Raw genomic sequence first — 144,179 nt, 5'->3', positions numbered from 1 at the left:
TAAGAGCATTATTTCAGAATATTCAGAGGTAAGCCAAAATAAATAAACCCGTTACAAAAAAATGTCATTTTCTGAAGCTGAAATACAGGGCATTTCACGAGGAATCTGCAATTCTTCAGGAGGTGGTGGGGAGACCATTTTCAGCATTTTTTGTCGCAACTCCTCAGTTACTGAGCTATGGCTACACAGACATTTATTCTGCACTTTCCAGTTGCCATGAAAATGGTAAGGGATGAGCATGTACTCGAAAACTCGAGTCGAGTCGAGTGGTTCCGGTTACAAATCTGTCGAGGCCACTAAGTTCGACATCTGCCGACAGGAGGTGCTACCATGAAACTCATCTTTTTTTTTAGTCGACAGGTCGTTCTGATGCCCTGACCTAGGAGTTTCAGCTGGCTATTTACGTTGCAGTCTACCGCTACAGTTGTCGACGTGGGCGCATAATACTTTTCCGCCAGCCGCGGCGGCCGACCGTCTTCCGACCCAGCGCGCCGTAATCGGAGTGGACGGCCGCAGCGCTCATACGACCAAATTATGCGATACTTCTGCACCCCACCATACTCTTTTTACTGAAAACCTGACAGAATACACAAAAATTGTGAATATTTCTGTTGAAAGAATGCAACTTTTATGTTTAAGCGGAAAATACCGCTTTGAAAAAAAGAGTTGCTATGGTCGATTAAACGAAATAAGAAATTTAAACAAATGTTTTGGCCCTACAAAGCTAATGCTACGTTATTTTGTTCGTTCGCTTCGTGCACAAAAATTCTATGAATGTTAAAGGTCAATAAGAATCGTTAAATAACTTTTAATAAAAATTCCCAAGGCTTCCAAACTTTGGCAGGAAAGTATTTTCATACAGCCACACAAGTGTGCTGCGAAAGATAGTTTTCTGTAGTCAACAACACTCTAAGTCCCCGTTGCACACACTCCGATTTTGGAAGGCTGGTAAAATACCGTCCCATATTTTACCGGCAAGGCGCTGCTCGCACACACGCCGGTTTTCACAGGTCAAACGACAACTTGCTTGGTTGTTGAGCGGGCGCCGGTGATCCACAGTGGCAATGGCCGGCTGATAACCGGCATTTTTTCGGTGCCAGTGCGTGGATTGTCCGTGTGCAAGCTCCCATGACCTCCCACTGTTCACTATTGGAATTTGGAGGGCTGATATTTCACCAGCCGTCTAAAATCGGCGTGTGCAAGGGGCCTTACATGGAGACGTCAAAACCTGCTGCATGAGCATGTAGAACAGTTGGTTTTTCACAATGAGAATTTGAATGCATCAAATATTACATGATTCATTCGCGTATGTAATCATTATTAAAACTGCAAGTTCATCTGCTGAAAAGGCTCTTCTGAGCAGTTTAGATACATATATTTGTTAAATTTTCGGCATGTCACTAGAGGTTAATTCATTCCCATCGTGCCTGTCGAACTGTTTCGGCCACATTAATTTCCATCCATCTCCTAATTCTGATACATTTGCCATCAACGTTCTTCATCATCTTTTTTACACCAAGCTAAGCATGCATAACAGAAAATTCACAAGAGAATTCGAAATATGAGAATATGATGGAGCATGCAGTTGCTGTATTGCCTCATTCAGCAGTTGCCAAAGTATATCCGACTCGACTCGAGATCAAAAAGTACTGCTCGAAAATCCCTTAAAATGATTTTCCCGTGTATTCAGCCTTTCCGGCATTTTATTCAAAAGTCTGGATTTTTAAGGACACTACATAATTTACGTTCCGAGAAAATTTGCAATTATAATTCTCTGTAAAAATTCATCTTCGACCTAAATTAGACGAGAGTTTTCAGCAAGTATCAAAAATACGGCTGCAGAATCTCTCTCATTTTAATACTAATTTTTTATAAGTTTAGTGAAACAATGAGTTCGGCAAATAGGGACCTCATATTTAGAGGACGAAAAATGCTTTCAACTGTCTTCCCCTCCTCCTCCTGAACTATTGCAGATTCCTCCTGAAACACCCTCTACAATAAACCCTCGTCACTTACTATCTAGGTGTCTATATATTGGCAATGTTGTCATGTTCTGTTATGCAGCCATATGGAGCCTTTTAAAATTCCAAGAGTCTTAGAAGGACCGTATTCTTAGGTAACGGAACATGAAAATGAGAAAAAATTCTTTAACTGCTAGAAGTTAGCTAAATTTTCTTTTGCTTCATGTTCCTTCGATTTTTTGCCTAGCGTTATTGAATTTCTGAACAAGTTGAACAGTCGTTTAAGGTCCCTCCTAAGCTCCCTCTTAACATCGTTGCTATAGCAGCGTCGTCCCTGCCAACATTCCTCAGTTTAGACATTGAGTTGTAACATGCACATGAACTACTCACCCTTTCACCGAAATGGATCACCAGTCACTTCATGTACTGCGCTAATCTGAAGTATCGAAGCTGTTCTCTCAAGGGATAAGTTCATCCCCACCCGAGAATTATAAATCAGATAGTATCAGCTTTCCAATTAAAATCCTCAAAAGACGAGCTTAACCCTTTAACAGCGGAGTTTTTTTTCGGAGTTTTATTTTGTTTTTCCGTTATAAACTGCTTAACTACTGCCCAAGCATTCGCATAAGCACTTTGTTTTAAAATTCTGTTGAGTCGTTCTTGCTAGAGGGCGTGTGCCCATATGGGCACGCTAGCCGTTCCGGCCACCGGTCTGCATTCTGCCGAAAAACGCTCGAACCATCATAGTTCTCATTTTTATTGCGTAATACTGTATATAGTGTTGCATTTACCTATAGTACCTTTTATTTGGCATTTTGAAGTAATTTCAAATCATTATACCATATTTTTTCGGTTTAAACATTTATTTTTTTGGCTGTCCAAAGAACTTAACAGTGTAAAACTCAGATTTGAAAACAGTTATTGAATAAAAAAAAACGTTATCAATGAGTTAACACTAGGAATACCGGACTTGACATCCCCACTAGAACTACCAAATGGAGTCATTTTGACTCCTACCTTATAATTGTTTATTTTTCCAGTTTATCTCTGTTTTTATTGATACATTTCATTGATATTGGTTTAGGTTATCATTTTGGTCTATTATTGCAATATTTTAGACGTGATTTTAATAAAAAATTATATATAAAAAATGCAGGATTCAACAGTATTGCTTTGAAATTCTTTTTTCCTACATGTTATGTTGTTTTTATAGGATTTTCGCAGAGGAATTGGATAAAACAGCAAATATAGACATTTCAACACATTTTATCATCATATTTGAATGATCAAAAATATATTCTTGGCTACATGGAAGTTGGGAAGATAATTAAATAAAGTCAAAAAAAAATGCATTTGATAAGCCACGCATTTGGCTAAGGTGCTTTACAGTTCAAGCATTGTCGTTCATTTTAATTGCCCACACAAAGATTTTTGGCAAATCATACAATTCCCAACTGATCCATTCTTTTTGCACTTTGGTTTTGCCTGGAAATATGTTTTTTGCAGAATCCCATCATAAGAATCTGCGGCATTGGACACGCCACGCTTTTGTCGAGATCTAACGTGAGTATCAGCCAACTCTGTATCGGGCTTTTTCAAAAGCGTCTTTCGCGAAATGTTTTTGGTAGTCTTCTTGTACACTATCCATGAATATCTGCTAATGCAAGTCGGGAGTGTTTTCCAACGAGTGGATAGGCCATCGCTGAGTATATTTTCTCGTGGTATATTTGTGATTTCATCTTTTTTGGTACTCTTCTACTTATTTACCTTTCCCACAATGCTAGTACTCTAACTTTTTTGCTGTTCAGCGAGTTGGACTGAAGTGATGTAATTGTCTACAGTAATATTTCGCCCTTTTTCAGAAAAGGTTGCATTAGTTTCAGTACTACTAAACGGTAATCTGCACGAAGTGATTATCTTTTCCATCATAAGGGAAGGTATTTACAAGATATTTGCTATCCTTGTCAACAGCCAATATTCATGACCGTATTTGTCCGGCTTAGAAGGAATGCACTGAGTGAAATACACCTGATTTTACTGGGGAAAATTTGTTTATCAACCGTGATGTACGGACCAGGTTTGTAACAAGCAATGTAATTATCTGTGAATCTATCCTACACTATTGAAACTTAACAGTTTTGAGCCGCTGGAATCGATTAATTTTCTCATAAAATCTTAGATAATGCAAAATTTTTACAAGCCGGTTCCTAGTCATTCATTTTGGAAAATGGTATTACCCAGTCATTTGACCAAATACTTGCAATAGAGATCATTTGTACTTGATATTCCGCGGGCATATAATATGGCTATACATGCATCTAGCTCCTCATCGGAAAGAGTAAAATCTTCATAATTTTGCCTGCGTGCTTCCGCAGTTTTACATCGCTTTATGTGAGTCAGTATAAACGAATCGATAAATAATCGTAGATAATTTCTTTGTTTTGTAAGTCCTTATGAAAGGGGAACTAAATGTAAATTACTGCATATCTTTTGCGCGTACTTTGTCTGAATCTTCAGACTTGCTAGAAACGTTTCGAGGAATAAAATCTTCGGCTTCGTCAGAGACGAAATGATCTTCCTTTTCGCATTCCGATTCACCTTCCGGTATAGATTGCAGCATAGAAAGGACTTCCTCACGCTTTAGCCTACTTCTTCTGGTCATACTGCTAGTCAGGAAAAATGAAAGCCTTACTTCACTAGAGTTCTGCAGTCCATTCCAGAGTTCACTGGATTTACTAATGCGAAGGACAGCGCACGATTTTCCTGTGCGGTGCGCGACAGCCAGCGCTGTCAGAGCCGACAATGCTAGGACAATAACTTTATTTCATTCCATTGATTTATTTTCCTGGTTCATCCTTGTATCAATGGAAGGATACAAAGGTAATTTTTCAGGTTTGAAAATGAACTTCCACAAGATCAAGGGTGAAATAAAAATGCTGAAGCGCACTGCTGTGTGTACAGTATTGTGCTGCAGCGAGTCTGACTGGCGGGGAGAAAGGAGGGGTAAGGGAGGAGGGGCAGACACGACGCGTCGCGACGGCTTCTAAACACATGAATTTGAAAATGCTCAATATGAATGGCATATTCACCACTTTATCGCAAGATAAAATGATATCAGGACATTCATATGGTTTGTAGTTCCAAACACGGACCCGTGAAATTTGAAATGCCTTCAAAGTCTCGCAAATATTAGCCCAAAAGCGAAATAATTATATATTTTAGCCATAGATCGATTTGAATTAATTATTAAAATAAGAAGAAATAAACTCTTGCAATATTACCATAAATAAATATTACTATTTGGCGAAAAGACAAGCAAAATACATTAAGGAGTCAAAATGACTCCCTTTGGTAGTCTAAGGTAAATTTTGAAAAATGTGTACTATTTTACTTTCTAGAACTATTTTGATCGCAAAGCCTTATTTTGGGTCAAAAATGAATAAAAGTCACGGAATTTCAGGCCAGAATTCGGAAAATTTTAGTCAGGGTGGAGAAATGAAAATCGCGAGGAGTCAAAATGACTCCATCGGTAGTTCTAGTGTTAATTAACAAAATTAGTCCTATAATGCTGGTAAAGTCTTTGAATACTATAAATTGGGTTTTCAATTGTCGAGTATGATAGTTAGAATTTCATTGAAGGCAAGGCCTAGGCACTTAGCACATTCTGAGCGCGCATGGGAAGAATATTCTTCATAAGAACGTCGGCGTCCGTCGACGTCAAACGGGACAAATTGGTTATCACTGCCGTCATACCTTATGTCATCAGACTTTCTATGATTGGTTGCACTTGATAGGGAAGGTTAAATACGACCGCGTGTCTGGGAAAGGTACATCTTCGTTACAAAAACACTCGTGCAATCTCTCTCCTAAAGGCTTACTGCGGTATATTTGAACCATAACTTTCCGTACAGATCCAGGCATTTACAATGACAGCATCAAGGAGATAGCGTCATGTGGACCATCACCATTTTTTCCTCTGATAACATTCCTGTACCTGTTGATATTTTGATCCGTGAGATCAGCAGGGCTATTCAGTAACTCTTTACGCGGTCGCGAAGACGAAAGATTCCGTTTACGTGGTTACGCCGCGTAAACATTCGAAGACGCGTAATTTGCTATTCAGTAGGCTTCACGAAAACATTTTCGTGCCTTCCCCTCCGCGGTAGTGGGGGAAGACGAAGATACCCGAAGTTTTCCTGCAATACGTCACTGCGAGCCAATCAGAGAAAATCGGCATGTAATTGTCCTCGACAAACAAAATTAGAGCGAGATTCGGCTGGTAAGTGCAATGTTATTGTGAATTATAACATTGATTAATGAAAAGCATGTTCTACACTTTTAAATATAAGTGAGAGCTCAACGTGTATATTAATGTTGAAGGTGAGTGCGTTGGAAATGTGTATGCGATTGAAACCAAAGATTACAGTGAGTAATTGGGATAAAAACTTGTAAATGAGAGGAATTTGGCGTTATTATGCCTTCGCTCATGCCAGATTTGCTTATGCCTTTGCTTTGATGGACCTATTTTAATGATAATACGAGTGTTTGAATTGATGTAGTCAGTTTCGTCATATCGTTTCTCGCAGAATTGGCCAGATAATTAGTTATAGGCAATGAAAACCGTTTAGGTCCACATGAGTGTGATAAAATGTTTCGAAAATTATTATCAACAGCCAGCGATGTCCTAAGAATAGTTTGCTTAATTATTGGAAGACTGTAGATAAGAAAGGATAACTTTACGGGATAAGAGCTGGTAACAGGGTGCTAAGAAGACGGAAAATAAGGTGAAGAACTAAATCCCTCAAAATAGATAAAAATAAGAATCTATTTACAACGGACTGCCTATCATTACGTTGCAGCGTTCAATGTTCACAATGACTATAGTGATGAGTCTTCTACTTTTACCCTTAAGTACCTCACAATCAAGAAGGTTAAGAGACCCAAACAGTGATAATTGTTAAGGGAAATTTCTACCTAGAGGAAGAAATTATATGTCTTATGCAAATAACAGAAAAAGGCATAAAAAAATAATGGATGAAACATGACCTATTCGTAATATTTCTTTTCTCATTTTAGACCATTCTGATGAGGTTGGTGGCAAATACCGGGTATGCCTTCCATGAAGGATCCCATGATTAATTTTAAGGCGGAAAACCGTAGTTTGACCACCAACAAATGCAATGGTAGTGCATCTATTTGTAATTTACCAATGCATTAGGTAACCTGTTAATAATCGCTTGTCTAATAGTTCTGGCCTTGTTTAATATGCCTTTTCCATTAATTAGGGACTCTGCAAGAGCTGGGATCTCCATAATAATCAGCCTCATCTGGGAAGGGAAAACCAGCCCCTACACACATATTATGAAGTACAACACAAGAATTCACTATCAATCCTGATTTTATTGGTGTACACTCCAGCACTCAATGTCTCAGCAATCATCTGAACCTAGAGTTAAGAACCCCCATGCACCTCTCAATAGACTTCATAACCCGCACATGGGCTTCAGTTTAATAAGTTTCAGGGGTACTTGGCCTGCCACATAGTATTCCAGTCAGGGGTCAGTGGTGGTGTGGGTTACCTAAGCCTCCTATCATTCATTACACTGTTTTTAATATATTCAGTGCATAAGCATACATATATGATATAAATATTATTCTTTCTTTTCGATGCGAGGAGCTTACCTTTAAAAAATGAAGGTCATTTCTTCCAATATATTATTAATATCATATAATGTATGCTAAATTATGTACCAGATGATTATTTTCCCAAATTTATTCCAAACAACAAACACTGATATCCAATCTCCCAAGAACCTTTCATTTCCCTATGCATGGCTGATTGATTCCATCTATGTATCGACATAACTGATAATCTGAAAAAAATTATGCTAGCAAATTACTATTAAATAAAATAGGAATGACTTAGAAATGATACTCTCTTACTTTATTTCCTTTGAGCTTACCTGTAATTATTTAGTAACTATAAAGAATAACGAAATGCAACCATAGTTCTGGAGGTGGTATCAGTTACCAACACATTTCAAATTGATTAAGAGCTTGTGCTCACAAGCATGTTATTAATATGCTTCTGAGTGGGTTTACATAGCATATGGGATGAGAGTAGTTACAAGAGACTTGAGCTGTGGATGTAGAATGGGTTTCATGATATAGCGAATATGAATCATTTAATTACAGTGGGTGGGGAGCTGTAAATTGGTAAAAGTTTGTAATATGAATAGAAGAGTGGCATTGTCACCAATTTTTTTGGAATGCTATGTTTCTGATCCCATACTAAAGGAAACAATCTAGGTAAAGTTCATGAACATCTGGAGCAACATCTCCATTAATCGGTTACTTATATCATGCCATATTATAATGCAGGAAATTTAATGAAAGGAACTGGATCCCTTATTGTGAATGCATAAATACCCATTATCTGTGTTAGGCCTATTTGTAGGAATACTTCAATTATCACCAATTAATTTGAAAAGGACTGGCATATAAGGCAATGATGATTTTAAAACACTCAAGTGAATAATTTTCAGAATCAAGGTCTAATCCATGACAAATTATTAAAATAAATTATAATGTTGGTTTGATTATTCTCCAACAGTATAAATTTGTTGGAAAATGCTATGTAAACAGTAATGGGCTCATCACAACAAAAATTCATGGGCATCGACATCAGCTGCAATTCACGCTTAATTTTATATTACTCTACTCAGTTCTTTTTTTTTGGATGGGAATTATATATCTTTGGTCAATATGGGAGGAGCATTCTATGCTTCTGTAACCCCCTCAACTTCTCTGCTGACAGAGGGATGGTTAAGTCCCAAATTATTGTCACTACCAGTAGCTGCCATGATCATAAAAATGCAGTGCACAAAATATCTAGATTTAGGTAGGTATTCCATGTACAATTTTCACTAACTTATTATAGGGATAGTGGTTGATGTGGTTTAGTACTATACCTTCAAATGCGTTGGTACTACAAGAGCTCTTTGAGCTGGAATCATGTGAGGGACATAAAATATTTATTAGTCACCAAGCTAAATCTTTATCCAATATTTTCCCTAAAATACCTCTTATGTTAATACAAAAGGGTCATATAAATTCATTAGTTCCCTCACACAAGACTGTCTCTTTCATCTCTCTCCTCCTCCTAAGTATTTCTAGGGCTCTCACACCATTAATTTTCAATCAGATTCCATCATTAAATAAATTAACGATACACATTCATATGAAAATAGGTTAGCCTCACCTCACCTTATGAGAACATTCAAATTGTTATCTCAGAAACAATAAATGGTCTCAAAATGTTATATGGAACAATATATAACTGTAGCACATTATGAAGTAATTGGCTGTCTTATTTCATAGGTTTACTATGAGTCATTTCACATAAAAGCATAAATCCCTTATCTAGGGTTCTGAGTGGCAAGAATGTGGAAGTCAATTCCTTTATATACTGCATTCCATCATGATACTGCAGTAGGCACAAACGGGTATCTGTCTCTCAGACAATATCCTCTCACCACTATCCACAATCAATACAAATAAGATGATTGACTTGCCATAATTCTTTAATAGGGACCATCACACTAATGGCTATTGAATAAATACTCTCGCTCTCCCTTCCATAATAATCATAGTCATGCCATGGACTCATGGACATAATCGAAAGGAAACATCCTGTATGATAGATATCACAAAAACGACATATGTATCCAATGTATATACTAACCATTTGGAACAAAATAAATCTCCTATGTCAATAAATACTTACAGTCATCTTTTGTCACAAGACAGATGACACTGAAAACAGTAGTACACTCAATAATGACTACTTGGTAAAATAATTTAAGTTGTACCCACTATGCTATGTACATAAATAACATGCCTACAAACGTCTATCTGTCATACAAGCATCTACCTATCCACAGTTTAGACATGGTAACCTCCAGCCACAGCAGCTGCACATTTCATTTGCGAAAAGGACCTAATATAAACACACAAAATCGATTCACCTATCAGTTATATCCTTTCAGTGTCAATATCTTGTATTTAATTAGTTAAAACGATAGCCATCACAACGTAGAGAAAAAAATATACATCCACTATACGGCAATAAATTAAATATTTATACATCGCCAGCCTGAGTAAAAATATTGATCAGCAGAGGAGCTGTCTTTCTGCTAGTTATGTCCCTCCAACTTCATCATCCAAAAATATCTCATACAACTGTATATACAGACTGTAGAGCGCAGTATTCATTCATGTTATTTTAGCATTGATGTTGAACATGAGCCCTTTTAAACCAGAAAAACAAAATAATCTTATGATCATACTACGAGTTGTTTACCTTCTTAGTGGATATTAAAAGTAGCATTTGTACATTATCCTAAGTTCTTGAATCCCGCTACATACTCCTTTTGCATATACACTAGTATTCATAGAGTAACACTGAATTCCGAAGTGGGAAAGCACTGACTAACGCCACAAAGATGACTCGCAGCAGTAAATTCATGAATGGAACACATACCTACGTTTCCTCTTAAACAGCAAATATCTTCCTAACTTTGTAACCGTCCCGGGGAAAAGTAGAACAAAGCATTTAAAATATCTACGCTCGTACATCATCTACACTCATAGTGAAACAGACGACGGGAAAATGTTTTGTAAACACGACTTAAAAACAAGATGCGACGACACATTTTCAACTTAAGTATTCACTTTGATAAACGGTTGAAAGTAAATAGAGTACTATTGAGATATGCAATTAAGCGGGCGATAACGATAAATATGAAAAATATAATACATTTCCTCAATGACAGATAACAGCACCTCTAACTCCAATAGGTATGTATTCCGAAAAGAGAATATGAGAAGCATATACAAGACAAGAATAATTTAAAATTCATGAAATTGAGTTAAATATGCAAAAATATTACTTGCACGAAATGAAATTACGTCCACAACTACAATGAACACCGCTGTTTACATGGCAAAGCAAATACATGACATATATTAACAGCATGTGGCCCCGTCGTCTACCGCGGTCTGCTGTTTACGCGGCGGAAACTGAGTTTTCGTTGACAACTCTCGTCGCGTAAACTGAAGCACGAAACTTACGTGGCGGAATGTTCGAAATGGCTTACAGAATAGCAACAATGTGATTTTCGCGATCCCGTCACGAAATCTTTCGTCTTCGCGACCGCGTAAACAGTTACTGAATAGCCCTGCAGTTCCGCCTATCTAAAAATTGTAGCTAGAGGCCACTGCTGGCTGCCTAACTTGTACCATTTTTGAGGTAACACGTGGGAATCTCGTGACCTTTGTGAGTGGGTGTACACATTGGCAAGGTGACTTGACATTCACTACCGAAGAGGACATTCTATCTAACAACAACAATATTCCCTTTTTTCTCCCGTGCGAAAGCATGGGAGCAGCGGGTTCAATGGTTGCTTGTTAACTTTCGCCTTGATTGTCCCCTTGCGACTTACAACCAGGGATTGTACTTAGTTGGAAAAGTTGATAACGAGTTCAATGTGGTCGATGTTATCAAGGTTCAATCTACTTTTTATTGTTTCAAAGTTTTATACGCGATACAAAGCGCATCACCATGAGCTTCATCATTGTATTTATCAAACATCCTTTCCCCTTCCACCATGCCCTAGATTGTTGGGTATGTATACCAGTGGTAGAAAATAGTCCTATCATTCTTCATACTAGACAGTTGAGCAAAGTATAACGCAAGCACCATGAATAGAAGTGTTGAATAGTATAAAATGCATTTTTTGTACTAAAAATTAATGGAAATATTACAAAAAAAATACAGCAAAAAATACTGAAGTCGTTAAAATCGAATGACATAAGAAAAAATGAAAGATTGACAAAAACTTATCGTTTTACATCGAAATTATTTGATAACAGACCCAATAACGACGTTTGTAGCGAAGGACACCCGCCAAAAAAGACACCCCCGGCTACCGGCTAGCGTGCCCATATGGGATCACTCAAAAACAAATTCAAGTTCATTGTCTCATTCGAAAGATATCACAAATCTGGCAAAAGAAACCGAAGTTGACAACATTCATTATGAGGATAAGATCAAATACTTAGCGGAGTATAAAAAATAAAAAGGAAAAAATCGCATTTACTGAAGACACTTCGCCAATTTTTCTCTTTTGCTTCCTCGAACAGAGTGAGTAAGAATATCTATCATGCCACAGTCAGCTGCAGGTACAAATGCTGGCCGTAAGCACACGAGCCGAATTGAGTGATACATTGTAATCATTTTTGACGAAAACAGCATGCTCTATAATGTTTGGGTCGGGATTTATACGAAATTCTTTAGACCACTGCAGCTGTGCCCATATGGGCACTCTAGCCGTTCAAGGGTTAAGGTAAATGCGAAGTACTATTGGACTTGAGAATATGCTTGCCTAATTAATTCCTATATGCGGTTTTCAACAGACGAAGTAGCGAAAGGACTAAAAAATGCATTCGACGGTATAATTTGATATTATCTACGGAAAAACGAAGAAACATACAGCACAGGCATTTGTGTGGACAATATTTGACTTGGTGCAATTGAGTTGAAGATAATGAGATGATTTCATTAATATAAATTCACATTTATAATTTCCCATAAAAATAATATTAATTAACGTTCACAGTCATCAGGAACTCACCAATTACGGCACAAAAGACCGATTATAAGCAAAAGATAAAGTTAAGGTGAATATCTTCAATGAAGAGCCATAAAAATGAAATTGAATTGGATATTGAACAATAGAAGACGCCTTCTTTGTGTCTCATTTGGGTCCACTCGGTTCAATAAATACCCTAGACCGCTTTGTGCTGATCAGTGCCGTAGAGCTTGATGATCTGCTTTTTCTCACAGCCAGTATTGGAGCACTCCGATTTTTCCTCTGGATACTCAAGTAGAATAAAAAGGTCTTTAATAAATTCATGTATAAACCTACTAAATAATGAGCACTTTCAGATATCTGTACGAAAATATTAAGCGCATTTGTAAGAGTACAAATCCTCGTAAAATTTTCCTCAAATAATAGCTAATACTGCGTTCCGATTGTGACAGCTATGTCAGAATACCTCGAATTTTTGGGGAAAGATATTATAATTATAATAAATACTGGATGCTTCCAAGACATGCTTGACCTTTTTTGATCTTATGACCATTATCAGTCGAGTTACGCCAATTAAATTTGCTTTGTACCATGATATTGGTATAAATGATAGAATGGTAATTGTGTTAGGACACCCACTCCTATTGGGAGGCCCACCAAGGTTCTCAGAGTAAAGGTTGCCTCATTCGCGACTCGGGCTCCCATTGGATTGACGTCACTGTAGACCCAACTTCCAGCGCCATTTCAAATTCTAGCCTTTCCGCGGGCCTAACTGCTTGCCGTAGCGAGTTCTTGAAGTTACCCTCTGTCGAACACCATAAGCCGAATTTTAAATTGAAGGCCGATTTATGAAAATAATGATGTTAAGATTTAAAAAAAAAGATAAATTCGTGTATTCAGACGCTATAATTTCCTGATGAAGTGATGAAATGGGAAGGTGTGCGAGTTAATTCCGTGTCCACACTTCCTTCCTGTAACTCTCAAAACACTGTTTTCCTTGCTACTTCCACAATATAATTTAAACTTAGATTAATATGGCTTGGAGGAAAATACGCAAAAAACGAATTAGTTGCTTCAAAAAAGTACAGTTCCGCCACTTTTTAGATAGAAATTATGCTCGTTTTCATTCCTCGCCGGGCTTTTAAAATACATAAGATAAAGAAAATTATGCAAGAGGACATTGAAATCCTTTACTTCAATGGGAAGAAAAAAATAAGCATATAGAGTGATAAGAGTTGTAAATTTACCGTTATTACCATTTTCAAATCATTCGTAATAGGAATTCAAAGTGATACGTTATAGGAATTCAAAGCCATACGTTAAGCAAAAAATCATACAGATGAAACGGAACTAACTTCAATATTATGCTAAGAGAAATATGAATTCCCCGGTAAAATAATTTCTAGAAATGGAAAATGGACCACCAACAGTTGCCGTTATCAAAACAGCACCATAGTTGCCCGCTTGAGTGGAGAACAGCCTTCGAATCAAAGGACTCTTCTCTATCTTAAATCCCACAGAAAGTTTCCACTGTAGCCTTTGGTCAAAAACCTCAAAGAAAAATGTTACATGGCACCAAAAAGCACTGCAGGAAACAAATTCGATTATTTTAAGTGACAATTGCTGAAATAAAAACTTAAACTAATGCATACCAGCTATTTGGTCGATCATAAGTCTATTGTAGAAATTTAGCTCCAAGGTCAAGGTTCATTTTGAAGAGGGTATAAATAATAAGACTCAAGAATTTATGTAAAAGGATTTACTGAACAACTTTTTCAATCTTTTTAGTGGCACTATCAAAGTTGCTCTTCTTCGTTGCATTTTTTGTTCAAACATTTTATTCTTGTGAAGACCCTCTGCCTGGCGTAACATTTAATAATTGCTTTGTCCAAGTTGGAGACGCAGCACAGAACATTGGCAATTTGTCGAATTAGTACTAATTAGAGGGTAGAGTCTACTTCATTACAGTTTGCAGGTAAATATAAACGCGAAAGAGTACATAAAAATATTATATGGTATGACTCAAGTCAACATTCATAAGTTTATATAGGCTATTCTTAACCAATTTACTAGTTCGAGATAAAATATTATAATTAAAATTAACGTAATTTTCTTTTATGTAAACTACGATTTAACACTCGATGCCTGATAAATATTTTTATACACGCTAAAACTTTTCTGCCCCTAAATTAATAAACAATTTTTCGCAACTGTAGCCTCGAAAATTTCTCAATAGCTCTCAAAGGCATACGAAAGGACTCAAATTTACAGACTTAGTACTACAAATTTTTTTACCTGATATCTTACCATTGGCACACGATGTTACTCATTGCATACGAGGTAAACGATGAATTTGCAAAATAGTCCCTGCATGAATGAGTGCGCAAAATATTAAGTTCAATTTGCATTAAAAGGGAAGAATTCCTGATTTTCCAATGCAATAGGGGCATCTAAGTTCTTGATTACGAAATCTTTAGCATATCCACTTAGTTTGTCTGACTGATTCACGTTCACCACTTTTTTCACATGTGTGGGGGGCGAGACACGGTCAATGATTCGATTAGTTAATATATACAATAAAAAGATTTTTCAACTTAAGCATCCGCCTGTGATATGAGGCATTCCGTCCAGCTTTCTTCGTTTTCGACAAGCTGTTGGAGCAAGTTGCCACAGTACAACGGGAGCCTGGCATATCCGACGATTAAAGGCGCTCTTCACCCACAAAAAGTTCGTCTTATGAGTAGTGGATTACAAAGACGATTTCCAGTGAAATTGCAGGAAATGTGTTCAGATTCGTGTTAAACACAAGGCGGCGCAAGGTCTCAGGAACTTATTCTCTCTCAATTTCTAGCGTGCAAACAATGAAATGGCTAGGATTAGCTGGGATACAGGGTCTACAGTGACGTAACGGGACTTCTGCTGGCGCATGCGCAGTTGCGAATGAGGCAACCTTACTGTCTAAGAACCTTGGAGGCCCACCACCTAGTCCCTAACCTATTGTCTCTATCCTAGATCCGCTACTGCTATTTTAGGGTATTTGCATGCTGATGGACGCAATGTAATGGTAGTTCAGTTCGTAGCCTAGGCCTATCTGAAAAATGTCTTGTAGGCCTTGGAAGCAGTCTTAATTTTTATCCACGCATGTAACAAACTCATTCGATCCCTTGGAAATGTTCCTTAAGCAGCTCTGACTCCTCCACTCTGAAATAATACACGTGAATAAATTTCTTGCAGTGAGCAGTGGTTATACTTAAATTTTGGGGATTTTTTTGGTACGCAAACAAGAAAAAAAATCGTTCGATAAAGAGTATGAGGCATAATTATTGGAGATATCACCTTAGTTCCATTGTCGGAATAAATTCCTAATCATTACGGTTGAATTCATGACCGCATAATCTTCAATTGGATAATACATGCGCACATACTCAGGCCCTCATTATATTTCAGCAGCTCTAATGATTTTTGAACGTGATCAATTAATTTTTACAAATAGAGAGAGGAGAAATTAATTCGATTAATTCGCGCGAATTAATTGGAAAGGCGGAGAGAAAACATGCACCGCTGGGAGAGATCGGAAGTTTAATTTCACCCCCAAAAGGTAAATTCATTCCAAGAGTAAATTGTAACCCTATGCCGACTTTATTAACAAATGAGTAGCAGTAACTAATAAACCACTGTAATGGTTTTTTACTGCTAACACAATATTAACGTGCATAGCAAATGAACTTGCCCCACAAGCTTATCAGAATGGATTACGTAATATTATCTTCAATTATGAGTGTTGCATGAGTTTCCAACGTCAATAGCCTTTAATTGTAATTTATTTCTGTGCACTATTTTCTCGCAACGGAAGGCAATTTATTCACACTCCACTGTTTATGCTGATAATTAATTAGCTGATGCATTTGAAGACACCCTTTCAAGAGGGGACTGAATTTTAATAATTCAGTTGATTAGGTGGGAGAACGAAATATTCGATAGTATTCAGAAATATTATCTTCTTTCTTTAGTTCTTTCTTAGAAACATAAATGAATCATACACGTGGAAACTTTTCCAATAGGAAGAGTAATTCTACAACATTTTTTCATTATAAAGTGCTCCAAGAAAACAGGTACAGAATGATTGGCGTATTTTATGGCTTGCAGTGGATGAGTTGTTTTTTAGAATTGTCTACGAGCTAGGTATTCATCATTTTTTGGGTCTCATAGATCCAAAATGTAGTTGAGTCTTAAAATATAAATTATATTTTAGGGCTAATCGGAGTGGAGAATGGTTTTTATTTTCTGACTATCCTTGGCACAAGACGTCTTTTTGAGTGGCACTATGTTCGCACCTCATTTTGAGTCACGGGTGCGCCTGGCGATCGTCAGCCATTTGGATGTCTGCCAGCGGCGTGTCGAGCGAAAATTTCGGTCAGCTATCGTCTTCCCTTGGAGAACTTTCTGCCCATTACTGTCTTAGCACAGTATATATTGCACTCAAAAAGTCCCCGACGTGGTACATCCCCTAAGACAGGAATCTTCCCACAACTAAAACACATATTACGTTTTCCGGGAGAAATCTTTAATGATTTTTACCATTTAACATAACGAAAATGTTCAATCAATCGTTTTAAGTCATGATTTGAGGATTTTGGAGAATAGCACTTACACAGAAAATGAATCCAAACTAAGGAAACATAACGTCTCACAAAACATGAAAAAATTATGAGTGAGAGATTACACGCTTACTAATGAATTTTAGTGCTGTTTAATTAGCTGAAAAAATATGCACTATAGATTCCCGCGCCACACTATGGAAATCAATGTTTTTCGATGGCTAAATCATCCTAGAAAGTGTGAAATATGCTAGTACATAAAAATTTTCTTGAATTAAATCTGATCGAACGTTACCACGCTGGATCAAAGATTGACACGCTAAAATTGCAAACGTGGAAGGACCATTAGTATTTTTTTTCCGGTAGGGTGAGGAGCCTTATCGTCCATAGGCTGAAAAAGAAATTTAATATTCCTATTAAATCAAAAAATATTCCGAAAAATATGTAAAAGCGGCAAGCAATTAAAAAAGAATGTCATATAACGTCATCATGTCCTTTAAACAATATGCGACTGATCCGGAAAATTTGAACTTGAACACAAGGTGATTCGAAAGTACACTAGTCGGTCTCTGAATTTAATATCCTCGGAGGATTACATGTGCTACATTGATTTTAAATAATTATTCTGCCATTGTTGCTCCCCTGAAATTCTAAATGAATATCTTGCCTTTTGTTGAATCCTCTTGAAAGTGCGCACGGAATCTTTACTCCATTAGCAACGAGGAGGCATCAGACGAGATAATAAACAAAACATAATAAACACAATAAACACATTAACTCAATGAACGTAATCGGAAAATAACAGGTTAAGTTAATCGTAAATTTGGTTTCCTTTACAGAATACTAGGAAAGTGCGACGAAAAAGTGAGAGAAATTAGCTACTTCTCCATCGCTAGGCCCTATTTGGAATACGCTGCCAGTGTTTGGGACCCTCTTGAAATAGGCTTAAAAACAGAGGAAGATCGGATGCGGAGAAGATTTACTGGGTACGTGAAAAGTCGTTACGATGGACTTGTTAGTCTGAATGACCTCTTAAATAAACTCGGATGGGAATCTATGCCAGACTGTTGACAGAAAAATAGACTAAACTTAATACGTGCAATCAAGAGCAGAGTAATTTCCGGCGAAGTTAGCCATACCTTACGAATGCCAACATACGACGAGACAAGATCATAGAAATAAAACATGAAAGATAGACTGTAGAAAGAAATATTCAGAAAGTCGTTTTTCCGCAATTGATAAGAGACTATGACGGCGGCGTAAGAACTTACAAACAGGTAAGTTTACTTTTAGTGTAGGACTAACTTACTTACATTTTAACACCTTGAGTGCGGCATGACGTGATATCACGTCATGGTGCGCTATCCCCTGGTGCTGATGACGTGATATCACGTCATGCGTACCCCGAGGGTTCCGGCCCTCCGTAAGGGCTCGGTTCAGTTCTATTATGACATTTTGCCCCCCTAAGTTGCTCAGCAGGGATCTAGCAGCGCATTTGTGTACGCCGTTTCAAGCAACCTTTCCTGGGAGGATCGGGAGACATTTTTTCTTTTATCTTAAGGTAAGCCAATTTCCATTCATTTTCCCCCCTGTATTTTATGCTTTTATTTTTATTTCTTTTTATTAATACGTGAGTATGACAATTTTTATTTGAGTTTTATATTACAAATGATAAGTATTTACTATCTGGAACTTAATTATGCGTGTTTATTAATTTTTTATTCTGTTTTAATAATGTTTAGCGAGAGTATAGATATTTTTTCCATCCTTCCTTTTTTTTCTTCTTGCGAGCCTAGTATTTTTCGAACCGTTATTATCTGATGTTAATACATTTTATTCAATCAATACATTAAGTACTGTGATTCGTTAAACTTTAATGTAAATTTGAAAATGCCATTACATTTTTTTATGCAACGTAACATATCTCTAACCAATGCACCCTTCCTTTGTTTGTCAGTGCAACTCCTGAGCAGGGAGGGGATCGACAAGAGGCTATGTTACGAGAGTGAAGGAAGTTATTTACGGAAAAAGTGTAAGTTATTTATAATATTTATTGTTGATATATGTATATTATGCACCTATAAACATTCTTATTATAATTGCAAATAACTGTTTGCACATTATCCCATGGATTGGCGAAGATGTGCTAAGGAGTTGCTTTATAAAAATGCTTTTATTTTCTCGATAACTGTGAAATCAATGGCTTATGGGTGCTTTCAATTCTTTGTCTTGCCATTGTGAATATTTAGTTCCTAAACATAGTTTTACATTAGTAAAGCTGTTTGTAGCATTTCAGCTTTGGCCAATTTCACCGAGAGTGTTTACTTTGATCCTGTAATTTATCGGAATTTTTACAAAAAAATACATTGTATTTATTCCAGATGGTACGGAAGCGAGGAGTAAAACGGAAAATTTTTCATGCTGGCCGGTAGTCGATGCCGCCTGAAAGGTGAAATTCTATATTCATCAGCTTTTGCAGATGATCAGCAGTCTTCGACCTTCCATCAGGACCTGGAGCCATCGACGTCGAGGGAGGAAACCACCGCAAGGGCACAAACATTTCCTTCTTAACTCTCTGCCTTCTCTAGAAGGGGGAGCTCCAGGAAGAGAGCGGGATCAGGCATTCTCTGAGGACTCCGAGCTAGAAATTAGAGAGGAGGAGGGTGGGGAGGAGGTTGAACCCTCACAGTCAGGTACTCCGTTGCCTCCTTCTATACGCTAGATCCCTTTATGTCAATCACTAGCCCATCCCCTTTGTCCTATTCTTTCCGGAACCCTCAAGCAATACCGTCAGTCCTTCTCCATCCGAACGTCCTTCGCGGTGGACCCGTAGTTCAGTGACCCCTCAAAATATCACTTTCATAGAAAACCCAGCTCTCAGCACTCCACCCCCTTCCAACGACCCAAGTGTTTTTGCGTCTCTTCCCAGACACCCTCTTTCGTATACAGACATACTTTCTCATAATCTTCGAAAGAATAGGTTAGGAATTGGAAACAATTGACCTATGAAGAGTTTTACCTTCATAGGCCTAATATTTCACAAGGTAAGTATTCCTATAACCAATATATCTGACTAATGGAGCATTGCTATCTTGTTTGACCTGCTTTGCTTTCGAAAATACATGAGTCGTGATTGATTCTTTAGCATTCTTCAAGCCCAATATTTTTCACCGAACACCGGCCCAAACGATTCAGAGCCTGAGTAATTCCTCTTAAAAAATTCGTCCCTTTTAGATTCATTTCACTTCTCCATTGATTCCCTAATAATTCCTTCCCGAGAGCTATGCACGCTTTTTCATTTATCGTGAACCCGCCGGAAATATTTCCCTCATAAATTCCGTCTTTCTGTCATTAGATCCTTTATTCTTCCATCCTACATTCCTTATCCCAAGCCACTTTTACCATCAATATCTCAATCTCACTTCCTTGAACTCATCCAAGAGGAAGGTGGCAGAAAGAAGAATCCATGGTGCAAGTATTGCACTATTGTGGTGCAAGCACTCTTGGGCGTAGGAAAGAGACTGCAGATATCTACATTGGCTGCTAGGTCTCCTCTACTCTGTCCCGAGCTTTTTTTTCTTTCATAAGAAGGCATAAATAGTATTATATATTTTTGTATCATATATTGCAATAGCATTATAGGTTAAATATATTGTTATAAAATTTGTGAGAGAGGTATTTCCTTCATTGGTAAAACATACATGACTGTACGTAGTTGTATATAATATATATTTTTTAAATGGTCATCATTTCGATTGTATTGAATTTTTTTTGGGTAAATAAAATATTTTTTTCATGTCATGTGCTCCTTTTTTCAATAGACTAGGGCTCTTACATAAATAAGAAGTAACTAGAGATTTCCAAGCAAGATGGAATTAATCTTTCCCTCGTGTAATTAGAAAGAAAACGTATCGTTGCTTTCGGTAATCGGGTAAGTAATAAGGGGCATAGATGCTGCAAATCTACTCCTAGCAATACGTATTATTGAATGATTTACTTGAATTGATATTATTATGCACCAAATGAAAAAATATTATTGCGGTAAAAATTTACATCATTTTCAGATTTTCACAGAATATTCGTAGTAAGAACCGCGATACGTGGCCTAAATGAAGATTACTTGTAAGATGATTGCTTGCAAATACTATTAGTTCCAGTTTTTATGCATTAATTTCTAACTCGGTAACATCATATTGCAAAAATATGTTATTGGCTTGAGTTCAGAAGATAGTAATAAGGAAGTTATGGGTTGATTATTTCTGTTTCCACATCCATTTTTATTTCGGCAACGGAGTCAATACCCCAATGACCCTAAAAGGACACGTATCAGCAAAATCTTTCCCCATACCTTCCCCATCTTTATGATGTGCCGATGGCACTTCCAAAAAGGTAATTCCTAGTTCTCACAAGTGGACCGAGTAAATCTTACTATCACCCCTCGCTTCATCTCCGTACCCCCTCCAACCTTAGAACAGCCGGCAGGAGTGGTGCACGTCAAGAAACACCCTAATACACCGTCGGAAAATAATCTCGAAAGCAGAGTGCCACCCATCTTAAGCACCTGCAGTAAAGGGAATACATAATGGTATGTGAAAACCATTTTTGTTAAATATCTAATGCTTACGGGTGGTCGTATGGGAAGAAAGGAATTGCAGCTGAAAACATGAAACGAGTGAAGGAATTTGTGACGAGAATAGTGGCTTCAGAAGAAAATGTAGAAATTATTCAATATTATCGAACGCTACCCCGATACTTAGGATAACTAGTACATACAAGGAATACGCCGTAATATCTTGCGCAGAATTACCATCACAATCAAACAGCTGTTCACGGCGATTCCTTGTACATATAACTTGCATTACATCCATCTAAGCCAAAAATTTCCGTATGGCAGTGGCAAAATACCAATAGCGATACCAGTAGAACATAACAAATTCATTTTCCTCGCATTTTTCTGGATACATATCGCAGGAAAAAAATTGAAAGAAAACGGTGGCGCGGGGAAAAAGCCGATAGTATGCAACCCGCATTACGTTTATATCCCGCTGTGCGGGTGACGTGATATCACGTCATAAATACAAAAAATCATAGCTAACAAATTAGGGCCAAGAAAATTTTTTCATTATTTTTCCCAGCTCTTTTGGCACCCATGCATGCGTTTTGCATTAAAAAATGACAGCCGCACCGGGGGTCGATTTTGAGTTTTACATGGTCAGCATTGAAAGTGTTAAGCATGTTTATGAATTTTCTTCTTTTTTCTAAGACCAAATTTTGTCTTTTCTTGGTAAATTGGCAGATTTCTTTCAATAATAAATTGCGAGTTTTAACTTTGCATGAACGTGGAAGTATATTAATAATGAGTAGCATTTTATGATCAAGTTGGAATCCTATTGTATGCTGCATGATGATGATTGATTACCCCCTGCCAAACAATCTAGAGGTGGCTCGCAGGGTATTATGTAGATGTAGATATATCTGTCCCCCCCCCGCGCCGCGCTAAATAGTCCACCTACGACTAAACGGTCAAATATACGACAATATGCACAACAATTTTTCTAAAAGCTCCTTTCTTCACTAAAACCTATAGAGAATGACTATTACACTACGAACTGCTAGATTTTCAACTCCGCTCCCCATAAAAGGTTAAGCGATGAGTAATAATTGACCTAAGACTCCCAACGTTTTGGATCTCATTTTGAGTTGGTTCCGCAGATTTTTTTTTAAAGAGTCAGGTTTGCAGATAAAATAGAATTTTTAGATTCCCTTTTTGTACAAGGAAGCATTGGGAAGTCAGAGGGGAATAGTTATTGCGCGGACAACGTAGGATTTGAGAGCACAAATTCTGGGTTTAAATCAAATCATTTTTCATTTGAAAAGTAATGCAGAGTGAATCTAATACGCTGCTAAAAAAATTTAATCATTACATTGAGTATGGATATTGCAAGAAAGATTCCCCTGTCCTTCATTAAATCTGATTTAATTCAACGCGCATTCAAATTGGTTTACAAAAGTCACCACTTTTGCCGCTGGTTGCACAACGATCCTAATTCCATGCGGGAATGACCTACAATTAGTCTTGCTTACGAAAATATAAATTCGTGATGATAAAATCAATCATTTTCAAAACTGTTCCGTTCTATTCCTAGGGAGTGAAAACACTCTTATAGCAAATATTGAGATTAAATTAATATCTCATTACTATCGCTACGCAGCGGACAGTTTTAAAACCCAATTGAAATAGGCGCAAAATGGCTGTACAAATCAAGTTTCTACAGAATGTGTTAGATCCCTCTCTATGCAGTCTTCTTGCCACAAAGTAGCATCGAAAATGATGCATTAGGGTTATGTTGCACTATCTAAAGACGGAAATCCGTTGCCTTAGGAGCCGTGAGCTCTTATCTCCCCAAGGAACTCGCTGGGTGCCCGATCCAAAGTTTGGCCACACTGCCACGTCGTAAGTAAGGATACGTCTTTTTACATGGTGGGTGCCCTCGGCTGCGGAGCATGACCCCCAGCTCTTTAAAGCCCTCGAGAAACTTTGGCAAAGTCACTCCCACACAGCCCATGGCTCTCTTTCCCAAAGCCACTGCACCGTCTCATCCTCGGCCCTGATGTGAAGCATAGGCATTGTTCAGAGGAAAGCATTTCAAGCGCTGCGGACCAAGCCCGTGGATTTTATTTATTATAGTATTCTACCGATTAAGGTAGGTTTCCATGGAGTATTCGAGAAGCGATCTGGGAGCCTCCCTTTCCTTCCAGCACTGCCCTCTTTAATTCACTGTAAGGCCTACTCTCTTTCAATCTATCTAAAAAACCTATTCTTTTCCTTCCCCTCCCTCGTTTCCCCAACATTCTACCCTCCAACACCATTTTCAGCATCTCCTCACCACTAAGCACTAACTCCATCCATACCTTCTGTCTCCTGCGTATCTCATGTAAAAGCTGCCTCTCCTCGCCAACCATATCCAGCACTTCGTCGTTCCTTTTCCTGTCCGTCCATTTCACCCTCTCCATTCTTCTCCATACCCAAATCTCGAATGCCTCCAATCTTCTCTCGTCTTCTTTCCTCAGTGTACACGTTTCCGCACCGTAGAGAGCTACACTCCAAATCAAACTCTTCACCAGCCTTTTCTTTAAACTCTTACACAACGATCCTCTCAGAAGCTCCTTCCTGTTCATGAACGCCTCCTTCGCTAATGCTATTCTCTTCCTGATGTCCTTACTACTGTATCCGTTTTCCTCTAACGTACTGCCTAAATAGTTGAATTGCTCAACCTGCTCTAATTTTTCACCACCCACCTTTATCTTGAGTCTCACATTCCTCGCTCGTGATGCTTTACAAAACCGCATAACCTTAGTTTTCTTGTGATTAATCCTCATCCCATACTCCTCGCAACGTTCGTATAACGCATCCACTAGAGCCTGAAGCCCCCTCGCTGACTGGCTGATCAACGCTTGGTCATCCGCGAATCTCACTGATTTGAACTTCATTCCTCCCACTTTTATCCCAGCTTCTAACTCATCCCACGCTTCCCTTACCATCTCTTCAGCGTACTCGTTAAAGAGCAGCGGCGATAGACACCTCACACCTCGGCCAATGCTTGCCCACCCAGATTCTCCGTCCGCTATCCTCACTTGCGCAGTCTGGGCCATATACAGATTACGAATCAGTCGTCTATCCCTCCAATCTACATCTATTCTCTTGAGAATATCCATTAGCTTCACCCAGTTCACCCTTTCAAACGCTTTCTCAAAATCCACGAAACACGCATATACGTCCGGGTCATATTCAAGCCTCCTCTCCACGAGGGACCTCATTATTGCTATTGCATCACGAGTTGACTTCCCTTTTCTGAAACCAAACTGATCTTCGCCCAAATATTCGTTTGCCCTCGCCTCCATTCGTCTGTTCAATATCCTCAGTACCACTTTCGCCGCATGCGATATTAGGCTGATAGTCCTATAATCTCCGCATTCCACAGCTTTCTTCTTTTTTGGAAGCGGAATTAAAACCGTCTTCACGAAATCTTCCGGCCAACATCCCTCCTCGTAGATCCTGCGTACTAGTTCGAAAAACCTATTCTTACCTTCCTTCCCTAGATTCTTCAGAAGCTCACACGGGATATTGTCCACGCCTACTGCTTTCCTAGCCTTCATATCACGAAGTGCTCTCTCTATTTCCGAATCTAATATCCCCGGCCCAAGATTGTCCTCCTCCACTGCACTTTCCTCCTCTAGAGTCAATCTCTCTGGTCTGTTCATTCCGTTATACAGGTCCTCCACGTATTCCTTCCACCTACCCTGTACCTCTGCTCGCTCGGTTAGCATCCTCCCATCCTTAGCCTTAATTTTAGACATGGTTTGTCCTCTTTTGCCGCCCGATAGCGACTTAACTTTGGCGTACAACGCGCCTACTTCTCCATCCTTCTGGAACTTTTCCATTTCCTCGCACTGTCCTTTCCACCAAGCCTCCCTTGCCCTCTTAGTTTCACGTCGTAATCGATTATTCAATTCCCTATACATTCTTTTGCCCTGTTCTGTGTCCAAGTTCTTCCACTTCCTTCTCTCCTCCATTTCTTTTACCATTGCCTCCGTTATCCACGGCTTCTTTATCCTTCTACTGTCCACGTAGCCAATTGACTTCTCCGCCGCTTTGACTATACCCGTTTTAATATTATCCCATCTTTCCTCAACAGTCTTGGTGCTGTCAATGTCCCGCATACTAATGTCCACTAGTTCCTGATATTCTCTCCTCATGCTCCCTTTCAGGGCTTCTACGGTCCATATCTTCGTCTTCCTAACTCTTATAAGTCTTTTGAATCTTACGTTGCATTTCATGAGCACTAGATTGTGGTCCGAATCCGCATCCGCTGCAGGGAAGCTGCGCGAGTTTTTCACACGATTCCTAAACCTCTGTCTTACCATAATGTAGTCTATTTGATATCTCCCCGCATCCCCTGGACTTTTCCACGTGTACCTTCGCCCTTTATGATGATTGAACCACGTGTTTGTGATGAATAATTTGTTTCTCCTACAAAATTCTGCTGCTTTCTCTCCCCTGTCGTTCCGTTTTCCTAGACCAAAATCTCCTATTTCGTTTCCATCCCTGCCTTCCCCGACTGAGGCGTTCCAGTCCCCCATTACTACCAGATTTTTCGTACCCGGTGTGTCTCTAATTATTTCCTCGAGCTGTTCATACACCTCATCTACTTCTTCCTCCCTATGATTGCTAGTGGGCATGTAAACTTGGACCACCACAAGGTTGGTGGGCCGCGCCTCAATTTCTACCACCAGAATCCTATCGCTTACCTGGGCTATACCTACCACACGCTTACCCATCTTCCCGTTTAGTACTAAAGCTACCCCCCGCTGGCTTTCTTCCCCTCCACTATATATAACCCTATACCCATCACTCCAATAGTCCCCCCCATCCCTCCACCTCACCTCGTATAATCCTAAGATGTCTATCCTCCCTTTATCCATTTCCCTTTTGATATTTTTTAATTTCCCCGCCCTCATCATAGTCCTCACATTCCACGTCCCTACATTTACAGCCGACTTCTTCTTCTCCATCTTTTTGGTCTTCTTTTCTTCTTTCTTCATTGCTGCTGCTGCTGCTGATGGTGATGATGATAAGTCTCTGCAAGGATTTTGCATGTTGACGGTCCCGAGGACCTTGCCGACCTCGTTGCCGTGCCCGACACCCGCCCTTTGCGGACGGGTCCCGGGCGATGAGATTCCGAGGCTTATTTGGTTGTACTCCATGTGTTCAGGGAAGAGATAGTTGGTAGGGTTTCCCACTTCCATTCCAACAGTGTTTTTTACGTGACACCATCACGTGGACTACCTTTCGTCTGGCTCCTACCCTTCGACCTATCTGGCATGGGTGGCCCTACCGGGAATAATTTAGAATTAATCCCGCCAGTGCAGCTCTAGGGGTCATAGGAACGCGCAAGCCTTTCCACCGCGACAAGGTTGTAGCCCAAGGGAAAGGAGCCCGTGGATATCAAACAAAAAACAAAAGCGCGCTTCGTCAAGTTACATTAGACTAAAACACACCACAGGATAATGCCACTTACTAGGGACGACAGGTTATGGATATTTTTTAAAGTTTTAACTCCACTGAAATGGACAAAACGGGATCACAATGAGGGTATTGCTTTTTTCAGCAAATATAAAACTATGTCTATTTTTAATAGCTGCACACCTAAATGAACATCTAATGTTAATTAGAAATGTTAAAATTGTCTTTAGTACATTATAAATCTTAAGTTGCTCATAATACTACCAGAGATTTCATTTAATTTACTTTACCTGTTTGGAAACTATTGGTTTTGATTAAATAAGATACAAATATTCATGAATTGAAGATGGAGAGGTGATATGCATGGAGTAGAGAAGGATCGGTGGAGTCCCAGACATAATGGTCGAGGAGATGAAGCTTCGAGATGAGACATGATGAGATGAGGCACTGTGTAGTGTGAATAGAGGGAAGGGGATGCTGGGAGCACAGTCGGAGGAGTCATCGGGGCGGGAGGAAGAGCAGAGCGAAGGATTCATCGATTTAATGGAAGGATATACGCCCCAATATAAATTAAAATAATTATTTAAAGTTCTAGGGAGAGGACGTGCTTTTCAAATTGCTTAGAAACGATAACCTGCCTTACCGGGTAGGTTATTGTTAAAGTATTGATAGTTCTTATCAATGTATTACTTAAGATAAAATAAATGCATCTCTTGAATAAGTTCTTTTATTGGTATGATTATAACCAAGGAAGCCTCCTTTTTGTGCACAGAAAGAGCTCAGCTGAACTGGTGATAATTTATATCAAGTTAGAGGTAACTCAACGATTTATTGATGCTATCACATTGGTTTTTTAAAGAATGCATCGAAATTAGCAGGAGGATTAACTAAAATCCGTTCTGTAATTCTTCCCTAAAGGAATCAGAACAGTGCATGAGAACTTAGAACTTTCGCTACAACTGATGAATTTATTCCAGCCAATTTCAATTCCCAGGAAAAAAAAGAATATTGATCCTAGTACGAATGTTAACCTCAGACGAAATTAAATTTAGTCAACACAGCGGGAGCATCTACAGAGGACGAGTTCCCTTAATTTAAAAAACTGAAGAGATATCGGAATGACATTTAGGCAGAAGAATTCAGTGGAGAGGACGCGCAGGAGAGGCCAAACTGGAAGATGGAATGGAAAAGGCCAAATGATATGAAACACACTGTAATATCGCCATGCCAGTTCATCAGAGAATGTAAGATATGCGTATGCTTTATGGGATGCACATTTTTTAATCAATTCCGCAGAAGCATGTCTATCCGAAACACAAGTTTTTTTTTAAGCTTCATAAGGATAGCGATCTTATGCAATCAAAAACATCTGTTGAAATGAGATGCGATGTCATAATGCTGAAATGATACTTATGTAAAATAAGAATCCCATGCTGACCTACTTTGGAAATACTAGACTGGAAAATCCATTTAACAAACTATAAGGAACTGCCAGAGGGCTGCAAATGTTTCGTTTCATTTCCGAGTACACGGCAATATATAAGCGTTCAATTTATTTTCTCTGAGTTAGAAAAATAGTCTTGGAAAGGAAAAATTAAGCTCCATGAAAGCTACCAATGTTCCTAAAACTATTAACGGTAATGATCCCATTATCTACATATATAGAAAACTGAAAAATGGTGATCATCCTATTTAAAATATTTCTTAATTGATCTATAATTTACAAAAGTCGAAAATCAGCATTTCAAATTCCTTTAAACTTGAAAAGAGAGACTTTCGCTAATCAAGTACCAATATAAATGCATTCTACACTTACAGGAGCTGCCTGTGTTCTAATGACACCTTATAGATTAACGACGATAGGGAAATTCAATGGAACAAAAAAATTTCATACTTGACCTGCATGGTTTCTGTATGGTGAAATAGCGTCATTCATTTGCGCGACACTCCCACTAGCACCATTCTAGACTTCTTGCCTCTTCATTCTCAATATATCTCTTCAAAGCCATTATGATGGTCTAAAATTAATCCAACAAATTCTATCACAGACCGCCCTTTATTATTCTCTAAATTTCCTTCCGTCCAACCCCCTCCACCCACTTCCAAAATCAGTCAACGCCCACTTCCTCGCTCCCTTCTTCAGAATACTTTTCTCTATCTCCGAACCCATTCACTAACTTGGCTCTATCTCATCACTCGGATAACCTGTGGCATTACGTATTCACTCAGTTGCTAACGGACTGTTACCATTACTTGGCTATAGACTGAGAGTTTGGTTTTTAATGTTGTTTTGTTGTCGGACCGCTTGAAATCGGCAATATGACTTCATGTGGAGTTTTTCAATAAAATAAATAAAATGAAAATCATAAAATGAAAATGACACCACTACACAGAAATTCAGTTTTCCTTTGAAGCAGGCAAATATGTGGAAGAAATATGCTGCCCAGAAAGCCATTTAGGATGGAACGACCAGTTAAAACAAGCTCATCTACACCGTAAATCAATCACGGGATGTACGTAACTTAAATTCAAATCAAGGTTTCTTTAATAGAGTAATACATATTTCCCATCAAAGTTGATGCAAGTTCTTCGATGGATGACAGCGAATATTACTGCGTGGTTTACGGACACTGCAGTTGATTATATCCACGATTTTTCAATATGCTCAGTGAACTGAGAATCATGAACACATTGAATTGCATGTAGGGTTTTCAAAAGTCTCTCTCCAAACAGGAGAGCATCAAGGGTTGCGATTCCCGAGGAAAGCCAATGAAACTAGAGAATGGCGCGCTCTCCAAGTTAATCTAATCATGAAAGCGATGAGTACCTTCTCTACTACTTCCGGCTCGGTTAATAAGTGTATCCAGAAAATCATCTAGCTACCAGTTACTCTCCTCCTATACTTTTGCTACCATACGAAGGTAATTTAATCAACTTCCTTGATTTCAAAAGCTGCGAATGGAATTCTGAGACTTCAACTAAGTAAGGAAGTTTCTGCGGCCCATAAATTTGATTAAAGCAAACTGTACGTGCGTTGAAATACATGCTGGGGAGAATACGAAACCACTTTTCATCTAATCACCAGCATCATCCAAAGAAAAGTTTAAGCCAAAACTTAAATCAGTATTACGGGAATATTTTGTTAAAGAGGACGTATAGCAGATAATAAACTTTGGAATACGCAACAAATTCGTTTAAGATTTCAAAAGAATCAGTCATTTTTTCGGAAAATGAAAATGAGCAAAATGCTAGGAAAACATATTTTTTGGGCATGGATTTTGAGCATTAAAACATTATTACTATTCAGATGCCGTTTTCTACGCATTGTGCGGTAACTGACAAAACTTAACTTGTTTCTGGTATTCCTTGTAACCCTATTTATGAAGAGAAAGAGTAAATAATTGTGATCAGCACTCCCCCATTATTGGATTGTACGAGCAACTCAGTGTTTATCAGCAAACACCTGCAGCACCGGGAAAAAGAAAACAGTGTTATTTCTAGATTTAAGATCGGCAGTGAATCAAACTTGAGGTAGCCATAAAAAAGAGTGGGTGAAAATATATTTGCTTCTAAATCTAAGCTATGAATCAAAGTATTTTATTATTTTAAGTATTACATTTACTCCCTTTACAGGCATCAATGATAAACTGGCCATTTCTTGGTTGGAAAAGTAAATCAGGTTAACAAGACGGCACTGTTTATTCGAGAGCATTATTGCTTGCATCCATTACTCTTCCTTTATAGATGTTGCACATTGGCTTGGAATATATCCATTTCATGTTCTCTGCGTTCCATTCGATATATGAACTACACATTCTATTTGATAGCCAGATAATGACATGATAAAATCGAAAACATATTCGATGTTAATAAGTATTCAGCGTGAAACGTGCAAAGTGAATTGTGCGTCCTTTGTATTTAAGTCCCTCAGTTCTTGGTAATTAACTCAAGAAAGTATCTAGGATGCATTGCATTGTGATAATTATACGGTGAAATCTTGTTACTTATGCTTAATTATTGATTAATTTACTTACCTATTTCCATGTTCAATTACGCAAGTGAACGAAAAATTCCTGTCAATTGGTGGTAGTTCATCCCCACTTTCTCCTTTTCACTTAAGTTGCTCGTGTTTGAATTTTATTCATGAGTACACATAATCATTACCATAATTAATTCCCTTCACGGGGCCACCGTGACTCGCCACTCTGAGAGTAAATCGAGTTCGACGTCCCGAAGGGCGTCCTTTCGTGTCCGAGGGAGAGCCATTCCCAGAAGGGCCGACGACACATCTCCCAATCCCTCCGTTCGCCGATTCGACACTTCGTGAGACGTCGGCCCCAGTGACCGAGCCTCGCCTCTTCTTGCTTAGCGAACGGGACGTGACTGCCGCGAACCATCAAGGCAAGAGCCCTAGGAATAGATGCGATAGCTCAGCCATCCCTTCGAAGCCATCGGGGAAATGCAGCGAGCGAACTCTCATCTGTAACAAGGGGAAAGCCTTTTCTTCTTCATCCGATCATGAAGTTTAAACTACCCTCAAGACAAATAAAATAAAATATTTCACGAAATGATAGTAGGGTCCATTATTTCGAAAAAATAACAGAAAGCCCTCTAATCAATATATTTTATTCAAAAAAGGCTATTCGGGCTTCCAGCCGGGTGGTCTCCCTCCATTGTGGAATATATTTTATTGCTTGTCAACCTGGATGGCAACAAAGTCCTTGTTTGATAACCTGAAGGTCGCAGAGATTCGAGTCCTAGCTGGATTGATATCTACTCTCTGTGGCATCGGTGAGAGTGATTTCCCACAATTACGCTGCTATGATACACTATCGACATAGTGTATCATAGCAGTGTGTCTGTTTTCGGGGGTTAGTTCATAAAATAATGATATATGAATAAAATTCTATTATGTCATTGATAATTCATTCCAAATTGTGAAAATTTAATCAATATCCCATTTCCATTTATAACTATTTCGTTTCCTCCTTGATAAAGAGCGACTTCACCTAATATTCACCAATTTAGACCCTCGATCAGTTGAACTAATGAATTTGAGATTCAGTGAGTTCATTTAAATTGCTAGAGGTATCCGCCACAATTATACAATGAGCTATAAATAGGATGCCCCTGAAGAGCAATTGTCGTAATTAGAGAAAGTTTTTGTAACTACTTATGTTCGACGGAGTCAATTTCTAGACACACCACTACATGAAAATATTCGCATATACATCCACAATCAACCTGTGGAGAGCATCAAACGTGCGCTAAAGCCGCGCATGGCGGAAATGTTTTGAGCGTGCTGAGTGAACGCCAGTGAAATGTATGTGATTTGCCTTGGGAAAACTCACCTGGGCCCAGGATCGAACCACTGACCTTTGGCATTTGGACCAGTGCGCAGACCACAACGTTATCCTGGTCATTTTATTCCATTGGCAATAACACCGAGGCTAATGGAACTAGAGGTTAGGCCCTCGCTGTCCATCATGGAATACAACGTGAGGGAGAAAGGACTTGAATTATGCCACAGCCAGTTTGCACCGTAGAATAGTTAAGTGGAACTCCTTATTTGCTCAATTAAAAATGTCTGAAAGAAGGGATACCAACATAATATCTCCGACCTCGGTTTCGCAACTGACTTGGCAATCATATGGACGAAGGAGAATGAATCAGGAAATCCCTGAGAACGATAGGGGAGTAAGCTGTCCAAACGATGGCACGAAGAAGCCAAATATGACGCGGTAGGAAGCCCGAGAGAGTATAATCCAACTCACCCAACGGGAGAACCTGAAAAAGTCCTTCGACTAAATTTTTAATCGAAGGATCGAAGACTATTTTCTAATAATTATATCACCACCTATCTACTTTGAGAGAATTCAAATTACCCTGTTACTGAGCATTAATACTAGCACACAAAACAGGATTATTCCGGGAACCGTTTGTGTGGAGACTGCGCTATTGGGTGCATGGATGCACACGGTCCTGTATCACATGTAATGGAAACGGGGCATGGAGCGTTTTTAAGCTGGGGCGCGGGAGTGGAGTGGGGCAGGAGATGCGGCAGATAACCAGCCCTCCAACCGCCATCGCGAGGGAGAAGGAATAATGATAAAAAAGACGGCGCTGGGGCGGAGGCTCTTCTTCCTCCTGAACAAAAAAAGGAAAGTCGGAGCTTTTAAGGCGGCTTTCCGTGAAAATTATGGGCCGCGAACTCATAAATTTCGTCCCATTTCCTCCGAGTTATTATTTTTTCTAACCATGGTAAACAACCGGAGAGTTATCCTGAATAAAAAGTCCTCTTTTTTTACTCTAACGAGAAAATGATGTAATGCGCGGTTAGGGAAATTCAGCCACCGGAAATCTCCCCTCTTCCCCCGCGTAACTTGCAGCAAAAAAGGAACGGAACCCTTAGACTAATTAATATTGGAAGAGAGGTGAAGGTATTACATCGTAGAGTCACACGATCCCTGGTTGAAGCTCAGCTATTCTAGTTTGCATACTCAAGGTATCATCCCTCCCTCACCCTACCTTATATTTAGAAATCATTAAAAACACTTTAATGTTTTGTGTAAAATTTTGAAGTCATTAATAATAATAGTAATGTTAAATGAGAAATGTTTTGTCTGAGCGTTTTTTCTACCAGCCATGCGACATTTTTAGACAGATTGCGCCCTCAAATTTAATTTGAAATGTATTTTTATTACCCGCCGTATAAATCCTTAGCACATCGTTATTTCAAACGGTTATTATGCTTCGTAAAAATATAAAGGTTATAGAATGTCTGTGAAAGCGCTAAATGGAGAAACAGTAGTTTATGAAGTTGTAATTGTTACATTTGCTTCCATGAACATTTTTAGTGCTTAAACATTAAAATGCTCCCTCCCTGTTAGCACAGGCTGTGCTGCCAACAATAATGCACGCAGTTTCTGTCTACCCGACTGTTCGAACTACGCCACATTTTGAATTTCACAGCTTTTTTTAATGCGCGTTCGCAGATGGACGATTTACAATGCAAAGGAAAAGATCTCGAACTAAATCTATGGGGTTGGTGATGCGAAAAAATGATGCTGTAAAATAACATAATATTCCTGAGACACATTTGAGAATTTAGCATTGAGTGACTCTTTATTTAAGTGGAAAACATGTCTTTGAGTGGATTCCTCCATCATTTCTCTCCATGTCGCTTGCATTTAAGCCCCCACCCAAATTCTTCATCGAAGTCAAACCCGCATTTCAAGAGTCCTCGCTTCCCCAGCTTACGATCCTACGTCCAACATTTCTGCGCTGGAAGATATCAAGTGCAAATAGACTGTGACAAGATTTTTGTAGCCTCCAATAAGTTTAAAAACCTGGAGTTATTAATTGTGACTGAAAGACGAAAAGTCTGTGGTGTGAATATAGGTTTTTGCAGAGAAAAGGCACAAAAATGCACGTCTCAGGTTTTGGATTTGAATCTGACTTTGTGTGACGGAGAGGCGAATGAAGGGAAAGAAACGAAAGCAAGTGAAGAGCGGCGCCCATCGCTGAAGAAGACAGCTGTCACGCGATGACGTGGGGCGGAGAGGCAGCCAATCAGTTTCCGGGGGTTTGATAGTGACGTCACACCCGTGGCTTTTCCCTTTTTTCACTACATATAGCCCCTATTTAAATTCTGCTCCTAAATCCGAATCGAATCACAACATTCATTCCATGAACCCTCCCTTTTTTACCTCCTCCTCCCTCCCGTTTACCAGATCTCAATCAGTGGAAAGAAAGAAAGTATACATTTGGTTAAGAAAGAAAATAAGAAAGAAAATATACACCTGGATGAGAAAGAAAAAAGAGAGAAAACATACATTTGGTTAAGAAAGAAAAAAAGTTAACAAATGCCTCCAAATGCTTACACCGTAGTACAGTAAGAGTACTGGTCTGGATTTTGACTTAAAGAGGAGAGGAATCTGTGGGTTGATTTTTTTCAAGGATAAAATGCGTATGTTTGTCTCAGGATCTCAGTTTGACCGGGACGTTGTCGGTTGAAGAGTAAATGAAAGAATGACGGGCAACTGAAGAATATTGGAAGAGGTTGGGCCTTTGAAGTGTCGAAGGATAAGTGCTGTAAGTGGTGAGGTCTTCAGAAAACTTCCGAGGGTTTTTTGGTTATGTTACGAATGGCTTCATTTCCCTCCATATGACTCTTATTATGTTTTTAATTTTTAGCGGAAATTATATTCATTTCAAGAGCATTCAATTTCATCGTTGCTCCTACATTTGTTCGCTGTAAAAAATCAGGTTTAGAGTTGAGGCCAGATTTTTCCTTCCTTCAACGTATTTAATATTCTGATCTATATATAAAAATATAATTACGATAAAATGTCCACTCTAACTATATATTTTACTCGTCCTACCATGACTTCGACGCATGAACATCTCATTAAGGAATGAAAATTACCTCGTAAATGACTTGTTTACATGTCGAAACCATGATCCATTGAATTCAATATGCATTTTATCCGAAAATTTTTACCATTGTTTTACTTCCATATGGATATGTAGTGTTTCCACGAAATACAGCCAATTATTATTTTTTAATTAATGCATGTGGTTTGAAAATGGACTGTCGAGAAAAAAATGCGTAGTTCACGGTAATACACTTCTCAGATTTTCAGTTTGAGTCTGACGTTGTCAGTTGAAGAGAGAATCGAAAGAAATGCATGGAAGCGGCAGCGTTCGCTGCTTGAAAAAGGCTCCTGTCACGTGACGACACGCCCTTCAAGCGTAGAGGCCCTCGTCAGTCCGTTTCTGGGGCGTTGTTGGTGACGTAATCGGATTTCCGAGGTGAGAGCCATGGTTGGTTGCGCAGGGCAATCCGCAAGTGACGTAATGACATCAGGAATGAGAGATAGAGAGAGATGGCTAACTGATAAGGGGTGCGTGGGTGATGCGCGAATGTTATAGTGGACGAGAGTCGAGCGACTGCAAATCATTACGGAAGTATTTAAAGACGCCAAGTCCTCGTATAACTACGGATGTATTCTAATGTAGCATTTCAATTGAAAAAAACGGGACAATAGATTTGCCTACAAGATAATTATGTTGAAACTATAATTATTAACAACGGTGACGATGTGACAATTTAAACTCAATTTTTCGCCAAAGTAGCGGTTCCTACACTTCAACAATGATATTGATATTCACTTAGTTTTATTCCGTATACTGGATGCATAACGCGAGTTGAGTATTGATAGAATGCTGATCCTAACATCTGATCAGAAAGAGATTAGTCGTATGTTACTATGAATATCGCCACGTTTGACGTAAATACCGCTTGATCAAGCATAATCCAGTACCAGTTGAGCTGCACGTGCAGGAAGGTAAGTTTTTAGTGGTATTTATAAGATTCCACAAACATTTCTTATAGTCAATTACCAAAATACTCACGAAATTAATGAATGGAGTTTTCAACAACACTTTCGGAAGTGTATACATAGTGTAAGGGGGCTCAAAGCACTTTTATTTTTTTAGCTTATACAAGAGAGTATTATCCTTGTACGAGATGATTAATCGTCTAGAGGCGTATACGTTGAATTTTAGCATAAGATATCATTTGGTCGATATCTTATGGCTTGATCATTCTGAAGTACATGGTTATATTTAATCTCTCATGAAAATTATTTTTTAATTTATCTACATCTATTTCCCCGCTTAGCTCCATACACGTAGGATATACGACGACTAACAATAAAAGATTGCAAAACCCCCTGTCGCGAAAAGGGCTATCTAACCAAGGGGGACTCGATCCCACGACCTTCGACTTGGTAGGACCCGCCGCCATTGAGGCCTACTTCAGTAGGTTTTTAAGACCACCCCCAAACAAGATTTCGCCTCCTTCAGCAACAACAACCGACAAATAAGCTACGTTACTTCCAAAGTTTGTCATGGATGACAAAACTTGGAGCGGCAAACTTTCCCCACCGCAGAATATGATTAATTAAATCGGATACTTTCGCTCATCCTCGCGAAATTAAAAGAGCCCAGGCTTGGTGCAGTGAAGGTCAGAGGGGGGGTGGTGATGTGGCAGGGAGATTGTAAGAGCAGGGAAGTTGTGGCTGAGAGGGAAGAGAGGAGGAAGAAATCGAAGCGTGCACGAATGGAGGTGGATGAACTCACAGAGGAAATATAAACCGAAATTAATTCTCGGCTAGAGTGCGTGGGGCAAATATTGAAAGCCACGATGATGAGATGCGTCTGATTTGGATATTTATGGCAATGGCGATTTTATTTCGATTGCAAGTTGCAAATTAAGGGTGAAGCCAGATAATATGGAGATATCGCAGATTGAAGCCAAACTGCAGGCACCATTAGTTGTTGTGGTTTCGCTAGCAGTGGCCCTCCCTCGCCACCCTAATGACGGCGTTGAGATTTCCCTATTCTACTCCTTCCATCCCTATCCCTATCCCTGGAATCGTCGTCGGGCTCTCATCGCGGCGCCTATCCTTTTGCCTTCCCCTCCCGAGGTGAGCGTCTTGGACTTATACCCCGTTTTACACTACGATCGTATCGACGTTGATCCGCACGCGCGTAACCTCAAAACGTCGTGTAAACGCGCAGAGTTACCATCAGGCCTTAGTACCTAACACTGCCGAACTTACCATGGTTAGCGCAGATGCGCCAAGAAAAAAGAGTTAGGAAATGAAGATCGATGCATATGCCATTCTTTCGCGCCGTTGCAATCTTGATACGTTTTGCAATTGATGTTTCATAAATAATTCCAGTATATCAAAGATGTATGGAAACGATTGGAGACATTATTGAGCAGGTAATGGAAGGACGTAAGGGGAAAGTTTTTTCTGATGTTCTATTTAGCAAATGATATCGTATCTTCTACACTATACCAGTTTTATGTATTTCTTTATTTACAGGTTAACCCATAACCATGTATCCTTGCATTCTTAGATGATGGAAAATAACAAACATACACAACATATTAACCGATTAAAATCGTTTTATACAGGATTTCACGATCAAATTCGCCACAAATAACTAAAGCATTTAGATGAAGACATGGAGAAATCAATACTTGTGCCGAATTAAGCCGAAATCTAAGCCTTTTCTAGTTAAATATTAAGAGCAATATGTACTGTCTTTAATACGTGAACATTTTTAAATTTTTTGACATATTCTCTCGAAGAATCTAGATTCTTAAAGGCTTCACGGGCTGTTATGACTAATTTTAGTCCTCATCATTCTGGATAGCTGGGAGTTGAAGACATAATTTGCTCTATGGTAATTAAAAATAAGCAGGCGAGGTTTTGTATAGTTATGACGGGATCCATTTTTACTAATAATGGGAGATAGGAACAACCTAAATAGGAATTGATAATTTAGTAGAGGAATAGGGCATTGTTGGAGGATCGTGTGTCGTGCAAGGGTTTTCAAATTGACAAGGGATTGAAGATATGAAGTGCTGTAATCAGACAGAGACATTCCTAAATCGTAATTATTTAATTTGAGAAATTTATTTTGGACACGTTCAAGCCGGATTGAGTCGATATTATAATAAGGTGACTAGTTAACAATGTATTCTAATTTGTAACGTAGAAAAGCGGTATATCTATTGCCCCTATTGTATGAATAATGTTACATTTTGGACAGATTCTCATAATGAATACTACATTCTTTAATTTTTACCAAAAGTTCGGTCTAGCTTTAGTTTTAGCACATGAAAACATTAAAATTCTTTTGCTTCTTAATGAGGAACTTGCATGGGTCGTAGATTGCTCTAAAAACTATTTTGAATGAGTAAAATGGATGTATTAGCTCGCAAAAATACCTTCAGTTTCTCCATTCAACATGAAAAGAAATAAAAAAAATTGCATTTAAAATCGAGAAAAATTTCTCTGAGCTGACCACTGCGCGAAGACACCCGAGCGTTGCCGAGGCCAGGCGTGACGTCATAGTGCCTAAACAACCGTAGGAAGCTGGGAAATACGCGGAGCGCATGATGTTAAATTTGTTTTGAGGGAGTATTTAGCCGCTCATCGTCACTTTATTTTGTTCTGTTATTCTTGGGCAAGTTTTCCTAATGCTATTGTGCCACGATTATTACTTGGGATATTAATAATGCGAAATCGGGATGATGAAGTACAAGCGTTTCACTTCGTATGTTTTAGTCAAGGCCCATAAGGGCCATGGTTTTAGTTATCAGAAAAATGGATGATAACGTTGCCACTCGTTCGAATAGTACACCTGAAATTCATCTACATCTACATAATACCCCGCAAGCCACCTAAAAGGCGTGTGGCATGGGGTGTTATGACACCAGCTTTTTTTTAGGACACCAAAAATTGATGCCACGACCCTCATAGAATTTGTTAAGACAAATTATTTCTATTCATCGGCGGCAAATCGAGATGTAAATGAAACTTGTAATACTATAGGATAACGATCGTAAGCTGTGCTGTTGACATTAGAGTAAGCTGTGCTGTTGAATTTGGCAGCGCCGAATTAGCGGAGAAGGTAGTCCTATCCGTCCTACGGTACGAATTCACAGCAAAACAGTCTGCACACAATCCACATGTGAGATCGCGAATCGGTTCCGCTGCCAACACACACACACAAGCTACAACCTATTTCAATAATATAGGTAAATCCATAAACAATATTCTAGCATATACCATAAAAATATGGTGGGAAATAGGCAAATACTCTTATCAAAAACTTGAAGTCACTGTCACATTCTTATATTCATCACGTACAACTTACAATAACAGAGCTCGTTATGGTGGAAACAACTATTTATTCACTGATTTAAACCCTTAAATTAGCCCACACAAGTGACACAGGTGACTTTTCTCACCACTATTCGTTGAAATAATTTAATAACAAACTTCACACACAGTTTTTATTTCAATAGTTTGATCGTGAAATGTCATATCTACGGTGAACAACGGAGGCTAACACGCCACTGACAATTTTTACACTACTGTTAGACATTTATCGATAGCGTAATGGCACTTTTCACAATTCAATCACGATGGAACCCTGATAACTCTTGGCCGATATTTTTCAACCTCAATGTCAAACTTGTGCATTACAACCACTGGCACTGTGATTATTATCAGTAACTTAACGGGAGATGTCACGCTGAAAATAACACTATTTTGGCACAAAAATGTTCCTAGATGTCTTCAATCAGCGAGCAAAAGTTGCATTGACTGGAATTCACCCCATAATGCAAGCACAGACAGTCCTAAACGACGAATTCTCCGGTACCTGCGAATAAACGGATGAAGTTATTGTATATGAAAGCATAGCGGACATTAGTAAACATCAAAATCGTTCTAATTACGTACTTAAATGAATGATATGCCGTCGATAACATCAACTTACAATTAACGTATCCCCCTTCCAACGGCCGTGGCTCAGACTCCTACAACGATGTTATTATGTATTGTAAAATTTTTGGTTTAACTACTCCAGTTTTATATTTTATGCCCTTACTCAGATATTAATATTATAAATAATGCAAAATATGAGGGCTTCCAAGCCTCTTTTGTCGGACATTTATCTTTAAATAGAAAATAATCAACACGTCTAACAAACGAAGCTCTCACAACTGCTGGTAACTGTTACAAACAATCACAACAATAGCTTCGCGTGATGTTTAGGCACCTTTGACGTCATCGAGGCTTCGTCGGCAGTGGCTTGGGGGGTGAGGGAGTTTTTCCCGCGCTTTAAAATTCGTTATATTTATCATTGAATATCTCGCGAAGGAAAACTCAGATATACATGCGGTTTTCTTTGTTGTATTCAGAAAATAATTTTCTGTCCGCCTGTGAAATAAAAAATATTCATGCAAGCTCCCCATTTCCAGGATTTCAATTTTCTCACGTCGTCAGTTGTTATATGACACAATTCCACAACGAGGGTGGCACTGAGTTACGATGGTAACTTTTAGACGTGTAAACGCGCCGTAGTTCCGATCAACGTCGATACGATCGTAGTGTAAACGGGGCATTAGAGACCTCACGGCAGGAACCCCGAGAGCCCGCTTTGCCGTTAAAACACGGATGAGTAGAATCATTTGTACTCAGATCTTTAAGTATTATTGCATATAATAAAGCTGCAATTTGACTGAACACTGACTCATTGATACAAATTCACAGCCCAAACTGCGGAATCGATCGAGATGAAATTTTCGGTGGTAAAACTAAAAAAAAATTCATCGGGAGAATAAATATGAAAATTCCAAAAAGTGCGATACATTTCGATATATATCGAGTTGAATTAACATGGCAGCCTTATGGGACTAAAACTATTTCCTTAATTATGCCATAACTAGGCGTCTTGGGGTATTCGTCTCCCATTGACGTAAACTAGAATTTTTGGTCGATTTTTTGATACCTTGGTGTTTCGACGATCTCTTTCGATCACTGTCGAAATAATTTTTGAAAATCGACAATGCTTTTCTTATGGGCAAACTTTAGAATTTTTTTTGACCCACTTGCAAAGGTAGTTGGACGTTCGCCGCCTAATACATTGTTTCTAATTTTTAGCCTGATTTTTCGGCTATCTCGGAATTTTTGTATGTCGAATAGATTTCGAGTTATTAGCATTATCGAAATAACATTGTCGAGATAGGACGATCGATAAATATCGATTTGAGAGCTGGCGCTTCAAAATTAGGCTATTCAGCTCAAAAAAGCATGCCTACAAACGTACCTTCGGTACGTCCAGGTTTTCATTTTTATTTAGATTTCGTAATATTTAACGAGTTATTTCATCCGAATTTTTCCCAAATTATTTTCTTGAGCCCGCGGCAATCGCCGCCATTCCTCGCCGCCAAACGGGCGGTGGTCGGTCTCCGGAAGAATTACACGCATTTCCCTATCCCATTAATGTATTTAGGCGGGTGAAATTTGCGGAGGGCTAACAAAGGTCTATACCCAGTAAAGCCTCAGGGCATAACTTTTTAAAGTATTGATTTTTTCATTACGTATTCGGTATCGCATATGTAACAGTCATTTGTTATATATACGGATTTCCCATTGACATTGGCCATAGGCTTAGAAGGTGAATTTACTGCAATGGTGTAATGGAAAAGAGCATAACTTCCAAAGTATTTCACCTAGACCTATGAAATTTGGCAGATAGGTACATCATTGTATTGTTATTATAACCATATAAAATTTAGTCCAATAATGGCCATCACTTTCGATATATATCGAACCTACGTTTTCTTTAATTCTATCGAATGTTAATAACTATTTGAAATACATATCTTGAGAGTTACTTATGCCGGCATAACATGTGAAACGACCAACCAATGGAAAAAAAAACAAATGACATGCGTATTTCCGAGAACCTATGTCAGTATAATCGAATTTTCGATTCGATTATTATAACTAAAATGAATATTGAGATAACTTGATAAGTATTTGAGGTAGATGAATGAAATTTGGTAAATTGGTACATATTGGTATTCCTCATAATGCAATGGGGAAATATGTTTTGCATGTAGTCCCATATTCGATATATATCGAATCTGCGTTTTCTGAAAATATATCGAATTGCTATAACACATACGATTCGGCATCCACGGGCATATGTGTGACGGTAAGAGATAGTGGATGACCAAAAAATGAATTTCGAATCAATAGCTATGAGCATTTTGCCGTAAAGATGTCAGTGTTATCGAACGTTCGATTCGATTATAATAAGAAATAGGAATGTTGACATAACTTTAAAAGTATTTCAGGTAGATGGATGAAATTTGGTAAATGGGTACAGATTAAAATTCGGCATAATGCACAGGGGATATACGTTTTGTATGTTGACTCACATTCGATATATATCGAATCTTCGTTTTCTTCAAATGTATCGAAAAGTATACTACGTAGTATTACGCATCCACGGGCATAGTTGTGATGGTAGTAGATAGCGGATGACCATAGAATGAAATTCGAATAAATAGCTATGAGCATTTTGCCGTACAGATGTCATGATAATCGAACGTTCGATTCGATTATAATAAGAAATAGGAATATTGACATTACTTGAGAAGTATTTCAGGTAGAGGAATGAAATTTTGTAAATGGGTACATATTGGTATTTGGCATAATGCACAGGGGATATACGTTTTGTATGTCATTTCACATTCGATATATATCGAATATGCGTTTCCTTCAAATGTATCGAATTGCTATAACACATACGATTTGGCATCCACGGGCATATGTGCTATGGTAATAGATAGTGGATGACAAAAGAATCAAATTCGAATCAATAGCTTTGATTATTTTGCCGTACAGATGTCATTATAATCGAACGTTCGATTCGATTATTATAAAAAACAGGAATATTGATATAACCTGAGAAGTATTTCAGGTAGATGAATGAAATTTGGTAAATGGATACATATTGGTATTTGGCATAATGCACAGGGGATACACGTTTTTCATGTCATTTCACATTCGATATATATCGAATATGCGTTTCCTTCAAATGTATCGAATTGCTATACTACGTTATTTTTAAGCATCCACGGGCATAGTTGTGATAGTAATAGATAGTGGATGACCAAAGAATGAAATTCGAATCAATAGCTATGAGATTTTTACCATACAGTTGTCAGTATAATCGAAGTTCAATTCGATTATTATATGAAATACGAGTATTGACATAACTTGAGAATTATTTGAGATAGATTAATGAAATTTGGTAAATAGGTACATAATGGTATTTGGCATAATGCACAGGGGATACACGTTTTTTATGTCGTCTCACATTCGATATATATCGAATCCCCTTTGCCTAAAAATATATCGTATTGCTTTATCACATAGATATTACCATCCACGGGCATATTGGTAATGGTAATAGATATTTGATGACCATATAACGAAACTCTAATCAATAGCGATGAGTATTTTACTGTACAGATGTCAGTATAATAGTAAGTTCGATTTGATTAATACAGTAAATACGAATATTGATATAACTTGATAAGTATTTCAGGTAGATCAAAGAAATTTGGTAAATGGGTACATATTTGTATTTCTCATAAGGCAAAGGGGAAATATGTTTTGTTAGTAGTCTCACATTAGATACATATCGAATCTGCGTTTCCTTAGAATGTATCAAATTTCTATACCACATAATATTTAGTATCCACGGGCATAGTTGAGAAGGTTTATAGATAGTGGTTGAATAGAATGAATCACTATGGATATTTTGATGAAAGTTTTGACTAGATTTACGTATTTTTCAATACAGATGTCACTTTATTCATAAGTTCGTTTCGGTTATTTTAGCAAATATTCAAAATGACATATCTTCATAAGTATTTAAGGTAGACCAATTAAATTTGGAATGTGAGTACTTATTATTATTTCACTTACTGCTAAATAGAAAAATAATGAAGCTTATGGGCCAACCTTCGATTACCATCGAGTATCCGTTTTGATAAAATATATTAAATTGCTTTAACTTGACGTGGTGAATCTTTCGAACTTTTCAACAACTTATGGACCCAAGACCAAACTACTTATGACACAACGATACACACTATACCCTTCACTAACACGCTTGAAGAATTCAAGCGCCAATATACTCGTTGCATATAATAAAGCTGCAATTTGACTGAACACTGACTCATTGATACAAATTCACAGCCCAAACTGCGGAATCGATCGAGATGAAATTTTCGGTGGTAAAACTAAAAAAAAATTCATCGGGAGAATAAATATGAAAATTCCAAAAAGTGCGATACATTTCGATATATATCGAGTTGAATTAACATGGCAGCCTTATGGGACTAAAACTATTTCCTTAATTATGCCATAACTAGGCGTCTTGGGGTATTCGTCTCCCATTGACGTAAACTAGAATTTTTGGTCGATTTTTTGATACCTTGGTGTTTCGACGATCTCTTTCGATCACTGTCGAAATAATTTTTGAAAATCGACAATGCTTTTCTTATGGGCAAACTTTAGAATTTTTTTTGACCCACTTGCAAAGGTAGTTGGACGTTCGCCGCCTAATACATTGTTTCTAATTTTTAGCCTGATTTTTCGGCTATCTCGGAATTTTTGTATGTCGAATAGATTTCGAGTTATTAGCATTATCGAAATAACATTGTCGAGATAGGACGATCGATAAATATCGATTTGAGAGCTGGCGCTTCAAAATTAGGCTATTCAGCTCAAAAAAGCATGCCTACAAACGTACCTTCGGTACGTCCAGGTTTTCATTTTTATTTAGATTTCGTAATATTTAACGAGTTATTTCATCCGAATTTTTCCCAAATTATTTTCTTGAGCCCGCGGCAATCGCCGCCATTCCTCGCCGCCAAACGGGCGGTGGTCGGTCTCCGGAAGAATTACACGCATTTCCCTATCCCATTAATGTATTTAGGCGGGTGAAATTTGCGGAGGGCTAACAAAGGTCTATACCCAGTAAAGCCTCAGGGCATAACTTTTTAAAGTATTGATTTTTTCATTACGTATTCGGTATCGCATATGTAACAGTCATTTGTTATATATACGGATTTCCCATTGACATTGGCCATAGGCTTAGAAGGTGAATTTACTGCAATGGTGTAATGGAAAAGAGCATAACTTCCAAAGTATTTCACCTAGACCTATGAAATTTGGCAGATAGGTACATCATTGTATTGTTATTATAACCATATAAAATTTAGTCCAATAATGGCCATCACTTTCGATATATATCGAACCTACGTTTTCTTTAATTCTATCGAATGTTAATAACTATTTGAAATACATATCTTGAGAGTTACTTATGCCGGCATAACATGTGAAACGACCAACCAATGGAAAAAAAAAACAAATGACATGCGTATTTCCGAGAACCTATGTCAGTATAATCGAATTTTCGATTCGATTATTATAACTAAAATGAATATTGAGATAACTTGATAAGTATTTGAGGTAGATGAATGAAATTTGGTAAATTGGTACATATTGGTATTCCTCATAATGCAATGGGGAAATATGTTTTGCATGTAGTCCCATATTCGATATATATCGAATCTGCGTTTTCTGAAAATATATCGAATTGCTATAACACATACGATTCGGCATCCACGGGCATATGTGTGACGGTAAGAGATAGTGGATGACCAAAAAATGAATTTCGAATCAATAGCTATGAGCATTTTGCCGTAAAGATGTCAGTGTTATCGAACGTTCGATTCGATTATAATAAGAAATAGGAATGTTGACATAACTTTAAAAGTATTTCAGGTAGATGGATGAAATTTGGTAAATGGGTACAGATTAAAATTCGGCATAATGCACAGGGGATATACGTTTTGTATGTTGACTCACATTCGATATATATCGAATCTTCGTTTTCTTCAAATGTATCGAAAAGTATACTACGTAGTATTACGCATCCACGGGCATAGTTGTGATGGTAGTAGATAGCGGATGACCATAGAATGAAATTCGAATAAATAGCTATGAGCATTTTGCCGTACAGATGTCATGATAATCGAACGTTCGATTCGATTATAATAAGAAATAGGAATATTGACATTACTTGAGAAGTATTTCAGGTAGAGGAATGAAATTTTGTAAATGGGTACATATTGGTATTTGGCATAATGCACAGGGGATATACGTTTTGTATGTCATTTCACATTCGATATATATCGAATATGCGTTTCCTTCAAATGTATCGAATTGCTATAACACATACGATTTGGCATCCACGGGCATATGTGCTATGGTAATAGATAGTGGATGACAAAAGAATCAAATTCGAATCAATAGCTTTGATTATTTTGCCGTACAGATGTCATTATAATCGAACGTTCGATTCGATTATTATAAAAAACAGGAATATTGATATAACCTGAGAAGTATTTCAGGTAGATGAATGAAATTTGGTAAATGGATACATATTGGTATTTGGCATAATGCACAGGGGATACACGTTTTTCATGTCATTTCACATTCGATATATATCGAATATGCGTTTCCTTCAAATGTATCGAATTGCTATACTACGTTATTTTTAAGCATCCACGGGCATAGTTGTGATAGTAATAGATAGTGGATGACCAAAGAATGAAATTCGAATCAATAGCTATGAGATTTTTACCATACAGTTGTCAGTATAATCGAAGTTCAATTCGATTATTATATGAAATACGAGTATTGACATAACTTGAGAATTATTTGAGATAGATTAATGAAATTTGGTAAATAGGTACATAATGGTATTTGGCATAATGCACAGGGGATACACGTTTTTTATGTCGTCTCACATTCGATATATATCGAATCCCCTTTGCCTAAAAATATATCGTATTGCTTTATCACATAGATATTACCATCCACGGGCATATTGGTAATGGTAATAGATATTTGATGACCATATAACGAAACTCTAATCAATAGCGATGAGTATTTTACTGTACAGATGTCAGTATAATAGTAAGTTCGATTTGATTAATACAGTAAATACGAATATTGATATAACTTGATAAGTATTTCAGGTAGATCAAAGAAATTTGGTAAATGGGTACATATTTGTATTTCTCATAAGGCAAAGGGGAAATATGTTTTGTTAGTAGTCTCACATTAGATACATATCGAATCTGCGTTTCCTTAGAATGTATCAAATTTCTATACCACATAATATTTAGTATCCACGGGCATAGTTGAGAAGGTTTATAGATAGTGGTTGAATAGAATGAATCACTATGGATATTTTGATGAAAGTTTTGACTAGATTTACGTATTTTTCAATACAGATGTCACTTTATTCATAAGTTCGTTTCGGTTATTTTAGCAAATATTCAAAATGACATATCTTCATAAGTATTTAAGGTAGACCAATTAAATTTGGAATGTGAGTACTTATTATTATTTCACTTACTGCTAAATAGAAAAATAATGAAGCTTATGGGCCAACCTTCGATTACCATCGAGTATCCGTTTTGATAAAATATATTAAATTGCTTTAACTTGACGTGGTGAATCTTTCGAACTTTTCAACAACTTATGGACCCAAGACCAAACTACTTATGACACAACGATACACACTATACCCTTCACTAACACGCTTGAAGAATTCAAGCGCCAATATACTCGTTGGATATAATAAAGCTACAATGTCATTGATGACTTATTGATTGATACAAATTCACAGCCCAAACTACCGGGCCGATCGAGTTGAAATTTTCGGTGGTAAAATTAAAAAAAAATTCATCGGGAGGAAAAATCTCAAAATTCCGAAAAGTGCGATACTTTTCGATATATATCGAGTTGAATTAACATGGCAGCCTTATGGGACTAAAACTATTTCGTGAATATCGTCGCCAATAAAAGTCCCAGAGACATGTTCTCCCATTGACGTAAACTAGATTTTTTGGTCGATTTTTTGGTACCTTCGTTTTTCGTCGAACTCTTTCGATCACTGTCGAAATAATTTCTGAAAATCGACAATGCTTTTCTTATGGACCAACTTTGGAATTTTTTTTGACCCACTTGCAAAAGTAGTAGGTCCGTCGCCGCCCTATACAATTTATCTTATTTTTTACCTGATTTTTTGGCTATCTCGGAATTTTCGTATGTCGAATAGATTCCGAGTTATTAGCATTATCGAAATAACATTGTCGAGATAGGACGATCGATAAATATCGATTTGAGAGCTGGCGCTTCAAAATTAGGCTATTCAGCTCAAAAAAGCATGCCTACAAACGTACCTTCGGTACGTCCAGGTTTTCATTTTTATTTAGATTTCGTAATATTTAACGAGTTATTTCATTCCGAATTTTTCCCAAATTATTTTCTTGAGCCCGCGGCAATCGCCGCCATTCCTCTCCGCCAAGCGGGCGGTGGTCGGTCTCCGGAAGAAATACACGCATATCCCTATCCCATTCATGCATTTAGGCGGGTGAAATTTGCGGAGGGCTGACAGAACTATACCCAGTAAAGCCTCACGGCATAACTTTTTAAAGTATTGATTTTTTCATTATGAAACCAGTATCGCATAGGCGACACTCATTTGTTATGTATACGGATTTTGCATTGACATGGGCCCATGCTTTAGAAGGTGACTTTGCTGCTATGGTGAAACGGAAATGCGCATAACTTCCAAAGTATTTCACCTAAGCCTATGAAATTTGGCGAAACGGTACATCATTGTATTGTGCATTTGACCATATAAAATGTAGTCCAGTACTGGTCATTACTTTCGATATATATCGAAACTACGTTTTCTTGGATTTTATCGAATGCTAATAACTTATTGGAATACTCAACTCCGGGGATAGTTGTGCCGGCATAACATGTGAACCGACCAACCAATGGGAAATAAACAAATGACATGCGTATTTCCGAGAACCTATGTCAGTATAATCGAATTATTCGATTCGATCATTTTAACTAAAATGAATATTGAGATAACTTGACAAGTTTTTGTGGTAGATGAATGAAATTTGGTAAATTGGTACATATTGGTATTCCTCATAATGGAATGTGGAAATATGTTTTGCATGTAGTACCATATTCGATATATATCGAATCTGCGTTTTCTTAAAATATATCGAATTGCTATAACACATACGATTCGGCATCCACGGGCATATGTGCGATGAAAAGAGATATTGGATGACCAAAGAATGAATTTCAAATGAAAAGCTATGAGCATTTTGCCGTACAGATGTCAGTGTAATCGAATGTTCGATTCGATTATAATATGAAATAGGAATATGGACATAACTTGAGTAGTATTTCACGTAGATGAATGAAATTTGGTAAATGGGTACATATTGGTATTTGGCATCATGCACAGGGGATATACGTTTTGTATGTCGTGTCACATTCGATATATATCGAATCTGCGTTTTCTTGAAATATATCGAATTGATATACTACGTAAAAATTAAGCATCCAAGGGTATAGTTGTGATGGTAATAGATTGCGGATGACCATAGAATGAAATTCGAAACAATAGCTATGAGTATTTTGCCGTACAGATGTCAGTGCAATCGAACGTTCGATTCGATTATAATAAGAAATAGGAATATTGACATAACTTGAGAAGTGTTTGAGGTAGATGAATGAAATTTGGTGAATGGGTACATATTGGTATTTGGCATAATGAACAGGGATTATACGTTTCGTATGTCGTCTCACATTCGATATATATCGAACCTGCGTTTTCTTCAAATGTATCGAATTGCTATACTACGTAAAAATTAAGCATCCACGGGCATAGTTGTGATTGAAATAGATAGTGGATCACCATAGAATGAAATTCGAAGAAATAAATATGAGAATTTTACCATACAGATGTCATTATAATCGAAGTTCGATTCGATTATTATATGAAATACGAATATTGACATAACTTGAGAAATATTTGAGATACATGAATGAAATTTGGTAAATGGGTACATATTGGTATTCCTCATAACGCACAGGGGAAATACGTTTTGTATGTCGTCTCACATTCGATATATATCGAATCCACTTTTCATTAAAATGTATCGAATTGCTATATCACATAATATTTAGTATCCACGGGCAAGGTTGAGAAGGTCATATACAGTTGATGAAAAGAATGAATGGAAAGGTATAATATGATGAATGTATGAATAGATTTGCTTTTTTCTCAATACAGATGTCACTTTATTCATTAGTTCGAATCGATTATGGTAGCAAATATTAAAATTGACATATTTCCTTAACTATTTCAGTTAGAGGTATGAAATTTCGTGTGTGAGTACATATTAGTATTCCACTTGCTGTCAAATAGAAATTAATGAAGACTATGGGCTACGTTGCAAATAATATCAAATATGAGTTTTCATAAAATTAATCGACTGGCTTTACCTTTGACATGGTGAAATTTTCGAACTTTTCAACAACTTATGGACCCAAGACACAACTACTTATGACACAACGATACACACTATACCCTTCACTAACACGCTTGAAGAATTCAAGCGATAAAATACTCGTTGCATATAATAAAGCTGCAAATTGGTTGATCACTTATTGATTGATACAAATTCACAGCCCAAACTACCGGGCCGATCGAGATGAAATTTTCGGTGGTGAAATTAAAAAAATATTCATCGGGAGAATAAATCTGAAAATTCAAAAAAGTTCGATACTTTTCGATATATATCGAGTTGAATTAACATGGCAGCCTTATGGGAATAAAACGTTTTCCTTAATATCGTCATAACTAAGCGTTTAAGGGCAATCGCCTCCCCCTGACGTAAACTAGATTTTTTGGTCGATTTTTTGGTACCATCGTTTTTCGTCGAACTCTTTCGATCACTGTCGAAATAATTTTTTAAAATCGACAATGCTTTTCTTATGGACCAACTTTGGAATTTTTTTTGACCCACTTGCAAAAGTAGTAGGACCGTCGCCGCCTAACACGTTGTTTCTAATTTTTAGCCAGATTTTTCGGCTATCTCGGAATTTTCGTATGTCGAATAGATTCCGAGTTATTAGCATTATCGAAATAACATTGTCGAGATAGGACGATCGATAAATATCGATTTGAGAGCTGGCGCTTCAAAATTAAGCTATTCAGCTCAAAAAAGCATGCCTGCAAACGTACCTCCGGTACGTCCAGGTTTTCATTTTTATTTAGATTTCGTAATATTTAACGAGTTATTTCATTCCGAACTTTTCCCAAATTATTTTCTTGAGCCCGCGGCAATCGCCGCCATTCCTCTCCGCCAAGCGGGCGGTGGTCGGTCTCCGGAAGAAATACACGCATTTCCCTATCCCATTCATGTATTTAGGCGGGTGAAATTTGCGGAGGGCTGACAGAACTATACCCAGTAAAGCCTCATGGCATAACTTTTTAAAGTATTGATTTTTTCATTATGAAACCAGTATCGCATTGGCGACACTCATTTGTTATGTATACGGATTTTGCATTGACATGGGCCCATGCTTTAGAAGGTGACTTTGCTGCTATGGTGAAACGGAAATGCGCATAACTTCCAAAGTATTTCACCTAAGCCTATGAAATTTGGCGAAACGGTACATCATTGTATTGTGCATTTGACCATATAAAATGTAGTCCAGTACTGGTCATTACTTTCGATATATATCGAAACTACGTTTTCTTGGATTTTATCGAATGCTTATAACTTATTGGAATACTCAACTCCGGGGATAGTTGTGCCGGCATAACATGTGAACCGACCAACCAATGGAAAAAAAAACAAATGACATGCGTATTTCCGAGAAACTATGTCAGTATAATCGAATTATTCGATTCGATCATTTTAACTAAAACGAATATTGAGATAACTTGACAAGTTTTTGTGGTAGATGAATGAAATTTGGTAAATTGGTACATATTGGTATTCCTCATAATGGAATGTGGAATTATGTTTTGCATGTAGTCCCATATTCGATATATATCGAATCTGCGTTTTCTTAAAATATATCGAATTGCTATAACACATACGATTCGGCATCCACGGGCATATAAGCGATGGTAATAGATAGTGAATGACCATGGAATGATTTTCGAATCAATAGCTATGAGCATTTTGCCGTACAGATTTAGGTGTTATCGAACTTTCGATTCGATTATTATACGAAATAGGATTATTGACATAACTTGAGAAGTATTTCAGGTAGATGAATGAAATTTGGTAAATAGGTACATATTGGTATTTGGCATAATTCACAGGGGAAAAACGTTTTGTATGTCGTCTCAAATTCGATATATATCGAATCTGCGTTTTCTTCGAATGTATCGAATTGCTATACTACGTAAAATTAAGCATCCACGGGCTTAGTTGTGATGGTAATAGATAGCGGATGACCATAGAATGAAATTTGAATCAAAAGCTATGAGATTTTTACCATACAGATGTCATTATAATCGAAGTTCGATTCGATTATTATATGAAATACGAATATTGACATAACTTGAGAATTATTTGAGATACATGAATGAAATTTGGTGAATGGGTACATATTGGTATTCCTCATAACGCACAGGGGAAATACGTTTTGTATATCGTCTCACATTCGATATATATCGAATCCGCTTTTCATTAAAATATATCGAATTGCTATATCACATAGTATTTAGCATCCACGGGTATAGTTGTGATGGTAATAGATATTTGATGACCATAGAACGCAATATTAATCAATAGCAATGAGTATTTCATTGTACCGATGTCAGTATAATCGTAAGTTCGATTCGAATAATATCGCAAATACGAATATTGATATAACTTGATAAGTATTTCAGGTAGATCAAAGAAATTTGGTAAATGGGTACATATTGGTATTTCTCATTATGCCAAGGGGAAATACGTTTTGTAAGTAGCCTAACATTCGATATATATCGAATCTTCGTTTCCTTAAAATGTATCGATTTGCTATCCCACGTAGGTTTTGGCATCCACGGGCATAGTTGAGAAGGTGAGAGATAGTGGATGACCATAGAATGAATATTAATCAATATCTCTGAGCATTTAACTTTTAGTATGTAAGTATTTACGAAATATCGATTCGATTATTATAACAAATACGAATATTGACATAACTTGAAAAGTATTTGAGGTAGATGAATGAAATTTGGTAAATGAGTAAATATTGGAATTCTTCAAAATGCACATAGGACATATGTTTAGTATTTAGTCTCTCATTTGATATATATCGAAAATGCAATTACTTAAGGTGTATCACATTGCTTTACAACATAATATTTTGTATCCACGGGCATATTCGAGAATGTTTACAGATAATGGATGAAAAGAATGAATTTGTATGGATATTTTGATGAAAGTATGAATAGATTTGTGTATTTTTCAATACAGATGTCACTTTATTCATAAGTTCGATTCGATTATTGTAGCAAGTATGCAAATTGACATATCTTAATAACTATTTCAGTTAGAGGTATGACATTTCGTGTGTGAGTACATATTAGTATTCCACTTGCTGTCAAATAGAAATTAATGAAGACTATGGGCTAAGTTCCCATTAATATCAAATATGAGTTTTCATAAAATTAATCGACTGGCTTTACCTTTGACATGGTGAATTTCTCATACTTTTCAACAACTTATGGACCGAGGACCAGGCCACCATTCACACCACCATATCTCCTTACCCACCACGACACGCTTGAAGAATTCAAGCGATAAAATACTCGTTGGATATAATAAAGCTGCAAATTGGTTTATCACTGACTGATTGATACAAATTCACAGCCCAAACTGCCGAATCGATCGAGATGAAATTTTCGGTGGTAAAATTAAAAAAAAATTCATCGGGAGGAAAAATCTCAAAATTCCAAAAAGTTCGATACTTTTCGATATATATCGACTTGAATTAACATGGCAGCCTTATGGGACTAAAACTGTTTCCTTAATTACGACATAACTAGGCATCTCAGGGTAATCGTCTCCCACTGACGTAAACTAGATTTTATGGTCGATTTTTTGAAACCTTAGTTTTTCGTCGATCTCTTTCGATCACTATCGAAATAATTTTTGAAAATCGACAATGCTTTTCTTATGGACCAACTTTGGAATTTATTTTGACCCACTTGCAAAAGTAGTAGGACCGTCGCCGCCTAATACAATTTGTCTTATTTTGTACTTGATTTTTTGGCTATCTCGGAATATTCGTATGTTGAATCGATTCCGAGTTATTAGCATTATCGAAATAACATTGTCGAGATAGGACGATCGATAAATATCGATTTGAGAGCTGGCGCTTCAAAATTAGGCTATTCAGCTCAAAAAAGCATGCCTACAAACGTACCTTCGGTACGTCCAGGTTTTCATTTTTATTTAGATTTCGTAATATTTAACGAGTTATTTCATTCCGAATTTTTCCCAAATTATTTTCTTGAGCCCGCGGCAATCGCCGCCATTCCTCTCCGCCAAACGGGCGGTGGTCGGTGCCCGTAAGATATACACGCATTTCCCTATCTCATACGTGCATGTATACGGATGAAATTTGGAGAGGGCTAACATGGTTATGATCCCAGTAAAGCCTCACCGCCTAACTTTTTTGAGTATTGATTTTTTCATTACGTATTCGGTATCGCATATGCAACAGTCATTTGTTATATATACGGATTTCCCTTTCACATTGGCCATAGGCTTAGAAGGTGAATTTACTGCAATGGTGTAACGGAAAAGAGCATAACTTCCAAAGTATTTAACCTACGCCAATGAAATTTGGCGAACAGGTACATCATTGTATTATTATTATGACCATATAAAATTTAGTCCAACAATGTCCATCACTTTCGATATATATCGAACCTACGTTTTCTTTAATTCTATCGAATGTTAATAACTATTTGAAATACATATCTTGAGAGTTACTTATGCCGGCATCACATGTGAACCGACCAACCAATGGAAAAAAAACAAATGGCATGCGTATTTCCGAGAACCTATGTCAGTATAATCGAATTTTCGATTCGATTATTATAACTAAAACGAATATTGAGATAACTTTATAAGTATTTGCAGTAGATGAATGAAATTTGGTAAATTGGTACATATTAGTATTGCTCATGATTCAATGGGGAAATTTGTTTTGTATGTAGTCCCATATTCGATATATATCGAATATGCGTTTTCTTAAAATATATCGAATTGCTATAACACATACGATTTGGCATCCACGGGCATATGTGCGATGGTAATAGATAGTGGATGACCATAGAATGATATTCGAATATATAGCTATGAGCATTTTGCCGTACAGATTTCAGTTTTATCGAACGTTCGATTCGATTATAATAAGAAATAGGAATATTGACATAACTTGGGAAGTATTTGAGGTAGATGAATAAAATTTGGTAAATGGGTAGATATTGGTATTTGGCATCATGCAGAGGGGATATACGTTTTGTATTTTGTCTCACATTCGATATATATCGAATCTGCGTTTTCTTAAAATATATCGAATTGCTATAACACATACGATTTGGCATCCATGGGCATATGCGCGATGGTAATAGATAATGGATGACAATAGATTGAACTTCGAATCAATAGCTTTGAGCATATTGCCGCACATATGTCAGTGTAATCGAACGTTCGATTCGATTATAATAAGAAATAGGAATATTGACATAACTTGAGAAATGTTTGAGGTAGATGAATGAAATTTGGTAAATGGGTACATATTAGTATTTGGCATAATGAACAGGGGATATACGTTTTGTATGTCGTCTCACATTCGATATATATCGAACCTGCGTTTTCTTCAAATGTATCGAATTGCAATACTACGTAAAAATTAAGCATCCACGGGCATAGTTGTGATTGAAATAGATAGTGGATCACCATAGAATGAAATTCAAAGAAATAAATTTGAGAATTTTACCAAACAGATGTCATTATAATCGAAGTTCGATTCGATTATTATATGAAATACGAATATTGACATAACTTGAGAATTATTTGAGATACATGAATGAAATTTGGTGAATGGGTACATATTGGTATTCCTCATAACGCACAGGGGAAATATGTTTTGTATGTCGTCTCACATTCGATATATATCGAATCCGCTTTTCATTAAAATATATCGAATTGCTATATCACATAGTATTTAGCATCCACGGTTATAGCTGTAATGGTAATAGATATTTGATGACCATAGAACGCAACTTTAATCAATAGCAATGAGTATTTCACTGTACCGATGTCAGTATTATCGTCAGATCGATTGGATTATTACGGCAAATACGTTAATTGATGTAACTTGATAAGTATTTCAGGTAGATCAAAGAAATTTGGTAAATGGATACATATTGGTATTCTTCATAATCCAGTAGTGATAAATGTTTTGTATGTAGTCTAACATTCGATATATATCGAATCTGCGTTTCCTTAAAATGTATCGATTTGCTATACCACGTAGGTTTTAGCATCCACGGGCATAGTTGAGAAGGTGAGAGATAGTGAATGACCATAGAATGAATATTAATCAATATCTATGAGCATTTTACATTATATATGTAGGTTTATTCGAAATATCGATTCGATTACTATAACAAATACGAATATTGACATAACTTGAAAAGTATTTGAAGTCGATGAATGAAATTTGGTTAATGAGTAAATATTGGTATTCCTCATAATGCAATTAGGAAATATGTTTTGTATTTAGTCTCTCATTCGATATTTATCGAATCTGCGATTACTTAAAATGTATCAAATTGCTTTACATCATAATATTTATTATCCAAGGTCATATTTGAGAAGGTTTACAGATAATAGATGAATGTAATGAATCCGTATGGATATAATGATGAAAGCATGAATAGATTTGCGTATTTTTCAATACAGATGTCACATTAATCATAAGTTCGATTCGATTATTGTGGCAAATATGCAAATTGACATTTCTTCATAACTTTTTCAGTTAGAGGTATGAAATTTCGTGTGTGAGTACATATAAGTATTCCACTTGCTGTCAAATAGAAATTAATGAAGACAATGGGCTAAGTTCCAATTTATATCAAATATGAGTTTTCATAAAATTAATCGACTGGCTTTACCTTTGACATGGTGAATTTCTCCAACTTTTCAACAACTTATGGACCCAAGAGACAACTACTTATGACACCACCATATCTCCTTACCCACCACGACACGCTTGAAGAATTCAAGCGATAAAATACTCGTTGGATATAATAAAGCTACAATGTCATTGATGACTTATTGATTGATACAAATTCACAGCCCAAACTACCGGGCCGATCGAGTTGAAATTTTCGGTGGTAAAATTAAAAAAAAATTCATCGGGAGGAAAAATCTCAAAATTCCGAAAAGTGCGATACTTTTCGATATATATCGAGTTGAATTAACATGGCAGCCTTATGGGACTAAAACTATTTCGTGAATATCGTCGCCAATAAAAGTCCCAGAGACATGTTCTCCCATTGACGTAAACTAGATTTTTTGGTCGATTTTTTGGTACCTTCGTTTTTCGTCGAACTCTTTCGATCACTGTCGAAATAATTTCTGAAAATCGACAATGCTTTTCTTATGGACCAACTTTGGAATTTTTTTTGACCCACTTGCAAAAGTAGTAGGTCCGTCGCCGCCCTATACAATTTATCTTATTTTTTACCTGATTTTTTGGCTATCTCGGAATTTTCGTATGTCGAATAGATTCCGAGTTATTAGCATTATCGAAATAACATTGTCGAGATAGGACGATCGATAAATATCGATTTGAGAGCTGGCGCTTCAAAATTAGGCTATTCAGCTCAAAAAAGCATGCCTACAAACGTACCTTCGGTACGTCCAGGTTTTCATTTTTATTTAGATTTCGTAATATTTAACGAGTTATTTCATTCCGAATTTTTCCCAAATTATTTTCTTGAGCCCGCGGCAATCGCCGCCATTCCTCTCCGCCAAGCGGGCGGTGGTCGGTCTCCGGAAGAAATACACGCATATCCCTATCCCATTCATGCATTTAGGCGGGTGAAATTTGCGGAGGGCTGACAGAACTATACCCAGTAAAGCCTCACGGCATAACTTTTTAAAGTATTGATTTTTTCATTATGAAACCAGTATCGCATAGGCGACACTCATTTGTTATGTATACGGATTTTGCATTGACATGGGCCCATGCTTTAGAAGGTGACTTTGCTGCTATGGTGAAACGGAAATGCGCATAACTTCCAAAGTATTTCACCTAAGCCTATGAAATTTGGCGAAACGGTACATCATTGTATTGTGCATTTGACCATATAAAATGTAGTCCAGTACTGGTCATTACTTTCGATATATATCGAAACTACGTTTTCTTGGATTTTATCGAATGCTAATAACTTATTGGAATACTCAACTCCGGGGATAGTTGTGCCGGCATAACATGTGAACCGACCAACCAATGGGAAATAAACAAATGACATGCGTATTTCCGAGAACCTATGTCAGTATAATCGAATTATTCGATTCGATCATTTTAACTAAAATGAATATTGAGATAACTTGACAAGTTTTTGTGGTAGATGAATGAAATTTGGTAAATTGGTACATATTGGTATTCCTCATAATGGAATGTGGAAATATGTTTTGCATGTAGTACCATATTCGATATATATCGAATCTGCGTTTTCTTAAAATATATCGAATTGCTATAACACATACGATTCGGCATCCACGGGCATATGTGCGATGAAAAGAGATATTGGATGACCAAAGAATGAATTTCAAATGAAAAGCTATGAGCATTTTGCCGTACAGATGTCAGTGTAATCGAATGTTCGATTCGATTATAATATGAAATAGGAATATGGACATAACTTGAGTAGTATTTCACGTAGATGAATGAAATTTGGTAAATGGGTACATATTGGTATTTGGCATCATGCACAGGGGATATACGTTTTGTATGTCGTGTCACATTCGATATATATCGAATCTGCGTTTTCTTGAAATATATCGAATTGATATACTACGTAAAAATTAAGCATCCAAGGGTATAGTTGTGATGGTAATAGATTGCGGATGACCATAGAATGAAATTCGAAACAATAGCTATGAGTATTTTGCCGTACAGATGTCAGTGCAATCGAACGTTCGATTCGATTATAATAAGAAATAGGAATATTGACATAACTTGAGAAGTGTTTGAGGTAGATGAATGAAATTTGGTGAATGGGTACATATTGGTATTTGGCATAATGAACAGGGATTATACGTTTCGTATGTCGTCTCACATTCGATATATATCGAACCTGCGTTTTCTTCAAATGTATCGAATTGCTATACTACGTAAAAATTAAGCATCCACGGGCATAGTTGTGATTGAAATAGATAGTGGATCACCATAGAATGAAATTCGAAGAAATAAATATGAGAATTTTACCATACAGATGTCATTATAATCGAAGTTCGATTCGATTATTATATGAAATACGAATATTGACATAACTTGAGAAATATTTGAGATACATGAATGAAATTTGGTAAATGGGTACATATTGGTATTCCTCATAACGCACAGGGGAAATACGTTTTGTATGTCGTCTCACATTCGATATATATCGAATCCACTTTTCATTAAAATGTATCGAATTGCTATATCACATAATATTTAGTATCCACGGGCAAGGTTGAGAAGGTCATATACAGTTGATGAAAAGAATGAATGGAAAGGTATAATATGATGAATGTATGAATAGATTTGCTTTTTTCTCAATACAGATGTCACTTTATTCATTAGTTCGAATCGATTATGGTAGCAAATATTAAAATTGACATATTTCCTTAACTATTTCAGTTAGAGGTATGAAATTTCGTGTGTGAGTACATATTAGTATTCCACTTGCTGTCAAATAGAAATTAATGAAGACTATGGGCTACGTTGCAAATAATATCAAATATGAGTTTTCATAAAATTAATCGACTGGCTTTACCTTTGACATGGTGAAATTTTCGAACTTTTCAACAACTTATGGACCCAAGACACAACTACTTATGACACAACGATACACACTATACCCTTCACTAACACGCTTGAAGAATTCAAGCGATAAAATACTCGTTGCATATAATAAAGCTGCAAATTGGTTGATCACTTATTGATTGATACAAATTCACAGCCCAAACTACCGGGCCGATCGAGATGAAATTTTCGGTGGTGAAATTAAAAAAATATTCATCGGGAGAATAAATCTGAAAATTCAAAAAAGTTCGATACTTTTCGATATATATCGAGTTGAATTAACATGGCAGCCTTATGGGAATAAAACGTTTTCCTTAATATCGTCATAACTAAGCGTTTAAGGGCAATCGCCTCCCCCTGACGTAAACTAGATTTTTTGGTCGATTTTTTGGTACCATCGTTTTTCGTCGAACTCTTTCGATCACTGTCGAAATAATTTTTTAAAATCGACAATGCTTTTCTTATGGACCAACTTTGGAATTTTTTTTGACCCACTTGCAAAAGTAGTAGGACCGTCGCCGCCTAACACGTTGTTTCTAATTTTTAGCCAGATTTTTCGGCTATCTCGGAATTTTCGTATGTCGAATAGATTCCGAGTTATTAGCATTATCGAAATAACATTGTCGAGATAGGACGATCGATAAATATCGATTTGAGAGCTGGCGCTTCAAAATTAAGCTATTCAGCTCAAAAAAGCATGCCTGCAAACGTACCTCCGGTACGTCCAGGTTTTCATTTTTATTTAGATTTCGTAATATTTAACGAGTTATTTCATTCCGAACTTTTCCCAAATTATTTTCTTGAGCCCGCGGCAATCGCCGCCATTCCTCTCCGCCAAGCGGGCGGTGGTCGGTCTCCGGAAGAAATACACGCATTTCCCTATCCCATTCATGTATTTAGGCGGGTGAAATTTGCGGAGGGCTGACAGAACTATACCCAGTAAAGCCTCATGGCATAACTTTTTAAAGTATTGATTTTTTCATTATGAAACCAGTATCGCATTGGCGACACTCATTTGTTATGTATACGGATTTTGCATTGACATGGGCCCATGCTTTAGAAGGTGACTTTGCTGCTATGGTGAAACGGAAATGCGCATAACTTCCAAAGTATTTCACCTAAGCCTATGAAATTTGGCGAAACGGTACATCATTGTATTGTGCATTTGACCATATAAAATGTAGTCCAGTACTGGTCATTACTTTCGATATATATCGAAACTACGTTTTCTTGGATTTTATCGAATGCTTATAACTTATTGGAATACTCAACTCCGGGGATAGTTGTGCCGGCATAACATGTGAACCGACCAACCAATGGAAAAAAAAACAAATGACATGCGTATTTCCGAGAAACTATGTCAGTATAATCGAATTATTCGATTCGATCATTTTAACTAAAACGAATATTGAGATAACTTGACAAGTTTTTGTGGTAGATGAATGAAATTTGGTAAATTGGTACATATTGGTATTCCTCATAATGGAATGTGGAATTATGTTTTGCATGTAGTCCCATATTCGATATATATCGAATCTGCGTTTTCTTAAAATATATCGAATTGCTATAACACATACGATTCGGCATCCACGGGCATATAAGCGATGGTAATAGATAGTGAATGACCATGGAATGATTTTCGAATCAATAGCTATGAGCATTTTGCCGTACAGATTTAGGTGTTATCGAACTTTCGATTCGATTATTATACGAAATAGGATTATTGACATAACTTGAGAAGTATTTCAGGTAGATGAATGAAATTTGGTAAATAGGTACATATTGGTATTTGGCATAATTCACAGGGGAAAAACGTTTTGTATGTCGTCTCAAATTCGATATATATCGAATCTGCGTTTTCTTCGAATGTATCGAATTGCTATACTACGTAAAATTAAGCATCCACGGGCTTAGTTGTGATGGTAATAGATAGCGGATGACCATAGAATGAAATTTGAATCAAAAGCTATGAGATTTTTACCATACAGATGTCATTATAATCGAAGTTCGATTCGATTATTATATGAAATACGAATATTGACATAACTTGAGAATTATTTGAGATACATGAATGAAATTTGGTGAATGGGTACATATTGGTATTCCTCATAACGCACAGGGGAAATACGTTTTGTATATCGTCTCACATTCGATATATATCGAATCCGCTTTTCATTAAAATATATCGAATTGCTATATCACATAGTATTTAGCATCCACGGGTATAGTTGTGATGGTAATAGATATTTGATGACCATAGAACGCAATATTAATCAATAGCAATGAGTATTTCATTGTACCGATGTCAGTATAATCGTAAGTTCGATTCGAATAATATCGCAAATACGAATATTGATATAACTTGATAAGTATTTCAGGTAGATCAAAGAAATTTGGTAAATGGGTACATATTGGTATTTCTCATTATGCCAAGGGGAAATACGTTTTGTAAGTAGCCTAACATTCGATATATATCGAATCTTCGTTTCCTTAAAATGTATCGATTTGCTATCCCACGTAGGTTTTGGCATCCACGGGCATAGTTGAGAAGGTGAGAGATAGTGGATGACCATAGAATGAATATTAATCAATATCTCTGAGCATTTAACTTTTAGTATGTAAGTATTTACGAAATATCGATTCGATTATTATAACAAATACGAATATTGACATAACTTGAAAAGTATTTGAGGTAGATGAATGAAATTTGGTAAATGAGTAAATATTGGAATTCTTCAAAATGCACATAGGACATATGTTTAGTATTTAGTCTCTCATTTGATATATATCGAAAATGCAATTACTTAAGGTGTATCACATTGCTTTACAACATAATATTTTGTATCCACGGGCATATTCGAGAATGTTTACAGATAATGGATGAAAAGAATGAATTTGTATGGATATTTTGATGAAAGTATGAATAGATTTGTGTATTTTTCAATACAGATGTCACTTTATTCATAAGTTCGATTCGATTATTGTAGCAAGTATGCAAATTGACATATCTTAATAACTATTTCAGTTAGAGGTATGACATTTCGTGTGTGAGTACATATTAGTATTCCACTTGCTGTCAAATAGAAATTAATGAAGACTATGGGCTAAGTTCCCATTAATATCAAATATGAGTTTTCATAAAATTAATCGACTGGCTTTACCTTTGACATGGTGAATTTCTCATACTTTTCAACAACTTATGGACCGAGGACCAGGCCACCATTCACACCACCATATCTCCTTACCCACCACGACACGCTTGAAGAATTCAAGCGATAAAATACTCGTTGGATATAATAAAGCTGCAAATTGGTTTATCACTGACTGATTGATACAAATTCACAGCCCAAACTGCCGAATCGATCGAGATGAAATTTTCGGTGGTAAAATTAAAAAAAAATTCATCGGGAGGAAAAATCTCAAAATTCCAAAAAGTTCGATACTTTTCGATATATATCGACTTGAATTAACATGGCAGCCTTATGGGACTAAAACTGTTTCCTTAATTACGACATAACTAGGCATCTCAGGGTAATCGTCTCCCACTGACGTAAACTAGATTTTATGGTCGATTTTTTGAAACCTTAGTTTTTCGTCGATCTCTTTCGATCACTATCGAAATAATTTTTGAAAATCGACAATGCTTTTCTTATGGACCAACTTTGGAATTTATTTTGACCCACTTGCAAAAGTAGTAGGACCGTCGCCGCCTAATACAATTTGTCTTATTTTGTACTTGATTTTTTGGCTATCTCGGAATATTCGTATGTTGAATCGATTCCGAGTTATTAGCATTATCGAAATAACATTGTCGAGATAGGACGATCGATAAATATCGATTTGAGAGCTGGCGCTTCAAAATTAGGCTATTCAGCTCAAAAAAGCATGCCTACAAACGTACCTTCGGTACGTCCAGGTTTTCATTTTTATTTAGATTTCGTAATATTTAACGAGTTATTTCATTCCGAATTTTTCCCAAATTATTTTCTTGAGCCCGCGGCAATCGCCGCCATTCCTCTCCGCCAAACGGGCGGTGGTCGGTGCCCGTAAGATATACACGCATTTCCCTATCTCATACGTGCATGTATACGGATGAAATTTGGAGAGGGCTAACATGGTTATGATCCCAGTAAAGCCTCACCGCCTAACTTTTTTGAGTATTGATTTTTTCATTACGTATTCGGTATCGCATATGCAACAGTCATTTGTTATATATACGGATTTCCCTTTCACATTGGCCATAGGCTTAGAAGGTGAATTTACTGCAATGGTGTAACGGAAAAGAGCATAACTTCCAAAGTATTTAACCTACGCCAATGAAATTTGGCGAACAGGTACATCATTGTATTATTATTATGACCATATAAAATTTAGTCCAACAATGTCCATCACTTTCGATATATATCGAACCTACGTTTTCTTTAATTCTATCGAATGTTAATAACTATTTGAAATACATATCTTGAGAGTTACTTATGCCGGCATCACATGTGAACCGACCAACCAATGGAAAAAAAACAAATGGCATGCGTATTTCCGAGAACCTATGTCAGTATAATCGAATTTTCGATTCGATTATTATAACTAAAACGAATATTGAGATAACTTTATAAGTATTTGCAGTAGATGAATGAAATTTGGTAAATTGGTACATATTAGTATTGCTCATGATTCAATGGGGAAATTTGTTTTGTATGTAGTCCCATATTCGATATATATCGAATATGCGTTTTCTTAAAATATATCGAATTGCTATAACACATACGATTTGGCATCCACGGGCATATGTGCGATGGTAATAGATAGTGGATGACCATAGAATGATATTCGAATATATAGCTATGAGCATTTTGCCGTACAGATTTCAGTTTTATCGAACGTTCGATTCGATTATAATAAGAAATAGGAATATTGACATAACTTGGGAAGTATTTGAGGTAGATGAATAAAATTTGGTAAATGGGTAGATATTGGTATTTGGCATCATGCAGAGGGGATATACGTTTTGTATTTTGTCTCACATTCGATATATATCGAATCTGCGTTTTCTTAAAATATATCGAATTGCTATAACACATACGATTTGGCATCCATGGGCATATGCGCGATGGTAATAGATAATGGATGACAATAGATTGAACTTCGAATCAATAGCTTTGAGCATATTGCCGCACATATGTCAGTGTAATCGAACGTTCGATTCGATTATAATAAGAAATAGGAATATTGACATAACTTGAGAAATGTTTGAGGTAGATGAATGAAATTTGGTAAATGGGTACATATTAGTATTTGGCATAATGAACAGGGGATATACGTTTTGTATGTCGTCTCACATTCGATATATATCGAACCTGCGTTTTCTTCAAATGTATCGAATTGCAATACTACGTAAAAATTAAGCATCCACGGGCATAGTTGTGATTGAAATAGATAGTGGATCACCATAGAATGAAATTCAAAGAAATAAATTTGAGAATTTTACCAAACAGATGTCATTATAATCGAAGTTCGATTCGATTATTATATGAAATACGAATATTGACATAACTTGAGAATTATTTGAGATACATGAATGAAATTTGGTGAATGGGTACATATTGGTATTCCTCATAACGCACAGGGGAAATATGTTTTGTATGTCGTCTCACATTCGATATATATCGAATCCGCTTTTCATTAAAATATATCGAATTGCTATATCACATAGTATTTAGCATCCACGGTTATAGCTGTAATGGTAATAGATATTTGATGACCATAGAACGCAACTTTAATCAATAGCAATGAGTATTTCACTGTACCGATGTCAGTATTATCGTCAGATCGATTGGATTATTACGGCAAATACGTTAATTGATGTAACTTGATAAGTATTTCAGGTAGATCAAAGAAATTTGGTAAATGGATACATATTGGTATTCTTCATAATCCAGTAGTGATAAATGTTTTGTATGTAGTCTAACATTCGATATATATCGAATCTGCGTTTCCTTAAAATGTATCGATTTGCTATACCACGTAGGTTTTAGCATCCACGGGCATAGTTGAGAAGGTGAGAGATAGTGAATGACCATAGAATGAATATTAATCAATATCTATGAGCATTTTACATTATATATGTAGGTTTATTCGAAATATCGATTCGATTACTATAACAAATACGAATATTGACATAACTTGAAAAGTATTTGAAGTCGATGAATGAAATTTGGTTAATGAGTAAATATTGGTATTCCTCATAATGCAATTAGGAAATATGTTTTGTATTTAGTCTCTCATTCGATATTTATCGAATCTGCGATTACTTAAAATGTATCAAATTGCTTTACATCATAATATTTATTATCCAAGGTCATATTTGAGAAGGTTTACAGATAATAGATGAATGTAATGAATCCGTATGGATATAATGATGAAAGCATGAATAGATTTGCGTATTTTTCAATACAGATGTCACATTAATCATAAGTTCGATTCGATTATTGTGGCAAATATGCAAATTGACATTTCTTCATAACTTTTTCAGTTAGAGGTATGAAATTTCGTGTGTGAGTACATATAAGTATTCCACTTGCTGTCAAATAGAAATTAATGAAGACAATGGGCTAAGTTCCAATTTATATCAAATATGAGTTTTCATAAAATTAATCGACTGGCTTTACCTTTGACATGGTGAATTTCTCCAACTTTTCAACAACTTATGGACCCAAGAGACAACTACTTATGACACCACCATATCTCCTTACCCACCACGACACGCTTGAAGAATTCAAGCGATAAAATACTCGTTGTTTACATATATAATAGCTGCAATTTGACTGATCACTGACTGATTGATACAAATTCACAGCCCAAACTGCCGAATCGATCGAGATGAAATTTTTGGTGGTGAAACTAAAAAAAAGTTCATCGGGAGGAAAAATCTCAAAATTCCGGAAAGTGCGATACTTTTCGATATATATCGAGTTGAATTAACATTGCAGCCTTATGGGACTAAAACTATTTCCTTAATTACGACATAACTAGGCGTGTTAGGGTAATCGTCTCCAACTGACGTAAACTAGATTTTTAGGTCGATTTTTTGAATCCTCGATCATTCGCACAAATCTATCGATCGTAAAGGAATGAATTTTTAAAAATCGACAATGCTTTTCTTATGGGCAAATTTTGGAATTTTTTTTGACCCACTTGCAAAAGTAGTTAGACGTTCGCCGCCTAATACATTGTTTCTAATTTTTAGCCTGATTTTTCGGCTATCTCGGAATTTTCGTATGTCGAATAGATTCCGAGTTATTAGCATTATCGAAATAACATTGTCGAGATAGGACGATCGATAAATATCGATTTGAGAGCTGGCGCTTCAAAAATAGGCTATTCAGCTCAAAAAAGCATGCCTACAAACGTACCTCCGGTACGTCCAGGTTTTCATTTTTATTTAGATTTCGTAATATTTAACGAGTTATTTCATTCCGAATTTTCCCCAAATTATTTTCTTGAGCCCGCGGCAATCGCCGCCATTCCTCTCCGCCAAACGGGCGGTGGTCGGTGCCCGTAAGATATACACGCATTTCCCTATCTCATACGTGCATGTATACGGATGAAATTTGGAGAGGGCTAACATGGTTATGATCCAAGTAAAGCCTCACCGCCTAACTTTTTTGAGTATTGATTTTTTCAATACGTATTCGGTATCGCATATGCAACAGTCATTTGTTATATATACGGATTTCCCTTTGACATTGGCCATAGGCTTAGAAGGTGAATTTACTGCAATGGTGTAATGGAAAAGAGCATAACTTCCAAAGTATTTCACCTAGGCCTATGAAATTTGGCAGATAGGTACATCATTGTATTGTTATTATGACCATATAAAATTTAGTCCAATACTGGCCATCACTTTCGATATATATCGAACCTACGTTTTTTTTAATTCTATCGAATGTTAATAACTTATTGGAATACTCATCTACGAAGGAAATTAGTGCCGGCATTACATGTAAAAAGGACCAACCAATTGAAAAAAAACAGATGACATGGATATTTCAGAGTACCGGTGTCAGTAATATCGAATTTTCGATTCGATTATTATAACTAAAATGAATATTGAGATAACTTTTTAAGTATTTGCGATAGATGAATGAAATTTGGTAAATTGGTACATATTGGTATTGCTCATAATTCAATGGGGAAATTTGTTTTGTATGTAGTCCCGTATTCGATATATATCGAATCTGCGTTTTCTTAAAATATATCGAATTCCTATAACACATACGATTCGGCATCCACGGGCATATGTGCGATGGTAACAGATAGTGGATGACCATAGAATGATTTTCGAATCAATAGCTATGAGCATTTTGCCGTACAGATTTCAGTGTTATCGAACGTTCGATTCGATTATAATAAGAAATAGGAATATTGACATAACTTGGGAAGTATTTGAGGTAGATGAATGAAATTTGGTAAATGGGTAGATATTGGAATTTGGCATCATGCACAGGGGATATACGTTTTGCATTTTGTCTCGCATTCGATATATATCGAATCTGCGTTTTCTTAAAATATATCGAATTGCTATAACACATACGATTTGGCATCCACGGGCATATGCGCGATGGTAATAGATAATGGATGACCATAGATTGAATTTCGAATCAATAGCTTTGAGCATTTTGCCGCACATATGTCAGTGTAATCGAACGTTCGATTCGATTATAATAAGAAATAGGAATGTTGACATAACTTGAGAAATGTTTGAGGTAGATGAATGAAATTTGGTAAATGGGTACAGATTGGTATTTGGCATAATGCACAGGGGATATACGTTTTGTATGTTGGCTCACATTCGATATATATCGATATATCGATATATATTCGATATATTAATGATACAGATTTCAGTGTTATCGAACGTTCGATTCGATTATAATAAGAAATAGGAATATTGACATAACTTGGGAAGTATTTGAGGTAGATGAATGAAATTTGGTAAATGGGTAGATATTGGAATTTGGCATCATGCACAGGGGATATACGTTTTGCATTTTGTCTCGCATTCGATATATATCGAATCTGCGTTTTCTTAAAATATATCTAATTGCTATAACACATACGATTTGGCATCCACGGGCATATGCGCGATGGTAATAGATAATGGATGACCATAGATTGAATTTCGAATCAATAGCTTTGAGCATTTTGCCGCACATATGTCAGTGTAATCGAACGTTCGATTCGATTATAATAAGAAATAGGAATGTTGACATAACTTGAGAAATGTTTGAGGTAGATGAATGAAATTTGGTAAATGGGTACAGATTGGTATTTGGCATAATGCACAGGGGATATACGTTTTGTATGTTGGCTCACATTCGATATATATCGAATCTGCGTTTTCTTCAAATGTATCGAATTGCTATACTACGTAAAAATTAAGCATCCACGGGCATAGTTGTGATGGAAATAGATAGTGGATGACAATAGAATGAAATTTCAATCAATACCTATGAGCATTTTTCCGTACAGATGTCAGAGTAATCGAACGTTCGATTCGATTATAATAAGAAATAGGAATGTTGAGATAACTTTAGAAGTATTTCAGGTAGATGGATGAAATTTGGTACATGGGTACAGATTGGTATTTGGCATACTGCACAGGAGATATACGTTTTGTATGTTGGCTCACATTCGATATGTATCGAATCTGCGTTTTCTTCAAATGTATCGAATTGCTATACTACGTAAAAATTAAGCATCCACGGGCATAGTTGTGATGGAAATAGATAGTGGATGACAATAGATTGAAATTTCAATCAATACCTATGAGCATTTTTCCGTACAGATGTCAGACTAATCGATAGTTTGATTCGATTATAATAAGAAATAGGAATGTTGAGATAACTTTAGAAGTATTTCAGGTAGATGGATGAAATTTGGTACATGGGTACAGATTGGTATTTGGCATACTGCACAGGAGATATACGTTTTGTATGTTGGCTCACATTCGATATATATCGAATCTGCGTTTTCTTCAAATGTATCGAATTGCTATACTACGTAAAAATTAAGCATCCACGGGCATAGTTGTGATGGAAATAGATAGTGTATGACCATAGAATGAAATTCGAATCAATAGCTATGAGATTTTTACCATACAGATGTCAGTATAATCGAAGTTCAAATCGATTATTATATGAAATACGAATATTGACATAACTTGAGAATAATTTGAGGTAGATGAATGAAATTTGGTGAATGGGTACATATTGGTATTCCACTAACGCACAGGGGAAATACGTTTTGTATGTCGTCTCACATTCGATATATATCGAATCCGCTTTTCATTAAAATATATCGAATTGCTATATCACATAGAATTTAGCATCCACGGGCATAGTTGTGATGGTAATAGATATTTGATGACCATAGAACGAATTTTAAATCAAAAGCAATGAGTATTTCACTGTACCGATGTCAGTATAATCGTAAGTTCGATTCGATTATTACGGCAAATACCTTAATTGATATAACTTGATAAGTATTTCAGGTAGATCAAAGAAATTTGGTAAATGTGTAAATATTGCTATTCTTCTTAATCCAAAGGTGAAAAATGTTTTGTATGTAGTCTTACAATCGATATATATCGAATCTGCGTTTCCTTTAAATGTATTGATTTGCTATACCACGTAGGTTTTAGCATCCACGGGCATAGTTGAGAGGTGAGAGATAGTGAATGACCGTAGAATGAATACATACAATATCTATGAGGATTTTACTTTATATATGTAAGTTTATTTGAAATTTCGATTCGATTATTATAACAAATACGAATATTGACATAACTTGAAAAGTATTTAAGGTCGATGAATGAAATTTGGTAAATGAGTAAATATTGGTATTCCTCATAATGCACATAGGAAACATGTTTTGTATTTAGTCTCTCATTCGAAATATATCGAATCTGTGATTACTTAAAATGTATCAAATTGCTTTAAAACATAATATTTAGTGTCCACGGGCATATTTGAGAAGGTTTACAGATAATGGATGAAAAGAATGAATCCGTATGGATTTAATGATGATAGTATGAATAGATTTGTGTATTTTTCAAAACTGATGTCACATCAACTATATGTTCGATTCGATTATTGTAGAAAATATGCAAATTGACATATCTTCATAACTATTTCAGTTATAGGTATGAAATTTCGTGTGTGAGTACATTTTAGTATTCCACTTGCTGTCAAATAGAATTTAATGAAGGCAATGGGCTAAGTTCAACTAATATCAAATATGAGTTTTCATAAAATTAATCGAATGGCTTTACCTTTTATATGGTGCATTTTTTCGAACTTTTTACCAACTTATGGACCCAGGACCAGGCCACCATTCACACCACCATATCTCCTTACCCACCACGACACGCTTGATATATTCAAGCGCATATCGACTCGTTGGATATATTAAAGCTGCATTCGGATTGATGACTTATTGATTGATACAAATTCACAGCCCAAACTACCGGGCCGATCGAGTTGAAATTTTCGGTGGTTAAATTAAAAAAAAATTCATCGGAGGGAAAAATCTCAAAATTGCAAAAAGTGCGATACTCTTCGATATATATCGAGTTGAATTAACATGGCAGCCTTATGGGACTAAAACTATTTCGTTAATATCGTCGCGAATAAAAGTTCCAGAGACATCTTCTCCCATTGACGTAAACTAGAATTTTTGGTCGATTTTTTGATACCTTAGTTTATCGTCGATCTCTATCGATCACTGTAGAAATAATTTTTAAAAATCGACAATGCTTTTCTTATGGACCAACTTTGGAATTTTTTTTGACCCACTTGCAAAAATAGTACGTCGTTCGCCGCCTAATACGTTGATTCTTATTTTTTACCTGATTTATTGACTATCTCGGAATTTTCGTTTGTCGAATAGATTCCGAGTTATTAGCATTATCGAAATAACATTGTCGAGATAGGACGATCGATAAATATCGATTTGAGAGCTGGCGCTTCAAAATTAGGCTATTCAGCTCAAAAAAGCATGCCTACAAACGTACCTCCGGTACGTCCAGGTTTTCATTTTTATTTAGATTTCGTAATATTTAACGAGTTATTTCATTCCGAATTTTTCCCAAATTATTTTCTTGAGCCCGCGGCAATCGCCGCCATTCCTCCCCGCCAAGCGGGCGGTGGTCGGTCTCCGGAAGAAATACACGCATTTCCCTATCCCATTCATGTATTTAGGCGGGTGAAATTTGCGGAGGGCTGATAGGACTATACCCAGTAAAGCCTCACGGCATAACTTTTTAAAGTATTGATTTTTTTCATTACGAAACCAGTATCGCATAGGCGACACTCATTTGTTATGTATACGGATTTTGCATTGACATGGCCCCATGCTTTAGAAGGTGACTTTGCTGCTATGGTGAAACGGAAATGCGCATAACTTCCAAAGTATTTCACCTAAGCCTATGAAATTTGGCGAAACGGTCCATCATTGTATTGTGTATTTGACCATATAAAATGTAGTCCAGTACTGGTCATTACTTTCGATATATATCGAAACTACGTTTTCTTGGATTTTATCGAAAGCTAATAACTTATTGGAATACTCATCTCCGGGGATAGTTGTGCCGGCATAACATGTGAACCGACCAACCAATGGTAAAAAAACAAATGACATGCGTATTTCCGAGAACCTATGTCAGTATAATCGAATTATTCGATTCGATTATTTTAACTAATATGAATATTGAGATAACTTGACAAGTTTTTGTGGTAGATGAATGAAATTTGGTAAATTGGTCCATATTGGTATTCCTCATAATGGAATGTGGAAATATGTTTTGCATGTAGTCCCATATTCGATATATATCGAATCTGCGTTTTCTTAAAATATATCGAATTGCTATAACACATACGATTCGGCATCCACGGGCATATGTGCGATAATAAGAGATATTAGATGACCAAAGAATGAATTTAAAATCAAAAGCTATGAGCATTTAGCCGTACAGATGTCAGTGTAATCGAATGTTCGATTCGATTATAATAAGAAATAGGAATATGGACATAACTTGAGTAGTATTTCACGTAGATGAATGAAATTTGGTAAATGGGTAGATATTGGTATTTGGCATAATGCACAGGGGATATACGTTTTGTATGTCGTCTCACATTCGATATATATCGAATCTGCGTTTTCTTAAAATATATCGAATTGCTATACTACGTAAAATTAAGCATCCAAGGGCATAGTTGTGAAACTAATAGATTGTGGATGACCATAGATTTAAATTCGAAACAAAAGCTATGAGCATTTTGCCGTACAGATGTCAGTGCAATCGAACGTTCGATTCGATTATAATAGGAAATAGGAATATTGACATAACTTGAGAAGTATTTGAAGTGGATGAATGAAAATTGGTATCTGGGTACATATTGGTATTTAGCATAATTCATAGGGTATAAACATTTTGTATGTCGTCTCACAGTCGATATATATCGAATCTGCGTTTTCTTCAAATGTTTCGAATTGCTATTCTGCGTAGAAATTAAGCATCCACGGGCATAGTTGTGATGGTAGTAGATAGTGGCTGACCATAGAATGATTTCCGAATTATTGCCATGAGAGTTTTACCATACAGATGTCAGTATAATCGAAGTTCAATTGAATTGAATACGAATATTGACATAACTTGAGAAATATTTGAGGAAGATGAATGAAATTTGATAAATGGGTACATATTGGTAATTCACATAACGCACAGCGGAAATACGCTTTGTATGTCGTCTCACATTCGATATATATCGAATCCGCTTTTCATTAAAATGTATCGAATTGCTATATCACATAATATTTAGTATCCACGGGCAAAGTTGAAAAGGTCATATACAGTTGATGAAAATAATGAATGGAAATGTATAATATGATGAAAGTATGAATAGATTTGCTTTTTTCTCAATACAGATGTCACTTTTTTCATTAGTTCGAATCGATTATGGTAGCAAATATTAAAATTGACATATTTCCTTAACTATTTCAGTTAGAGGTATGAAATTTCAGGTGTGAATACATATTAGTATTTCACTTACTGTTGAATAGAAATTAATGAAGATAATTGGCTTACTTTAAATTTATATCAAATATGCGTTTTCATAAAATATATCGTATAACTTTAACTTGGTGTGATGGAATTTTCTAAGTTTTTACTAACTTATGGACCCCGGACTAGGCTACTTCTGACACTACTCTACCTCCATACCCTTCACTAACACGCTTGAAGAATTCAAGCATTATATACTCGTTTTTATATATTTAAAGCTGGAAATTCATTAAAAATGCGTGATTGACCATAATTAGCAGCCCAAACTACCGGGCCGATCGAGCTGAGATTTTTTGTGGCAAAACTAAAAAAATATTCATCGGGAGAAAAAATCTGAAAATGCCAAAAAGTGCGATACTTTTCGAGATATATCGATCTACTTTAACATGGGCTCTTATGGAAAAAAAATAAATTCGCGATATGACCTACTTTAAATCGCCGCACGCGGACGACATCCAAATGGGAAACATTAGTTTTTTGGCCGATTTTTTTGGCATGGGTTAGAAGCTTCCAAGTCGAGCCGATTTCGAGATATCGATTTACACGCGTTCTTATGTGATTTCGATTTGACAGCTGGCGAACGAAACTTAAGCTATGTAGCTCGCGAAGATGTTGGCACAAGCCTAACTATTCGTTAGACTTAGGGTTTTCTTTTTTAATTAGGTATCGTAATAGTTAATGAATTATTTCATTTTGAAATTTTCCCAAATTATTTTTTTGGCTTCCCGGCGATCGCCGCCATTCCTCCCCGCCAAACGGCTTGAGGTCGGACTCGGTAAGAAAAACTCGCATCGCCTTATAGGAGGGAGCATGGCAGTAGACATTGGGAACTTGCATTGGGTATGTATACGGAGATTCTTAACCAAAGACCGCGGTCCATTTTTCGAAATGCGTTTTTCTATTGTTTCCAAATTAATATCTGCTATCTCATGAATATGGATATGCATATGAATACAGGATGGGTAGGACCATTGGCTCTTAGGGTCCCCTATGCCGCCATTGAAAAAAGCAAATGAACATGACTCTGTTGGTGTTTAGGATAGACCAATGAAATTTGGCAAACGGGTACATCTTGGTATTCTCCATACAGCAATGTTTAAATGACTACTGTTGGTGAGTTAACGTCCGATATATATCGAATCTACGTTTTCATGAATATTATCGAGGGCTAATAACTTTTTGGAATATCCATCGCTTGAGATGGTTGTGCCAGCATAACATGAAGAATGACATACTAATGGAATATAACCCAATAGAAATGCGTATTTCAGAGTACCGGTGTCAGTTTAATCGAATGTTCGATTCGATTATTTTACCAAATACGTAAATTGGCATAACTTGGTAAGTATATTTGTAAGGCCAACGAAATTTGGTAAACTGATGCATCTTGGTATTACTCACAACCTGTTGTGTAAATATGTTTGCTATGTAGTCACACAATCGATATATATCGAATCTGCGTTTTCTTAAAATATATCGAATTGCTATAATACATAGGATTTAACATCTACGGGCAAAGTTGAGAAGGAATATTATAGTGTAAGACCACAGAAGGTAATTTGAATAAGTACCTTTGCGCATTTTACTCAACAGGTGTCATTATAATCGAGAGTTCGATTCGATTATTATAGCAAATACGAATATTTGTATAACTTAATAAGTAATACTGTTAGACCAATGAAATTTAGTGAATTGATACATATTGGTATTACACATAATGCATTGAGTAAATATGTTTACTATGTAGTCTTATATTCGATATATATCGAATCTGCGTTTTCTTAAAATATATCGAATTGCTATAATACATAGGATTTAACATCTACGGGCAAAGATGAGGAGGAATATTATAGCGTAAAACCACAGAAGGTTAATTAAATCAGTAGGATTGCGCATTTTACTGTACAGGTGTCAGTATAATCGAAAATTCGATTCGATTATTATAGCAAATACGAATATTGGTATAACTTAATAAGTATTACTGTTAGACCAATGAAATTTAGTGAATTGATACATATTGGTATTACACATAATGCATTGTGTAAATATGTTTACTATGTTGTCTCATATTCGATATATATCGAATCTGCGTTTTCTTAAAATATATCGAATTGCTATAATACATAGGATTTAACATCTACTGGCAAAGTTGAGGAGGAATATTATAGTGTAAGACCACAGAAGGTAATTAAATCAGTAGCATTGCGCATTTTACTGTACAGGTGTCAGTTTAATCGAAAATTCGATTCGATTATTATAGCAAATACGAATATTGGTATAACTTAATAAGTATTACTGTTAGACCAATGAAATTTAGTGAATTGATACATATTGGTATTACACATAATGCATTGTGTAAATATGTTTACTATGTTGTCTCATATTCGATATATATCGAATCTGCGTTTTCTTAAAATATATCGAATTGCTATAATACATAAGATTTAACATCTACTGGCAAAGTTGAGGAGGAATATTATAGTGTAAGACCACAGAAGGTAATTAAATCAGTAGCATTGCGCATTTTACTGTACAGGTGTCAGTTTAAACGAAAATTCGATTCGATTATTATAGCAAATACGAATATTGGTATAACTTAATAAATATTACAGTTATACCAATGAAATTTAGTGAATTGATACATATTGGTATTACACATAATGCATTGAGTAAATATGTTTACTATGTTGTCTCATATTCGATATATATCGAATCTGCGTTTTCTTAAAATATATCGAATTGCTATAATACGAGGGATTTAACATCCACGGTCAAAGTTTAGGCAGAATATTATAGTGTAAGACCACAGAAGGTTATTTGAATCAGTAGCATTGCGCATTTTACTGTACAGGTGTCGGTATTATCGAAATTTCGATTCGATTATTATACCAAATAAGTAAATTGGCAATTCTTGACATGTATTTATCGTAAACCAACCAAATTTGGTAAATAAGTACATTTTTGTATAATCCTCATGATGAACTTTGAAAATAGGTACTGTATGTAGTCTAAAATTCGATATATATCGAATCTTCGTTTTCTTAAAATACATCGAATTGCTAAATCACATAGGATTTAACACTCACGGGGAGAGTTGAGTAGGAAATATGTAGTGGATGAGCAAAGAATTGAATTTTTAACACTAGCAATGCACATTTCACTTTACAGGTGTAAGTTTAATCGAAAGTTCGATTCGATTATTATACCAAATATGTAAATTGGCATAACTTGATAAGTTTTTTCGTTACACCAACGAAATTCGGTAAATGAGTACATCTTGGTAATCCTCTCGACGTACATTGAGAATAGTTACTGTATGTAGTTTCACATTCGATATATATCGAATCTGCGTTTTCTAAATATATATCGAATTGATATACCACATAGGATTTAACATCCACGGGGAAAGTTGAGTAGGAAATATGAGGTGGATGACTAGAGAATCAAATTTGAATGAATAGCATTGCGCATTTCACTTTACAGGTGTCAATTTAATCGAAAGTTCGGTTCGATTATTATACCAAATATGTAAATTGGCATAACTTGATAAGTTTTTTCGTTACACCAACGAAATTCGGTAAATGAGTACATCTTGGTAATCCTCTCGACGTACATTGAGAATAGTTACTGTATGTAGTTTCACATTCGATATATATCGAATCTGCGTTTTCTTAAAATATATCGAATTGCTATAACACATAGGATTTAATACCTACGGGCAAAGTTGAGGCTGAATTTTGTTGTGGATGACAATAGAATTAATTCTGAATGATTTCAATTGCGAATTTTATCTTACAAGCGTCCGCATAATCGAAATTCCGATTCGATTATTATAAGAAATACGAATATTGACATAACTTGATAAGCATTTGAGGTATATGAATTAAATTTGGTTAATGGGTATATGTTGGTAGTCCCCATAACGCACGGTGGAAATATGCTTCTTATGAAGTCTCACATTCGATATATATCGTTTATGCGTTTCCGTAAAATATATCGAATTGCAATACCACATAGCATTTAGCAACAACCGGCATAGTTGATACGGTAATAGATAGTGTACGACCATAAAATGAAATTCTAATCAATAGTTATAAGCATTTTACTGTACAGCTGTCAGAATAATCGAATGTTCGATTCGATTATTATAACAAATACGAATGTTGACATAACTTGATAAGTATTTGAGGTAGATGAATGAAATTTGGTAAATAAGTACAAATTGTCATTTCTCATAATGCACAGGGAAAATATGTGTATATGTTGTTTCACATTCGATATATATCGAATCTGCGTTTCCTTAAAATATATCGAATTGCTATAGCACATAGAATTTAAAATCCATGGGCATACCTGATAAGGTAATAGATAGTGGATGACCATAGAATGAAACTCTAATCAATAGCTATGAGCATTTTACTGTACAGATGTCAGTATAATCGAAAGTTCAATTCGATTATTATAACAAATACGAATATTGACATAACTTGATAAGTGTTTGAGGTAGGTGAATGAAATTTGGTAAATGGGTACATATTGGTATTCCTCATAATGCACACGGTAAATATGTTGTCTATGAAGTCTCACATACGATAAATATCGAATCTGCGTTTCCTTAAAATATATCGAATTGCTATACCACATCATCACCATCGAAGGGCATAGTTGAGAAAGTAATAGATATTGGATCAATAGAATGAACAGAAATGGATAACATTATAAAAACATGAATAGAATTGCGTATTTTTCAATACAGATGTCACTTTATTCATTTGATTCCATTATTGTAACCAATATTCAAATATATATATTTTCATAACTATATCAGTTAGACCAATAAAATTTGGTATGTGAGTACATATTAGTATTCCACGTACTTTTCAATAGAAATCAATGCAGAGGATGGACTATCTTTCGATAAATATCGAATCTGCGCTATCATAAAATATATCGAATTGCTTTGACATTACGTGGTGGAATTTTAGAACTTTTCAAAAACGTATGGACACGAGACTCGAAACCACGTGACACAATTATGTTTTCTCTACCCTCTCCAACCCGCTTGAAGAATTCAAGCACCCATCCACTCGTAGTTAATTAAAGCTACTAAACGAATGGATATATCGGATAAAAATAGTAATGAGGCTGAAACAAAAGATTTACGAAGAAATTACGAAAACTAGGCATCCTTCAATCTATGGCACCCATTAATTAATTTCTAAAAGGCATGTTCATCATTTTATGTTCATTTGGCGAGCTTTCGAAAACTTCCCGATATAAATTTTGTAAAACTGTCCATCAGCGAGGTAAAATATTTCGATATTAGCATTATCAAATTACTAAATTCAAGTAATATCCATAACTTAATTATTTAAGCTTAGCAAGTATAAAATTAATTATGAACCATAAATATACTTCTAAGTGGCTATTGATTAATGTAATTATGACAAAAATTTTAGGCTCTTATAGATCAGGAAATTTTAAAAATCACGTAATAATTGAGCAAATTGAAGTGAACATTTCCACCAACTCCGACCTCATTCAAAGAACTCAGAAAACTTGTAGCTGCGTCACACTTAGTGTGTATAAAATCAAGAATGTTTCTTCAATTAAATTAAAAGCTGAAAAGAATATTGAAAGTTGCAATACCGGAATTATTTGAATTGTTCTCCAATTGGACACAGCTCAATGTTTTGGCGATAAAGAGCTAATACGAAGAATATAATTATCTTTCTCGACAGCGACCAACTTTCTGTCATTTCTTATGTGCATCGCGAGTGGAACAAACTAGCACCTGCCACATGAAATTCGTAAATTCTTGAGCGTTTCTATATGAATAAAACTGCGTTCTTTTAATTTATAGCATTTTAATTGTGTATTCATACCATTGGTGAGCAAAACAGCACAATCTGAAAAAATTGGGGGTTCAATAATCACTAGCAGTACCATTTAGCACAAGTGATTTAGAAGAGTAAACAAAAAAGTTTAATAAGATTCCATCGGATTTACATCGGGTTAGAGTGTCGATTTCTTTTCAAAATTGCGAAAATAGAGACTATCAGCCGGTTGGAGACTAACAAACAAAACCTGATTCAATTTATTCGCCGGGAGAGCACCAAATGAAATAAAAAAGTTTATCATCCACCCCCTGGCAGACCATAAAAAATACAGAGGCAGTGGTTATACATTTTCATGTTAAAATGAATAAAACGAATGCATGTGAAAGTGTAAATGTAGGAAAAGATTAAAGACCTCCTTCTTTAACTGATGGATTTTCTCGAAGGTCTCGAAGGAAATAGCATTTTCCAAACTTGTATACAGCAACATTGGATGAGATAACGGTGGACAAAAGTATGAAATAAGTACAGTTACAGGAGGGAAATTATTTTTTGAACATTGAATTTATGGAGGAGAAATTGGAAAGTATTTGAGAAGAGCCGAACACAGAAATACGTTCACATTTTGGATGCGTGATGCAAAAACATCTGAATAGGTACCGCATCAGTCACAGCCACAGGCATCCAATAATAAAATAAAAACGTGTAAGAGCCACTCTCGAGGCCCTGAAAGGAGGAAATAAAACAACAGATGAAGGAAGGCATGCGTAGGAGCCCATAAATAACAACGGTTTACCCCATCCAGGAACAGAAAACGGAATTAGAGGCAAATCTTTATGGCTCACAAGGCCAACGATGGTAATCGAATTTGTTTCCACGGAGACCGCTCACAAATCAATAAGTCTTCGAAATTTATTTATGACATTTTTTTCACTGAGATACATCGCAATACCTTCTCCGTTTTTTCTCGTTATATTTTTCCCATTCGCTCTCCAAATGTCACCTCAGCCAACAACATCTCTCTCCAACCCATGCCTCGAAGCAAAAACTCTGCAATAAGAGGTTCTATAACCGTAAACACGCACCGCAAACGGCAAAAGCCAATATTTTCAGCAGTCCTACATACCATCAGAATAACACTCTACGCATCAGAGGAGTGAGAATGAGAGGAGTGACAGAACAAATAGAAGGCAGAGTAGGTGGAGAGGCTAGGAGTGGACACTTCATAGAGAAAACGTAAATGGATATAGTTTCAGGATCAATTTGATGAGGTGGCTACAGAGTTAGCTTCCCACTCCGTGGGTCTTGGTTCAAACCCTGGAAAGGCGGATATTTTTCAATGAATGCCCCATCAATGCTTCGCAGGGGGCTTGACTGCTAACAGCACTCCGTCCGTCGAAAGGGACGTTAAACTGTGGTTTCCTTGGTAGCCTAATGCTGACGCCGGGTTTCTATCCACCCCAACCTCCCACGCCGCCACTTCCATACGGCACAAATGACCTTAGCTCTCGGTTGCTTTCTTCAAATACTATATCGAGCGGTTATTTTCCTAGCCAATCAATAAACGTATTTGGGCTGATATTTGAGCAAAGATACGGACAGCTTATGCCATCAGTGCCGTAGAAAAGGTCGGGTAGGGAAGAATGACGATTTATTTAACATCGACGCTGAAATACGTGTATCGGATGTGAGTCCCAGTAACTCTAAGACCCCTCAACTTCCCTACCACCCTTCCTTCAACAATAATTTGCATCGTGTCTAATGATGACGTTTAAATGTAGAGATATTTTACGCATATTCCCAGAGATTCTGAATTTACTCTCCCAGTGATTCACCCGAAGGTTCTTTTGGATCGGTGGAGTAGAGGTCACCCTCGCCTTGAACATCGCACATTCTGCGTGATGAGTCAGATCCTGTCCCTGTGCTACCTCGCCCTTCAAAGATTTCTTTAGGGGTGCCGGAAAGCTTTATCCGGGATTTGAACTGGGGACCCTTCGCTCAGTGATCAAGATCTCTATCCACTAGGCTACCACGCCCTCCCAATTTCTAATAAGAGAAAAATTAATTCGAAAACGATATCAGTAAGCATTTTGTAGAGATACATGTTGCGGGCTGATTGACTAAGGATTGGGAGTTGGCCGAAAAAAAATTGTTGCTGAAAGTTGAAAGAGTTAGCAGGTGCAAAATATGAAACATTCATTTTCTGGGCTAAATGCTTTCGGTTCTTAGATAAAATTCACTAACGGAGGTGTCCAATAAATATCGGTTTTCCAGGAATGTTTCTATGTAATAAGCTACACTAATAGAACAAGCGCAGGACACACACAATATTTACATAAGGCACTTGATTTTTTGAGAAAATGGTCCAAAAATTGTTGTCCCTGTATTAACTTTCCTAAATCTTCCCTCTCCCTATCTCTACCGATCCAAATAGGGATTACAAAGCACCCATGGCCTTTTCCCCATACAGCATTCTCTTAGGACATATTCCTTATCAAGTTGGGGAAGAAGAAATGTTTCATGAGTAAGAGTTCTACTACTTGCACGTGTCTCCTTTTTTATTCAACCATCTCTCTCGAAAAATTGACCTACACAAAACTTCGATAACAAATGAGCAATTGAAATGATAACCAATAACATTAAAAAGCATGTGTCTAAATGAGAGAAAGAGCGTTAAACCCAGCCTCCACCCTGCCCTCTGGCATTAGAGGCTATCGGCATACGAATGAGAGCAGGAGATACTTGTGGACGTTGATGATAAAACCTCAATCAGGCTGAATCGATTGCCAATGCGAATGCAGCCAGCGCATAGAAAGAAATCATGAGCAAATGAAACTATGTTCCCCGAACTGCCACTTCGCTGTATGACGGCGACAGGTTCCGCCGCCGCATTTTCAGGTCAAAATGCATTCTGAGTTGGCCTTTATTTATGCGTTGCAGTGGTGGTAGTTGCGATCATAGCAAACTGGAACGACAAACTAACGCAACTAGCATCACTGTAACACTTAAATAGATCTTCCAATTCTGACCCTAGCCTCATATCTGACTTGAATATGATGATGGGGTTATTGGCAAAACTCTCGTTATCAAACAACGAGGAGGAAGACCGAAAAACATGATCGCATCAACTATTCAACGCCGAAGCTTTCACTGATACGTACCAAAGCCTCCTCTTTAATCGGAAGAACATTATAATTGGAGCAGCATTTCAGCTAGCACTGTGGAATAAACACGATTACACGGCCGCAGCATACACTGCTGTCGAGAGGAGAGCGATGAGTGCAACATTTCACGCAAAGCCACAGTTAAAAAAAAATCAATCCTGCCACTTTAAGAGGTGAAATCCCCTCTCGTCTGCCCATTTAGTATTTCGCGCCCGATATCAAAGTGAAATGCGAAGTGGCGATGAGATGTCGGGGAGGGGAGGGGAGAGGGGGGGATGAGAGGGGAGGGGGAGAACGGCCACTGACCGGGAAACAACAGTCGTGCTCAAAACTCCGCCTTGATTTTTTTATTGAAATATCCCCAAGAGCTCCCAGTTATTGCGAGCGCGTTGCCATGGCAATATCGAAGTGATTCCCCTGTATTTCATCATTCCCGCGAGTTCTGCGTAGATATTCTCAGGAAAATAAAAAAAAATCGGGGAAGAGGAGTTGCAGGCATATTTCTTTTACTACCAAATCTTTTATCCCGATAGTAATAAGCAGTAGTGTGGGAGGCCAAGCAAACCAGCTCCACGATACCCAAGGTTCCATGGAAAGATATCAATTTCCAACACCATTTCCATCCCAATGTTGGTTTCGACATGCCATTTATATGAAAAAATATAGCAAACAAGTAATTAGAGGGGAAAGAAACGGATTGGAAGGCAGGAAACTAAAAATTAAAGTATTATAACATTCTAGTAATGGAAGATGTCTCTTTATCCAAATATTCCAATATTTTTCCTGTACATATTGCCTCCAACTAGAGCGAATTCTCCCGTTCCAGCATACTACACAGTATTTGTTTTCTGCCTGTGATGTACTTCCTATGTTACAGCCATTGGAGACCATTTGTTGCTTAGTGTCTCGAATAAATATAAACCTTTTCTTGATAGAAATAAACCCAAATATTACTGAAATATTTCATATCCATCGGCCCCTGATAAATGTGTGAAGGGAAGAGATTTAATAACACACTTGTGTAACAATGCATTAATACGTTTTTAATAAATGTTTCATTTGAATTGTCTATATTATTTCTCGCCTTCCGATCGTTCATAGTAGAGAGCATTACTATACTTTATACGCGGTAGTCCTCAACATGTCCCTTTCCCAAGTCAAATCCTTCCTTTCCCTCAGTTTGAATCGTTGCGTTCGAAGCATGACATGAAGATAATTCCCACCAATCCCTGGTTCATTTTTCACCCCAATTTACACGAAAACAATAATGACGAGACATAAACCAGGTTTCCGCATCTCGTTTACACCTTCGCTCTATACTCCAAACTTAATGACAGCTGTAGCACCTACATTTTTCAGACAATTTCCACCATGTGATTATTTCACTCCTACGAGGAAAACCAAATTGCACATGATAATTGATTGAATAGGCTAAACGTAAATACCTCCACTCTGCAAATAAGAAAAGGCATTGGCAAATAATTTGGATCGAGTAATGTGATAAAATATTCTGACCTGAGATCGACTCAAGACATTACAGCGATCCATATCAGTCAACCAAGATCCAGACCACGAGATCATCAAATAAAGACATCCCGAAAACTGAAGGCAATATTATGAAATAGGATACAGATTAAGAGCCGCAACCCATGCATGGCAAAAAAAGAACGAGAAACATATGTACCACGATTCACCGAAGTTGGAGATGCAGAGAGAAGCTATTAATTGGCTAAAGGGAATAAGTCCGCAGGTAGGGGATCGCAATGCTTTTGAAAGTGAGAAGGAAATAAATCTCCTAAATCGGTCTTTCAATTGTCATAGGCGATAATCAACGGAGAAAATGATAGGTATTGACCCACTGAAGTCGATGTTTATGCAGTCTTAGCCTCTGTGATGAAAAAAATCATCAGATATTTATTAATATTTCCATTAAAAAACTGAGCACTTTTATAATGGCGCTGCTCTCAAAATTTCACTGATTAGATTCCACAAAAACAAAAAAATAATGAAGAAGTGCATTTTGGAGGTTGCGTTCTTTTACGTAAAAATATCTTTAGCTGGCAAAGGAATGAACAATATGTATTGTAATAGTTGATTTGAAGATAAGATCATTCCTCGTGTTGCGGTGAGCTCATAGATGACACTTTTGGTCTCAGATTGCTTTTTTAGTTCAAGAATTCTCGGAGTAAACAGACGCCCCTTAACCTAAGGTCATTGTTGAAAGTGTATCGATAGTCGGCAATAACCTGCTCTCGAGGAAAGGCGCCAGGAGACCACAAGGCAACGGCGGACGCGGTCCAGCATTCGACGGACGGAGTCGGCGATTCAAGTGCTTACCACAAAGCACTCAAGCATAAAATAAGTATAAAAATAGGATAGTCGTCCTTCACTGAAAATGTATAATGAGATAGTATTCGGCCGATAGTTATGAGTTATGCCATAGATATGCTACTCATAAGTTGTTCTGAGTTCTCGTTAAATTAGTCGGCGACTTCAAATCCCGTTGAAGCACATTTTTAAATATTGCGTACGAAACCTACCTCGGTATGAGGGCTAATTCCATAATGATCCTTGGAGTATTATGAGAAGTGTTATTGGAAGATAGGAAGTATTATGACCCACGCAAAACAAAATAGCGCAAAAACCATCTCCCACTGGCTTCTTTTCGCCAAATCTCTTTTATCTCTCGAAAGGATATTCAGTTCACCACAAAGTTGAGTTATAAAATCCCATTCATATTTTCCCTCTTGAGGGTACATGGGTAGTTAAAGTCCTCGAAATATTCCAGGAACTGCCGCTCACTGTGGCCTTAGACTAATTAACGAGGATATTTGTTATCCGGGAATCGCTCAAAACATATCCCATGCATATATTCACTGTGATTTCACTTCCAAATATTACTTCAACTACATTGTGTACCAATTTCATTCAAATGAGTTTTTGATTATCACTTCAGTCACTAATCCAAAAAAAAGGCAGAGGTTAACTCAAAGTAGTACAAGATTGGCAACTTTTCGCAGGCAGTTTTTTTTTCTTACGCCCTTCCATACTTACGTCATGATAAAAGAAGAGCGTGTTTAGGTTAATATTAACTGCGCACAAAAATGGAGTTTTACATCGACAGAAGATTTTTGTACACCTGAAAAACACGAAGTACACCCGTATGTAATACAACTGAACCAACATGATATTCTGAAGAGTTTCCCTGATTAATGTGATGTAACATGCATGTTCAAATATTCCCAGCTATAAAAAAATTTGAATTTAAAGAGTTGAAAATTACCGGACAAACTTCACTAAATTCTGCAATAATTATTTTCAGACTGCTTATAATTCATCCCATTGCTTATCCCATATTAGAGGCGCTGAAGAAAAATGCCTGACTTCCACTGAATGACCTGAAATATTGGCGAAGGGTGTCATTTTCCTAAATCGAGAATGCGTTTGAAAATCACCGCAGTAGAGGGCATTTAATGGAATGACACATGCATTGGAATACTTAACGGTATCAACATTTTTTTCATGCGATTTGAAAAAGACCACGTGCTGCTCAGGTGTACTTTGAAGAGCTAAACGAGGAATAAAATGCTCTCCTCATGATGAAATTCCGGATTTCCTCAGTAAGTTTCCCGAGTAAATCGGTGTTTCTCATATGCATACTGTTTTGAGGAAGAATTAGGGATGAAATAATTTGTGGATTAGGTTTTTCCTAACTACATACGATACTAATATTTTTGTCTCTTCAATGTCGTTAAGTTGAAAATCCACTTCAGTACGCCTCAACCTTATTAGTTTATTCATCCTTCGGTTTTCTAGCTAATTTGCATGAAATCCATAAAACACGTGGGTAATAGAGGTCTAAAGTTCTAACATCTTATTGTTCAGAAACGTGTTACTCTTCATTAGACGGTTCTTTCGGATGGAAGCTTTTTGTGACGGCTAGAAAGTTATTTCATGAGGCGTTTCACCGAGAACATTTCCCTGAGAAACAGCAATAAATTTTAACTTTTTTGTTTTTTTTAATGCTATTCTTATAAGAACACGCACATGAAACAGAGCAGCACGGCAACAGACGCATTTTTTTAGTTTTCAATCAGTAAAAAGTAATACAGAAGATGTATTATCAAATAACCCAATTAATCGCCTTGAGAAACATAAACATGCAATAAGTCATCCTAGCGAGTGAAGCCATTACCTTTATTAATGGAGACACCGTTGTTGTCTCAGGTAGCACGAGGAAAGAATTTTTATGATGGCAACTACACAATTACCACTGTGCAACTGTGGATAATCAGCACAATGCAATGGCGACCTCGAGCGACTGTCTCGCTGTAACTGTCGACTTGTGCATATCTTGTGCCAAAGACTCAACGGGGTAACATCTAAGACTTTCATTTATTCTTAAGTTGAAGATAACATCTAGCAGTCTTAAATGTTATCCCGGCGAGTCTTTAAACGTCCCGGCGAAGCGTCGCGTCAGCAGAAAAAGATACTAACACGGCCGAAAGCCCGAGAAAGATTCATGACTGCACAATTCTAATTAACATATAGGTACGTAAATATTTATTGCGTTAAGCTAACCTTTGCTCTATCACGTTACTGTAGTACTATTACCACTTTTAAAATAATAACGAGAAAAAGTATTCATTACTTCGTTTATCTCTCATTCAAACCGGTAGCATATAGCCTCTTAATTTCTCAATATCCCGCCGTTGAATAAAACATTGATTCGTGTGCTTATTTCCAACGGTAATTCAAATTCGGATATACTTAGCAAATTAAAATTATACCGTTGGAAAAAAGTCTAAAAAGATGCATAATTTTAAATTATTATTATTATAATTAATTAGAAGACAAAAGGGATTGCGAAGACAAAAGACATTCCTGAATCATCATAAAGGCACCAGACTTTGAGTAAATGTTCCGTTGAGTTCATGCCATTGGGTTCGGACGACCTTGGCTCACAATATTCCTTACTCCTCATCCCAATTCGGCCTCATATCTACCTATTTTCTTCGAGTGCGAAGCAGTCGGAAACGTTCTCGAAAATTGAACTGCGCTCGACTAAAATTGCAAATGTACGAGACTGCCGTCATGGAGGCTCGAGATGTCGCGCTGCAGTGTGCGGGAGAGGAAACCTTGAAAGGAAATAGACTGAGCATCTCCTACACAGGTATCCTGAACACAAAAATAAAAATTAACCCCCTGACGAAGACTGCACGTGGCACCTCCTTCGAGAAACACCTTATTCATTCCCATTTCATGCGCATCTTGGAGCGTAGTCTTCGCATTTCCCCATCCTATCGATATCCAGTCACGGATTCGTCATGTCTCTGAAAGTCCTTTGCTCCGTTCCTTATCACTCTCCGCCTTGATGATTCTTGACCAGGAAAGCCATGAATTCAATGATTTCACTCTTGTGCACTCATTTTTTCCAGGTGTGAACGGAAATATTTTATTGAACAGAAAAAAATTGCAATAGGAACCAATGTTTGAAAAATTTTAATGATTCATTTTCAACACAATTTTTGCTTTTTCAATTCAAGATAATTCACAGAGTAAAAAAAATACATTTTGCCTTTTATTAAATCTCCAAAGAAATGCATCACTGGCTAGTATAAAAAAAATTGACTCCCATTTCTTTCTGGTGAGGACACATGAAAATCAAAAGTTTTACTGCAATGGTTCTCAACCCATACTGAAATTTTGATAAACACCGGAATATAAATGTTGTTTTGGCATGACTAATGTAGAGTTCAAAAGTGTGGTATCCGATCTAAGGTAGCCCATTACAATATACTGCAATTGCAGGTGAACCTCGTGAGCTCTTCCTCAGTGGTGTCACTAATCTGTGTAGGTTTTCAAAGGGTATGAGCCTACTGAGGAAAGAGTTGTGATTGAATATAATGGATCCGAATAGTGTTGAGAGCGAGAATAGTGGTCTCTCTGTCATAAAATTCATGATAAAATATTAACTTATGAATAAATTAATGCATTATACTGTTGATATAAAAATGTGGTAAACTTGATAAGGCATCATTCGAGAAAAAAGTTAAATGACTGCATCATTTATGATACTGACCTTTGAAAAAAGGAGGATGTGGGTCATATTTAATACGGTAATAAAGATGCATGATAATCCGCATTCGTGGCTCTTCAACGCCGCAGCAAAGCATTATGCGGAATGATAAGTTGGATATTTACATAGCTTTGCCTACATCAGAAAAAATAAGTTGAGCTACTAACTGACTTAAAGGGCAGTGTCCAAAGACAGGAAACTCAAATGCAAGTTGAACGAATTAGATCTCGAAAACAGATTTGTCGATTGTATTCGATAAATGTCAACGGGAAGCTTGAAACCTGTAGGATTAACACCTTTTCTTCCCACCTTGCCTTGCATTGCCAAATTTTATCAACAACCGAAAGACCATTTTAGGAGATTTTTTCTTCCAATATTGTAATATATTATTTGTTTCTTCCCGAACATGTAGTCATCATTCGCTTTTACTTAATAAGATGAAAATTACGGGCAATTTTCCATAGTCTATTGGCCATAACCCCTAGTCCCACCATTCTAACTTCTCATCCCATTTAAAATCCTATCTATAGCCCAGTTTTGGAATCTTGTTGTGCTGCATTGGAACATGGGCAAAACCCACTTGAAACACGCGCCCCCGGTGAAGAACGCGTCACCACGTGACCCTCCCCACTCCACCGGAACGCTCTCCTCATCTCCTATCCTTCCCCTCTCCGGCCCGCTGCCTTCCCCTCACACCACGTGATTCCCCCACTCCCGCATCTAATTGCGCACCTGCTCTCACACCACGCGATTCCCCCACTCCCGCATCTAAACGCGCACCTGCTCTCATACCACGCGATTCCCCCACTCCCGCGTCTAAACGCGCAACTGCCCTCACACCACGAACCTTCCCATCCCATTCTCATCGAACGCGTCACCTCGTGACCAAGCGGAGCACCCTCATTGGACGGAGGGAGGCCAGGATTGGGTATAAAACGCCATGCCCGAGGCTGTGATTGCAGTCGCGGTTGAGGCGGCCTAAGTGCGAACCCGAGCGAGCATATCCTCAGCGGTTCTGCCACTAGGCGCTGACGTTTCGTCCCCTCACTCTGCCGGATGCCCCGTAAACTAAGGGTGGACCGGCGCCGCACTCGTACGCCCCGCGAGGAGCGCGCACGCCGTCCCAGAGGGTCATCTCCCCGGACACCGCCGCCCGCCTGAGGTCATCACCCGCAGAAGCAGACGGAGCACGAGGCCCAGGACCCCGCCATAGCGCTTGGAACCTCCGCCAACGCCGGAACCCCTGCCAGAGCTGTCGTGGATCCCCGGAGATTCCCAGAGAGACAGAGCCACGCGGAAGCAGCAGCCGCGAACCTCGCTCGCCCTTACAGACCACCCTGTAACTTTCTGATACTAATAAACGCACCCCCCGGTTGTTTTAAAATTCCTATCCCGGCCTTTCCTTTACTCAACCCTGATCACCCGATCCCAGGTATCCCTCGAAACCGAGAGTGCCGCTGGAGCCGCGACAATTGGCGCCCAACTTACGGGGACATCAACCGGCAGCATGGATAGCAGCCGGGACCCACAGGATCCCCCGACTGGCAACGCCTGGCAAACCAACGCCTCCACCATGGACGTAAAACCCATCGATGGAGCACCCGTTACACCTACCATAGCTTTTCCGAGAGAGCTTCAACAAAACTCGGTGGCGCCCAACCCATCTCGCACCCGCACAAGGGATAAATGCGAGGCTTCATCATGCACCAGAGTAGGGGAGCACCTGATTTCCTGTTCCAGCTGCCAACGATGGTTTCACCACCTCTGCCTTGGCTGGAGGGACGAAGCTAGGGACATTGAAGGGTTGCAGTTTATATGCGGAAGATGCAGTCAACGCCAACCGCAGAACAGCACACCTCGGGCTGTGCCGGAGCCAGCCTACCGTCCCCCGTACCCGGAGTTCTTCGGAGGAGAAGCAGAAGATCCGGAGACGTTCCTGCGAGGCATGGAGACAATGTTCCACGAGGACCAGATACCTACATCATGGTGGGTCAGCAGAGCGGAGCAACAACTCCAAGAGGAAGCAAGAAGGTGGTGGACACCGTACCGGGAATTCGCTTTCACATGGCATGAATTCAAGCAAAGGCTGAAGGAAAGGTTTGACACACCAGCACGGAGGGCCCAGATACAGGCAAAACTATTTGAAAGCATGCAGACACCGAAGGAAAGCGCTGAGATTTTAATCCTTCGGAAGATCCAGTTGTTTCGGAGGATGAGATGGAGATAAGGAAACTTTCTTACACACGCTGACGGAACAACTCCTCCCAAGGATCAAGCAGATGTTCCGAGCCTGCCCACCGCAGAGCACTGAAGAGCTCATACGGCTAGCCAGCGCCAGTGAAGCCGACCAGGCCGAAGATGCCACCTACACACAACCTTCTATACCACCAAAATGCAAGCACTGTCCAGGATACCACCTTCACCGAGACTGTCCCAGCAAACCAGGCGGAAAATCAGAAAATCCCTTCCGGCCCACCCACCCGTCTATAGGGGCCACACAACCTGATGGAGCAGCTATAAACACCCCCAGAATCCAGGTGGAACTTGGCGGCGAAGTACTCCACGCCCTCATCGATTCAGGAGCCGGAGTGAACCTAATAGCTGAACGTTGTAGCCAGTGGCCTTCCAGAAACTAGTCCAAGGAGATCCCACCACACTAAGAACGGTAAAGGGAGATACGCTCCTAACAACGGGGAACCTGCAGACCATAGTCACAGTCCAAAAATTGCATCTACCAGTAACGTTGCACATCACACGGGACATAGAGGAGGATCTCATCCTGGGACACCCCTGGCTTCGAAGCGCCGACGCACAGTGGTCCCAAATCGAAAAAAGCCGGCCAAAATTAATTACGTTATTGTTATTATGTATATATTGGATCTAAAGGTCTATTCTTATTATTTTTGACCCGCTTATTCTGAATTTATAACTATTTTTTATGTATTTGAAATAATGTTATTGTTATTTCACATTTTGTTTAAACAATTAATTTTTTAACATTGGAATTTGAGATTATACTGGTGATATTAATAAAAATTATACATATCATAAAACTAAATTATTTATTTAAAACATACATAAATGCATATAAAATGACTGCATTGTTTATTTTTGGACAAATTTTGAACAACTGATTTTGAATGAACCAAGAGAAAATTTTCTACTTTCTCATATGTTTGATCGTATTTGATACGAAAAATAAGTTAATATTAATTGTAAATTTATATTATTAGTATTATTGTACTGCATTAATTGTTTAAAAATTATAATATCTAGTTTCCAAGTAGGCTTCCGCGGAGATTATGATGAATTCTGCTGGTTTTTCCGGGTATTCTTCCGCGTTTATCCATTTGTAGGACGATATTTCGCCAACGTTCCAGTTGGCTTCCTCAGGTCCACTGAAGTGTTGATGCAGAAATTTGTTCATCTTATATACACCCCGTTTGCCGCCTTTTTTCTCGAGGTGTGCCCTGATTGGTCAGGACCTTTGAAGACCCTTTTCCACGCGCTGGCGAGATTGTAGCCGTCTTCACGGTTGAAGTTCTTTGTCGTTTTGGCGATTTCAATTGCCTCCCTGATTATTCTCGGGTACTAGCGGCCTTCTTTGTTCAGAAAGAAAGTGGATCATCGAGTCGGCGCCCAAACCACCTAGACTATATGGTCTACCCAAAATCCTCCAGAAGAAAGAAAGTGGATCATCGATTCGGCGCCCAAACCACCTAGACTATATGGTCTACCCAAGATCCATAAGCAAGGTGTCCCTCTACGACCAATAGTGAGTGCAATAGACTCTCCCTATCATAAACTTGCAAAATACTTGGCCCAGCAACTCGTACCGTTCTCCGGTCAGACGTCTACGCATGTAAAGAACTCCGCTCACTTCATTGAGATTATAAAAAAGGCCAAAATAAGCAAGGATGATATTTTAGTGAGTTTCGATGTAGTGTCTCTCTTCACAAACATCCCAATTGGTGAAGCCGTAGAGATTATCAAGACATTCACAAGTGACGGCCTCCCAGAAGACATCCCAAAGATGGTGGAATTTTGCCTGAGAAACTCCTACTTCACGTGGATCGGAAAATTCTACAGACAAACAAATGGTGCTGCAATGGGGTCCCCACTCTCCCCGGTAATCGCCAATCTTTTCATGGAAGATTTTGAACGGAATGCCCTGCAGTCCTTCAACAAAAAGCCAAAACTCTTTGTGAGGTATGTGGATGACACATTTGTGATATGGCCCCACGGAAAAGATGAACTCCAGAAGTTCTTGCACCACCTGAACGTACAAAATGCTATCATAACATTTACCATGGAGATGGAAACGGACAATCGCCTACCTTTTCTAGACGTACTGGTCGAGAAGAAAGGAGATGGGACTTTGGGACACTCCGTTTTTCGTAAAAATACCCACACGGACCGATATCTCCATGCAGACTCCCATCACCACCCACAACAGAAATTCGGAGTAATTAAAACATTATTCCACCGAGCATGCTCCATCTCAGACGCTGCCTCCATCGAAAAAGAAAAACGGCATTTAATGGAAACTTTCCAGATGAACGGCTTCCGGCGAGAAAACATCTTGAAGATTTTCCACAAAATGGAACGTAAGCAGTCGCGGATGGCCCCAAAAAGGACCAATGAAGAGAGCCCTACTACAGAAAAGGCGAGGGCACACGCTATCCTACCTTACGTCGCCGGGACCACGGAAAAGATCGCGAGAGCTCTCCAGAAACACAACATCATGACCAGATTCAAATGCGTCACCAAGATGTCGAATATCCTCGTCAACACGAAAGACCACCACCCTAATGACATCTGTGGAGGAGTATATCAAATTAAATGCAGCTGCGGTGAGTCCTACATCGGCCAAACATCACGAGCACTGAAATGCCGAGTCCAAGAGCACAGAAGGGCAGTAAAAAATAGACATTTCACCCAGTCAGCGGTGGCGGAACACCAATGGAGTGGACCGACACACAATATTGATTTTGACAACGCCTCTCTTCTGAACAAAGAAGGCCGCTACTACCCGAGAATAATCAGGGAGGCAATTGAAATCGCCAAAACGACAAAGAACTTCAACCGTGAAGACGGCTACAATCTCGCCAGCGCGTGGAAAAGGGTCTTCAAAGATCCTGACCAATCAGGGCACACCTCGAGAAAAAAGGCGGCAAACGGGGTGTATATAAGATTAACAAATTTCTGCATCAACACTTCAGTGGACCTGAGGAAGCCAACTGGAACGTTGGCGAAATATCGTCCTACAAATGGATAAACGCGGAAGAATACCCGGAAAAACCAGCAGAATTCATTATAATATCTAATTCTAATTAAGTAGACAATTTTATAGTTCCTTGTAACGTGCCAATGGATTTGGAAGCAATTTTAAACGGGGTTCCTTATTTCACAAGTTTCAACGGAGGCATTATTACAATCATTGAAATGTTATAAATAATATTTCATAACTCCTATAACTCAAGTTCAACGCCAAATTTATTGATACGCTTGCAATAAGCTCTTTACGCAGTGAGGCATCAATTTAACGAGCACATGATTTGGTACGAAAAATTAAATGAAATTTTCCATTAATTTGGGCTTTTTTAATTATCAAAAAAATAAGTTAACATTTCTCCTTCTCTTTCTTAGTCATTGTTACGAAAAAAATTAAATACATTCATAATCACTATCCGACAAATCCTCATCACAGTCGTCATCCACTCAATTCCTCCAGGATTAATAAACTCTTTACCTCGACTGGTAATTGAAGTAATTTCCTTCTTTGAGCCTTAGAAATACTTGATATCATTGCATCTGAAGTTAAGAGTAATCTTTTAAACAGGTCTTCACTCGTTGCTATCCAGGAAAATTTCCTTGCATGGTGCTCCCTGAATCTTCTCTTGTCCTTATTCCTCGCCTCCATTGCCTCCTCGGACAAGAGGACAATAGGAAGGGCAGCTTCTTTAGATGTCCGTCGGAGGAGCAAGTACTGATGTTTCGTGAAATTACCAGAAACGATCATGGAAAGGGCTTCTTCGTGGGAGATTTTACTTTGCCTCACATCCTTGGCTCTCCATTTTGATAACACTCGCCGCGCTCTTGAGAGAGTGGATGTTGTCACCTCATTTATTGTTTTCGCCACGAACTCATCACCTTTGCTTGGATAACTCATGGATGCTCTACTGGCGATGTGCTCTAAGATCCTCCATTTTCCATCTCTAGGCCCTTTCACTGGACTTCTCAAATTTTTTTTTGGTAGACCAATTTCAATAAACCTGATGAACCTTCAAAAGTAGCAATTTTGACTAACATATTGAATTAAGTAGAATGAATATCACTCTAAATTCATTATAAATTCCACATTAAATACTTACTGGATGTAATGGGCTGACGTTTAAATAAAGGCGGAGGAAATTTCAACTTCTCATTTAGGCAATCAGCGAACTTTCATCTAAAAAACCTGTCATTTCTTTTTCTTTCCTTCCACCGGCGAAAATAATTTGAGAGAAAAAACACTTCTCCGCAATTTTTTTAGGATAACTTTTGAATTAACGTCCTCATCTAACTCTTACTTGTTGCTGCAGCAATCCAATAAGTATTGGTTTTTAAACGATACGGACCCTTTTTCACTTTCAAGAAATTTTTCATGCATCTCAAGACGCGTGAAAATTTTCAGAGCTATCGAACTAAAACACTATGGTCACTCTTCTTCAACCCCACAAGTCTTCTTTAAAAAGTTCGAGGATACTCGACTTTTCAAGACTCGATCTTCACGCTTGAGGAAACTAAATTTCACGTCTTACGTTTGGCAAAATCTGAGTAAAACTGAGTTTTGGCGGGAACATTTCGGGCAAGCGATGTCTAGAAGTAATTTGGGGGTTCCACAGTGTGAGGTTCGCGATGCTATTATCTCCATTTTCCAGGAAATATCACATTTGAAGGGTGAAAAGGCTTACTCCGCTCATCCCCGGTGGCCAAAGTGCAATTCATAACAATTGTACAGAGAGCGGTGGTGTTGTGTTTTCCCAATGGGCGCAATAAATAGCCTAGGCCTTTTTGGCAGTCGTTTGCCCTGCATGCGGTTGAGGAGGCCGCTAAGGAGGCGACAGAGGGACAATGTATCGCGCGAGGGCGGCAACTAATCCGTCTAACGGAAGGAAAGGGTGGAGTAGCATTTGAGGGATTCTTTTTTGTTTTGAATGCATTCAAGTTTTTGAGAATTACTATAAGCACAGCTGCGAACTTTCGCTCCATAAATATATCCTTCCGCTCGAGTCCTTAAGCAATTTTTATGAGAGCATGGGCACGCGTAAATAAAAGGTAAGGTCAAGTGGAAACTATTAATGATAAAATGTTCTACGTATGGCAAGAGATGTTTATTCATAGGGTAAATATTTTTTGTAGAAATAAAATATCCAACAATGTTGAATAACACCCATAAATATTGAATTTCCTCGAGCCCTACCACGCGCCAGCCAGGCCGCCGCCCGCGTCAGCGCATTGCATCATTATAGTTAAATCAATGCTGAGGTCGGAGTAGCAACTAGTAGCCAAAATTTTCTTCACTACTGCGTTGCATATACTTTTCGCTTTGTATTTGTGCAAAAGACAACGTGCATGAACGTGCTTCTCTAAACGAATTTGTACATTTTATTTGAAAATTCGGGTAAAAAACACTAAAAGTTACAAAATATATGTAAAATAGTAAACATAGTAAAATCCGAATAAAATTTATGTCCCACTATGTAATAATTTTTATATTTGTAGTTAAAAATGTTTTTGGCCAAATATATCGCGTAATGGTTGTCCTGCATGACGCTGAACTCCATCAAAATCGACCGATTTCACGCAACTGTGATTTTTACGGTGAATGCTCCATGTTTGGCGGATCACTGCATCCGCTCTGATGAACAAAAATACTAACTTAGTAGTGTACTTTGTAGACAATATCCTGTAAAATCCGAATATAAGGTCCAAAAATTCCTTGAAAAAATTCGAAAAAACGACTTTTGGCCAGCTTTTTTCGATTTGGGACCACTGTGCGACGCAACAAGGACGACATCGATCACATGTGGTCCCGGCCTGGCCAAAAAGGACCTTGGAGGCTGTGGGTCACACTCGCTTTAAGCCCTGTACACACGGCGACATTTCTGGCGCCGGAAATGGCGCAAGTGGTGGCAAGGTGAACATTTCTCCGTGTGTACAACGACATCGCATGCCATCTGCTGGTATGCGAGATAATCGCATACAATTTGCTGGCCCTGGTAAGGATTAGAACATGTTCTATTTTCCAAGCGATCTTGGAGCAATATCTGGCGAAATTCCGCTCTGTTTTGTTTGAGAAGAGAGAAGTTGGGAGGACAGAATACTTAAAGATTAAAGTTTTTGCATCGAAAGGACCTTCAGATAAGTGTAAAGCACCTATTTTTTGTTATAGACAAACAAATTATTGCAAATCTTGATAAGACTATGCATAAATACACGGTCACGAAGTCTTTCTTGATGCTTCTGTTTTCCATAGCGTGGTTTTATTGTGATGGCCAGTGATAATTTTTGTATATTCGGTATGTATTAACGTGGTGAGATATAATTCAATGAATATTTCATCCATAAGAATGCAAATACGTGCTCCAGAAGTGTGTAGTCCGATGGGAGTAGGTACTATCTTCTACCACGCTATGTTGCACGCTGATGATTCAGGGTAGAGATATGGGAAAAATACTTTCCTTTTTGAAGTCATAGTATCATAAAGTTTTAATAGCTAGCTGTATTGCTTGAAGTAACTTTCCTATGAGGAATTTCTCAGCCATTTCGACTTTGTGAACGTTAAATTGAAACAGATATACGTGCAATGCAAATAGAAACAGTGTTGAATATTCAAAAAACAATAAAAACTAAAAACAATAGGCTGCCATGTGAAATATTTCACATGGCAGCCTATTGTTTTTAGTTTTTCTTCTTTTCCCCACGGGAGTGCAAAGTTTATGGGTGTACATTTGGAAGAAATATATAATTTCACATATTTTACAATTGATTCAGCAACACTATTCCATACTTTCCCTTGAAGATAGTGTTTGATACTTAACAGTTTGTTAGTTTCCAATATGAAGGCCAACCAAGGTGAGAGTAAAGTGATCATGAATTAAAAATCTGCTTTGGGTGCGTGAGATTGCCATTCTTTCAAGGCTGTTTTGTCCACAGCATTGTTCCATGCCAGGGGTGACACTAGATTTTTCCATGGACGGCAAATTTCAAGGGGTGCAGAGGTACAATTGATTACAATAGTGGCATCATTAATATAAAGTATTAAGCTGAAAGAGGGGATATTTTTTTGTTTTGTAACATTAGGTATTGCGAGGTTATGGGATTTCTTGAGATGTGGTTTGCTGTATGATTGTAAAAAGGGGAGATATTAACAAAGATTATGTAAAGCAGGGATGTAAATAATGTGCCTCGGGGAAACTGACGGTGGATTTTGACTGATTTGGCCAGTATTATATAATATATATGTATATTTGTCTTTCTGCTGCCAATATGTCAGGAATGACCTTAGACAGCTTAGAGCAATGCCATTTATTCCAAGCCTTGTTAGTTGAAGATACAGTATCTCATAACTGATAGTGTCAAAGACTTCATTGAGATCTCCACATCCTTCCACTGTGGTAGCTTCATCGCACAGGAGTAGCTTCGTTACTTTCTCCTTCTCGCTGAATCCCGGAAAAGAGAATATGAAATTAGTAAATTTAGCAGTAAGTGGAAATCCAATTTTTTACTGGTCCCCTTTCACCTACAAGTAAGTTGATTTCTCCTTCTTTGTATTTCTCCTTAAGAAATACCTTGCATCACTAATACTTTTTAGTACTAGGTAATCATATTATCCTTAAATTGCCCTTAGTATTCTTACCCGCCTTAGATTAACAGGATAAGAGGAAATGCATATGGAAACAACAGATACGAATAATGACGAAAATTTTGGAGTTATCCAATGAGTTAGTCCTATTGGTGTGATAAAATATTCAGAAGAATTTACAGCACTCACGGTTATGTGATAACTTAAATGTAGTTTCAGAGAAATTCAGTTTGTATTAGAAATTGATAGGCATAGTTTCAAACTAAGGTGTTTTGAATAACTAAGTATAATCATAACTGACAAGATATTAAATAATATTCTTATAAATCAGGTAATGGAGTGGACAAAGAAGTCCGTAGAAGAATTGATAGACGCCTGGTGTCAAGAACCTTGCCTGTTTTTGGTTAAGCATCCAGCTTACCACAATAAGCATGCCAGGAAGGAGGCAATGGAAAGGGTCACAGAAAGAGTGAGAGTATGCAGAGGACCCACAATGCCAGGGGATGTACAGGGGAAGATGAAAAGCCTCAGGACAACGTATGTCCATGAACTTAACAAGGTCAAGGCTTCGGAGAGGAGTGGTGCTGGTCTGCTTGACTTGTACCAGCCAAGTATTTGGTATTTTACCAAAATGAAATTCCTGCAAGATCAGGTGTAGCCAAGGAAGAGCACCACTAATTTTGAAGAGGCAGGAGACCTTGTATCGCCAAGGGAGGTGGTGAGTACTTATTGATGATCGTGATCTGATGAATTTGTATTAATATAGGCATGAAGTTTGTAAAAATGTGGTTATCCTCATTTTTATCCATTTTTTGGCAAGTGGTCTTACTCCCTATGTATTTTTTATCACTAGAATTGCAGCGACATCCAGCTTTTGGAGTATGGAGATGCCATTACAGTGGAGGTGGACGGTGGAACAGATATTTCCCAGAGCCTCTCCATCTCCCCCAGCCCACCCACAAGTGGTTCACCCAAAATGGGTGATGTGAACCTGCCTGTCTCACCCAGCCCATCTTCATGTGGATCATCGAAAGGTGGTGCAATAAAGAGGAAGAGAACGGAAGAGCCAGATGCAGAGATGCTCTTGAAGAAAGCACAGGCTGTGCTTGACCAAATTTCTCTGCAGAGGTCTTCTGTGTCAGCATTAGATACTTTTGGGCAGTACGTGTCTGCCACTCTCAAAGGCATTCAAAATAAAAATTGCAGCTAAAGGCAAAAAATGCCATATTAAAAATATTGATGGATGTAGAGGAGGAAGATGCTGCAATAAATTAAAGGCTAACTTTAGAAAATGAAATTGTATTATTCCTGTGAGCATTCACTTAATTACCTTGTATCACCGCTGTAAAAATTTCCCATTTTATCCAGACCCAAATATTGAATGCTTCCAGCCCACTCTCATCATACTAACTCAGCATCAATAGTTCAGCACTGTTATGCCCTATGCTTCATACAGTGGCTCTTTGATAGTCTTTTATGTATTTACCCACTCTCACAACCACCCTGTCAAAAAATATTTCCTATTGCTTAACACCTAGGTAAATCCATCCCCATCCTTATTGCTGTAATTCTCTATGTTTTCATCTTACATGTTGCTCAAATACTTAATAGATCCACCTGCTTAAGTTTCATCTTGGTGACTTCTATCTCTAGCTTCACATGACTTCCTCTTTACAACACCACATGAGTTCAGTCTTTCAGCAGTTAATCTGCATGCCATATACCTTAGAGCAAACATGTTCGACAGTGGATAGGATCGCTGACTAAAAAGACAGGTCTTGTGATTGCCCATACCAATTCCCAGCTGTGATGTGTGAGGCACTTACAGATTACAAATGAGTCACCTGGCCCTCCAATCCACATTAATTTCCTCAGACATAAGAGTTTGAGATAGGTAATGATAACTATAGCAGTTGAATGACATAATTTTCTTAAGCTTTTATTAATAGTATCACGGTACAATAGATTATCTGAAGTGATAAGGAAAGAAATATTATGTATGTTACTTCTTCATGTGTAAATGCATGAAATAATAAGCCAATACCAGCTCCAGAACATGTCCATGTTGTGACCCACCAAAAATAATGCTCATGTATAACTACACAGAAAGAAATTACATTCTCCATGACCAACAACATGCCTTTAGGAAATGTCATTGAAATATATAAGCCCTAATAGACATCACGAATGAAGTCTCTCAATCTATTAATTAACCATGTAACTCAGCAACCCTAAGTTATACCTGGTCAAAGCTTTTGATTATGTTGGCCACAATTTACCATTACAAAAAAACTAGCTTACTACAACAGCTACAAGAATGGTTTGAAACAAATGGCATAGAACTAAATACACCAAAATCTACCCTAATCATTGTCGAAACTATTCAAAATAAAAACAACCCCATTGCAGTACACGGTACAAAAGATTATGCGAAGTGGTAAGGAAAGAAATGTTATGTATGTTACTTCTTCAAGTGTAAATGCATGAAATGATAAGCCAATACCAGCTCCAGAACATGTCCATGTTGTGACCCACCAAAAATAATGTACTATATATAACACAGAAAGAAATTAGATTCTCCATGACCAATAACATGGCATTAGGAAAATTCATTGAAATATATAAGCCCTAATAGACTTCACGAATGAATTCTCTCAATCTATTAATTAACCATGTAACTCAGAAACCCTACCCCTATAAAAAAATTGCATAAACCTGTTTCAAATTTTTATACATTGCCATGGTAATGTATAAAAATGTATAAAAATTTGAAACAGGTTTATACAATTTTAGCAAAATTATGCAATTTTACATAGCAAAAGGAATAAAACATGCTAAACTTCTCCACTCATAACACTAAAAATCTTAGTCAACTCATAGTACTATGTGGGCATTGAAATTAATAATGATTTCAGGTTTAACATTAAAAAACTTTGATGGCATGCTGACAAAAAGAATTTTGTTAAAAAATTAACGAAACATTAATGACAAATGAATTTTTTAAAGACAAATGAATCAGTAAATGGCACTGTGAAAAGGCAAATGTGCTAATAAATGATTGATTGATTACTTCATTAATGAAAAATTATAATTAATAAACACTCGGTACTTAGTAGAGAACAGTCAACCACTACAATGAATCACGACACAGAAATTGATCTATAATTGAATTTTTCAATGGCATCCCACTGCCAAGGAACAGATCAATTCCCATTAAAATAATCTCTGAATAAATCCCTTATTCCTTGACTCTCATTGGATAAGCGATTACCAACGTTCCTGGCTATCCTGCCTAGGTTGGTAATTTCACCACCAGACAAGCCATCCTCGCAGCTTGCAGTATATCCACCACCACACTCTTCAATTAGGAAGTTGTGCAATGTGCAAGCAGCTAAGGTAATGTTTTCAACCTATTCCGGAGAAAGCTCTATTTTTTTAACAGTATCCGGAATCGATTGCTAAGAATGCCAAAAGCATTCTCGACGGTTCTCCTAGCTCGGCTAAGCAAGTAATTGTACACTTTCTGCTCCACTGACAAATGCCTACTTTTGTATGGCTTCATAATGTTCTTCGTTAAAGGAAAGGCATCATCAGCCACAATGACATACGGAACCGGTTGATTCATTCCCGGTAAATTCATCGATGGAGTGAAATTAAATGAATTTCGTGAAATGGCTTCGGAGAGCACACTGTCGCGATAGACGCCACCATCACTTATGCGTCCGTTACACCCTACGTCCACAAACAGAAATTTATACTGTGCATCAACCAGTGCGAGAAGCACAATGCTATTTCCATCCTTGTAATTGTAATAATATGATCCCATACTTCTTGGTGGCCTGAATTCTATGTGTTTCCCATCCAATGTTCCCAAACAATTTGGAAAGTTCCAAAGACCACTAAACCCTTCCGCTATCTTTCTACAAGCCTCAGCTGAAGATGGCACCTGCAAAGAAAGCTGTATGTTAGCATAAAACTAGTCAAAATTCATTGGATCCACTACATGTATGCATCTGAAACATGATTACCTTAAAATATTTCTCTTTCAGACAACGATAAATAGCTGTGCAAACTTCGGGGATGATATTCGCAACTGTTGTTAAGTTGGGATTCTAAACGCGAATGTTAGGCTGCGGTAGTTCTCCCCAGTGGCCAGAAACCGCAGTGTTAGTACAAGCCTAAAATATTAAAGAAAATTATTGTAAAAAAGAAGTCACATGATTAATATTTATTTTGCTGAATTCGGTTGAACCATTATGTACAATATGATAACCATAAATAAAAAAATTATTTCCCTTACCTTCTTTCAGTGGATATGCTCTCTCGCATATTAGTGCTCCGCTTTGATATTGCAGTTTCCACGAGTGCTAAAAGTTTCCTGAAAGTCCCTTCGTCCATTCTTAAATATTGTCGGTACGATTCAGGGTCCTCCACTCGCAACTCATTGCACAGCATACTGTGAATCTCATTTCCACCCTCATCTCTCCGCTGTATCCACGGCCTCGTCCACCACCTTCTATTCCTCCATCTTTTATTTATTTCTCTTTCTCTCCTAACCACTCTCAGTGCTTCGACCACTGCTATTACTCCTAGCACATCCTGAACGTCTCGAATATCAGCCATTTTGGAAGAACTACGGTCACTCGGGCTCAACTGTTTCCACCACTGGCACAGGTGAGGGCTTCGTGTGTACACATTGCTTGCAGGCACTGTGCCATCGATTGCCGCCAGGCCATCCGGCAAGATTTGGCACAGTATTTCACGCCATCTATGGTGCCATAAATGTTGCCGTGTGTACAGGGCTTTACGAAGAGAAGTTCTCCAACGCTACCACGATACGCCATTGGAAGGACACCTTGGAATCAAGGCGACCTACACGGCCCTAACTCAAGGGTATCATTGGCGAGCAGCACTCTCCGATGTCCGCAAACATGTTCAGAGCTGCATGAATTGGGCCTGCAAGAAAGGAGGACAGCGAGGGAAGACAAGCTCACTCAACGTCCACAACCCACAGAAGTCATTGGAGGACGTCGCTGAAGACGTCATGGATCCTTACCCAAGCACCGCAGAAGGAAAAGTCAGCCCATTAGTGACTACAGGCCTCGTTCAACATGGACGAGAGCATTGACCATGGGCGACGCCAAAAGTCCATACCGAAGACCTCCTAGCAGCATCCCCACGATCCCCGCAGAGCCCACCACAACCACCCAGGAAGAAACCTTCCCCCAACAGCGATGCCAAGTGCACAGTGCCAACCAAGGATATTCTATGACAGACACCATACGGCCACAATGCCCCCACAGTGTTTCTTCTCGCGGGTTTTGCGCCATCAGGGGAGGGGTGGATTGTTGTGCTGCATTGGAACATGGGCAAACCCCTCTTGAAACACGCGCCCCCGGTGAAGAACGCGTCACCACGTGACCCTCCCCACTCCACCGGAACGCTCTCCTCATCTCCTCTCCTTCCCCACTCCGGCCCGCTGCCTTCCCCTCACACCACGCGATTCCCCCACTCCCGCGTCTAAACGCGCACCTGTCCTCACACCACGAACCTTCCCATCCCATTCTCATCGAACGCGTCACCTCGTTACCAATCGGAGCACCCTCATTGGACGGAGGGAGGCCAGGATTGGGTATAAAACGCCACGCCCGAGGCTGTGGAAGGCAGCTCAATAGAAAAAATACGGACTGGGACTGCCGTACCACCAACCTGCACGGAAAGATCCTGAATAAAATTGCTGCTTCCCACACAATTCAAATCTCCGCTCCTGATTCACCTACTCACTTCCCCCCCCCCTTCCCACACCTCCCGGACATCCTAGACTTAGTCCTAACCGCAAACCTCCCACCACCATCGCGCCGAGCATCATTGATAATGCTGCCTCGGACTATTGTCCAATAACTTTTACTATACCACTCACCCACGAAATCGTGCCTCCTCCCAACCCCCGAATAAACTGGAAACAATTTACAGAACTCTCTTCCAAGACTTCACTACCAGATCCCCGATCCCTGAAAACGGAAGCGCAGTTGGACCAAGCAGTTGAAGACTTCACCGGTCTCATCCAAAACTTCCTCAAGTCTGCCACCATTCCACTAAAACCTGAGGACATCGCTGGAGAATGCCTACCAGCAATTATCCAAGACACCATCCTGAAACGAAATGCTGCTAGAAGACTATGGCAACGTACGTTCCTTCCAGCGGACCACAATCTGTATCGAGCCTTAAAAACCGAGCCACCTCCCTGCTCCGCGAACGCAACGCTAAGAAATGGGATGCAATGGTAGAAGCCCTTTCATACAAGGACCATTCAGTCTGGGAACTTGCCAGAAATCTGAAAGGAATACGCCCCCAACTGAAGCCCCTCATCAGACAAGACATCACGGCTGTAACCGACGCTTCAAAAGCCTGCCTCTTTGCAGACCATCTGGCCGAAACCTTCCAAAATCACTTCCCATCTACTCTGGAAGCAGACGCTACTACCGCATCCAACTCTCTCAAGAACTCACCATCACCACCATTTCCAATAATAACTCCTTCGGAACTGCAAGACATAATAAACAATCTCAAACCTCGCTCCGCAGCGGGTCCAGATAAAATATCGAATCGGGCTATCAAAAACCTCCACCCAAAAGCCATTGCTCACCTTAGAAATCTGCTAAACGCCTGCTACCTACTTTCCAACTTCCCTCAACCCTGGCGCGCAGCCAAAATCATCATGATCCCAAAACCTGGCAAGCCCCAAAACGATCCAAATAACTACCGGCCAATCAGCCTACTCAACTGCCTTGGAAAAATTCTTGAAAAAACTATCCTAGCCCGATTAAACCCCGAAATAGAAGACGCAAAACTCCTCCGAGATGAACAAACCGGCTTCCGACAACACCATGCAACTAAGCATCAAATCACTCGCCTTGTGGAATACATCTCCTTTGGCTTCAATATCAACAAGCAAACGCATGGGGTGTTCTTGGACCTGCATAAAGCCTTTGATCGAGTCTGGCACTCCGGAATAACCCTCAAACTCTCCAACCTCCCAATATCCAACTACATCCAAAACTTGCTCCTCTCCTTCCTATTAAACCGCTCCTTCTATGTATCAGTCAATTCTGCCTGCTCCCCACGCAAACCGATCTCCTCAGATGTACCCCAAGGCTATGTTATTTCACCCATCCTCTTCAACCTCTTCATAAATGACCTCCCAACTAATCCCAAAACTGAAACCTTCCTGTATGCAGATGACACAGCCATTCTATCCCGTTCCTTCAACCCAAACGTTGCAGCCAAATACGTCCAAGAACACCTCCATGAAGTCAAAAAGTGGATGGACAACTGGAAGCTAAACATAAACGCCAGTAAATGCAGCGCCGTAACCTTCGCTAGGAAAGCAAAATATAAAAACACCACAAAATCCTGGAACTGAAAAAATCCCTGATTCCAAGGAGGCAAAATTCCTTGGAGTAATGCTGGACCCAAAGCCCTCTTGGAATAATCATATAGCCTACGCCATCAAGAAGCGCGACACATGCAGCGACTAATGCCCTCAATCCACTGCTTAACAGGAGAAGCCGAATGAAACTTGACACGAAAAGAACAATCTACCTTGCCATGCTACACCCTCTCCTCACATACGGCTACCCAGCATGGCCTGGGACTTCATACTCCAATCTAAAAAAACTGTGCGTCATCCAAAACAAGATACTAAGACGAATTGTTGATGCACCATGGCTCGTCAGAAACGACTATATCGCCAACAACCTAAACATTCCTCCCCTCTCCTACCTACACATCCTAAAAGACAAATTTGAAAAATCACTAAACAATATAGACAACACTCTCATACACAACATATGGGACTATCAATCCAACCCACATTTTAAACACAGAAGACCGAAATTCCCCCTCCGTTTAGAACCCCTCACAAACAAATGAAGAACACTCAATACACCAAAAACATTTACACCGATATAGAATAAGCCCTAATTGACAATACCGCCATAAACACCTAAACACACCAACGATTAGCAGCCGCGGCTGAACATCGAGCCATATGTGCACTAGCACAGCCAAACTGCCGGCCTGCCTGTGGAAGACAGTCGCGGTTGAGGCGGCCTAAGTGCGAACCCGAGCGAGCATATCCTCAGCGGTTCTGCCACTAGGCGCTGACGTTTCCTCCCCTCACTCTGCCGGATGCCCCGTAAACTAAGGGTGGACCGGCCCTGGCCTGTGGACCGGCCATTTAGCCTGAAAATACTCTATATCAGAGAGCAGTTCTTATGATGTGTGCATAACTTGAAAAACAGTCGGTAGGTACAATTAATTGCTTGAAAAAATTACCTATTTTCATTATTTAGTGACACAAGATTGTTCAGAGGGAATATATATCTTCCATCACCTTCGCAGAGGAGAGGCAATAGAAAAGAAGAAGGAGCAGCTTCATTTTCGGGGGGGAGAGAAAGAGCTCTGCAGCAATGCCCTTTTACCGACATCTATCTATATCCACATACTACCCTGCAAGCCGCCTAAAAGGCAGGTGGTATGGGGTGTTAGGACACCAGAAATCTACATATAAAATAAAAATGCTAAAGAAAAGAAAACTGCGACTAGTATTTATTAAAGTACTTTATGGTTAACGGGAAAAAGGAATTCCCATATCTATCCGCTCGGCAAAATATCTCTTGATTATTTGCTTCTCTCGGACCAGGAAATATCGTAGTGATCTATGATGATGTTCTCCGTGTCGCTCCTAAAGATATCTATTCTCAATTGTTCAAACGATCTATGTATGCAACGTCTGATTAGTGCAAGCACTTTATTCTAATTTCCAAATATATTTATTACCCAATAAATTAAATTTATGGTTCCATTTTCAGCTGCAAGAATTGGCCAAAATTACATTGTATCTCTACTTCCGTACATAACATCTAACGATCGAATATTCCACACGTGAAACATTCACTATATCCCTACATTTGATGTAAGGCATCTTAGAAAAGGTAGAGAGACCAGAAGCTTTCCATCATCTTCTGGATCATAGCTTTGTATCAATTAGGGATGTGCGAGTAGTACTTTTTGATCTCGAGTCGAGTATCGAGTCGAATTGAAAACTACTTGCGAGTATCCAGTCGATGCGAGTATGTTAATTTCTGGACCAGGCAATAACACCATGCTTGCTTCAACATATTCTCATTTTTTCGATCCTCATGTATATTTTTTAGCCTGAATTCTTAGCTTGATGTTAAAAGAAGAAGGCAATGGGAACATTGATGGGTATTGTGTCATAATTAAGAAGTTATGATAATAAATGTGTCGTAAACTGTTCTATAAGTACAATTGAAATGAATTAACTTCTATAAATACGTCGTCAATTTAATTAATATAAGTATCAGAAATGCTCCGAAGAGCCCTGAGTAAAGGAATTCACAGTTTTAATAAAGATTATATACTTCCGTAAATAAATCATGTAATATTTGATCCTTTCAAATTCTCATGGAGGAAAACAAATTTTTACAGATGATCATGCGGCATTTTCTTACGTCTCCATGTTGCAGTATTACTGCCTGCAGAAATTTGTCTTTCGCTACACAAATGTATGTCTGGAAAAGTATTTCCTTGCCAAAATTGCAATATTTTCGGAACTCGAGAATTTTTATAAAAAGTCATATGAATGATTTTAATGGATATTGAATCTCCATGCAACATAAGTGGAAAAAGCGAACAAATTTCTTAAAGTAGTTTTAGCTTTGTGGACCAAAAATATTTTTCTTTAATTATCAACTGATTTAATTCACCTTAGCAACACTTGTTTTCTAATTTCAAATATAAACAAAGCGAAGCAAAGGAATAGAAGAAAGCTAACATTGGACGTACGCAGCACTCAAAAAAGATAGAAGATCGCACTACTCGTAACTTCGAAAACCGGGACTGTCCGCTAAAGCCGAAAAGTTACATTTTTTTCGTAGGAATCTTAAAAAAAAAATTACGTATTTTCTCTGCGTTTGAGTTAAAAAAAAGGAAAGGTATGGTATGAAAATGTCGCATAAAAACTTATGAGTGATGCAGCGGGCCACTCCGATTACTCCCAATACGCTACGGGTCGGAAGTCTGTCGGCCACCGCGGCTCACGAAATAGTATTCGGCACCCACGGCGACTACTATAGTGATTGAATACTACGGATACAGCAAGCTGAAAATCGCAGGTCAAAGCATTAGAAAGACTTATTGATTGCAAATACGACGTTTATACTTGTGTTTCATGATAGCGCATCCTGCCTTCAGCTTTCTGAACTTAATGGCCTCGGCAGCTCTGTAGCCGTAACTACTCGACTTGACTCAAATTTCCGAGTACTCGCACATACCTACTTATCGTTAGTATAAATGGCAAATCAATGGCAAATGAGAAACAGAGCTTGCGTTCGCATCAAGTAGAATTAAAGCTTGAGCTCATAGTTAATTGAATTCCGAGTCCAGTTATGATTTCGGCGAAAACGTGAGCAAACTCCGCCAGCCATTAATATTCTGAGAGTATTTCGCATTTCTCCGACTCGACTGGAAAGGTGGACGGAGGGGCTTCACACGTTTTTGGGAGACTTACAAACGAAGTACATATTCCCTTCACTTCAATTCGAGTCATTTGCAAAGAACTGCATTTTATCTCCCCATCTGGCAGCATTCATCTATTTCATCATCAAAAATCGGCAAACACTTTATCCATTGCCTCACATGATATGATATTTTTAATTCAAGCTCTCTACCTGTTCGAATGTTATGTTTGAAATTATTCAAGCCAACTCCCGCCAATTTATGGACTAACTTCTTCAAATCCAAATAAGGGCTATTCTCTCTTTACCTATAAATCCCATCTTTTTCTCTCTCAAGCATCATGCCCTCCATTGCTGTTTTAGCATCACATCCCCAAACAGCACTCGCTCCATCCAAACCATCTGTCTGCTCCGTATCTCAATTAGAAGCCATCACTCCTAACCCACCTCACATGATTCAAGTAAAAATTCAAGGGAACAAATCAAACAGCAGAATAGTAAATGCACAACACATGTTGAAGAGGGGAAAATGATCGATTAAAGACATTTTTGAAAACCGATGAAAATGCCCCCGAAGTAGCAACGTGGCTATAATAAGCGTATATATCTAGGCAATGGAATCCTCTTTATTTTTCCGTGCGACCAATGCGCGTTGACACCCACACAGCGCACGAGCCAAGTTTTTCATTTGCCGAGCACAGAGTGACCCACATGCAGATGGAATGGAAGACCCCGAGAGAGGAAAGGAGAGGAGAATGGAGGCTCTATTCAGAGCGTCGCTAAAAGATTGAGCGCGTCCCATTTCTCATTCCTTTTTTTTTTTACAGCATCCGTCTTTTCAAAGCCAACGCGAAGCCATTCTCCTCCTGTTCCCTCCATTTTTCCTTCGCCGTGACTTGACATGCAAGACCCGCACTAATTGGCCCATTACTGGTCGTCATCGCGCAGAGAATATGCGCCACGCTGCGAACGGCGCGCGGCATAGAGCACACGATCACTCCGTCCGTGTCACTCGAAGAGATATTCCTCACTCTCGACCCGTCGCACTCTGTCTCTTCCCTGGGACTTAAATAGTTGTAAACATCAGTCACCACCTTGCAATTGTCCTCATAAATATGGTGGACCTTTGGAAATGTTTACCGCTGCCTCAAAAGATTAGGAACTGTGATGGAAGAGGACACGGGGATAGAGTGAAGGAAAAAGCAGAACAGAGATATTTACATAATTAACACAGATGTAAGCAAAACAATGAAACACTTTATATACACCAAAAATGGCGATAAAATCATAACACGCGGGAACCAATCAGGTTACACCTGGCCACTGATGTACGGGGTGAATGTAGGCGTGTCCAATTTTGAGAGACGGATTTCAGGAGATCCCCTGAGGATGAACAACAAGTCGCTGCTCGAAACGTCAGTGGGCGATATGGAGAACATCAACCGGTGGAAACCCCGAGAAACACTTCTGCTCGATACTATTGTGTTTCAATTTGGCCAGATTTAGAGCACCCTACCGTCACATTGTGATACTCTTGCTCCAGTGTTCTCACAGTGTCCTTCATACGAGGACAAAATTTACTTGCTGGCTCTCTCATTCACGAAAACACTCCTGCTAGTGTTTTCACGGATGAAACTGTTGCATACTGCGCCGTGTTGACTGGGTGAGTTTTTGCCGACAATCATATGCACAGAATTTTGCCCTTTTGAGGCTTGCGTTCTCTTCATGTCTACTCTATATGAGCACTTAGTTTTATCAGTGATGATCAATTCTCTTTTGTATTTCGTCATTAAATTTTTCGTCCGTATTTGAAAAATCTCCGCAGATGTTAATACGCCCTCTAGTGAGCAGTGCTCATTATTTTAAATCATAGTCATTTTTCTTTGCTCATTTAGAAATTCCTTTTTGAAAGAGGCTACCCTCGTAGAACTCCCTCTGAACGAAAAAGTCGGGGAAATATGCTGATTGCCCACTCCTGCGAAGACCTCATCGACACCGATTCACACCTCTGCCTCGCATCAATTAACCGATCGTACACCCATTCATCGATCATTCGCAGTTTTTCTGGCGTGTGCCTCCACTTCAATGCCTTCTTTCCATTTCTGAAGCACCGATATTTTTCGACTTCAATATTTTTTTAGTCATAATATCATTTCCATTAGGCTACCATTTTCTCCACAGCCAACTCACTGTCTTCCCAATAAATCTTGATTCTCACTACAGAATATCCTTCCATTCACCATCCATCCCATATGAGCTGCCTTCTAGCGTCCTTCAAAGAGTTCCATCCCGACATGCCTCACTCCACAGCCGACCCTCACTAATTCCTGAATGAGGTGCCGAGGCCTAACTGTGTGAAAGCGAGTGCGAAAGACAAACAAAGAAGACTTCGAGAACATCTTGATCAGGCTGCTGGGACGCAGGCACCTTGTTCTTGGCGGGCCAAAAAGGTTAGGAGGCTAGGGTCAGTAACTGAACGCGAGGATTGCCAGTGGTGTTTATTTGGTGAGAAGAAAGAGTTGAGATTACGAAGAGGCTGTGGCGAGCAATGGCTGGGGCGAGGATGAGGACATTACCCGGAAATTCACAAGTAATTAATTCTATACGCCCTCAAATTCGCGTGGTAACGCACTATTTAGAGTGACATTTACAATCCATGAACTGATATGAAAATAAAAAAAGGATGTTAGTGCTTCATGCGCCAGAGAATTAGGCTGCAAATCTACTCACCGAGATATATTTTAGAATATTTTTTGCTCCACCCCAAGGTCATAAGGAAAAATCTTTGATTATCAAAAGACCTTTTCGATTTGATTAATAAAATCTTTGTTAAAAATGAGATGCATTCTACCACGGACTTAGCCTCAGGTGAGATCTTTCCGGACCTATGATAACCAAACTGGGTTGAATAATGAAAGAGTAAATGGAAAATGGTGATGAAGTATCTGGTTCGGCATCCACGTTCTAATTTTGCTATAATTCCAAATTCTATTGGCATCAATTGTATTTACTTCGTGTCCTTTTAATACTTGAGCAATGATTCAATATAAATAAACTTTGCACGTACATATTATTCATGTAGTCTCTTGCGGAAGTTAACTAAACTAATGGCTTGAACAAGCAGCGCTCAGTCAGGATTAAAAGGCAGAGAGATGATTGGCGGCGCGATTGCACGCATCGCCTGCCACAATCGTTCCCCGGACTCACGGAGGGCACAAAAGGATAGGCCCCCTGTGGCGCGGCGCGCAGTTCGCTAATGGCCTCCCCTCCGCAAGGGGTACACACACAACGGCTCCTCTAAGAAGAAGGGAGGGAAGAAAGATTTTTAAGAAATCCCCAGGGCCCGCACCTTTAGAGCGAGGCTCCCGCGACGCTATAATGGGGCGCACTGGGGCCCCCATTATAGACCGTTTGCAATTATAGTCGCGTAGAAAGAGCACCGGGGAAGCGACAGAGGCAGGCGAATTGATTGGAGCTGTTAAAGACGGAGTTGAACCACGTCTCACTCTAGCGAGATACCATGTACGTTGTAGCAATATGTATGTGTTACCATTTCGAATTTAGGTGCCTTAGACGGCATCGCTAATTTAGCACATTTGTTATTAATTTATTTACATATTTAATAACTAATGAGAATTGTAAATAGAACATACTTTGGTTTGGGATAGAATACTTTTAAATGTTTAACTCCGTGTTTATAATTTTGAGAACAGAAATGCCTCGGAAAGAATCACCATTATTTTGTCCATAGTGTAGGGTCATTGCCCAGGATTTGTTGAAATCCATTGAGCGTTGATAAGTGTTCGTAACGTGTCTGATATTTCAAACAATTAGCCGGTATTCGCTCAATTTTTACCAGTCAGTTTCACTCTGGACATAGATCTTCAACAGTTGTGCAAAGATAGGATAAAAGGGCTGAGTTCCTTATATGCGATTTCAAGATGCTTTGGACTTTGGATGGGACGATTATTCCACTCAATGGTGAACGAATTTACGGCCATGGCTAAAAACCGGTAGGAATTATGAATTTTATCATGATATTCAATCTCAATGCGCACTAGAAAAGAAAATTTAAAAAAATGCATTCGTTCCAAAAAATAATGGTATTTGAAATATTTACCCGAAATATGGATTATTGGTTCTTTTACCACACAATGCATGCTCAACAATTGCTCTTGTTTAAAGGGAATGCTAAGTGACTGGAGAGTGGAGAAATATTTCTCAATTCCGGAAAAAAATATTGCCGAAAAAGTCGCTAGTAATATTAAAAGTATGTCCCTCATAATTCCGAAGTACTTCCGTAAATATTCACCAAATTCAATTTATATTTACACATATGCCCAATAGATGCCCACGCGTGGCGATTTTTATAGCGACAATTGGTAAGGGAGCACCATGAAATATTAGCTTCATATTTTTTATTATTCTTAGCAAAAAATGCTATTCTGGAAGCCTTTATTTGCTGCATGTGAATTCAGGAATAAGTTTTTTCTTGGATTCCTCTAAAAATATAATTTACCTAAATATTTTTACTGTTGGAGACTTCAGGACCTATTGCTTAATCTGAAAATAGGACACTTAGTTAGCCTTCTAATACTACTAGGTCGAAACATTAGGATACATAGTAATAATTTATTCCATTCTTTTTCATTCTATTTTTATTCATGCTTTATATGTGTCAATCAAATATTGCATTGTCTATGGTTAAAGAAAAGCTTGATATCCAGGTCTGTCAGAATGCAACTAGTATGTTCCCTTACATTACCCCACATGGATTACTTGCATTTTAGTGTATCAATCAGCTGAGCTTTTAAGCCACCGAGTGCGTCCACGGGGTTCCGTATGGAGGGTCAACCACCTCTAGATATATGGCTTAGCTGCAATGTGAGCGAGTTTACTTGTCGATTAAGCAGTCGCGGAAAAAAATCGGCGGTATTCCGAGGTGGTATCCCTGGGTAAGATAGGTCATTTAAATGATACATTAAACCTGTGAAGATACCGTGACTTCGCGATGGGAGGCCGCCAACAATTATGCCTCTCATCACCCAGGGGAGAGGGCAACAGCTCTTCTTCATTTGAGCGAAGGCGAAGTTTGCTTCATACCTTGTAGCAGATGTTTGAAGCAAAAAAAAATTAAGAATGATTTATATATGCATGTACAATTAACAACTTTCCTTCTTCACATATTTAGCATATTTTCCCGTTAATTATCACAGAGCTTACAAAATAACTTATTGTGATTCGAAATGAAGGGAAGCAACTAAGAGAAAATTCTGAGATTAATTGCTGATCTATCATGAAGACAGACTTATAACGCTAGCAAATCTTGAAACGAACTACATATTGTATCAATCTTCATAATTTTCCCGATGCTAAATTTCAGGATGCTTTCATGTACTCTTGAAATCTATTATTGACGTAAGAATACAACAAAAATATAAAAAATACTTTTCAAAACGAGAATGTAATTGAGAGGAGGTAACATACACGTCAACAAAGGTGAAATACTCTCCGTGTGTTCCAACTTAATTTACAGGCTCTACAAAAATGCGGAATACAAGAATATGAATTGCATTTGGCGTGCCAAATTCAAAATCCATATATTCAATTAGTCGCCACACAGCTCGGTATAATCCGATGTTTGGATCATGAGGGTTATATAGCGAGCAAAATGGATATTCTGCGGCGTGCTAAAAGATTAGCCTCGCGGTCGGGAAAACAAAATAATATTTCGCACAACATTAATTTGCATTTATACGATTCAATTTCGTTTCACGCACACATCCGCTCCACAATGGTCACATTATCCGCATTGCCTCTAATTCCTTGTCCCCACACCTAGTATTCGTACGATTTACCTCTTAACCAGTCTATCGCTAAAGAGGAAAGAACAGCGTTACAGAATAAAAGTGATGATTGAGCTTGGTACGTACAGAGAGGGAATTAGGAAGGCGTAAGTTAAAGAGCAATCGATTACTTGAAGTATTTTACTAGATTAAGATGGCGGGAACGTTTTATGAAAATGAAAATATTCGTGGGGAACTCAGGCATGTGTTGGACTCGCGGCGTCCACCAGACGACCACACATTTTATTGTGTCAGCCCACATTATGTTTTCATCGTTACAAAACTCACCTTCCCCGTATCTTACTATATTTTTGCTTCTGAATTGGTCTCCAATGTGATTTTATGTCTTGCTACATTTCTAGATAAAATATTGATGTCCTGTTGCTTATAGAGTCTGGTAGACGCCGCGCGCAACTTGAGGTACAATTCGTTATATGCTGGTACATTCGTGATATTCATTGCAATGTTTTTTAATACGTTAATAATTTAAACAATGCTTTTATTAAATTAAATGCTATTTAAAGCATTCGTCCGGGACACCTCACGCAAGGGATCAATAAACCAAAAGAAAAGAGAATCACTTCTACAAAACCAATCGTACCACAACTTGGGCATTTATTTGACAATTGCACCTTGTGAGTTTTCTACAAAATGACAATTCCATTAAACAAAATAAGATTTTCCCTGATCCACACTAACGACTCCAATCCACTGACATAACAATTACCCTTGCACTCGACGAACCTCACACACATGAATAAATAAATTGGAGACAAATGTCCACTGAATAGTCCCAAATATGGGTGCCCCCAAAATTACAACAATAAGTTGATCTTTCCCCTTTAAACCAAAATAAAACCAACAGCCACATACCTTACGCTCACACACACACAATCATACAACCCACATACTCCGAAGTCCATGCTTCATCACTGAGAATTATTTCAAGTCAGGAGAGTTCATGTTAGGTGCGTCCAGCGGGAAGGTTGCAGGCCGAGAGAGCGGTCTCCTTCGCCACGCTGACTACCTAGCACCCACAGTGTTGCCGTTTTTCCCAACACCGCGTAGCAGACGACACAATTTGTCGTTTGTTCGGCCCGCGCGCGCTCTTCTCCTTACGCGCGGGTCTTTAAAGTGGCATCACAGTTGGACCGCTGGCCGCCCGTCGACCAAGTTACTCCGCCGTGGTCAGCCGCGGAAGTAAAGTGGCGATCTTCTTCAAAACTGCCCTCAGAGAGGACCGATCTCTTCGCTGCAGTCCTGCGGCATGCCTGTAAACTTCCAATTCATCTCTCTCTCCTCTCAACATTCATGCTCCACAAACACATAAAAGAAAACAAAGAAAACACATTAACACACATCACACACGTAACGTAAGTGGCTATCTGGCCTCAATGCTCCCCCCTTTTGGGACACGCGAGACGATACCGAAGAACAAAAGAAACAAAGTTTAATGATTAATTAAATAATGAAAGTAAAGTGGATTGAAGTCCCAAAAGGAACATACATATACATAGTTTCAATTAATAATCTCTTTACATTATTTCAATACATAATATACATATATTGTTATTATATACATTAACTTCTCCCACCTGCTCTTCGACCTCCAACCTTCCCGGACGCACTTTACGCATTACAAATCCCCCCCTTACTTAACAAAAAAAATTATGTGTTAGGGCTCAGGTATGGCTTCAAATCTTTTACATGCCATTTTCCAATACTTTGACGTTGATCTGTCTCCAATTCATACACATTGCGAGAGATTGATAGTAAAATGCGATAGGGTCCCACAAACTTAGGCGACAATTTAGACGAAAAGTTTTGTGCGGCTGAAGACAAAACGAAGTTTTGCTTCAGTACTAAATCACCTGGGAAATATTCGCGATCTCTATGGCGTAAATTATAATATTTATCCTGCCGACAGTAGGCCTCCGTTAGATTACGCTGCACCAAATCGTGCAACTCCTTTAAATTCCTTAAACGCCCAACCCACTCTTTAACTGGACGTACTACAACAGCATCCGTTACTTCTCGGGTACTCCTTTCCGACCTGCAAATGTGCAATTCTCGCCCAAAATTTAATCATGCGGGGGAATATCCTGTGGAAGAATGAACCGCCGAATTCATTGCATAACAAAAATAATTCAAATGTATATCCCCCTTCTTGTGATTTTCTTTAACAAAAGACGATATCATCGTTTTTAAAACTCTATTAACCCGCTCAACGGGGTTGGCTTGCGGGTGATATGGGGGAGTAAATGATAATAAAATGCCATGATCTTCCGCCAGCTGCGACATAATACGATTAACATATTGCGGACTATTGTCCGAAACTAAAAATTTGGGTGCTCCCCAACGCAAAATCACTAACTCTCGAAACGCATCCTTGACTGTTTCAGCCGTAGCATGCCTAACTGCCCTTAACTCCACCCACTTAGTAAATAAATCCTGAGAAACGATAATATACTGATTTCCCTTAGACGAACGAACTAAAGGCCCCATAATATCTGTAGCTACCACTAGCCAAGGTTCCTGAACCTCTCTGGTTCCCATCTTACCCGCGGGTCTTCGTTGTTCCACCTTGCATCTTTTACATATGTCACACCTACGGACATAACGAGCAACATCCAACACCAAACCGGGCCAGTAATAAAGTTGTTTAATCCGTGAACAAGTCTTTTCTACCCCTTGATGACCTGCTTGCGTTGTATCGTGATTTTCTTTCAATACTCGTCCGACTCTCTCTTTTGGAATACACAATTTCCACGGACAACTACTTTCCTCTAACAAATGATCTATAGCCTGTGCAAGTTGGACATATAACTCCCCGTTTTCAATTTTCCAGTCGGGATAATTGGCTGGATTATTCTGCACTTGCCTAAAACGCTTATTATACCATGGGTCCGCACTAAGTGACTCCATAGCCCCTGAATTAACTAAATCGATACACTCCGGTATGCGCGATAACGCATCCGGCACCACATTCTCGGATCCCTTTCCAAGTCGGACCTCAAAGTCATACCCCTGAAGAGATAATGACCAGCGCGCAAGACGGCCATTGGGATTATTCAACTTATGTAGCCACCTTAAGCTACTATGATCCGTTATAATCACAAAATGATAGCCTTCCAGATACACACGAAATTTTTCTATGCTCCATAGAACGCTTAAACATTCTTTCTCTGTCACCGAATATTTTTGCTCTTGCGCTGACAATGAGCGACTCGCGTACGCGATAACCCGCTCGGCTCCATCTAAAAATTGGGTTAACACAGCCCCTATACCAACAGAGCTGGCATCTGTTTGCAAATAAAAGGTTTCTTTAAAGTCTGGACTAGCCAAAACAGGCGTGGCAGTCAGGTACTCTTTTATTTTCTCAAATGAACGTTGCTGTTCCTGACCCCACCTCCACTTCACTCCCTTCTTCAGTAATTGACGCAATGGCTCGATTATCGAAGAAAAGTTACCCACAAAGCGCCGATACCATGAAGCCATTCCTAAAAATCTGCGCAACTGTTGTATATTTCGCGGGACGGGATAATTTACCACCGGGCCCACCTTTTCCGGATCAACGGACAAACCATGTTCATTGATGATGAAGCCTAAATATCTAATTTGTGGACAGCACCATTCGCATTTGTCCCTATTTATCTGCAATCCCGCGCTCCTCAATTTCTGAAAAACTTCGCTTAACAACCTAAGGTGATGTTCGAAAGTTTCCGTGACTAACATTATGTCATCTAAATATGCAAAACAATGGGGTTCCATCTCCGGACCTATTAGTCTGTCTAATAATCTTTGAAAGGTTGCCGGTGCAACCGTAAGACCAAAAGGCATCCGTTTAAATTGGAACAACCTTCTTCCCGGAACGGTAAACGCTGTAATCTCTTTACTTGCCTCATCCAAGGGAATTTGAAAGTAAGCCTGATGCAAATCAATTTTCGTGAGATATTTCGCACTTCGCAATTTATCTTGAATAGCTGACATATAAGGTAAGGGATAGGCATATTTTTTTGAAACCGCATTCACTTTTCTAAAATCAAGGCAAAAACGATACTTCCCGTCTCCCTTGCGTACTACTACTACGGGACTAGACCAAGAACTTTGCGAAGGTTCAATAATGTCTTCCCTCAACAATCGGTCAACCTCCTAATTTACTACTTCCTGCATTCGGAGATTAACGGGATAATACCTTTGCTTTATCGGAATATTAGTGCCAACATCAATATGATGTGATACCAAATTAGTGCAACCCGAAATTGGATCATAAGACTTGAATTCCTTATCCAAAAATTGTTTTAACATTTCCTTTTCCCATTCATTCAATGCAAATACCCCCTGAATTTGCTCCGTCATTTTACTCTCCCTTTCAAAGGTATAGCGCACGCCAGGATCTGAACTAAAACTCCACACGTTATCTCTTGTATCTATCAGAAGAGCAAATCGCGTAAGAAAATCCTTGCCAGCTATGTACGGCACCGATAAACATGGCAAAATATAGACTTTCATCACCTTCGTCTTTCCTTTTAAATTAATAGCCAAGTCCACTGACCCTAGAACACGCGCTGTAGTGCCATTCGCTACTGTTACCCTCGTATCATGTACCAAGTTGATTGATAACCCCAAATTTTTCACTAGGCTCAAACCTCCAAGACCCAAATACGTTTTTCCGGAACCCGTATCTACCAAGGCCCTTAACCTATTGGATCCAATAACTAAATCCAGATACCATATACCATCACTCGAAACAGACGAATTTGACAATTGACGAGTCTTGCGAAAGTCGGTATTAATTATTTTTTTTCTTTGTGATGACGCGAAGGGACACCACGTGTTGGAGCTCCTAATTCCCTTCCTATCGAAACTCCTTTCCCGTTTCCCGACTGACAATCTCTACGAGAAGCTTTCGTTACGTCGCGATGACCACAACCAAAACAGAAACGATTGAGAGGTAAAGAACACCGAGAAAATCTATGACCAACTCGACCGCAGTTCCAACATAGCAGCCGGTTAGACTCTAATGTGGCCGAAGACGTCGAGCCTCCTAACCCCTCCGTGGAGTTAGCCCTCACTAGCGATCGCTGCCTGGTCAAATCCTGATTCACGGCCGGACTTGCCCTATTCAAAGCAACTGCCTCAATAGCATGGTTGTCATGCTTACTCTGAAAGGTTTTCTCGACCTCTCGCCCCGACGAAACACTTTTCCTCAGAGTGGGAGGTTTATAAGCGGCCTCCGGAACCACAGACTGAGAAGCATTCGGTGGACAACGAAAAGTGCTTTTCAACTTCTGAATGTATTCATATTCCTTCCCCAAACAAGATAGCTCCTCTAGTGTATTGAAGTCACCCCGCCTTATGAATAGCTTATACTCGGGTTTCATATTACGATACGCCCACCTCAACTGCTCCGCCTCGCTGGGCGTGTGCTCCAACCTATTTAACAGTGTACAGCGCCCTGTCAAATAATCTGGTAACGCTTCACTTGGCCCCTGAGTCCTTTCCCTTATCTCGCGTTCTAACTGCTCTTGGAAATCATAATCGGTAAACCGATCTTTCAACGCGAACACAAACTCGGACCAGGAAGTGAATTGGGATCTATTCAAACGAAACCAAAAAAGAGCCGTATCTCTCAAAAGTTCTGGCAAACCCCTCGATAACTGATCCTGCGATACTCCATAACCTTCCCGCAATTCTTGCACTCTGATAAGAAAGTTTCCAACGCTATCCCCTTTTACCCCAGAAAACTTCACATTCGAACGCCTAACAATATCCATAACGTGTAGGTTCTGACTCACGATTTCATTTGAGGGACTATTTGCTCCATACGACCTTACTTCACCCTCAGTCTCACCCAACTCTCCCCTCACATGAGCAATAAGACGAGCCCTCAATTCTGGCACGTTTCCGATTGCAACTAAATTCCTCTCCAACAATTCCGCTACTAACCCACTTTTACGCAGGTGATATACCCAACTAACTTGAGGAATTGAGCCTACTTGGGCCGACGCACGCCCATCTAAATCAATCAACTCCTCAACGACACCCTCCGACATTACGCCAACAATTCGTAGCACGCAGAAATATAACAACTCCAAACGACAAAACAATAGCAAAGCTCCACTCTACAAAAAAAATCAAATTCGAGACCCTCGGGCCCATAACGGCCCCTGAGGCCCCACGTTGGGCGCCATATGTAACGCCATAATGTAACCCTCTTACAACTAACCACGCTAAATCTCAGAACCCAAAAGACGAGGGTAGTTCCGCGTTACATAAATTTGCTCGCGACTAGCTAGCAGTGGAGAAATCATTTATTTAAAACTACAAGAACCACGAGGATTCGTCCGGGACACCTCACGCAAGGGATCAATAAACCAAAGGAAAAGAGAATCACTTCTATAAAACAAATCGTACCACAACTTGGGCATTTACTTGACAATTGCACCTTTTGAGTTTTCTACAAAATGACAATTCCATTAAACAAAATAAGATTTTCCCTGATCCACACTAACGACTCCAATCCACTGACATAACAATTACCCTTGCACTCGACGAACCTCACACACATGAATAAATAAATTGGAGACAAATGTCCACTGAATAGTCCCAAATATGGGTGCCCCCAAAATTACAACAATAAGTTGATCTTTCCCCTTTAAACCAAAATAAAACCAACAGCCACATACCTTACGCTCACACACACACAATCATACAACCCACATACTCCGAAGTCCATGCTTCATCACTGAGAATTATTTCAAGTCAGGAGAGTTCATGTTAGGTGCGTCCAGCGGGAAGGTTGCAGGCCGAGAGAGCGGTCTCCTTCGCCACGCTGACTACCTAGCACCCACAGTGTTGCCGTTTTTCCCAACACCGCGTAGCAGACGACACAATTTGTCGTTTGTTCGGCCCGCGCGCGCTCTTCTCCTTACGCGCGGGTCTTTAAAGTGGCATCACAGTTGGACCGCTGGCCGCCCGTCGACCAAGTTACTCCGCCGTGGTCAGCCGCGGAAGTAAAGTGGCGATCTTCTTCAAAACTGCCCTCAGAGAGGACCGATCTCTTCGCTGCAGTCCTGCGGCATGCCTGTAAACTTCCAATTCATCTCTCTCTCCTCTCAACATTCATGCTCCACAAACACATAAAAGAAAACAAAGAAAACACATTAACACACATCACACACGTAACGTAAGTGGCTATCTGGCCTCAATGCTCCCCCCTTTTGGGACACGCGAGATGATACCGAAGAACAAAAGAAACAAAGTTTAATGATTAATTAAATAATGAAAGTAAAGTGGATTGAAGTCCCAAAAGGAACATACATATACATAGTTTCAATTAATAATCTCTTTACATTATTTCAATACATAATATACATATATTTTTTTAATATACATTAACTTCTCCCACCTGCTCTTCGACCTCCAACCTTCCCGGACGCACTTTACGCATTACAGCATCGAACAATAACTTTCCAATCTGATGAGAGAAACTTTTTTTGGCTAAAGTTCAACTAAACACGCTTTCAAAATAAATGTCTCCAAAACCTATTATTCCATCTGTATTCAAAATAATTAGCTAAGGTCGGGCAAAATCCGTATCGTGAAACTTCAGTAATCTCTTTTGTCGAAAACGAAGTAGGTTTTAAAGGTAAAAGCATCATTGAACTGACTAGTATATGCCAAAAGTTCTGTACTCGTTAGGAAAAATGATAAGAATATTTGCCTTGTCAGAGTAAAAACCGATGATAGAAAAGGATCGTCAATATAACGAGGGAGTTTTTCTAGAATCGACTAATTCAGAGATATTGAAAGCGTAAACTGTTGATAGAGAAGAAGAATTTATTGAGGACCAACTTCGGAACAGTGATGCAGAATAAGACGGTGAGGAAGGAAGTGGCTGAGAAGAAGAAATTGCTGGCACTAGCATTGCTTTAGGGAAAGTAGTAGTTGGAGGGTTAGAACAGTAGTCATTTGCTATCACATATTGACCAAAAAACAGGAGAGCAAGACCAAGGAAAAGCAAACATTTCAAAAATTGTCTCAGAATGTGAGAATTATTTTATTTGTGACAATATATAAGATCTCATTGTGAAAAATACAGATAAGCTAATTGCCGATAAGAAATCCGACTATTTTTGGGAAAGAGATAGCACTCCGGGGAACATTGGTGAAATAGAGCTTTCATAGGACTAGTCTTTTATGGCAGGTGTTCTAATAAACAGCAAACTCAATACTAGTGACCTGTGGAATACTGTTGGCACCGGTTGGTGCGGTTTTCGCCACGAAATCTCCTCGAAACCAGTCAAGTATGGAATAAAGATATTTGTATTGACGTAAGTACTTGAGGAGTCTCTACGCATCAGAATTAGAGATATATGTTAGACAGCAGCCAGATGGCCCATTTCACTTAAGCAACTGTAAGCAACTATGATGTAGTGAAAATATTTATTTTACCAATTAGAGGCAGAGGACGAAACGTCACCGCAGATAACTAATTTACTAGTCATGATTCATTCACAGATATTCAAAAAAGTGGCAAGCTGATAATTGGGCACAATAAGGAAAAATAAAAGGCAGCCATCGCCCTCATCCGCAGTCACACAAGGTCGGCAGCAACTTACATCCCGTTTTGGTTTTCAGAAAGGGTTCACATTAGTGCCATGCATACTCAAAGCAAGAAAAAAAGGCCCTATGCTAGTATGTTATACTATATCCCATTTACTATTATCATCGATGCATCACGATTCTTTTACTGATGAAGCAAAAGGTGCAGCCAAAAAGGCTGAAACTATTTCCTTCTACAATGCCACGAAATCTGAAGTGGACGATAAGTTATGCGCGACATACTCCGTTTCGAGAAACACTAATCGCTGACCAATGGTGGTATTCCACACAATGCTCAAATTAGGAACAATGAATTCCCAGATAATCTTTCCGAAGAATAATGCTTTTTCCCAGAAACTTTGTAAAAGAAGATATTTCATAAAAATCTGGCAAAATAATTAGTGGCGGAACACAAAAACAAAGAGATCTCAAATTAATTTTTTAGCATTGAAGTGGAAAAATGAGCATTATATCTCAGTATAATAATTAATAATAACAACGGAAAGAATTAAATGTGAAATTCGTACCTATACGTCTCCGATAAGAGACTTAAGAAAGTGGAAGAAAATAAATTTCCGCAGCCAGAAACAGGGGTTCTAAAAATCGTAGAATGGCTAAATACAAATGTAATAATTGGAAAAATGTCCTTTTCTTAGAGCATTTAGAACAATTTTACAGTAATTATTCAAATAAAACATTTTGATACCGATGCCATAAAAACTGCGTCAAAGTTTAAGTTAATATGTTGTGCTAAGATTTTTACGAATAAAAATATCCCAATCACATTTATGCATGAATTTGTTAGCTATACATGAAATTACATATATATGAATGATATGTTTTGCTAAAATATTCATTTCTACTTGCAAGAATTTCCTTTAACCATTGCTGAATGGTGTCTGTGAGGCGTCGCGCGACAAATAGTGTTCCGAAATGTGTCCGGATAAAGAGAAAATTAGAAGTTACCGACTTCATTCATATTCACTGCAACATTGACACGCTGTACTTAACAATGAATTTGTCCACATTTTAAATAAAAATTTGCCTATTTCCTTCCAAGTAAGTTTAATACTTATGATGTCTGATATAAAGGAAGGTGTCACGAGCGAAATTCGCCCTTTCGCAGATGATGTAGTCGTGTTCAGTGATTTCGTGGTCCTTGCGATGCATCGTTGATCATTGACCAAAAGGACATCGTTGCCATAAATGAAGGATGTTAGTACCTACTTGGAAGTGGGAATCATATCTTAAAAAGTGTATGCTGATGAATTTTTGGGAAATGGATCTCTCTCCAGGAAAAAGTTTCGCCTCTAAAGGTATCCAAGTATCGAACGCCGAGTTAGCATAATTCTTATAAGTCACCGATAATTACTCCGAATCTCTCGTGTGGTGAAACATAAGAGAAGTATGTGGGAAAGCCAAATTTAAACTGAGATTTTTAAAAAGAATCATCGGTGAGTGCCCTTGAAAGGTGAAAGAGATCAGCTATCTGACTCTAGTGAGTCCTCACGTAATAGAAAATGCTGCAAGCGCATGGGACCCTTGTGAAGTAAGGCTGACAGTTGAAATCAACAGGGCGCAGCGAAGGGCGGCCACGATTCGTGATGAGCAGTTGGGATAAAAAGTGCAGCGTTTCCAATATGTCAGGCCAGTTGGGATGAGAATCTTTACTGGAGCGGAGGGGAAAATGTAGACTGAATTTACTTTGCAATTTCGGGGAAGAAGGTAAGTTGGACGGGATCACGAGAAAAAATAAAAGAAATAGACTGCAAAAAAGACACGTTTAAAGTGTCATTCTTTCGTCGTTCTCTATTGGAAAGCAATGGTGTCTCGATAAATAAAATGTATGGCGTCACGCCCTGGGAAGACTCATTGCTAGTTTCCGATGTAATGACTTTTCATGGATTTACTATAGAAAATTCTCGCCATGGAAAGGTTTGCCTTTGCGTGAATCTTCACGTATATTTTATTGATATGCATAATATTTAATGACTGTGTGATGAGGGGCGTTTCCTGTGCATGATGGTTATTTTTCACTCCCTGCCAAACACCCCAGAGGTATGTGCGAAAGAATCACCCAAGAGGTAACTCGCTGGTTCGATGTACATGTTGCTATGTCATGACAGACTCATATACTCACTCAACAATGCAGAGCTTTAACTACTAATGATTGGCAATTGAATATAAAGGAGGTAATATTTATTTCATATACCTACAGCTGTATTAACAGACGATTTTTGCGAGTAATATTTTGGCTGTTCCCTTAGAAAATCCCATGAAATCATTCACTTCTTTTTCTTACGGTTTCATCATAGCCTTTTACAATCATCTCTTGGGCTCTCAAATGGACTCAAATATGTGCCTATAATCTTTCACAATATTGTCGACTGTGATCGAGTTCTACGGGTCCACTGGTGACCACATCTTTCTCGAGATTTATCTCATAAATGTGTCATCTGTAGAAGGGCCTCAACCTTCGAGTGGTCTCCGATATTTCAGCGATGTGACCACTGAGGGAAGATTACTGAAAATTACGCCACAATAGGTATTAATACACTGAGAGCCGTCTAAGAAGAGCGAAACTGTTTCGAATTCTGAGACTTTGTCTCCAATGAGAGTTGGAAACTATGCGAGTCCACCGGCAACAATTGAAGTCTCCTATGGCTCATCGAACGTAGTCCCCTAGAGAGTGGTGTCACTCCCATTTTCGCATTCGTCAACACTCTCGAGACTTATTGCCCGCATTTGACACGTACCTAGCTTCATAATAGTACATAAATCCTCATTTTTCCGGTTTTGGATGCGTCACCTACTTCTCGAGCTGTTTGCGACAAAATTCGATGGCTTTGACTCTTTCGCAGATAAATTGATGACGTCACGAAAACATAGTAAGATTACCTATCTCCTCTTCACCGCTCGGTTGTGTGTACGGGCCTCCCGTGGTTCGTTTCATTTCATAGTCTCGAGAGCGACTCTTTCCATCAAGGAAAGTTTTTCAGGAAAAGAGCTAATGAGTAAGATCTCTAATGACGGCTCCAACTCGTGAATAAAGAACGATACATTAAAAGAGATATTTTACGGAACGGATAGGCATGGGAGTTATTCCCGTCCAATAAAGGATTTTCAAAAAAACTAGTCGGAACCTCGTTAGAGCATTTCCTTTTTAATTTCTTGTGTCCCGACATCCCCCGCCACACGCCATTTGAGGTGGCCTTCGTCGTAGTATGTAGTGCATGTAGATGCAATGGATTCCGCTCTATTTTGTATCACAATGGCAATCAGCAATGGGACTGGAACTCAACACAAGAGTGAACCACTTTTCCCAACGATTAGTTCCAAGTACGAGACCTGTTATGCAATAAATAAGGAATACGCAAAGGACAAATCAGTTTGCCACTGTGACCAACCCTCAAGAAACTGTTAAATGATGACCTTTGACAGAGTTGAATCCACTGAAATTGATACGGTATTCCTCCTGGAATCACTAACCTTCTCTAAACACTGATGAGCAAAAAATGAGACCCGATTCGCGGCTTATGAAGTTGCGGCGGAGTCTAATCCACGAATACACGCACGCATATCCCGTTGAAAAGTCAGTGAACGAGCAAAAGGATTTCCCACACCAATCGCCACCGTTCGGGCGATTCATTCTATAAAACTGGACATTCAGTATCCAATTAGACCTGGATATACACATAATCCCGCATCTAGCTAAGCCAAGCCTAATGGATTGAAGTTAGAGGGATTATTCCGGACACACAGGAGCAAATTGCCGAAGAAGATCCAATCAAAGGTAATCCTTTGTAACTTAGCCCATCCCTGTTCTCCTCCAATTCGACAGTATCTCCACTGATTTGTGCTAAGCGTCACACCTTCTTTCAATTTTTCACGACAAAAACGAATAAAGTATGATTTTTAATTCTTCTAAACCCATGAAACCAGAAAAAAAAACATTGAAATTAAAATAATTTACTTATAAATAAAAAATTAGTACAATACTATATCGAAGAGATGTAATTTTCAGAATCATATCCGGAGAGGCCATCGCATCAGTATTTATTAAATTTTAATTCTAAAAATTGCAAGGAATATATGGGATGCTGCGCAGAGAATGAGTCATAATTGAATATTATAGCTGAATTGATTCACAATTGTCTAAGCAAAACACACGGATAAAATGCATTGTGAAGCATAAGGTATTCCTAATTTTTTTTTTCCTATAAAAAACAAATAAAAAACAGGTTCTTTTACACGAGTATGTACATATTTAGCACATGGTATGTATACGCTGATAAGTATTAATATTTCGAAATGGATTTGCCACTCTCACTACATTGAAAAGGACGCTGCGACACGGGTAGCATACATCAGATAATATTTGGAGAAGTGAATATGATTCACGTATGCAGTTAAGTTGATAATATTAACGAAACACAAAATATTTTTCAGCAAAACTCTTCACCACTTGAAACATTGAAAATCAGTTTTGAAAATGGCTTCACCTAAACCCCAAAATGATTTTCAGGCTCTATATCATATTGAATGACAAATGCACTCAGTGAGGATTTAATATAAATTATGGAAAAATACCAAATTATTTGCTGCTATTCACGCTAGTGTAGCAACATCTCATTAACGATTTTTATGCTGAGTCTTTGGAAGAATAATAACGATAAGTCTTTAATTATATCCATTTTCCAATTTTCTGTAGTATATTTTGTAAATTGAATATGATGAACTCAACATTTAGAGTTCAATGCGGTCCAGCTTAAGGCAATTTACCCTAATAGGGGCCAGTATAATAACGCTTAGTAAAGATTTTTCGGAGCATGAAAATCAGAGTTCGTGATGTCTTCCACGCTTAAACGTCATTCTGAACTACTTTTCTTTGCACACCTTTCAAATTCTAAATTTATGCTTGTGACAGTAAGCTGTTCCGCTCAGCGCAAACTAGGCAAAATAAAAAAAGCCTTACTTTTCCGTATTCAATTTATTCTTGCAATGAATAATGTTCAGTATTTTACTGGATCGTAAAAACAACTCTCTTATTCTGAACTGTAACAAATAAACAAGGGTGAAGGAAGATTTAACGGAACTGTATTCCTTTAAGTTCGCCAACGCTCAAGTCTAGAGAGGTGTTTAATACTTAGAGTGCCGGCTACTAATTTTAAAGCCCAACTGAAAGATCCAGCAATTTTTACTTAAGTTACTTTACTTATTTTTTTAAACATTAGCATCAAAAATGTATTTATATTGATGTGTATTTCAGTAAAAATGGACTTTTCTCTTCTTCATTAATGAGTTGAATAACAATTATTGCTAATTTTTAAATATATAATTTAACAATGAAAACCTGCAGTTTTTGAAAATAAAAAAAAAGTTGCAACATATGATGTACCGCCATAAAATGCATAATATTTTTTTACTACGCTCAATTTGAACTATTTAAAGCATGAAAATCGTAAAAAAATCGTTGTTCTAAGCAAAGTATCGTAAATCCTGGATGACAAAAAGGGTCACTGCACCCTCAACGAACGGTTCTTTCCGCAAAAGAGTTTTCACACAAAGTGGCCTAAGATAAGGATGCCAGTAGCTACAGAGGACTTTTCGTCCTCAAGACATAAAGTGAACACTTTTTCTATTGAGCAGTTGATTTTTGAAATAACAGAACCACTAAGCAGTAAACGGGAAAAGTTCCACGGGCGAAATATTACAGCTTCATGCAACCAAAGCCAGCAAAATAGAAAGACGTAATATTACGTCCATGGCAATTCTCAGAAAGATTAACAGGGTGTAATATTACGTCCATGGCACGCAAAGTGTTAAGAACAGGAGACCACGGGGAACGACGGCTATATTTCCACTCTAGGCTTAAACGGAGTCAATGCCCGTGAATTATGGCGTTAGACTACAGTGGAGTACACTGCGGTAATCTCTCCTCTTATGCTTTCCAGAGCAAGGTATCCCGTAACTAAGGCCACCCTCCGATCGATTAGGGACGGAGATCAACTAGTATGTGGACGTTCATTCGGAGGCAACATCGAAACACACTCGCACAACAATTCGCTCTTATTGTCGACTGGGATAGATTTGGGATAAAGCAGTGCTCCGTATTACTATTTCATTTTTTGATCCCCGTCTGCTTCTCAAGGTGTTCCATATGAAAAATCACTGGCCTTTCTCCTTATGCCTATTCTAGACAGGCTACACATGGACTATAAACGATATAAGGTACTTCCGTTTAATTTTTAGACCCAAAGATATATCAAGAATCACAAAAATAACATCAATAAGACAGTACCAAGAACTCTTGTACTTTATGCCTCGAAAACATGGACACTGACAATGATGCAAGAGAAAATATCAGATAAATATAAGATAAATTAATCACAAAGGGGGAATAAAGGTTCCTCATAATCTCATTTCACAGTTCACTCAAGTTTAGGGAAGTGAAGAAGAACAAAAGACAGCGCAGCAGCACTTCAGAGACCGCCGGCTCTATTTTTATTTGAGGCTTAAAAAGATTTAAGAGGCTACTTATATCTTGAATCTGCTGCCCCCAAAAAATGCCCAAGTTTCGATTTAATTCTCGCCAGACTTTATAAAAAGCTGGCACTGAAATAGCACTTTTTTAAATTAATTTGAAAATTCTCTGGTGGAAAATTTTATCCCCAAGATAGGAAATAGCGAACGTTACCCCTTATCTTTAAGCGTTATGATAAATAAGATCCAATTAACTATAGACGTATTTCCTTCACGTCTATCTCATACAAAATAATGGAACATATAGTCGTCACGTCAGCGTTGAGGTATCAAAATAGCAAAAACTTGTTAGGTCAAAATCCGTGCAGCGCACGCGATCGTTGTTCCGCTTTGGAGGGAAATCCTTGGTGAGGCGATATTAAGAGGAGAGCTGCTCACCTAACCTTTGACCCATGCGAGGTCTAATGGGAGACCCGGAGACTCAGCCCAACAAAACTCGTTAGGGAGCGGGAATGTCTTAAGGTTTAACCTTGAGGGTTAAGCTAACTGAGCCTCCTTTACAGACGCCCACCACATGCACGAAACACCATTTGCACTCAAATTTCAATGAGATCTCTCTCTATGAAAGGACTCATTAGAATGTAGAGTAGCACTTATATTCGATATTTACTAACCATCTCATTATAGGTAATAGAATACTTCATTGCATACGCGTACGTATTCATTCACAAAGAATGGTTTCGCGCCATTTACAAACTTCCTAGATAGATAAAAAATGTATTAATAATATCAAATTTCTAATATATATCCTCTGGCGTTATGCAGCTTTTAAATTGATGCAACCATAATATTCGAGAGCAGTAACAATTAAAGCCACACCAATGACTAAAAAATGTAAAAAATAATAAAGAATTCAAAATGTTAATCAGTTAATTTGATTAAAGCGCGCTGAAGTAGATAGTCGTTTCCTAATCATTTGATCCAAACAAAATTATCTTCTGAAAAGGACACAAAGCAAATTCATATACAAAATGGAGAGTAGTTTAATTAGCCTAAATACATGCATATAAATACATGCATATAAATATATGTATTTAGACTTATTGCTCTAACTGCTGTTACGCTCTTGTAACCAGGACAATATAAATATGAAACTGACGGATACGAAATTAATAACATGTATGCCGATATTATATTAAATAGATGCAATTACCCCAATCACTTCCGCAAAGGGCAAAAAATTGAGCTCATCAAATATAAATCCACACTAACCATATTTTCAAGGCCCCTGTACGAATATCTATTTAGTTTTAATCAGAGGTAATTACATTTAACTGATAAGTTGCTTCATACAGAATTTTAATCATCGTAGAATATTTATTGCTGTATATTCTTCCGGTAAAAACTTTTCATAGCCATTTTATTGAAAGGGGATAAGCATTCAATGGTATAAAAAGCAAAGCATCATGTTTCAAATAATCTGACGATAAAATCACTTTAGTTAATCCTTGGAACACGAAAATACAATGAAATTTACTCGAAATATTCCTTTTTTCTCTGCCAAAGTGAAGAAAAAAATAGTAAAATATATACATATCGTAGAAAATATATAAAAAGGAAAATTGATGATAGCACACTGCATAAAAATAATATGGAAACATTGAAAGAGGGGCAGTTCTCACATTGCACTCGCTTTTGTGAATTTTACTTAACAAGGCGATGCATACATACGATGTGTTTACAATTTTATTACTGGGGAAAAATATTGGTCAGTATTTCTACCAAACAACAGCAGAAAATATTCTACATCTACATAATACCCTGCAAGCCTCCTAAAAGGCGTGTGGACACCAGCCGTTTACAAATAAAAAGGAAGTGCTCTTAGGAAATTACGACCAGCATTTATTAAAATCCTTTATGGTTCGGGAGAAAAACGAATTCCCAATTCTATCCGTTCGGCAAAACATCTCTCTTAATTTATCGCTTCTATCGGACCTGGAAATATAGTGTGGCTATAATATTATGTTCTCCGTCTCGCTCTTAAAGATATCCATTCTCAATTGATCAAGCAATCTAAGCCTAGCGCGCAGCCTCCGAGTCTCCAGCGGCTCCTAGCCTAATTCGTTTAACATCTGGGTAACACTGTCTGTACGCCCGTAGCAGTTTTTGACGAACCGCGCATCCTTCCTTTGAATTTTGTTCAGTTTTGACTGTTGATCCGTGGGGGTGGTAGAGTAAATACCTTCGAGTAAGAATTTTCTCTTTTTGCTTTCAAACAAATCGTTGATCATTTTTTCGGTGTAAATATTGGCTATCGCGATTTTTTTGATGGTGGTAATTTCTGAAAGGAGATTTGAGGGCTCTTAAGGGATCGACAAAGCTCTATGCAGCATGCAATGAAAGGCTGACAATTTTTGGGTTATGGCATGCTTGGAAGTTGCGTGGATGACTTGGTCTGTATAAGTTGACTTTCGGTAAATGGAGAACTTATGCTCGCCGTCTTTAATGGAAATATTTAGATCCAAATAATTTAGAGTGCTGCCCTCTTGTAACTCCATAGTCAACTTGATATTTGAATTTAAAGCATTGATAAGGTGTAAAAAATTGCTTAGTTGCCTCTTCGTTCCCGTCCATAAACAAAGTATGTCATCTACATAGCGGAACCAATAATGAACATTCTTTAGGAGGGGGTGGTCACTATTGAAAAGTGTCTTTTCTAAATTGTTCAAAAATATTTCGGATAGCAGAGGTGACAATGGGAAGCCCATAGCTAAACCGTCCCTTTGTAAGTAGAAGTTTCCGTTAAACATGAAATAATTTTGATTTGTGCACACTTTCAATAAAGATATTAGTTCGTCGCAAATGAGTTGTGGCGTTTTAGCTTCGTGTAGCACTTCCTTGGCCAGGAACACTGCTTCATCTCTTGGAACACTCGGGAATAAGTTCACCACGTCAAAGGAAACTAGCATAGAATTTTTAGGCGGTGTTATTTTTTATAAGAATGTTGTCAATTCTATGGAATTCTTAATACTGTGTTTTGCAAGGAAATTGGAATGTTCCTGCACCGAGTCAAGAAAGGAACACAGCTGGACATCAGAGAACAGTTGGAAATTTTAAAAATTGTAAAGAGGAAAGAACCCATTGCTAATGACCACCTTTTCCCTTTCCACTCCCCCCTCCTAGAAATTCCACTATTACACGCCAAAAAATCCTTGTGACGCCAACCCACGCTCCCCTCTGTAACTACCTCTGTAACTACCTGTTTTTTCCCCTATCTCTTCCCACCTTCCCCCTTCCCGTCACTTACCTCCCCTCTCCCCTTCCCCTGCAATCACCCGACCACAGAGTATATATCCCGGCAAATTCTTATGTGTATCACTAGTCTTGAAAATGGTACAGTGTAACCGAAACTAGTCGGCAATAAAGTGTGTGTTTTGTAGAAAAGCGAAGTAATTTCCTTCCAACCATAATTTAAAAATTGGTGAGAAAGGAAATTGATATTGACAAGAAATGTGACAATGTAAGATATATCATTGGCGTACGCCTTTGTTAGAGTATTCACTAATGCCAGACACTAAATACCAAATACATCTTAGTAATGCATCATTAGGGCTCAAGTGCAGAGCTATAGCAATTCGCGATCAATGCTCCCTCACTACGCGTTTCCCATAGAGCACTTGTATCTTGACACTAAAATCACTAACGAATCACAAAAGCATTTGAGAACATTTGGATTACGTGCACGCGCAAAAACGCAGGGAGCTAATAACAGGGAATGAATTTTTCAAAAGAGCTGTGATATTACATACTGCTTCATTTTTGCCGGGACGTATCCAGATATCCATGTCTGCCCCGTAATTCGTGTTCATTCATTTATTGGTAATGTTTTCGTGGTGCGAGAATGGAGGGAACTGAAATTCCAATTCAATTTTCCATTTCAAATCCAATTAATCAGAGTTTTCCCATGAGCGTACGCCATCTCCACCGCGAAGAGTACCCCGATATTATTTCAGTTTCATACTTGATTTCAATGACAAAATGAAACGTAGCATCTATTATAGGAATGTAATTTGTATTCGAGCTGATATTTTTGAATAAAAAGATCTTCAGTTGACCTAATGTCCTTTGCGACTGCTTATGATTTCATCTACACCTACATCTACATAATACCCTGCAAGCCACCTCTAGGGTTATTGGCAGGGGGGTGATCAATCACCAGCATGCAGCATGCAATTGGACTCCCACATGCACACCACACGATCCAAAAAGCGTCACGTATACTTACAAATTATACTACCCTATGCTGTTAGAAATAATAATAAAATTAAGAAACATGCATTAAGTTTTACATGTGTTAGTAGGCTACACTACAGGTCATGCAATCTATTTATGAGTTCTATCGCTGCCGTTATAATCTCTTATTGATCGTGGAAAAAAAGACATTCTGAATCAGTCTGTTCTACAGTCTATCTCTCTTATTTTATTTATATGATCTGATCATCCGTAGTATGTTGGTGTCCGTAAGATATGATCAACTTCGTTAGAAAATACACTGCTCTTGAATTTATGTAAATGGTTTAGTCTACTTTTCAATCTACGGCCCGTCAGAGATTCCTATCCGAGTTTATCTAACAGGCCACTTGCACTAACAAGACTATCGTAACGACCTTTCCCGTACCTGGCAGCTCTTCTTTCGCGTTCTAACTCTGCTATTAAGTCTTTTTCGTGAGTTTCCCAAACACTGGCAGCGTATTCTAAATGGGGTTTAACGAGGGAAGAGTAGCTAATTTCTCTTCTCTTAATAACCGGTAGATAACCGGTCCAGCTAATCGTAAAATGGGTTTTGCCCATTACCGAATATGTTTATTAAATGATAGATCCTAATTGAGTCTAATTTTGAATTGACATAATGCATGAAAGTACTAGGAAAGCATGACTCGTTAACAACATGGAGTGAAATTTCTTAAAAATGCACAGCTGAACTAGATTAAACAAAGACAGCTAAAATATTACACTTCGACTGCAGTTAATTAGGCTTTGGTTTCGGTGCCGATGGTATAATTTATCCTTTTCAAGAAATTCGCAGATATTGGCTGTTAATCGTAGGAGCCATTTGGGTCCATTAGAACTGAAATGAAACTTACGGAGTAACACCAAGGTAGCTCTAGAAAGATCAAATCCAATTGATCTCATTAAACATAAATTTAAAATGTCACCGGCAACCTTTATAAAGCCACAACAACGTCGTCCATTAATTCGGCAAATGTTATTATATAATATACTCTCACATTTGCATTTGGTGGATATTTTACAAAACTGGTAGAAAGCACACAAATTTGGAAAAATGATCTACGACGAGGGACCACCACAGTAGATGAGAGGTAGAGTTCACGGAGCCTGGAATAACGCATCAAGCCTTGTTCTGTACCGGCTTAAATCAGAAAGAACTCCATACACAGAAATGCCTTGGCAAGTTCAGACGTTTCTAAACAGGAAATTTTGAGAGGATCGGCGTGTGTGAGTGCATAGATACGGTTAGCGTAGTCTATCATGGAATGTAGCACTACACGGCACTGTAAAGGAGACGACGAGGAAATACTGGGGAAGGGTGCCGGGGGAAATGAAGGAAGTAATAGGAACGGAGGCGAAAAGGAACGACGAAGTTCACGTAGTGGAGATGACTGACTATAGCAAACATGGCATATAAGAAACAGCGTGTAGCAAAGCAGGAGTGCTCCAAATCAAATTCAAACCGGGAAAGTATTACTTTACAATCATTGCAACTAATAGTGTGGAAGAAAGGCACAACGTTTTTCGATATAAAAAACTCGTCATAAAAACTATTTGCAGAAGCGATAATTAATCAATTTAAAATTGGCATCAAATCAAAATTTCGCCTCATTTTAGGCAATAAAATCGAATTGTAAAATTCAGCAAGCCATACCCAACTCTCCTCAGATGTATTACTATTCAGTGACAGCAATTGTTTACTATTCCATTTTATATAATTGAAATAAGAGCAGATGAAGACAAAGTGCGGCTGTAAAATCCCTTAAAATTACAAAATGATTATAATTGAATGAATCGTTGTGAAAAAATAAAACAAATACGATACATTAAACTGGTATAAAGACTGGTATGTCAGTTCATCTGGTTTCGATTTTTAGTCCATTAAATACATTCCGGTTTGAATGCTCATTTTATCATAATGATTACATTAAATGCACCACAGTTACAGTAATAATAGGAAAAAATCACGCAGTGTATCGAATGACAGGTTTGTGTTATAACATGCGAATTTAGATTTAAAGTGGCTCGTTATGACAAAATAAATACTCCTGACTGGACGGTATTCCCTCGCTTTTCCTTCTTTCCCATAAACTGCCAAATTTCGGGAGGGAGAGGAGCAAATTGTTTTCGAAATGATGAAAGGGGGTGGGGGGTGAAAAAGTTGAGGGGATGGTTGGTTTGCTGGGTTTGGCCGCGAATATCCTGTGGGGTCGTCTCCCTTCTCTCTCTCTCTCACTCTCTCGATGGAAAGGAGGGCGGGGGAATCAATTCCAACTCGTCCAATTTCGGTTCGGCCAGAAGTTTAAAACGTTGGAGATTGGTCAGAGATATAACGGGGGGGAATGAGGGGGGGGAGGGGAGGGAAAGCAGTGGAGGGGGCCGAGAGAGAGATTATCCAGGGAGAGCAGCTGTTTATCTTACACCTCCCACGGATACAGAAACCCGCCTGCCCTGATTTTAAACCAAATAACCATGAGTACTTAGGGAAATGAAGGTCTGTTGACATAATCGGGGGAACTTGGTTTGATTCCATGAAGTCCGTCGAGGAAGTGTGATCTGAACACCGAGAGAGAGAGAGAAAGGACTCATGAGCAGTATTTGTCTCAACAAATACGTCAAAAATTAATTCCTGCGATTACGTTCGACTCGAAATAAGGAAAGTAAAAATATTAAAATTAAGAATGTACTGCAGAAGTTAAAATTCTGCTCAACTCAATACTGAATGTCTCAGGAGTGAAGGATATTTTTACTAAGGCAAACTTTTCACTGCTAAATTATGAACTTAATTGGCTGCTTCATCACATACATCATTGATTTTTAACACGAAATATTCTCAATTTTCGTTAAATAAACCGCTGTAAATACTAAAATGGAAATTTCCGAAGATCAGGATCGCGTAACCTCTGAAATGATCAATTCCGGAATAGTACCTATCAATCTTCCGGTTCAAGTACTTGATGCAAATAACAAATTCCAGGCAATTTCAGTTAAATAAACGCGTCATAAATTTTATTGCGTTGAAAATTGCAGTAATACTTAGAATTGCTTAAAAAAGTATTTTGAATTGAAAATATTATGTAATATTACCATTATAAAAGTTCCTATAAGAAGTTAAACCTTCCGTCTGCAAAGCTATAAATAATTTATAATACCGAGAGAGGAATGAAAAAAAAAGCATTGAAGCTTCTATTGGACTTCCATTTGATTCCGCTTTAATTAAAAGACTAGGTTTATTTCTTTCTCAGTCAAATTCATGGCCTACATACCAACTGCAATGACGGCAGGCATTAATCATACTCTCATGAACGAAATGAGTTTTTCCCGTCTCACGGAGAATATCAAGGTATGGAACGATGAAAATTAAGAATTTCAGAAGCCCTTATAAACGAAACAGACGGGTATAGTAGTAGGCATAGCTTATCCCCAAATACGTACTTACGCGAAAGAAAACTGCAGGGTAATAATGGCCTCACGTCATGAAACAAATCATTGCATTCGCCGAGCAAAGCAAAATGAACTTAGTATCCTTCATTATACGTGGGTTCCTTTCAGTATGTTTCCTTCAATTAGCGATCGAGACGATGCCATTGAGTGATAAGAGATTGGAAAACTCAAATTACATCGCATGAAAATTTGAAGGCGCACTAAAAATATAAAAATGTAAGTTCAATCCAGTCAATCGATTACTATTCAATTCACTTGAACATTTGCAATTTTATTGGCTCCTGGATGATGCCCATTTTTAATGCTACAATACAAGAATCGTTAAAAATATTGTTATTGACTAATAACTGCTCTTAAAAAATTCGAAGAGCTTCCTTGAACATGGGTCGTGTTCAAGTGCACTGGAAAATAACGAGCTAAACTCACTCGTTAATACAATGTAAAACAAAAATATATGTGTGGATAGTTTTGCGCGATACTTCAATGTGACTAGTGTAAATAGAAACGATTTTTCCTACTTGAGTGGCATGATGAGGAGCTTCGATTTAATTTTTAATGCATATTTTGCATCGTACAAGCAAATAACAACTGTGCATCGAAATGGGTGCACAGACTATTTTGTTGACTCTTTAATGTAGGTATATTAAAACGATTTTTAATTTGATGTTTTAATGATGGCTAGCAATTATAATTAGATTTGATAGTTGGAACTTGATGCAATATCTCTTATTAATGATTAAGCTGTTCCCGCAAAAACACTGATAATAATCACGAACAGAAAACGAATTTAAAAACTATCAAATAGCATGGGTGGAGTTACAGGTGACGCGATAAAGTTTCCAGGAGGATGACAGATTCGTCATCGAGCGTAAAATTCGGAAGTTTACTTGAGTCCCATTTAAATTCTAAACTAAAGAATACGGTCAAGTTTTAGCGTAAGACTGTCTCATTCCCATGATCAACTAATTCTGCGTTGCTGATGAATTGATATTTATTTTAAAAATCATTTATAGAAACTCATCCTCAATCATGACTGCAACGACATCATAGGTAAAAACATAAATCTCTAAAAAATCATTTTAACACAATTCAACGTTAATCAAAAAGGACTTGTTTTGCATTTCCACGATATAGAAATTCTGATCGAATGGACCTCACATATTTCAAACCTGCAGCGCTAACGGCGAACATGGTGTAGTAGGTATCTCCCTTAAGACGAAGCACCACGGCCCTCGGTTAACTTTCCATTTGACTGACAGAAGCTGGATCTGCGAAAAGTCACGGAAACGCAAAGGTCTGTGAATCGATTTCAAGCACTTTTTCCCCATGAAATCAATGTGAAATTAAAGCTGGATGAGTATTTTAAAGGCCTCTTTAAACACAATTTACATTCATTAATTTGTATTATTTAGCATTGATAACGTTCGAAAACATAGGGAGCTTAATATCATCGTGGGTGGAGTGGCTGGCTATTGATCCAAGAGTCCCGGGTTCATATCCACGGCGAAAGGAAAGTCCTCGACGTGGGAGGAGGCAAAAGGAAAGGAAGTGGCCGACACCCCCTCCCCTATCCAGAAAGTCACGAATTCACGCACCAGTGGCTTAGTTCGGGGTTAGTTCTACTCTAACATATCCGAGCCGACCTTCAGGTTGAATTATGGAGTGAGTGAGTGAACATAAAAAAACAGACAAATAAAATAAATTGATAACGCAATTTTGATGATTTTATTGGTAACTGAGAAGCTTGCGAAAACACTCAGTCAATTATAGGTTATTTAGTCTTGAAATTAAATGCAGTAGCATCCTTAAACTACGCTATAAAGGGAAAAGCAGAGGGCATGACTATAACCTTGAAGTAGGTGTATACTTACCCTATGCTAGAATACATATCGATTACCGATGGCTGTTAAACGATATTCTATTAGTACCACTGGATTTCATTTCGAAGGACTAAAATGTAAGGCAGTAAGCAAATGTAAGGAACTCAAATAGGATGTTTCAATTGTGCGAAAAGTTATCAGCGTGGCTAGTCCCGGTATACTCAAATAGTATATTTCAAGAGAATTTCTTTCAATATTCTCCGCGCGATTCTATGAATAGAAAAAAAATTAGATGGTCTTAACGTCTGACGATGCGAGAAAGATTGTTTTCCAGCACCAATCTTTGCACTTACGTCAAAGTCCTGGAAATTTGTGGATGAAAAATTATGGTTTTATATTTGGCGAGAGCATACCAGTGCGTTTTCCAAATGAAGATTTTTTTCAACAACTTCTCTGCTGTAAATAATCGATTCCCGAAAACAATATGACAAGGATTAATTATTCAATTCATGGCAAAAAATTCGATTGTTTCGATTCGATTGTGAACACGAAGTCGATGTCTCCATTTCCGTTTCCTTATAGGAATTAAACTAGACTAATTGCCACAAAATATAGATTAAAGGTCTTTAAATTACTCCACTTTACACCATCAAGGTGTTATATAAGATTTGAGAATTTCGCAAATATGTGATACCAGAGTAAACATTTTTGAGCCATGGTTTGAGCAGGGTGAAGGCCCTGGCCCAATGTACTCTTTTTAATTTCATTTTAAATGTTGATTCATCCGAATACCAGATAGAAATATATTAATATATTCACACAAAGATGGGCATGGTTGTTCTATTAAAGAAGCGTGACTGTTTAATGATAGCGAGGATTGCGAAATCCTGGAAAGTATAATTTTAGGTCCTTTTAAGATGTGAAAATATGCTAATTCCAGGTTCTTCTTCGTAGGCAGACATACTGAAAGTGCCTTGATATCAGTTCCTGAGATCAGCATAGCCCTGGATACTATGACATTAACAATTCAACTGAAAGCCAGATTTAATCGTTTCATGTAAAGTCCAATATAAGGAGAGTTGTTATTTAAGTGCATCAGATTGGCAAATGATATACTTCCGGTGTTTACTGAAGACTGAAACCGTATGCTTTGCGATTTTAAAATATTCTTAGGCGAATTAATAGAAAAGGAGAAATCCATAGAAAAATAATCAACGGGAGCATCTGAAGAATACGGAGTCATCTACTGAAACAAATGAGAAACTAAGCATAATGAAATTTTCTTTTCCACAAGATATGCCTTTTCAAAAACAGTTTACCGAATGAAATCAAAACTTTGTTCACAAAGTAAATTCAGAGAGAATTCAATAAGACTTCCATAATTAACGCAAAAAGTAAAACAAAGAAGGCAAACAAGAAAGAATGCAAAGTTTTCCGAATAAAGGCAAGGAGCGCCCCTTCCATTGAATGACCTCGTGAGGTGTGAATGAAAACCAAATTTCCAAGTTTCGATGAGGGGAAAGTTAAAGATTGGTTTTAAAGAGAAAGAAACGAAAGCGATGGGCACTTATTTTTTACCATTCCTCGTTATTATAAAATGAAATCACGAGGCAGACCTCTTCCGTTTTGAGGACGACATTTTATTATATATTCCACAATTTTTCTTTTCGGAAAACTCATTTGCTGGAATAATTATGAAAGCTCATTCAAATTTCCTTACTTTGTGCCCCGTAATGTATTCCATCGAAAGAATCTTTGTTTTCCTTCCAATCGGCGCTCATTTTTACAATATTTCTGAGAAAATATGGCGGCCAATCACTGCAATGTCGAAGACTTGAACTTACATAAAAATTTTCTGCATTTATTTCTTAATAATATAAAACTATGTTTTCTATCAGAAACTGTAATTTTCAACTTAGCGCCACATTTGATACCGAAGAATTTTATTAAATGCCTCAGTCAAATAATTTCCACCTTTATATAAATAGAATTAAATTTCATATCGTCAAAAGGGATGGTTTCATCTCTTTATACATCTTAGTTCTATCAAGCACATGCTATAAATGAGGAAGCTTACACAATTTGACCCCGTGACTGCGCAGAGTTGCATATATGCAACATTCCCTGTTTACCCCCAACAAATGCCACTATAAAATGCATAGGCCAACAGTTCATGATATACCAGCTAAAGTCATCTTTTAAGAGAGTAATCGGAGTACATGAGTGGCGGTAGATGGTAAATATTTGAGACATAAAAAATAGTGCGTAAACTCTTCTCGGGATTCCCACCGGGTTAATATTTCCATAATGGCAAAGGTTTCAAATGAAACAGCATTCAGACCTGATGAGCCCTGAGACGGAGCTTGAAACTTGGCCGTTTTGGAAAAATTAACCGGTGGGAATCCCGATAACAGTTCACCCACACCATTCGCCGGGAAAGCATCAAATCATATTTCATAAAAAAATTGTTACTCAAGACGCAATACTGCTGAGATTGTGACAGGCCCGTCCTCTTAAGTTCAAGGGAACAAAATGAATGGCAACAGAGCCGCATGAAGAGCGGAAGCAATGTTATATATCAAGTGAAAGTGCAAAGAAGTGGAGGATTGAAATGGGATTCTGCGCGAGACATGCCGCTGCTAAAGCGATCGTTGAACGCCACGCCACGGGAATAACGACAAAGGACAGCAGCGTATGAGGTATAGTACAGCTAAAAACTAAAACAGATAAGAAATATGCACCGCTCATGGGTTTAACTAAGTTAAGACCACAAATCATCATATGGTTTAATGAGGAAATAACACATTATGTGCAAAAAAGGCTACTCGGGCTTCCAGCCAGTGGATGAAGTTTGCCAGCTTGTTTTTTGCAAACAAAAACAAGCTGGCAAATTTCATCCACTCACCATTAGCCCTGAGGATGGAACCCGACTTGTGTTCCGAAACGTCGGCAGAATGGAGGGAGACCACCCGGCTGGAAGCCCGAATAGCCTTTTTTGAATATATTCGCCGGGAAAGAATCAGATTTTACTTAACAAATTATGTGTTTACAAAAGTTTCTTTATCCACTCAGGTACACCGGATTAAAATATTTAATAACGAACCAGGCATATGAAATATCAAGTTATTCCACACTGTCCTAAAAATAGTAAAGCACACTAGACTGTAGACTCAAATCACCGTATTATGTCAGTGTTCCACATACGCGGTCTGTCGCGAACTTCGACAATTCTTCCCAAACTCACCGCTAACGACAACACATCTAACTCTTCAAAAAAACGAGACTCTTCTGTTACGTGGCGTCATCAGACCACAGTCCAACTGGAATCGAACCCTTGACTCTTAGCCTAACCGTCAATGGTTAAACTCCCGCCCCCTAATCCGTCGTTCGTTCGAAAATCCTAAAATCGGGTCGGAAG

At 38.2% G+C, this 144,179-nt stretch overlaps 1 long non-coding RNA gene across 2 annotated transcripts; it reads left to right on the top strand.

Moving 5' to 3' along the window:
• Positions 1 to 6,055: 6,055 nt before the first annotated feature.
• LOC124168467 lies at positions 6,056 to 7,632 on the top strand. Of its 2 annotated transcripts, none has more exons than XR_006866946.1 (3): positions 6,056 to 6,240; positions 7,038 to 7,144; positions 7,247 to 7,632. It is a non-coding gene; the product is annotated as an uncharacterized LOC124168467 (long non-coding RNA). The 2 variants fall into 2 exon arrangements; XR_006866945.1 differs by lacking the exon at positions 6,056 to 6,240 and adding an exon at positions 6,253 to 6,908.
• Positions 7,633 to 144,179: the final 136,547 nt, after the last annotated feature.

Source organism: Ischnura elegans, chromosome 11, assembly GCF_921293095.1.
Source record: "Ischnura elegans chromosome 11, ioIscEleg1.1, whole genome shotgun sequence".
Lineage (NCBI taxonomy): Eukaryota > Metazoa > Arthropoda > Insecta > Odonata > Coenagrionidae > Ischnura > Ischnura elegans.
Note: the sequence above shows the minus strand (reverse complement) of the source record. Positions and strands in the feature narration are given on the sequence as shown.